Source organism: Passer montanus, unplaced genomic scaffold (genome assembly GCF_014805655.1).
Source record: "Passer montanus isolate IOZ18808 unplaced genomic scaffold, ASM1480565v1 scaffold11, whole genome shotgun sequence".
Lineage (NCBI taxonomy): Eukaryota > Metazoa > Chordata > Aves > Passeriformes > Passeridae > Passer > Passer montanus.
In genome coordinates, this window is record NW_024357613.1 from 16,697,164 (window position 1) to 16,820,569 (window position 123,406).

General features: G+C 39.0%; 1 protein-coding gene across 1 annotated transcript; it reads right to left on the reverse strand.

Annotated features, from left to right (window-relative positions):
- Window positions 1-39,737: 39,737 nt before the first annotated feature.
- CD109 (CD109 molecule) lies at window positions 39,738-112,242 on the reverse strand. The gene is made up of 33 exons (XM_039730164.1): window positions 112,098-112,242; window positions 111,637-111,797; window positions 96,201-96,229; window positions 92,382-92,612; window positions 92,112-92,237; window positions 86,125-86,164; window positions 85,355-85,439; window positions 82,942-83,038; window positions 81,779-81,914; window positions 80,831-80,940; window positions 78,875-79,114; window positions 78,452-78,553; window positions 78,299-78,361; window positions 76,708-76,884; window positions 75,705-75,857; window positions 74,890-74,964; window positions 74,033-74,093; window positions 73,381-73,516; window positions 72,506-72,623; window positions 69,617-69,730; window positions 69,193-69,411; window positions 68,369-68,513; window positions 67,478-67,654; window positions 63,318-63,399; window positions 61,531-61,759; window positions 60,845-61,010; window positions 59,563-59,753; window positions 57,041-57,196; window positions 56,888-56,953; window positions 52,166-52,302; window positions 47,794-47,950; window positions 47,277-47,379; window positions 39,738-44,974 (listed from the first exon to the last, which is right to left on the reverse strand). Exons 1-33 carry the CDS (start codon window positions 112,160-112,162, stop codon window positions 44,784-44,786), a joined length of 4,338 nt encoding a protein of 1,445 aa, XP_039586098.1. The 5' UTR covers window positions 112,163-112,242; the 3' UTR covers window positions 39,738-44,783.
- Window positions 112,243-123,406: the final 11,164 nt, after the last annotated feature.

Here is a 123,406-nt window from a genome sequence, read left to right on the forward strand (position 1 = left end):
GTCTGTCACTCTGTTTCTCTAGCTAACAAGTTATTTATAGAGTAACAAATTCTTTACTTTTGGATGTACCAAAAATATAAGAATAAGTGTTGTAGAATTATCAAACCACAGAAAAATGTCTAATCAGTTCATCTTGTTTCCCTAGAGCACTTTTAGTCATAGTGCTTTTAAGATCTTTTCCCTAATATATTGCTTTGGATGAATTTTTTAAGAAAATGGAATTTTAAAGTGTCTGAAGAACCAGATCAGGTTGTGATGTTTGTTTGGAAAAGGAAATGATCCCCAGCTGTGTCTGCTGTTTCAAATGCTTTGAGAGAAACTATCTCCAACACATAGCACAGGTTTGCTCTGGCTGTTCTTCATGCTTTCCTTGCTGCTAATTGAGGATGACCATGAAACACATCTCAGAGAAGTTCACAGGAACCATTAAGAGAGAGGCTTCAGCTCCTCTACCACAGATGTGCCCTGGAGATGGTGTTTTCCTTAGAGATGGGTACAAAACAAAAAAAGCTGAGCCCTGGATTCAAACGCTTTCTATTTGAGTGTTCTAACATTTGGCCAAAAGAGGGAACAAGCCTTTTATTTAGGCTCCATCAAGACTATTGAGATGCATATCAATATAATACTCTTTTGGTTTTTGTTATTTTTCTGTTCCAGTGTCTGGCCTCTCTGAATGGGGGATAGAGCACTATCAGAGGAAGTCAGTACATCACAAGTAGTGTTTGAATAGGAGGAGGAGGTATTCACACAAACCTTTACTTAACCTCTTAAATTATTTCAACACAATGGCAGAAGTCTAAATGCAATCACACACATTCATGTAAGAACATTTAGTCAGACTATGAACCTGCCTCAAGTAAAGTAGTCCCAAACTTCTGAAGAGAAGATAATTGCAGAGAATGTCACCATCTGCTTGATATTTTTATTCGCCTCTCAAGCACCCTCTGCACCACAGGCAAAGCCTGGGTACAGCTATATAACAATAAAATAACAATAAAAGATTGCCAACATTAAAGAACCTTCTCGTGAAAAATGCCAACAGGAGCCACAGAGGAGGCATGGAATGTCATTCAGCTAAGCTGGTTGCCCATGCTAATGAGACCCATAACAATACAGCTCCACAGTAAGTAAGTCTTATTTTTTCTTCATGTGTTTTGATTCATGCTTAATCCTGGATGCACATATGCCCCTGTCCACTGGCTGCAATACTGGCTCAGCTCTTCAAATGACCACCAAATTTATCAAAAAGGTTCCACACAAAATTCTTTTACATTTTCAAGTAATTGCTGTATTTTATAGTATGTTTTTCTCTTGCAGGTCATGCTCCCTGGTCAGCTCAAATGTTCTCCGTGTTTATCATTACAGCAGAATAAGAGTTCAATGAGTGAAAAGTCAAATAGTACAGATACTCCCAGACTCAACCTCTGTTATCTGACAAATATTCTCCAGCCTAACAGAGGCATCTATGGCCCTAATTAATCCAAGAACCAGCTATATTAACAGCAGTATGAAATTCTGTTTGAACCTTGAAAATTCCAATTCTAAGCATTTTTTCTGGAATGACTGGCCATTTGAGACAATGATGACTTATTGGTGGGAGGAAGGAAGTTTCATTTTCCAGATGAGTGGAGCAAAACTCAGCGCTACTCATTGCTGTAACTGGATTTAAGAGTGCGAACCTCTCTTCCTGACTTGTACAGACCGGCTCTTCTCCCAGGTGATAGCAGACTGGATGAGTCACTGCGTGTGGATGGGGACTTGGAAAAGAGCAGAGCCGGAAGAATTCAGCCCTGCATCTCTTGCTGCATAGAATTTACAAGAAGGTTTGGGTCGTCCAGATAACAGCAAGATAATGGCACAGAGAAGTATAGGCTTGTATTAGGAAAGGGTGGAGTCATGTTGAAACTGGGAATTAACTCATCCAACAGTGACAGCAAAAATATCTAAATAAGAGACAGAAGTTGTGATTGAAAGGTCTATTTTGAGAAAATAAAAGGTATAAGAAATAAATTGTGAGTTTACAATGTCATCAGTTTTGAGAAGTGCTGTTTCTTATGTATAAAGTTTTTAGTTGCTTTCCACAATGGAGCATTCTCTATACACTGGGCATACACCAGTCAGTCTGGCTTTCTTCACAGCATTCTCAATGCAAACATGATAAAGCCTTCATCAGCTTAGTCACACTATAAACAACACTGAGCAAATAAATTATGAAGTACAATAAAGTGAACTGACATGAAGTTCATTTGCTGAGTAAACAACCATCAGAGCAGTAATAGCAGTCATTTATCTAATGTAAGGGCAAAAATCAAAATAGATTGCAGAATTGTTATTACCATAATCCTTGATCTCAGCAGAAGCACTAATGAAGTAATTATTCTTGTGATTTTGGGCTGATGAAGTTTTTAACAATTACAGCAAACATACTAACTGAGGGGTTCACAAAATAAATCAAGAAATTCACTATAAGCCTGTAGCATATATAAGCTGCATTTATAAGCATGATTATCCTCCAGGTTCCAGATATTCCAAGCCTTCAGGTAGGACAAGCAGTCACAGTCTTCCACAGTACCTTTTCAGTCTACACAGCCAAACCCTCTTTCTGTGGAAAACAGGAATTTATGGAGGGTACAGCAGTGTGAGCCTGGGTGTGCCTGTAGCTATACCAGGCACCCACAGGTAGAACAGTTTAGTCTTACATCTCACCCTTGGTTTGAGCTATCCAAGGCTGGAAGACACTGTGGAGCTGTCTGGTGGTTTGAAGTGTGGTCATTCGATATCCTGTGAGCCCTACCAGGACTGCAGCAGCAGCAGCTCAAGTCCCAGAGAAAATGGGAGAATTCCCTTCCTCTCCTGATTCTCAACTTTCCATCTGACAGCAAAAATGTCTCTGTCTGAAGAGTTCAGCAAGTCAGTGCTTAGCAGTGGAGTGTCCACCCTGACAAAAGGGAAGGTGGAGGGACACATGGAATTGCTGAGAACAGGGCTGCTCCAGTAGAGGTGGACTCCAGCCAACAAATACTCAACAGCAGATACAAAATCGGGGAGAAAAAGACAGGGATGGTGTCAAACTGCTCCTCCAGACCACAGAGCACCCTCACTCCCCTGGAATTCTGCAAAAGCTCTATCATTCACAAAATTTTAGGGGAAGCCTATTTTCCCAACAACTGTCAAGAAAGGGGTAGGTACTTTTCAAAAGAGTGGCTAGGATATATAAATAATATTTCTATTTTCTCTGGACTCTCTGAAGTTTATTGACTTCTGAAAGAACAAGTAACCAAAAAAAGTGAATTACATCGCTTAAATTGGATTCTCCGTTGTAATTTATATGGAGTAACTAGGAAATTGTAATTCAGAGGTCATTTGATCAGCCAATAATTTGTAAATACTTTTCTATTATGTTTTCTGGGGAAAAAAATAATCAAAAAATATTTATACCATGGCTAAAGCTTAGTCTAGTGATTTTTTTTTTTTTAAATCCATTCCTAGGACTTTCATCTGTGTTTACCCATACTTGGGTTTCCCCTTTTATATGTTTGGCCATTTCTCACAATTAAATTAGTACTTTATCATGTTGCCAGATTGCCTTCAGCTTGTTTATTTTAATCTTGACATCATACATTTCATTTTATGATTACTCAACTATAATCTCCAAGATGTAAACTTATTTTTATTGTCTGGAAGAGGGAATGTAATATGAAACAATGACAAAGAGAATCTTGTTAAATCTTACTTCAGGGAAACCCTTGCTAAAACACACAAAAAGTGGGGTTTATCCCACTTCTGTTGCTAGTTAAAAATAACTATATCTAAATATATTTTCTTCAAGGCAGAATGAAATGCATCTTAGGGCATTTCATTTAAGCAAGTGGAAAGAATCCTGAAAAAATGTGCTAAAGTCTACCAAAACAAAAACGAAAACAAAACAAAACAAACAAAAAAAACCCAGACAAACAAAAAAAACACCCACAACTTAAGAACTTGGGGATATTTAGTTTTGAGGGGAAATCACCTGTTCTCCACAGAGCAAGTCTAGGAGACATGGCATAAGCAGAGTACAGCTGAAGTGACTTCTCTGTAGTCAAAACATTAGAGAGACTTGTTTTCTGGTTGTTCAGCAACAGAAATAACCACCTTTTTTAATAAAGATTTCTCCAAGACTTTTGCTTTTTCTTAAGCTCGAAAAGAGCTTAATTCAGTGTGTCAAATGAGCAAGCTAGGTGGTGAAGTACCTCGTTTTATATGACCCTCCACTTTCCGGCCCTTTCCTAGAGAGACAGTTCCGTTTCAACACTGCTGAGTCTGCAAGGGGCCAGAATAACAGGCAAACCCTTGGGGTCTTTGGTGGAGGGTGATCTGGTCTATCATTACTTGGCATCTGCTCAGTGTTTCATAGTAACATCATAGTTTTTCTTTATAGTTGTGGCAGGCTGGGGTAAAAGCTGAAAAATAGAAAGTGCTGCTTGCACTGGCCTTGGAAGCTGTTAACTTTATGAGTTGACCAAAACTGCTGAAATAGTGCCAATTTGCATGGTTACAACAAGCAATTCTTCAATGCCTTCCCTTTAGAAATAGGATATTGTTTACAAGAGACCAAGTAATCCAACCCATTACATAGTGCAACCTCTACCAGTTATCATCTGTTAATAACTTGTGTAGGGAAGTGTTTTTAGCTATCACACATAAAGAACCCATTGAGATCTGCTGTGTCACCTTTCCCTGCCAGCATGCCACACAGCAGGGGATGGAGGGAAGTGCTGCTTGTCTTGATGGAGGCACCCATGAACCTAAATGTTGTGCTGAAGCAGAACTAAATGACAGGACTGATGGCATGTCCACAGAGCGAAATAAAACACCGTGGCTAATGCAGAGGAAGCAGCAATAGCACTTTTGTTCTGCTGAGGAAAGGAAAACAGACATACTTTGGTAGAGCACGTTATGTGAACCCAACAGAGCCCACAAGAAAAAATGTAATATTGTAATCACCACTTTCCCATGTGGTTTTCTACACAGCTTGTGTCCTAGCACTACAGTGGTTTAGAGTTCAATGCTGCTTTTTAAATTAAACTTCTATGTACTTTCATTAGATTATAACTGTGGAATGGAAACAGTGTTCAAGCTAAGCCACACATGCTTTATTGTACCCTGGCTGTCACGTGCACATTCTGAGCTCATACACATACACACAGCAGCCTGATCCAAACAGGTTTTAAAGTACAATAATGAAGCTTAGTGCACTTTAATGGTACTGAAATTACCATTAAATCCACAGAGAACTATCTAGATCCCTCTATTTTTCAAACATAACTTTAAGAACCTATAACTTTATAACTTAAGGCTTATATAATGATGATTGTACAAAAAAAATTTAATAGTTTTACACCAGGAACCTTACAGAGTTCTGTGGGAATGAAACATTAATTTAAATTTGTTTTTAGTGTTCCCCAGTGATAGGAGACCAGCTTTGTTCTGATTCAGTCTGTCTGGATAATTATAAACTGCTGATTCTCCCATAAGTGCCACCTTGGTGCAAATATTTTCTAGCTTGTGATACTGAAAGGATTTGCATTCATTCTTTTATCTTGCCATGTATCCACCAATTTATCAAAGAAATTAAAGGAGGGAAAAGCTAAAAAGCACTACAATTATTTTATGTTTTACAAACAAAGCTATATTCCCTCCCAGTATGATTCTTGACAGTCTTGACATTCTTCACAGTGGTAGAATGAACAGGTCAGCATTGAATATTCTTTAACACATTCATTTAGATTTTATAAACTCTAGTTTTATAAACTCAAGTTTTCCCTTTAGCTGTTAATAACTTGCTAAGGTACTGCCAGGCCTGAAAGATTGATCAGTCTCTTGAATATCTTTGAGCTACCTTCTGATAAAATATTTACCTTTTTTACTGTATGTTAATAACAGAGGTTGGTAAATTGCTAAACATGTTACTGGTAGAGTGGAAACACCAGTATTACCATAATGTTTAGGGACTAAATGTCAAGGAGAAATTGCTGGACATTGCCAGAAAATTAGATCATTATTTTTTAATAACAGTATTTGTTCTAATTATACCCAAAAATATGTTATTCCAGAATATCAGGTCCAAAAATTTAAGAAATGCCAGACTATTATTAAATGTGTTCTGCATACAAGAACAGATGATGCCTACATCATGCCTCAGTGGGCAGAGTGTGCCTGTGACAGAGATAAAATTTTTTAAGGATTCTACCAGTAATTGTGTTATTTAAAATGCTCCTAACTACAGTCCATGTGAAAACAAAAGGTTTCAATTGAGATGAAATTGATTCAAAAGAGATTAAAGTGGTTTTCCACTTCCATTAAAACTCAAAAGAACACTTACATTCCTACCAGAAATAAACACGAATTACATGGAATTTCTAAATCCATGCAAGACTAATTAATAAATCTAATCCAGAATGAAAAAAAAAATAGTTAAGTTCTAAGTTCTCAGAAGTTAGTGCACTTAAGCAGCTTGGTGGGGATCAGCTGGCAATACCCACAGGGACTGATATAATGGAGCAGTAATCGCTGGATCTCCAGACTGTCCAAAACACTGCAGAAAAGGCCTTGAAAGTGCAGCTTTATTACATCAAAGCTCTTGGTCCAAGCTCTTAGCCAACACTGTCTCTGCCAACTCCATTACCAAGTTAGTCACTCATTTCACTCCCTAAAAAAGACAGTCTGTATAACACTGTCTCAAGCAAACTGTTCAGCACAGGTTTTGACAAATGACAAAATTACTTTCTCTGTTCTTTGTCATGTGTGCATGTACATTTTTATAAATAACTTGGAAATAAATAAATAATACACAAAATGTAAATAACTGCAACTACTATGAAAAACAGAGGTCTGGACAATACAAAACTAGAAGTGAACTAAATTATGCTTAGACCCATTTTCTAGAACAGAACATCCTATGCCCACGTTGCTCAACTTCCTTCCCCTTCCTAATTTGGTGACCACTTTTAAGGTGCCTTTTGTTCAGCCTGTGCAATCTCTAGTCCATATCAACTCCACCCATGTTCAAACATCACTTAAGAAATTGCTAGCTGGCTTGGACCGAAATCACAACCATGACCTGTTCTAGCAGTTCATAAATCACACAAATGACAGAGGTTCTTAATCCCAAAATCATTCCCTGGCATGCTTAATCATCACATATTACTGTGCCTAGAGACTACTTATCAGAAATTAATTGCCAAACTGGAAATCTCGAGGAATTCCACAGGAATTGCTTCTTGATTTACAGTTGTTGCCCTTGTGATCTCAATGATGAAGAGAGCAGTGCTACTGAAACAGCAGGTGATGCTGGAGTATGGAAGAACTGAAATAAAGTTTCTGATGGGGAGAAAAGGAATTCTGTCTGATCTTCTTAAAATGAAGAGCTGACCTCCTAGGGTGCATTCAGGCATAGCATCACCAGCTGGGCAAGGGAGGGGATAGGGGAGAAAAGGAATTCTGTCTGATCTTAAAATGAAGAGCTGACCTCCTAGGGTGCATTCAGGCATAGCATCACCAGCTGGGCAAGGGAGGGGATTGCCTTGCTCTGCTCTGCACTGGGGCAGCCTCACCTTGAGTCCTGTGTGCGCTTTTGGGTGCTAAAATATGAGAAATACATTAAACCATTAGAGAGTGTCCAAGGAGGGCAACAAAGATGGGGAGGGGCCTTGAGGAGCAGCTGAGGGCACTGGGTCTGTTCAGCCTGGAGAAGAGGGGACTGAGGAGAAACCTCACTGCAGTTACAATTTCCTCATGAGGGGAAGAGGAGGGGCAGGCACTGATCTCTGCTCTGTGGTGACCAGAGACAGGACCTGAGGCAATGGCCTGAAGTTGTGTCAGGGGAGGCTTAGGTTGGATATCAGGAAAAGTTTCTTCACCCAGAGCGTGCCTGGGCACTGGAACAGGCTCCACAGGGAAGGGGTCACAGCTCCAAGCCTGAGAGAGTTCAAGAAGCATTTGGACAATGCCCTCAGGCACAGGGTGTAACTCTTGGGGATGGTCTTGTTTAGCACCAGAAGTTGGACTTGATGATCCTTGTGGGTTTCTTCCAACTCAGAATATTCTGTGAACATTCTGTGGACCATACAATGCACCTCAGTAGAAGTACTGTTATGCATTTGAGCCAGCATAATCAGCAACACAGAAGTGCCCCTAGGCAGCAGTTCTACAGAAAAGAAAGTGAAGGTTAAAATGACTCACTAATTAGGAAAATTCATGTTCAGAGTTGTTCATACAGTAGTTGTAAAGGACTCAGTCAGTCTCACAGAAATACCTCTGAGTCCACATCACTGCAGCCAGGCCACTGTGTCCTGATGGTCCTTTGTGAGGAACCTTGGGGCAAAAAGACAACATGGGGGATTCTGCCAGGTTAGCTGTAATATTCAGGTCAGATCTCCTCCTCTGAACCCTTTCATTCTTTTCAGGCACCTGTGCCTTTTCAGCCAGTGTCTCACAATTTTCCCAGACCATCCTCAATGTCCAGCAGCTTAATGATTCCATGACACTCAGCTGGCTCCAAGACACAAAAGCATATGAACAAAAGGGCTGGAAAGTAAAGGATAGCTAACTACAGACTGTATCTGATCTTCCACACCAACAGGTGCTGACAGAGGCACCATTAGTTCCTGGCTTGCCACTAGATTACACATTATAGTGAGTACACAGTATATCCCAAGCCATCATCAGCAATTATTAAATAGAAGCTTGGAGAATGCAGTTTAATTTATTGATTTGAGTAGAGAATTGCATTGCCTTGGTTCCAGGCCTAATACATTCAGCATACCTCAAAGCATTACAGTCCTTAGCCCCTAGTCATCCATTGCTCCTTAACAGGACAGCAATTCCAATGAAAAGCAAGGTGATAAATATACATAATTCCAGCAACTCTACCCTACCTGGATACATAGTTTGAATTATATTGAGACATCACATAGATATAGTTTAGAATGCAGTGAAAACATGTCTGTTTATAGCACTTGGCCTAAAAATAATGTAAGTTCTACAAATAATCTTATATTCTGAGGTTACTAAAGTTGTTGTTTTCACTATGTCATTTGCAGCATAAGCTGTATTTGAGATGGAGAAATCTGCAAATAAAATTAGCAACTATTGCAAGAGGAACAATTTAAAATTTAAGGGCACCCACTCTCTCAAAAATGGCTAATACTCAATATTCAAACATGTTAGTTGAAAAATATCACTTACATTCAGTTGACAATCAGATCCTGATATAAAATCCCTCTTCTTGCAAAGAGTGGTTTTATATGAGGAAAAAAGAAACAGATGGAGGAAGGAGTAGAAAATATCTTCAGTGTCAGGCATGGGCTGTAGCAATATACTTTCGAGCTATTCTGAATTACTATTTTTTCTGATATATGAAATTCAGGGTTTTCTGCCTCTCTGTATGACCTTATTTTATGTCAAATTTGAAACATATGCTCTTCCTTGTTTTATAAAAATAAGGGGTGTATAACTAATAACTCAAATAATTCATACAATTTCCAGTAAACATACAACTTTAGAATTCTTCCTGTGGTCACTCAGAAATAAACAGAATGTTTTACACATACCAGACTGATGAATACAGAGATCGTTTTCTTTTCTTGAAAAAGAGATAGAGAGAAAAATACTGATTGAGACAAAATAGTAATAAGCATTCCTTCAAATTTTCAACACAGATGTCTTGTTCTATGTATTAGACTCCTTTATAGTGCTTGAGAAATCTGCTGGAGAGGAATTCACTGATTCAACAGATAATTATTTCTTTCCATTGATGGAGCACACAGGACAAGGACTCTGACCCAAAAGCAAAACTGCAATTTGTTTTTGAAAGCTTAGGAACATTTATAGTTGGATTTCTGCTTTTGCTTTTTGTTCCTAGAGTGAGGGTTAAAATTGCCCCTGCCCTTTAGCTGCAGCAACAAAACATTCTGTTCTGCCTGAGCAGAGGGGATTCTATGAGCTCTGGGATCAGAAAATGCTGCCAAATTTGCCAGCAACATCAATGAATGCATTGCAGATTAGGGGGAATAAAAATTTAAATGTCCAAGTTCACGTGAACTTCACTGACATCTTCATGGTAGGTGATGGCTCAGCCATCATCTGGAGGCTTACAAGCTGCCTTGAGAGCTCCTCTGCTGTCTGTGAGAACAAAATTCCTCTGGCACAGGCGATGGAGTGTCAGCGCCTCTTCAGGACTTCAGCAGCTTTCCCAGCTTGCTTAGTGCACCCTGTTTTCACCACATTCCCATACAGCTGACCAGGTTCAAGCACCCCCCAGGATGTTACAGTTTGAAAATAATGTGTGGAATTAACTGATTTTCCTTGTTGGTGTGTTTGCTGCTCACATCCAATAATAAAACTTTGAAATAGTATTTACTTGAGATGTCACAGCAACATAATTGCAATGTTCCATTTAGACAGGGTCTGCTGCCAACCAAGAAAAAACTTTGGAATTTAAGGCAAATTGGTACTGATATGACATCTACCAATGTTCCATTTAGACAGGGTCTGCTGCATCTTGTTCAAATTGCTGCCAACCAAGAAAAAACTTTGGAATTTAAGGCAAATTGGTACTGATATGACATCTACAAATTCTAAGCTTGTGATTAGTCAGATCATGAGGCCAAAGTCAAAAAACATCTAACTCAGAGCTTTCAAGCATACCCTTTTGAAAGACAGGACATTACCAATGAAAAGACATTCACATTTGAGTCTGGTTTTAAAGTCCCCCCACTTCCAAGTGAGTTTCCTTAAATATAAAAGCATCAGTTGTGTAACTTGCAGATATTTACTTTTAAATACCATTTATTTAAGGTATATTTTCTGGCATCACACAGGTAGACACAGGTAGCTTCCTTTGTTACACATTCTTAAAACATAGACTATAAAGTGTATGTGTAAGTATTTATGCTTTACAGTTACATTTTGATCCAAGTAGTCAATTAAAGATATTACCCATCTGAGAAAATAAATGCACCAGAAAGATAATATAATGAAAAATAAAATGTGACTATGTTCTCTGGCCTTGTATACAAGTCAGAACTTCCTAGATCATTTTGTCAGTCTAAAACCCCCATTTAACTGTTTTAGATGAATAGCAATGTGTCAGAACAGGCCCAGGATCAGAGAATCATGGAATCATGAACATCAAGGTTGGAAGAGATCTTTAAGATCATCCAGTCGGATCATCCACCTGGCACTGCCACTGTTACCCCTGAACCACTAAACCACATCATCCAGTGTGTTTAAGTTATCCACACGCCTATTAAACATCTTCAGGGATGGTGACTCCACCGTCTCCTGGGCTTCAGCAACTGCAGTTTCAGAAGACTCAGTTCCCTAGAGCATCCATGGGAAGCTGGCATGAAAAGAAGTCTTGGAAATAGCAAGGCAGAGCTGATGCAGCTATTTTTACCATTGTTTCAGATGTGGGTTAGGTCCTTGGGCTCCTATTACAGTTGAGGTACTGCAGAAATCTCTGAACATTTGGTCATGTGCCCCAGAGTGGTTTCTATAGCATGACATGCTCTCTGCTGTATCTCAGGTAGATCCCAGCTGTGCTGTACTGGGCTGGGTTAGCTCACAAAGCCAAAAGCAACCAGAAAACAAACTTCGGAAGGATTTGCAAAGAAAAAGCAGAATCTAATCATTTAGGCTTCTTGTGTGGTCAAAAGAGAATTGGTTTATGGTGAGTTGAGATGAAGTACTCTCTGGAGTCTCTAGCAACAATGAAGAGAGTCTGAACAACTAATTTTCAGTGGATACTTTCAGACGATTGGAAATAATGAGATGCATCACACCACCTGGACTGATCATTTCTGGCACAGAATTCACAATGACTTCAGCTTTGCTTATTGAGTCTGTGCAGGAGAGACGTAAGAGAGAGCTTAGAAGTGTACAAATCCTACTAAATTCAGGATTCAGCTTAGAGATAGGAACTAAAATGGAAGAACATTTAAGTAGTACATTCTCTTCTGCAAATTATCAGTCCCAAAGCTGAAATACAACTCAAGAGCATCACCAAGTGACTACAGAATAAAAGTGTATTTTAAACATAACTGCAGTGTATATTGAGATATTTCCCTTTGGGTATTTTTAGACATCCCCACCCATTCTCACTCTCTTTTTGATGGTTGCTATTTGCACCAATAGTAACCTTTCTCTAATCTGATCCCGCACTGACTTCATTCCTCTAGTAATACTTACAATTTATAGATTAGAAACAAAAAATAGAACACCAGAAGAGTTTTTCAGCATGTCACAAAAACCTTTTTCCTAATCTTACAACACATTGTAAGACAGCACATAGCACTGAAGCAGCTAAAAGTTTGTCTTGTGGTTCCTGGAAAAATGGAAAAAAATTAAAGAGCAACTTCCCAAACCTGAAAGAAACTCCCAGAGTGTTATTCTCTCACCTCTAACTAATTCTTCTTTTCCATATATTATTTTGGCTTCTTTCAACAAGCAAACTTCAGCAAACTGACAGAACACTTAATGGAAAATCAGTGGAAAGCTGTCTTAGGCATGTGGGCAGTACAGTTTCCTCTCTGTTAATGTTACCTGAGGGAATCAGCTGCTTACTAGTTTATGACCACACTGGAATCTCCTGCAGTTGTGCTGTGAGAGACTAAAACTTTAATATAGCTGTTCTTAATGGAAATTACTCATACTATGTATTTGTTGATGAATAGCTACATGCAAAAAGAGAGCTACATGAGAACAGAGAGCTATAAAATAACTTCATATATCTCTAATGGCCAGAAAAACACATTTTAGTTTTGCCAAGGTGTGCATCTCACTGTCTCAGATAAAAGTCTAATGTATTTTTCATTTTTTATATAGTAAGATTCACTGTATAATGTCACTTTGAAAATGTAGAGACCTGACCAAAAAAAGCTGTCAACAAAAGCAAACAGACAAATATAAGGTAGATCAAATTTAATTTTGTAGGGTTCAAATCCTGCTGTCCTTGTGCTAAATACATAGCCTTGTTTTTCTTGGTTCTGGTAATAGTCTTTGTGAACACATCATCCTTGGAGCCATCCTCCAGTTTCTGGAGAAGTTATGTCTGTACTACAAAACCTTCTATCACAGTTATTTACCAGCTGATTTCAGTCCTCTTATAATCATATCTGAAGTCTGAATAAATGAGGTTATACACAGGGGTGAGAGAGGAAAGCAGCCACAACAAAATGGAAGTGGAAGGGAGGACTGCTGAGTAGTGAAAATTTGGCTATTCACCTCTAGGGGCAAATAAAGGTCAAAGCATGCTGATGGCAAAACTTGACCCAATATTTAGTCTTGAACAGTAGAACTCGTATTTCATTACCATTGCTCAGCCATCACAAGTGATATAAAATTTCCATTGTCTATGATCATAACTCTTCTAGCAAAGTATGGAAGATAGCTCTTAGTTTGGGTGCTGCAGACCTCTCAGCCTGCAGTGAAAGAGAGTGAAGCTATACAACAGTAACTTAAATTTACCATATGCTCATATCATATCCACAGAATTACTCAGTGAACATGTAATAACTTGTCAAACTCCACCAGTTTGGATGGTGTCTAGTCCTAAGTCCTAGACCGACTTATCTAGTCAGGCACAGAGCTTGTGAAAAGCTACCACACCTCTCCTGACAAAGATGGCATAATCAGAAGGGCATTACTTACAGTGCACACTAAAATTGGGAGGAAATACAAAAATATTATGATTTTTCTTCCATGTTCCAAAAAGCATATTGAGAAAATCCCCTGCACAAAAAACACAACTGACATGGTCTATGAAATCACTTGGTATCCTTCTCACTTCTGACTTAATTAACTCAGCTGGATTTTGCCATCCAAATATGAAAAATGCTGGCTTTCATATTTTGGAAAGTGAGAAATGAATAAGCAATGATATGAACTCGGCAAAGTGCAAGCAGACCTGGTCCAAACCCCTCTTCACTGTCCCAGCAGCACTAACTTGCTGCAAAGTGCCCTGAGGCTGCCAATAATGATGAATTTTAGCATTCCCCTGTTATTTTTATATGGGCAAAACAATTCCATTCATTTCTTTTTGTGACCTTCTTAGAGATTGTGTCACAATCTCCCATTCTGAAAAATCTCAGAAGGAGCAATTGATTCCTGGAGTATTGTTCGTAAAAAATAACATTAAACATTGCCCCAGCAGCAAAAAACTCATCCCTGAACAATTTCTTTGCCCCAGACCACTCTTATAGATTTTTTAAAAATTCCTATTGCTAACATATACACCAACCATCTCATTTCAGGCTGTGCCTCTGACCTAACACTAACTTAAATTCACACCTTGAAGAAGAATCGTATTTAGTCTGCCAAGCATTGCTTAGGGCAAGAACAATGCTTGAAAAAAATCTCTCGAGTTTTTCTTAGGCCTTTTAGGCATCTTTGATGTTCAGACACAAAAGTTTTCCCTCTCAGCCTGACTTCAACTGAAGATCGCTGCTAGTCAGCCCCTTTCATGTTCCTTCCCAGCTGTCCAAAGGCAGATTGTCCTGGCAGAGCAACTTGTTTTACTCTTAAACATCTATCCAGATATTTCTACATCCTTTTCGAAGTAAATTCAGAGTTTTTTGTAGTTGGTATCTTAGCAGCATATTACTGCTTTTCATAAAATGTTCCGCTCTGCTCTCCCACCTCTCCTTTCTGTTTCCATAGTCTGCAGTATCACAGTGTCTGCCTGCAGGTACCTGGCATTTCCCCAACCTCAGGCAGCACGACTTCATTGTATTACTCTGTCCAACACCTCTGGAGAGTGCTCTGCCATCATACCCCATCATCTTCCCAGTGTTCTTCACTCTCACTCTGTTCCCATGAGCAAGCCAAGCACTGCAACCCTGGCACTTAGTATCTCCTTGAGCTGGTCAAGTCTTTTACTACATCCCTTTCAGCAGCTGCTCTAGCTCTTCAGCAATATCATTCCTGTGTTTCTGCCCATCTCTCACCTTTTTCCTATGTTTTAAGCAATCTTCTTAGTGACTTTCTTTCTGGAGTTGATCTGAAGAACTGCTGCTCCCTGTGGCTGTTCTCCCACACTTATGCATTACTTGGCTTATTCAGACTGTGGATTTTACCAGCTGAGGACTGGCAGCAATTGCTACAGGAGCATAAAAATATCCAACCAGACATTAAAATTCTGGACATTTTATTTGCTGTCCCCAGGCGATCTATTGTGACATTTCAGAGGTAGGGTCCTGGCACCCTTACAGGTTCCTTTAGAGTGCCCAAACAAACAGTTCCCCAGGAATACCTATTGCAGCAAAGTGAAGATTAGGTGTCCCCCTTCAGTATGGAACTCAGTCACTTTAGTGTGCTTTAGGGAGAACTCTGACTCAGAATTTCCTGGCCTGAAAAGGAGGATCCAGTGGTCAGCAGATTTTCACTTGGGAGCCCTCTTGAGTCCTGTTGGTCACCCAGGTTACCACACCAAGTCAAGATGCAGCATTTCAGGGCACTGGAGTTGCTCCTTAACTCCTGCTGTGGAGCAGATATCATTCTTAGGGCTTTGTAAAACAGCACTTCAGCTGCTGATCTAGTGCCTTCATTAACATTGCTTGCCAGTATGTAGTGTGTCCTAAATTTTCAAGAATGGTTTTAAGAATGAAGTCAATGAACCTGCTGCTGAGTGGCTTCCACTTAGGAACACATTTCTATTTCAGAAGACATGGTTAATATTTTTCTTTACAGATGCTTCCCTAGATTGACTGATACTTATTATCACCTTCCAACCAGCCACCTTTCATCAGTGCAAAGGCAGTACTATACCTTGGTTTTCATTGTACTAACACTTTGGAGATCCATTCCTATTCATGTCCAACAATTTGCTTTTTCTTAGGCTCCTCTGTTTTCTTCTGCTTCCTAGTGTCAGAATTCTTATGCAACAGAATAATTTCTAAATAAATTGCTACCTGTGGAGAATATACATCCCCAGGATGAAACGCATCTTGGATTTCTGTACAAGAACATGATGATGGTTCATCCTTCTATTCACAATTTGAAGGATCACTAGGTCCTCCAAAGAAGGATCTTTATCTCATCCTGATTCTTTCAATTATCTAAGCCTTGACATGAGCAAAAACCCATACCACATAGTTTCTAAGACTGTGGGAACATATATGCCTTCACACTATTTCAATGACTCTTTTCAGGGTAAGGATAATTAGAATAAACCCTAAAGACAGAATTTATCATAGAGAAGGATTACTAGCAATAAATTTCCTACAAGATTCTTTCCACATGAGTGATCAAACCAAAACAAAATTTAAAAACAACAGTCTTGGACTTTTCTTTCTCTTGTTGTTACACTTTGTTGAACAAATTTTGATGCCAAAAGAATTATTGTTTCCCATCTTCTAGAGAGATCTGGATTATCATTAGAAGAATTAAAGCTTCCTGGTGACCCTCTAAACTGGGGCTTGCACAACAATGAAATTGCAAAGGAATAGAGCAAGTTGACTCCCTTGTTGTTTCAAATGCTTGATTACTGTGTGTTCCCAAAGACCTGGAAGAAATAATTGTCAGTAGCAGACAGTGTAATCAGCCTGGACCTGATGAAAAACAAAGACCCACCTGAAATGTCACAGCTCACATAAACTGTTTCAGTTACAAGGAAAATCCCAAATGATTATTTGAAGGTGTTGGGCTAGAACAAATTAAACAACACTTTTACAGTGAACCTCTTCAAATAGGACAATGTTCCAACTTATGAATAACTACAGAGGACCAAAGGTGTTGTATCATATCTTCCAGTATACATCATGTGTTAAGTCTCAATAGGCAGATTTATCCAATTTCGTTTGATCTCTGCTGTCTGGAACATGCTACACCTGTGAGACAGACCCCATGTGCAAAGCATGACTTGTAAATGAAAGCCAAATGTGGCTGGAAATAATGCTTGCCAGTCAGAACACGTACAGAGCTGGTGCTTTCCCCAAAACTCTTGCTGCTGATCTCTTCAGGCTCCTTTTGAGAGAGTTGCATGTGCATGGGTCTCTTTACGGACACATTTTTTGGCGCTAAGGTCCAATAAACACCAAGTAAGTTAACTTATTAACTACCTTTTTACACTTCTCCTATGCCAGCCACAAGTTTAGCTTGTACAACTCAGTCCCAGCAGTTTCTTGGGTGGAAGATGAGACTTCAGTATTTCTAATTAAATGTGTTCCTCTCATTACCATCCCAGAACTGGTAGCCAGCCAAAACTGTCCTTTGGTCTCTCCCACAAGCATTACTGTGAAGCATGGCTTAATGCCCACCACAAAGCAGAGCAGGAGGGTATTTAACACGAGGAGGCATGTTTCTCAATTTTCACTCCTGCATTCTCTATTCTGTAAGGAAAAGTGAGGCTTTGAATTTTTATGACTAAGAGGGCTCTTCTTTTCTTCCCAATTTTATCTGGTCTTGCAAACACAGATCTGATACACACTTTTTTTTTTTCTTTTCCTAATTGGCTGGCTGTCTCCCAATAATCTGGTGTTAAAAAGCATAGGAGCTATGTAAAACCATGGAATTCAGCAGCAAGTACTGGGTGCAAGATAATTCTACCTAAAAAAAATCTAAAAAAAAATTTACTTTTCTTAAGAAAGAGAGTTTCTTCTGAGAAGGAAGGAATCCCATCTGATCACCAAGAAAAGGCTTCAACCCAGAAGCCCTAACAAATTATGTACTTAAAATCTTGCTCAGGTGTCTGTATGTGCTATTCAGAAAAGCTGGCTTGTCATATACAAAACACTCCAAATCTGAATTTCACTTGTTTTTGTATTTTTATGTGTATGTGAAAGGGAGTTTTGATCTTCTGAACATTCAAATTCGAATTCAGCAGCAGAAATATGTGAGCAAGCCTCCTAAAATGGAAGTTTGCATCTAGGAAAGAAAGTGACATTCTTATCTAAGGCCTAAACAATTTCTCTTCTTGCCAGAGGTAAATGCTGTACATTTTTCTTAAAACAGAATAAATATTCAAGAAGGTGAAAACAGTACTGAAGAGGACACAAGCAGCAGAATATACTGAAACGGCCTACCACCCAGATCACAACTTTTAGGAAATGTTGGCCAAATTTTCTTGTGATAAAACTGTCATAAATTCCACTAAAGTCAATTCAGGGACAAAAGTGAAGGAGGGCAGTTTGCAGTATCATAGTATTTGGCAGAAGTGGTGGGGAGAATACATTTTTTTGTAGTCATTATCTCAAAAGCGTTTTTTGGCCTTTGCTTGGAATACCTGAATAGCAAAATGAACGATTGCTGAGAGAAGGAAAATCATAGAAATTTTTAACATCCATGTTTCATAGAATGCAGTCTCTTTTTCTTCACATGTTGGTATCAAGTTGAGAGGTATTTTCTTCAGCTATTTAAAATATTGCAGAATTGATTTTTTTTTATTTTTTTTCTGTGTACCCACACCTCAGCTAAATAAAGTGCTTTTTTCTCTCTCTCTAGGTGGGAGTGGTAGAGAAGTCAGGGGGATTACACTCCTTTTATGTGCTGCTCAAAAGGTGCTTAAAAGTTTTTTAAGATCTCGGGACCAAAAGGTCAGTTCGGGGTTAGATGTGGTAGTGGAAAAATATCTGGCTGGCATAGTCCATGGAATGTGTTGCAACAACCTTGAAAAACTCTGGAAATACAAAGCTTAGGAATTTTATAGAAATTAAGGAGTTACTGGCAACATTTTTGACAGAAGACAGCACAGTGGAAATATCCTCATCCCAAAAAACTCCTGATGACATTTCTGGCTCATTTGTTTTTATTGCATGGCAATACACTGACATCTAGTGGGTATTGTCCTCTTAGGAATGCTGGGCCTAACCAGAACTGGGAAGAAATTGTCTGATCTAATCTTTTTTTTTATTATTTATTTTATAATGGAACAGAATATTTTTGACTCGACAAAAACTTTCCTGGAAATTTTTCTCTTACTTTTTCATAGGAAACTACAAATCTTCCATCATTTGCCATTTTTGGCTGAAAGCTAAAATGAAGTTTTCTTTTTTTTTTTTTTAATTAAAGTTCAGTGTTTTCAGTTTCATACAGAAATTTTCCAAGCAGCTACCTCTCCAGTCTCTGTCTCTGTGAAGCATCCATTGCTACTCTACCATGTAAATCCTCCTCCTTTCTCTTACAGTTCAGGGAAACAGAATAAAGGTCTCTGCACACAGAGGAATCACAGTTGCATAACTGATTGTTTGCCTTTTCTAACACATAAAGCCATCTTGGTTAATATTCTTTCAGTTTGGACTGAAATGCTTCTGAAGAGGATTAGAATTTATGCCCCAGGGTAGGAATGATACTCCCCAGTTCAGGGCTGCAAAGCCCATGTCTCAGCAGCCAGTGTTTGCTGAGGTGGGGCTGGGGTATGGCATTCCCTGCATGATCTCTGCTTTGTGGACCAAGAAAAACACATGGAAATTAAAGCTTCTGTTACTCTCCCCCTCCAAGCAACATAGCCTTTCCCCAGGTGCTGGGTTTCTCTGACTGGATGACTTTATGAGTCCTTGTAATCAAAGCCACCTTTTCACTTCGTTCTGCACTTCCCATCTGCCATTCCCACCCCTGGTGTGATTAATCCCATTGCTTACTAAAGGGTTTTCCCTCTCAAACCCCTTTTCCAAGGCAAGATGGGGGGTTTGGCTGCACCCCTCTTCAGCCCTGCTGTGGCAATGCTGGATCACTCCCACAGCCACTACTAGATAGGAGACCAAGACATGCTACAGGAACAAAGCTCAGCTTCCCTGACATCTGCAAACAGGAATGGTTTGGGGGCTCTTGTGTTCCAATGAGCACTTTACTGTGCCAAACCATGAGAGAAATCAAGCAAGGGAAAGGGAGAGGAGTCAGCAGGGCTACAAGGTAAGGGACTGGGAGGTCTGTGATTGGCCATGGGAGGGTATTTGGTGGGGGATAGCAGGAAAGTCCTCCTTACCCTCACCCCCAGCTCTAAAATGAGGACTATGATTGGCTGCCATGTGTCTATTGACTTGTTCTGCTAGGCTGGTGAGATATCTTTGTGCCTGGCAGAAGAACAGACTAGTAATGGTGTCCTGGTTCTAGCCAGGACAAGATTACCTCTTTGCAGTAGCCAGGAGGGGGCATGACTAGGACCTGAAAGTTATTCTATACCACCTCACAACATTTCTGGGGGCAAGGGGAAAGGAGTTTTCTTCCATAAGAGCTCTCTGGTAGTTGGGTAGTGAGCAGTGAGCATTTGGTCAGCTGCACTTGGGTCATGCTCTGCAGTGAGCATTTGGGCATGTGAATCACTCTTCTTTGTACATCTTTATTATTCATATTGTTGCTGTTGCTGTTAATTTTTCTTATCTCATTGCTGTTTCCAGTAAGCCGTTCTTATTTAAACTTGTGATCTTTGCCTTTTGTGTTTCCAATTCCCCTCTCCAACCTGCTGCAGCGGGAAGGGAAAAGCAGGAGAGTGAGAGAGGCACGTGGTTTAGAGAGTCTCAGTGGGAGCACTGAATTGGGGAGTACCATTCCTAAACAAATGGTTACCCCTGAATGACTACTAAGCCAGCAAGTCCCTCTCTGTACCAGGGAAAGGACATCCTCAATGATACCCAGATGGGGTGGTGGCTCAGCAACCCAGTTTCTGACAGTGCAGGGCATGAACCAGAAGACCTGGGTATAAAACAAGGGGAAGCAAATGACAGCTCTCTGCCATTTGCTTTCTGCTTGAAAGAAATAATATATTTAATGCTGGGGTTGTGAAATATATGAACTCGGCTGTTCAAAAGTCTGAGCAAAAGCGCTTTATTTCAGGAGACTGTGAAATATTGGTGAGATGTTTCACTGATGTTTTTTTTCACTCAGGTTTATTCAACTAATAATTTATTAGGCAGACCAACTATAAGTCTGTGTTTAAGAGTGACTTATACAACAAATCAATCACTTAAAGTATAAGAATTATGGTCCTTTGTGATAGAGTACAGGTAAGACCTGTCTTAGAGAGAAGCACACAGACATTAGAGTAAACATGTAGTATTTCAACTATTGCAGAAAAATCAGTCTGCAAGAAAAAATAAAAATTGCCAGTTAAATTTGATTCAGTTTTGGTACATGTGCACAGAAACTGATGTGGTCCATGAATTTTCTTACCTCCTGGTTTCTGCACTACAGCAAATATTTTTCCAGGCTTGTTTTGATGCATTTTTTATAGTGTTATTTCATTCCTGGAACTAGAGGAAAACTGGATGACGAGCAAATTTCCAGCACTGCTGCAGCTTGGAATTTCACCTTGATGGTGAAAAGCTGTTGGATCCAAACTCAGATAGAGACCAGCAAGAGGTCTAACAGGTGCCCAGCCTGTTAGTATTTGTAAACTTTCTTTTTTTCAGCCTGAAAATACCCTGAATCTATGCTGAATGCGTTTTAAATTATAAACAAAAGTAATAATGGAACACTTAAACATGGAACACATTTTTCCCTTAGACATTGATCCTGATAATTCAAAGTAAGCCATTATATTTGTTAGAATTTGATGTGATTTTTTTCCCTTAGCCATAATAGCCACAGTAACAGTTTGGGTATCTTTTAAATATTGGAAGACCAAAGGTGTTGTTTTCAAATCTTCTTTAAAGTGACCCAGCATTTTCTTGGACAGAGGCAGGTGGTGGTGGCTGAGTGGGTCGGTGCAGGCTGGCACACTGCCTGGCCCCGGGGCCAGACGTCCTGCTAGCACTCAAGTTGTCCTCCTGGCATTCCCCTCCAGCCTTCAGAGCAGAAACTCATGTTTGATTGCATTCAAAGGCAGATTGTCTTTGCTGCTTGGCCCCAGTCCCCGCAGCAGCAGAGTATCCTGATGACTTTTGCAGACTCGGAGCAGCGCTCTTTTGCCATCGCGGCAGGTTCTGATGTCAGGATGTCTAAGGGGCAGCACGCAGGTTAAATAAGGCTACTGTGCATGCAGTTAGCCTTTCTGAACCGGGAGCAGCAGCAAATGTTTGTGGTCTCATCGTCCCTGAAAGCTCAGTGGCCTTTTTACTGGTGGCAAATTCCTCAACACCAGTCTCATCAGGATCAAACAGAAGCAGAGTTTTCTCGGCTCAGAAAAACATAAAGGCCAAACGCTGCCAAATGCTGTGTCTGGAACAGTTCCTCCCTAAATCTCCATGGGAATAGGATGGGAAAACAAGGGAACATAATGCCAGTCTCTGAACTGTTTCTCCATATTTCATAACTGTAAAATGCTACGGACAGAATCCCCATTTAGAGAGAGATGAAAGAAGCAAAAAGCAGGAAAAGCAAATTTACTTTGTTAAAGTGAAAGTCAATAAACAGGATATGTCTCACTTTTTTTTGCCTCTATTGCATTTAACTACTGATAGTAAAAACATCCCCACCTGAACTGGGCTCAAATCAGACACCTATTTCTGGCTATCTATTCTTACATTTCCTTTTACCTGTGGACACAGCTCTTCACTGAAAATGATCCCTTCTGGATTAAAGAGCCAGGCTAAGCAAGTGAGTCTTTTCTGCTGCATAGCTCTTGCCTGGACAAGGCTTCCCACAGGATGCAGTTCTAGAGGGCAGAGCCCTGGCCAAAAGCAGGGAAGGCCAGCACCAGCCCTGCCTGCCTTGCCAGCAGCAGCAGGCAGAGTCCCCTCAGACCCAGCCTCAGGGTCAGAGGTCTTCTGTCACCCTGAGCTGCACCCCATGTATTGAAGGAAGACAAGGAGAGCCCAGAGCTCCCACCTGCCAGCCATGATCTAAAGGCAGGCATGTCCTTCAGAGCACTTTCAAGCAGGCTGGGTTTGCTGTTGCCATGGACTAAAACCAGCCCAGCATTGCTTTTTTATGAATGGCATGTATAGTGGCTGTCAGGCACACCAGTCTATCCACTCCTCATCAGATATGTACTGGATCAAGTCCAGAGAGGGTCTAGAGCACTCTGAGCCTCACAAGATAAAAGTTTTAAGAGTCTAACTTCAGTTCATCATGAGGTAAGCTGGCAGGAGATTAAAAAAACTAACACTGAGCAGGAGACCAACAAATGGCATCAAGGCTTTCAGGTCAGGGCATTCTGCTTCTTCCCATATTGCTTCTGGTACTGCACCTTGAGATTTTAGGATTTCCTCCGATTCCTTCAGAACTCATATCCCACATCCCCAGAGATAGGAAACTAAATATTTTTTTTTAAAACAGGAGCAACAATTTACTTGCTTGCTGCCTTTCCTTCTATTCCTCCTCTCTGTCCCTCTCTGTAGACATGGCAAAATAAAACCCAGTTGTCTCCTCTTCTCCTCTCCCACCTCACTGTCTTCTTGGTGAGGATAGGATGCTCATAAAAAAGGGGGTGAAAAGTTCCTTGCCAGCATTATTCTCATATTTGTGTAGCATCCACAACTTGGAAGGCATGAGGACCACATAAATGAACAACCATGGGATGTGGTGAGGGTGATGCACCTGATTTAAAAGCCTGATTTAAAAGCACTGACTCCACTGGCTGGAGCTGCCAGCTGCATTATGTAGCATTTTGAGACATGAGGCATTTGGCTTTGGGGAGGTGACACTGGCTGCTTGTGCCAGCAGTCTAAGAGCCACACTTTCTTCTTGTTTCCTGACAGGTGTATGCCTGCCTTCTGCTGCTTGAATTTGCATCAGGGTGTCTGGTCAGCATCCCAGCTGCCAGGAGGAGATTAGCAACCTCTATGGCAAAGTTTGAATTTTCCATTTACCAGATGGCTAAAGGATTGCGTTCTTGTACTTATTTTTTTGTTTGGATATGAACTTTGGAACACAGGAACAGCCTGTGTCCTCTGGAGATGAGATGATGGTGCTGCACTCTGCACAGGGCAGGGGTTTGGTTCTGCTCAGAGGCTGCAGCTAATCAGCCCAGTCTCACCTCTGATGAGGCATTTTCTTTTGTGGAGATACCAAATGTGGGCTCTACACAGACTTGTGCTGGCAATGGGCTGTCTTCCAGACCTGATTTATAAAACCAGTCTTGGGAAGCCTGGCATTTCCCAAGGGACATCCTCTTTTCCCCATTGCAGCTGGTCACACCTGCCTTAGCAATGTGCTGTTTCTGAGACCCACTGCTGAAGAAGCAGAACTATAGCAGGAAATTCTCTATTACAGTAATATCTTGGAAAATATCCCCCTCCCCCAACAAATTCACAGCCAGTTATTAGTCTCTGAGTGGGAATTGTATTCCTTGCCTGCAAGGAAGTGGGTGAGAAATGGAAGAACATAAAACTGCAGATGGAAGAAGGGTGAACTCATTTCCTTCCTTCTGATCTTGCTGTTTTAGGGGCTACACTCAAGGAAATGGAAAGTGATCATTTTAACACACTTAGAGTCTGCCAAAGGTGCCATAGCACTGGGAGCCCTTTCTCTTATGAGCACCTATATAAATAGAAAGCCTTATATGGAAAGAAAGGAGAAGCAGGTTCTCAAGACTGTCCTTGTTGCCACTGTGATTGGCAATCTGCTTCTGAATGCATAGGTGAGAAATTGTACCTCTAATTTGTGTCAGTGGGCTTTATGCAATGAAATTCTGGGGTGATTATTTTTACCCAGGAAGAGTAAAACATATCCCCAGTTCCAAATATCATCCCAACATCAATTTCATTGGAGGCACAGAATGGAAACTTTGGGGAGCAAGAATTCCTGCTGTTAGACAGCAGCTGAGGGGTGGTTATTGAAGTGCAACACTGGTTTAGCTGGGAGACCAAAGCAGTACAATGGCAGACACAAAACTTTTAAGAACAAGTTGGACAAATATCTGTCAGGCATGTCAAGTGGTCATGAAACAATGGAAATAATGATCAGTTAAATCTCCTAGCAGACCTGATTTCTATCATTTCTGGGATGGTCTGTGACTCTTTAGTCACAAGTACAGCAAGCTTTTTAATTATGACTGTGGCAAATCTAGACATAACCAATAAACTAGTTAGCATTGTAATACTAGAACTATTTGTGCAGCAATGGGCTAGAGCTGTGCTGGGAAGATACGTGGTTAAGGGAAATATGTGATATACCGGGTGGTCTTTGCTCATCCTCCAAAAATGCCTTATGTTCCTAATTTTTTTCCTATCTCTATTAATTATCATATTTATTTGAAACCATTTTAAAAGGATGAAGCATTATTCAATGGAAAAAGTTACTAGAGGTCTGTTGGAATCTTTCCATGAATGCCTCATCTGCAAAAATTACATCAGATCAAGAAAAAGGAAAGTGAGCTAAGCAGAAAGGCATTCACAACAGGTGCAGAGCAAACTGGACAACACACTCCTGATCCCCTCTGCCAGCTACGGGACACACTGCAGTGTCTCTCCTCACTGATCTTGGACCAGAGGAGACTGGCACTGTCAAAGAGTCCTGATGGACATTGCCTTTCCTTTTTAGTTCCCTGGGGCTCCCATCCACCTATTTGTGCTGCTTACATCCCCAGCAGCAGAGCAAAAAAAGAGCCAGTGGTATTTCATGCCGGACCACTGAATGATTCCAAGCTACCCAAACTATTCTGGAGCTCATTTGTTCCCCCATTGTTATCTCTAAAGTGCAATTTGATGGAGTCTCCATGTTACAAGCACGTCTCTGTCTCTGAGCCACTTGTGCTTCTTTGCTCCCAAGAGCAGCTGTACCACAGAAAGTCTTCATTCATCCTACAACAGCATTGAGCTGATGAGATGTTATAAAATGGCATGGTGAAACAAGACTCACTTCTGGATGGAAACAGAAAAAAAGTCATCATGACAAACAACATTGTTTAATTCTTTAGAAAAACACTAAGCATTGAAGAAGACAGTAAAACACACTGTTGGTGACCACCTCTTCATGCTTTCTGCAGCTCAGCCCATATGCACAAATGACAGATTATATAGTCTAGGTGTTAGAAGAAAAGTTCTAAGGAGCAAGTGTGGATGCAAATGAGATTCCCAGCATGGGAACTAAATGGAGGAGATGGTGCCAAACAAAGTGGGCTCCCAGACTCTTCTTGGAAGAGTCCAGTCAGCTGCCAGAAGGGATTATCTACTGCAGCTGGCTTTGGGTCAAGGATCTGGAAAGCCTCCTCTGTCCCCAGCATTCTCTTGGCCTCAGTGAGGTCACAGGGATGCCTCATGCTTGTGCAAGTCTCCACATGGCTGTCCCCAAGCAGACATGGACCAGACCACTTCCTCACACCCGAACCAAAGGCAGCAAAAGATATAGGAGGTCAACACTGCTGGAAACCTGGCCCTGAAGTCACCTCTGAGACTGTAACTGCTCTGGAACTCAGCAGGTGCAATGGCTTTCACCCCTTTGTCCTTCAGAAATTAACCATTCTGAGTATGTCTTCCTTGAAAATGCACTAACACACATCTTTGTGAGTTTTCAGGCTGATTAGGGTTTTAAAAAATGGAAAAAAAGGGCATTACATGCCTGACAAGTATTAGAATAAATGGTGTGAACAGTAGAACAGCGTGTGCTGGGAAAGGGAAGCATCCAGGAACCTTTTCAAGTTGGCAATTATGCAACTTAGCAGAGGAGACTGGTGACATCCCAGGAATCTTCTGGCCCCCTTCACAAAAAAAAAAAAAAAAAAAAAGGAAAGCCCGCACCATTTCAGTCGGATGAGAGAAAAGGAACAGAAATTTATACTGTCTATACTTTCCAAACCTTTAATTCTGAAGAAGATAGACTGAGCTCAATTTCTGCAGATGAAAGAAGGAAAGTGGAGAATTATTACAGATGTCTACTGAAAAGTCCTAAGGCCTGTATTGTCTTTACCACAGATGGCAAAAAATTAGGAAGACAAAAAGTGAATCTGACAGAACCTTGAGAAATTAAAGCACTGCTTATCCATTGTTATTTGTTCACAGTACTTTGTATTCCTAGAGCAGGAAAATGAACTAGAGAGAAAAAAACAGTGTGGTGAAAGAAATAAACAAAGATATGCTTTCCAATTATGCTCTAAAGAGAGTTAGATAATCCACACGATGGAACTGAAAGGAAAGAGAAAGAGGAGAGAATATGAACGGCTGAGAGTATGCCAAAATATTAGTCATCCCTTGAGTCTACCCTGAAAGGTTAGTGTTGTTTTTAAGAACACATTCCTTTAAGGAAAAGAATAATTTCCTAGCAGAGGTAATTTCTGGATAGTCATAAACTCTCTCAAAAGAAGCAGAAACCCCAACAGTGAAGTCAAAAAAATCAAGGCAGAAAGAGAGGAGGAGGAAATCTGCACATGAGTCCTCAGGGCAACCCCAAAAATGACCTGCTACTGGAAGGATAGAGATATGGAAAAGCCTGGCAGAGAGCAACAGTTGAGTAGATAAAGCTCTGGATGGAAAAATGTCAACAAGGAAAGGGAGAAGAAAACAGGAAAGTGTTTACTAGAGATCATTCCTCTAGGACAGAAGACACTGGAGAAGGTTGACTCACTCTTGTCTAGCTAAGATTTGATTAATCTGAACTATATGTGATTTTCATGGAGATTAAGAAGATACACCAAAATTTTGTCACTTATCCTGTGACCCACAATAGCTAATTTGTGAATTTTCAGTTCTGAAAAATTTTCAGGGACTCTAGCAACACTTAATGAACTCAGGGCTGTTATAGAGAAAAGAGTCCCTCCTGCTGGTTCTATATCAAACTCTCAGGCCAGCAGTGTCTCCAGATCACCTCAAGTTGCCCTGGAACCTGACCAGTGCAATGAAGAAAACATCACTAACTTTGCAACTTAAAAATACCAATTACCAAAAAAAAAAAAAAATTTAATGAGAGGCTATACATTTCATTTTTCTGGGATTGTAAATGGCAGGATGCTGCCCAGGAGGGAAGAATGGTTTATGAACTAAATGGCAGATTTCATGGCTCCCTGAAGACTGTGAACAGAGTTCATCAGTCTGAATAACCACTGTGCCAGGACCTCATCTAGAAGCCTCACAAGTTACAAATTTCTGAGCACTCCTAAGCCTCTCTGGCATGCCTGGGAATTAGGGGTGCCCAGAATCTCTGGATAAATCTGTGTGTATAATGACAATTTGATCCACTGTCATCTGGAGAACACACCACCCTTCCCACTGAGTGGCCAAGGCTGATATTTGGCTCACTTTTATTGCTAGGCATTCTCTAACATTGGAAAAGAATTAATGGACTCAGTACTTCAATATGTTATGAGGTAAAAATGCTGTTTTTCAAAGTAAGTGATGATACTTCATATGAATTCAGGAAGAAAGAAAGAAATCCTGTAATGTTAGTCTATAAATTCAGTTTATTAATTCTAAGCAACGGGTCACGGCTATAGTCATAAGACATAAAGGACATAAAAACTCCTGAAACAAATTAGTTGTCTTTCATCACAACACTTGCAGCTAAGTTTTTCTAATGTGTTCAAGTTTCTTTTGCTATCTGCCTTCTCAATAGTTAAACTTTTGTCAGTCTGTTTTTCAGTCTAAAGACAGCTGAAGGACTATTTTACCAGACAGTGTGCATAGTGCCAAACCCATTTTCAGCACACTTTAAGTATATTCATATTGTGAGAATCAGTGAGAAAATCTGTGTGCAAGAAAATCCAGTTTGGAGTTCCTTTGCTTTAGCAAATCCATAACATTCATCCTGAAATGTGATCCATGTGATTACTAGCACGGATGGAAACATTTTGTTGTGCAGAGACTAAATGGAGTTAGAAACCTTAATTTAACACTACCTCATTCACACTCTGGAGAAGTCAGATCATGGTGTTATGTGATGTTGATAGAAAAAGAATTTAAACCAGTTTCTAAAGTACAGTTCATCAACAGTTTGACTGGAGCTCCCTTACAGTAGCAGTATATTCATCTGCTAATATTAAAGGTGTTCTTCACTGTTTTATGAGTTTGGAGCCATGAAACTGGAATTTTAAGGACTGATAAACACATACTAAGCCAAAACCAGCTGTTTCTCCTTGGGAGGTTTTGGGCTTAAGGTTTTGGTTTTCAGTAGCTCTTTCTTCTGAAGCAACTAACTCAATATTTACTCTCACCAGAATCCAAACCTTGGTTTTTGTTTGAATGCCACTTCTTACAATCTTTTATGACTTCGGTGCAAATCTTGATCTATTTTAGGTTTTTTAGCACCAAGAAAAATTTTGTTTTACCATAAGATATGACTTCTGACTACATAGTTTCTTTACCTAGAGTTCAGAAATTTAAAAAACATTTTTGGTAAAACGTGTCTTTAATCCTCAGTTCATACTTCTGTTCCATAGAAAATCAGTCTGTAAGAGGATAACAACAGCTGCATATTTAAGTATTTATTGGGAGATTAAGATTTCATATGATGTAGGACTTAACACTCAGTCTTTTACCTAATAGGTGTGTTTAGGTCTCCAGGCAACCAGATATTTTTCTAATTCATAATGAGAGAAATATGCACTACCATAACTGGACTCTTTGAGGTGATATTTTGAGAAAAATATCATCTTTATCAATATCATCAAAAGGGTTCAAGGAAGTGCAAATACACACACACATACCCCATACACACCACTCCCACACCTCTGCCCTTCTGAAAAAAATTCTGAAATATCAAAGACTAAATCAGTCTTGAGTTTTATTTTTCTTAAAATTCTTTTATTAAATGAGATCAGGAAGATCATTTAAGGAAAACCATCACAACTCAGTGAATCTGGAATATTTGAATCAAATCTGAAACTCAGCTCACTGAGGTTTTGGGATTGAAATTTCTAGGCTTCTGCTAGGTGAGTTAGACTTTGCAATTTTTCTACAATTCCTCCAAAGTTTTATGGTCTTTTCCCTACTTTTTTTGAATTACAACTTTTACAGAGTGAAATCATTGCCATAAAATGTTGAATTATCACATTGCAAAGATATGTAATGCACTCATCATAAAACGCTCTCAAAATAGAAATCTCTCAAGAATATCTTGGTTTGAAGATTCACATTCAGCATCAAAACTGAAAGGAAGTGAAAGACAAAACCAAGAAATTCTGAGAAATTTCTGCAGCAATCTCCTATAATATCATGATCAATGTTCCCTCTTTTCCCCCAATGCACTGATGATGATAAATCTCACCCCAAACAGCTGTCTGAGCCACCTTTGAATTCTCAAAACTGGAAGCTTGTGCTGGTGGCTTAGCTTGGCAGGTAAAATGTCCCTTCTAATCTACATTCACTTCTTCCTTATTTTCCTTTTTTATGTTTCAAAATTCAACCCTTTCAAACAAATGATCAGCTTTTGCAAGACTTTTTAATAGAGCTCCCAGCTCTATTAAACAAGTGACAAAGTACAAAATTTTCAAAGCATGAACTATCAAAAATACTATCTGCTAATTCCAAAGGTTCATAAACCACATACTGCATAAAGCATTCTGAAGTACAGCAGATAAGCATCTATATTTTTTAGATGCACAACATTGTATGTAACTCTTAACTCAGACCCAAATATTTCCAGGATAGTTGGATGATAAAGATTTTCCAGTCCTAAAATACTTTGCTTCCTCAGGCCTTGCAAGGAGGTCAGTCTCTCATGGAGGCATAAAACTGTTGGCTTTATTCCAGTGTTCAGCAACATACACGGCTAAGGTGCAGGAGCGCTCTGGAGCTAACTCCCAATTGAGTTGCTTCCTCAAGCTCCAAAAAGTGAAATACTAAACCACTGGAGAAATTGCACTGTTCTGATATTTCCAAATTTCAGGAAAAAAAAGCTTGGTAACTTTAATGAAGTTTAGGTTTGATTCAAATTTTCCAATGTCATTAAATTTGGAATTGTTGCTGTCTCGTTACTACTCTCATAATTCTTCTGGACCTCCTCCATTTCTGAATCACCTTCTGCATGGCAAGGCAGTTCCAGAATACTGTGGTCATCCTTTCTATTTATGAAGACAGTATTAGTTGAAGAGGAGATAGAGCCAGCAATTTTAGGTGCTTTTGATTTTTTTCACTTCTCAGGTTTATTGTGTGACTTTTTCACTCTCAGGTTCTGCACAAAAGAGATGGAACAGCAACTATCATGGAGTGACACATTCATTTAATTAATGTTTTCCTTTCAAAAACACAACAATTACATCTGCAGGGCTTTGACATTCAACTACATCAAAACCCTAGTATTTTCCATGGAGAAAATAGAATGTAATGATGAAACTTCTTTTATGAATAATATTTTTTTAATCCATTTTAATGATATTTCCAGAATAACTGTTTAGTTACATAGGGTAGAAATAAAAACAAAGAAAAGCTTTTTAAAAACATTGAAACAAGGAGGCAATCTCTTATCCTCAAGCTTGCATTTACTTCAAAATTTTATAGCTGAATTCAAATCCTATCACAGTCCTTCCACTGACCCTTAAAATCCATCATGACACCACTACAGGTCCCAATCAAAGTAGTCCTAAGGGTCTTTACATACCTTCAAAGTACCTGCCATGCAAAGCAGAATAAGCCCTAATTAATGACAGAGTAAAAGTTAGTTCCTAGTTGTGGATGCTTTGTAGTTTTAATAAGATTCAAAGAGAAGATGCAAGGTTTTGGTTCAGAATTTTGCCTTCACCAGGGTCTACCAAACACATACTAAGAATCAAGAATGATCTATCTGCTGCTTCATAGTTGTCTCACTATTTCCTCATATCCCTTCATCTGTCCATATCCTTCTGTGTCCTCCCTGTTCCATGTGTTGACAGGGAGTTGTCTGCAGTAGGGACCGTGTGTTTGCCCCATGGTTGAACGATACCTGGAACAGGTGAATGATGCACAGCTTGAATGACACCTGGCACAGGTGGGGCAGGGCCACTGAGCAGGACTTCTCAGGTGTCCCAGCTACCACTCACAACGCAGTCAGTGGCAACTGCACGTGCACCAGGTCCTGACCTATCTGAGCATCCTAAAGTGACAATTGCTCCTCTACCACACCGTTTGAAATTGCATATTTTGTGTGCATGCCTGAAGTTTCACATTAGTTTAGCACCTGAAAGGCTCTCCTTAAGGTTGATCTGAAGTAGAATCTGTTTTCAGAAAATCTGTTTAGAAAATTAGTACTTCAGTTACTATCACAAACACGTTTTTCAAAAGGGGAGTTTGTTCTTCATGGCATCAGAGACTGATGCTTTTAAAGATATTCTCTTCGTTTGCAAAATTTTTTATTAATATGTCTGATATATTTTCATAAAACCAGCTATACATTCTAACTATAATTAAATTTATAAGAAAAACCTGTTTAAAAAACTTTAGGTACTGAACTGTATGTTCTTTATTTAATTAAGGGACATAATTTAGTATTAGGATTCTACACAAGACTCACTGAAATACTTGCAGATCATCTGGAAGATTGAAAGGAAACTTGGTAAGTTCCTGTGGCTTTGGAACCTTGTAATAGGATGGGTTAGGCATAGGATCCAGTGGAAACAGACAGTGTACTTTCTCCAAACTTCTGGCATTCTCCAAAGCTAAAAAAATGGGATTTTAAATCACAAATTAAATGTAAACCTCTTCTGCCTGAGAATCAACCTCCTTCATAAAAGATGGTGTTACATAAGCTTTGTTTGCTCCACTGTAAATAAAAGAAAAAATACTCTAACAGTGTAGTCATTTAATATTTCGACCTCCTTTATTTTCTCTGCTTAACTCATGTATGGAAAGACTTGCACAAAAACGGACTACTCTAATAAAACCCGATAAAATCTAATACAGCATGCTAAGCACTGAGGACAGCAACTAGAATTACACCGAGCTCTTTATTGGCATCAGGAGAAAAAGGATTAGAAATATCTTTTGTCACCTGGTTTTCAGACCCTGCAAGGCTCACCCACTAGGCATTACACAAGTTATGTAAATACTGTGTGTGCAATTTTTTTTTCATTTTTTGCCCTTTGGCAATTTTTTTTCCAATCTTAACTTACCAGTAAGCTCTAATAATCATAGTTAGGTCAGTGAAGAGCAGTGAGCTCATTTTCAAAGGAGCAGATCACTTACAGTTCCCTGGGACTCAGGGATTTTCAGAAACCAAGAACTGAAAGTCATCTGTATTTCTGATTCTGAAATATTCAACATAAGTACTTGAAGGCAGCCTAAAAAATCAAAATATGTACAGCTGGCAGATGAGCATTACATCAGGACTTTGAAAAGGTGCCTCAGCTGGGACTCCTTGGTGGCCTCCAAAGAAAATTCCATGCCTGACTCTGTGCTCTACGTGCTGCAGGGCATGCACCCATTTGTGCTAATGATTACTGCTTCACCAAGAACTAATAATTTTTTTAAAAATTAATAACACAGTGGCTGACTTTTAAAATTGATGCCATCAATTTTAAAGTTTTCCCAGACTGTAAAGCTAAAGTTTCTCAAGGGCAGCAATTCTGGTATTTGCTGTGATCCAGCATCATGGCATCTTTCATAGGATCAGCACCCCAGAACAGGAACACAGAAAGTATCAAATGAGTGTGCATACATCATCAACACTCATTTGGAGATGTTGAGTTGAACTGCCAGGATATCAGACCTACACCACTGAGCATTTCACATCTTTGGGAGAATTTCAAATGTAAGCTGTTTATATATGCAGCTGCCAGCTGTAGAACAGAAGATAACAAAATTCTGTGCCTCTATTCATATGTGGATATGTAAAATTTGTAAGTTGCAGAGGTGAAAAATCTCTCCCTATACTTATAGCTGCCTCCACATAATCCTGGAGGTTGAGTTTGGTTGATTTCTCATTGATAAATGTGTTCTACTGGCTACATTCTGTAATTCTCTGAGTCCCTTGAATGGGCACTAGCAGCTCTAGCAAGCACTGTTGTTGAACTACCAGGACAGACTTCCCTCTGTAAGCATGAATGGCATATTTGAAAAGACACAGAGTAGTTCTCAATAACTTTTTCAAGAGCATAGAATTTTAATGATGTCAGGACATCTCTGTCCTTGCTTGTTCTCTTCCCAAGCTGCCCTTATGGAATAGTGAGAATTCTCACCAGGGAGAAAGAAATTCCTTATTGTTTTATAACCTATAACATCACCCTCTGCATTGCCTTCCAAGGTTGTTTCTGCTTTGAATCATCAGGTTTATCAAGTTGACAGTTGTCATTGCCAACAGCCACATCCAGCATCCAAAACCTACAGCAGCCTGTTACATGGTTGACCCCTTCAAGGTTCAATCCCCAACACAGTCTTTGCTGGAACAGCAGTTTGGTGGTCAACACAGAGCAACCACCCATTCAACTGCACTTCCCAGCACACCAGTGAATGATATTTGGTTGCTATATATTATATAGCAACATATATACAGGAGATATGTCTATATATATAGGATATTTGGTTGCTTAAATAAGATTTCTTTTTTCCACAGCACCTTGGTGCCAGGGAATAGCAAGAGCAGAGATAATCACTAAGAAAATTCATGAGGACTCCTAAGGCTGAGATACCCTGAAGAGCCCTGACTCAGGGTCTTCTATGGTGCTGGACACCCAAGGCCCTTGCACAGACAGTCACTGCACTTAAAATGCAGAAAAACTCTAAGTACAACAAGAATATAATAATAGGAAGGACAGGGACCATGCCAGCCTCATCTATAGATGTATTTCAAAGGCACTAGGTGTGGACCTGTCTAACCAGCCTGCCTTCAGCACACGCTGAATCTGGCAGAATTTTTCCAGTTTTGTTGCCTCTGGCATTTTAATTTTATCTTTGGGAAAGAAAATGGTGAAGTAAGAAATTTCAGCAGAAATATGATATGGAGGACAACTCTTGGCACAAAATCCTAGCCACTAATGAAAATACTCCCAGGTAGTTTGTTTAGTCTGTACATTGAATCTGCAAGCTGTAATCTAACATCACAGGCGTAACCACCACAGTCACAAACACAACATTTAAATCTCTTTATAATGATGAGGAGCTGGGCATTGAAACCTCCAAAACCTAAGATATGATTTGGCCTGACCTTAGGAACAGCCTGAGAGAACAGCTGCTCTGTTGTTGCAGGCTCCAATCTGTAGTTGGGTTGCAGGCTTACAATTACTTGTTTCTAGACAACCCCTGAAAAGCTCAAAAATTCAGACCACTGTATCTGATAACTCTTCTTATAAGACACTTGATCTTCTACTTTCTGAAGCCTCTTCAAGAATGACTTTCATTCTGCACATACTGTGAACGCTATTATAAATTAAATGTCCAGGCAGTCCTACCTTGCTCTTAAGAATTAGCAATGACTTTTGGAGGGAATTATGGCCTAGGTTTTCATAATCACCATGTAACTCCAGTAAATTCAAAGCAGTTTTTCAGCACTTTCCTTAGCATCAGCAGAAAGTCACACTTTATGCATTTCAGTAGGTCTCCTGTAAAAACTGTCCAATTTTGTGTGATGGCAGCAGAGCTTTCAGACACCAGCTCATAAGAAAACAGCTCTGGGAAGGACATAAGAGATTACTTATTCCATCTCCACCACCTAGACAGTCTCACACAGACCTGGGTCATCATTAGAAGGTGTTTTGCTAACTTGCTCTTCTTTCTGAAGAAAGAAGGGGGCGGTCTCCCACAGCAGCCTGGCCAACAGTTTGTTTTTCCTGTTAAAAAGGTTCTCCCTGCTGTTCAAACTAAAACTTTCTCTCTGCAATTTATTCACCTGGTTCTAATTTTACCTCTTATGGCCACAGTGTAATAATTACTCTCCTGAGTGTTCAAGGGTTTTTGAAATAGCTAGACATAGCTGAGAGAGAAATATCTTAACCACACCCCTACCTCCCAGAGCTTCAAGGGACTCTAATTCATTCAATCTTCCCGTGGTGGCTGATCTTCCTAGACACTTCTTGATCTCTGCCCCCAGGAGCCCCACAGTCAGAACACTGGTTTCCTGTCACAGACTTCAACAAAGCATGGCCAGTAGCTTAGAAAGGCACCATATGTCTCCTAAATGCATTCTTGTTTACACATCACACTCTGTTGTTTGCTTTTTTGTACCTCAACCTGTCATTGTTGACTCTCACTGGTTGTTTACAGCAGTGTGTTCTGTTCCTGAACATCCCTCACAGAGCCATCCACACTGCATGGGACATGGAGAAAGAGGTCTGTGTTCAGGCCAAGAAAATGCACCTTGAATACACATAGGAATGTTTTGTGACCTGTGAAACATGTCAGCTTGCAGAGTCAGTTTTGCTGCCCTAGCACAGAATACTGATCTATATGTTGATTTAGCAGTAACAGTCCAACACTTACTGCAATAAAGTTCTGCACCTTCTCCCACTCTTGTGTTCCTTCTTCCACACAGCCAGCTTTTTCATGTCTCAGATAGACTCACATCCCATTGCCAAAGGTATGTTTTGGCCAGAGACCAGGCTAGCTGCCTCCCCAGGTGGGAGACAGCCGCTCTCGTGCCTGGGCATTGGGGTGAGACTGTGCAAACAAGTGCTCTCTGCCAGGCAGTTCCTGCTCCAGGCAGCCGCCTTTGTTCTGCTCCTCTCCTTGTCACCTCCTGCCTGCCGCTGCCCAGCTCTGCTTGCAGTTCACATAACTTGTTTTCAATCACCTCCAAGGAAAATGGCTGTGTTCAAACCTCCTGCAAGCCAGATGTGCCCCACTGGTTGCCAGGTGAAATGTGCTAATCTAGAGGGACTTGAAGTTTAGAATTGTGTTAGAGAGTGTTCCTGTGTATGACCTTGTGCAGCATTATCCCAGCTCTATTTCTTCTTTTGCAAGAAGTAAAGTCGTTATGAATGAATGGAAAAAGAATGAAACCAGAGAAGCAGCTGAGGCAGAGCCTTGTTGATCACACCAGGCTTTGTTTTCTGTAAAATGTGAAGTTTCGTATTCCTTTGGTGAGAGGTACCACTTTGAGACCACACGCTGTGCTTCCTCACAAAGAATTCACACCTTTTTTTTGCTTCTCCTGTATCCTGTAATAAAATTCTTTTAAACTGTGGTTGGTCTCTGGGTATTAGAAAAATGGTGGATGGAGTTGAGAAAGGAGCCATGAAAGCTGTAGCATTCAATTTTAAGTGGAGCAAGCAGAATATGGCAAAATCACTCCTTACAACTGTCTCAATAAAACTTCATGTTGTTGAACAGTAAAAGCATTTATGTTTTTATTATAAGATTCAATTAAAATCAGGAACAGAAAAATGACAGACCTAAACTGATCAAGGACAATGATCATACACACAAACGAGACACATTTATCATACTGACACTCATCTAACATCCAGCCACCCCATCTTTAAATAATCACTATGGGGATGATGCATAGTTTTCCTGAAATCAAAGTGTGAACTATAAGGGAAAAATCACACGGCATCTTGCTGATACATGCTCTTGTACTGAACTTAGAATACAATGTACAGAGAGACCTCTGGCTTAATTAGCTGCCCACTGAGCTAGAGTTGGCTTCTATCTTTTTTCTGCATATGAAACCACAGAGCTTTCTTAGTACATTATTTCCATATGTGCTTATATTGCTATCTTTGTCACTTGATCCAGCATTTTAAGTGATCATTCCTGTCTAAAAAAAAAAAATAAAACAAAAGTCTATCCACTTACCTAAAGTATCCATCAGCTCAGTCCTCCCTTTCCATGAGTGTGAGCCAGAAGACTCCCCAGGAAAATCCATACAGTCTCCCTGGTAGGCAGCTGTTGAGAATCAGATCAAGAGGCTCTTTCTTATGTCATTTTATTCCTCTTTATTAGGGATATGATTTCTCATTCTTTGCTTCAGACTTATTAAAATCCTCACTTACCTAAGTAGCCATGCCTAGGATCGTGGCTGGTTTTCAGACATGCACACCCAGCTAGGGCTGGGCAGGCATGTGCTGTGCTGGCACAGCATAAGGAACAGGGTACTGTGGCCTGAGCGTGAGCACCACCAACGAGCACATCCTCAGCGTGGGCTCACAGCTCTTTTAAAGTGCCCACGGGGCTGAAGAAAGATGAATCACCACTCATGCACTATTTACACACTCATCTGCCCGACACTTCTTGTGTAGGAAAAGGGATGGTATGTATGTCTGAACAAATTTATACTTAAGCTCTGGTTGCTTCTACATTTTACCATTCTACATTTAGCTTGCTCCAAAGCCACTTTTCTAGAGACTGATCTATCATCAGAATATCTCATGTTCCAAATTTGCTTTGTTTAGGACTATTATCAATATTGAAACAGAAAAAAAATATGAGAGAAAGCACTTATTAATATTAATAAAGCCATAATTAATAAATATTAAATTAATAAAGCCAATTCTCTTACCACAGAAAGCTATTAGGTTGGTTACAGATTATTTCAGCTTCATAAATCTGTGCTGACAAATTCCAAGTGTTTTTCACTCATTCTGGATTTGAGCTGATAGCTATTTCTCCATGAGAACAGAGAAGATTTTAGTCTTGACAGGTCATAAAGGCTCGGAAGTATCTGTGACACATGAGCACAAAAATGGCCACTGAACTTATAGGAGAGGTGGTCAGGGCAGTAGAGGTAAGTCAGGCTGAGCAGATCCTGACCTCAGAGCTGAAATGGGCCAGGAAGCTTTCAGGCAGAAGGAACAGCAAGAGAATTATGAAGAAAATTAGGAAAAGACAGTGTCAGGGAGACCAAACTTCTAAACCATGAAAAATGGCACTTAAAATAGCAGGTCACCCAAAAAAAAATTCTGCACATCAATTCAATTATATTTGCATAAAATATTTTGACATAAAATAAAAAATAAAAATTTCTTGGTGCTCTTTTACTTTCACTTCAGCAATTAGCTCTGTATCTGGATGATTTTCTCCTTTTCAACAAAAGTACAGTTCCTCATGTTCTCCATGACCACAACGGGTGGGGCCTACCTGATCTCATCACACGAGACTATTTATGCTACCTCTTTTACAGATACCAGCAAACTTTACAATAACTTCATGTTAAACAAAATAGTAGACTTTTAAATTGAGGTGACTGTTTACAGCCTAACCAGGGAAGCCACTGTTGTAATACTTTTTGAAAATTTTATTTATATTATTAAATTCTGAGCTTTAAAACACAGATGAGGAAACCTCTAAAAAGTGCTGAGGATGGGTAGTGGTCAGCAGTGTACAGGAACTGTGATTTACTACAAGTAGCTGTATTGTTAAACAAGCAAACATTACACAGATATTATTAAAAGTCATCTTTAATAGCATTTAAAAATAGCTATTGCAAACTTTATTTGAAGAAAAATAAAAGTATTACAATCTTCCAAAGTCCTTTGAAACAGTCTAGTTCCTTAACATTTGCTTTATTACTTGAAAAGAGAGAAGCTATTTGCAAAGTTGGCATGTTAGTTCACCTCTGCTCAAAACAGCTCATAAAAGCATTCTTTTCCTATGATTTCTGATTTGATCAAAAGTGGAAATGTGAATGATTATATTAACTTAGATCAAATTGGGTATCTGACTATGTCTCAAGGAAGTCAAGAATTCTAGTTCAAATTGTTTAAGGTCTGATATGGAAAAAGAAGAGATGTGCCAATCAGTAGGACATTATACCTGTTTATATACTTCTGCTGATCCAGCATATTATTATTTTCTCTTTGTATTTAGTATCCTATTCACCTAACAAAACTAAAAATCACATCAAAAAAAACCCAGTTCATATTATAACATTTTAAGATATAAGCAATGCTGATGAAGTTTTTGGGTAGCTACTAAGAAATACAACAAATTGTTTGAATTTAAAGATAACCTTAAATTAGAGTACTGGTGAGTCAAATGCAGTATATAAGGCATTAATGCTCATACCTATCTGAAAACAATCTATCTATAGGAAAAATTAGACTAATCTAATACAGCATGCTATCAGCCTTTATTGCATTGCATAGAATAGCAATAGAGCAATGGCATTTCCATTTGGCACACAGAAATACATTAAAATTAATAAGAAACAGTATGGAAGTGAAATATTTTTATGTAGGAAAAAGAAAACAACTGCTGCTATATTTTATAGATAAATTAAGCATGTAATTTCAAAATCTTCAGATCATATAGACATGGTTCACTGCATAAGAACTTATGGTATAAGAAGAAACATTATAACAAAAATAATATTAGTCATTAGTATTAAAATTGAATCCTCTTTCTTAGAGTTTTAGACAGAAAAAATTATGCCAGTAGGCACTAGTTGCTTTCTAATATATTCTTTCCTAAAAACAGAACACAGTGTTGTTGGTTTGGGCACTGTGAAGATCTTGCGTTTATGCACATACATTGCACACTGCAGAACACTGCAGCCTAGAACAGCTACGTATACGCATGTGCTTTCTGCAGGATTCAGCTAAAATCAAATCTTGTCAATATTCATACCAACTTGAACAACACATTCAGAGAAAAATTACTAGGATAATATTTTGATAACTGAATAAAAACAATTTTTGTATTTTAGGTTTGACTGCCAACAGTGACTTTCAAGGCAAAAGAGAGGCCTGTAATATAAAGACATGGAAGTGTTGGAGCAAGTCCAGAGGAAGGCCATGAAGCTGATAAGAGAACTGGAGCACTTCACCAGGGTAGATTCCCCTGTGAACACAGGCTGGGAAAGGTGGGACTGTTCACCTGGAGAAGAGAAGATTGTGTGGAGATCTCACAGACACCTTCTAGTGTCTGGAGGGGGCCTGCAGGGAAGCCAGAGAGGGACTCTGAGGAGCTGTAGTAACAGGACAATGAGTAATGAGCTCCAACTGAAAGAAGGGAAACTTTGGTTAGATATTAGGGTGTTTTTTTACTGTGAGGGTAGTGATACACCGGAACAAGTTGCCCAGGGTGGGGTGTGGATGCCCTAACCTTGGCAGTGTTCAAAGCCAGGCTGGGTAAGGCCTTGAGAAACCTGGTCTAGTGTGAGGTGTCCCTACCCACAGCAGAGGAGTTGGAACAAGATAATCTTACAGTCCACTCCAACTGCTTCACATTCTACAATTCTATGAACACTGGATCCGCTTCTCGTGTTTCTCCTGCACCCATCTGGCCACCTCCTCCTTTTATCCTGTGCCACTGATGTGCACAAGCCACAAACTCCTGCTTGTGAAGTGAACAGGCGCATGTGGCATGGAAGCTAACTGGGAATACCTGCACTGCTTCTGTTTGATACAAGTTGTGCCAGGGGAGGTCTAGATTGGATATTAGGAAAAATTTCTTCACTGTTAAGCATCAGAGCAGGCTGCCAGTGGAAGAAGTGGTGTCACCATCCCTGGGGGTATTTAGAAAGAGTATAGATGTAGCACTAGGAGACACGATCTAGTGGTGGACTTGGCAAAGCTGACTTAATGGTTGGACCCAATGATTTTCCAATGTATTTTCCAACATAAACCATTCTATGGTGGTGCCATGCTGGGAACCAAACCGGCCAGCCTGCAGATTCTGAGGTGCTCTAAACCTGTTAAGCAGCAATCATTCCCCATTCTGTACTACAGCATTTAGTATAGAAGATCTCTAAATGACACCCACATTGAATCCTGTAGAGAAACCCTCAGCTAAGATCATGGATGACAGCAGAGGCAGAATTTGGGGGAAACACCTTTAAAATACATTATAGTTTTGTTTCACTCAATCCTAAATAAATGGCTCTTACTGATTCAATAGCATATTAAGGGCCCTAGACAAACCATGTCCATTGACACCCTGTAGCTGAAAAGGGCATGGGAAATACCAGCGTACACTCAGATTTCAATGAACAGCAGAAAAGTTGAGACAATATATGAAGACTCCCTCCAAAATACATTTTCATTACTGTTTTTAGCATCACTCCTTAAAACTCCTTGTAGAACTTATTGCTAAAGAGTTCCAAAAGATTTTCTGCTACAAGATTTCCTATTAACCTCAGTGGGAGTATGGACCCCACTAACATCCAAAATGGGTGTTATAGAGCAATGGGGATAATATATATGCTGAGCATTTGTGTAAAGGTTCCCACACAACGATGAGGAAAACAAAAAAAAAAGTCACTATGCCAAATAATATTCCATTCACTGCCACCACAGTACAAATTTTATCCTCTGCAACTCATTCAAAGCACCAGCCACTACTGCAAAGTGACTGAAGGCACTGAGGCAGGAATGCTAAAGCCACCTAGTATAAACATTTGTTTAAAGTCATACAGTGTACATGGTTTCTTTAAAATAGCTTGAGACAGATGCAGATTTGGATGCCTGCAATAAAATGCCTTCTGTATAGAATAAAGTAGAATAAAAGAGGACTGACTCCAACAATTTCCCTGACATGGTACATTATAACTGATGATTCTTAATATAGTGTGCAAGGCAGCCAAAAGTCATTTAAAAACATGTGTTGTTTGTCTCAAAAACAAATGTAAGGGAATACTAGTAAAAGCTGCACTGTCCAAAACTCAACTAAGCAGTTTAAATCTGTTTTTCTTGGAGGATTTTCAGGAAGTTTGGACTGCATGCAAAACAGAACTAATTTATTCCTACTATCTACTGCAAAAGAGCAATTTATCTCCAGCACATCTTGTCTAGAAAATAAGCCCCTTTATCCTATCATTAATCAGGTACCAATGTCCCTATCAGAAGCCCTGCATATAGTAAAACCTGGAAGTATGAGAGCTTTGGGGTTTTGAAATTATATTAAAGGGAGATAAATGACTTGTCAAGTCTGCTGTTCTCAAGGACAAGAGAAGACCAACTTTCATAGGTCACAAGAAAATCAAACACACAACAAAACACATCTCAGTTCAGATGAGAAGTTTTTCCAGATCTTACACTTGGCACACTTGGATTTAGGCTCCCATAAATGAATAAGGGATTTGAGATGCAGAGATGTGTTTAATTCTGTACCTTCATTTCTCTTAGCTTTGGAGCCATGTAACCCGGTGAATGACTTACAGAGGGTGAGATCCTGCATCTATCCAACTGACTAAGCAGCGTGCTTGGCATCAATAAATACATTACTTCATGTGGGTCAGAGCAGCACATTCTGCTCAGGCACTAATTAGCTACTCAAAAGGCTAAATCAAAAACACACCAAGGACAAGTGAAAAGCATGAATGATCATGTAGAACCAGGACTAAGCTCTGCCTAAGAAACAGGACAGAACCCCAAATTTGTGAAAAACATTGTAAATTCCAAAAACAGGTGAAGTAAAACAAATAACCTCATCTAAACTAGTTCTGCAGTTAAAACCTATACACAGGTAATAGAAGGCACCCCCAGTCCAGGAAGTTCAGGCCTCTTCCCATGCTAATATGCAAAATTTCCTTTGTGAACAACATTATAGATCAGCATAAATACAAAAATATACATTTTAAGCAGTAGAAAAAATGGAATAAAAATTAGAAATTGCTTGAGGAAAGTGACTGCCATATTATTACATGTGTACAAAAATACACTCCGTCTAAAAAAGGTATGAAAGAAAGGGAATCAATAGAAATTAAAACTTCCACCCCTCTTAGTCAGCATGACAGCTATTAACTTCATTTCAGTAACTATGATTGTAACAGTTTGGCTGTCTTATCAAAAAGAAATAAGCCTTAGATATTACAGGTAGTGTACAAGGACAGATTGGCTGCCAGACACAGAATGCATTCATACACTCACTCAGGAGCAAGCTCCCAAGCTCACACATTTCCACACTCACAGAGATCTGTAATTCTCCCCATGTGCAAAGACCAGATTTGGATGTCAAAGTGGCTGCTACTTTTAACCATCCCTCTCCTCCATTCCACTTCGGCAGAGCACTTGAGCATACATGGACGTGGTCAAAGTAAAGTAAGCGTGTGAACTGTTTGGCTGGACTGAGTACATATGCAGCCCATGCCTCCTAAAAGCCTCTCCCACCACCAGCAGAGAGGTACAGATGGCATCCAGGGCCACCAACTCACATGGCACTGAGAGCAGTAAACAACTGTTTAGGGTATGCCACCTGAACTGTTGACAAAGTGATGCTGAAAGCACAGCACACAAATGATGCCCCACAGTCTCATTTCTAGGAGACATCAAAAAAAACAAGAACAGGCTCAAAGCAAACTTCCTTCATCTGGCCATAAATATATGCCAGCTGACACCAGCATTCTCACATGGAAAGAGAATTGCATTTGTTTCTGAATAACCCTGGAAAAATGAAGTCTGATAAACAGACTTTATCTTTGACACATTTACAGTAACATGCCTTTCAGAGCAAAATGCATGAGAACATCCTGAGGCATTATTTTCAAGCATTATTAGCTTATAAATTGACCCCAAAAAAATCCACCTACCTGCTCTGTAATGATTCAAAAAAAAAAAAAAAAAAAAAAGAAGACTGACAACTTTCTGGAGCATTCAGCAGTTTGTAAATGCAGTACTTTTTGGCTCTTGGATCTGCTTTGAAGCCAGCTCCTTTTTTTTTCATATTATTCCCCATGAGAGCACACAAAGAAATTCAGTATTAATGTGGAGCATCACATCTTCAGAACAGAACAAAGTGAGCTCTGATACCAAGTTCCTATCATTGCTTATCAACACCCTAATGGAGAAGCAGATAGTGTTTTGGAAAAGCATGGTAAACTAACATCCCTAAAAAACAAGCACAGTTGGAAGCTGGGGTAAAAACAAAGTGGGAATGTGGAGCTAAGCTTACTTTTTATCACACTGCTTTCCCAGTAACTCTGTGCTTCTTCAGAAAATAAATTCAGTATGAAACTAACATTTGGAAAGCTTTTCCAGCAGACACTCATAGAAGTTTTCTGGCACAGCCAGACATTTACCATATGGGCCAGCCCAGTTCTCCCTGAACACAGCAGGAGTTTGGTCATGGTAATCACTAAAGACGGGCTGGTATCTGAACATAAAATTTTCTTTGGATAATTTATGGAAACCTTAGATGTGAAACATAATCTGTTTCCTTTTACAGCACCCAACTGCACAGCAAGTTTGCATGAAGGACAAAGAGTACACAGAACAAAGAGGCCAATGAAGAGTGCTGAAGCAAGGCTGCAGAACCATCTCGGTGGCAAAGGTTGCAATCACTTTCACAGAAGTCACAAGAGGTTACACTTTGCATTACTTCTGAATTATAGCTTCTCACTGCTCTTCTTCCTGTTCAGAAAGGTTAGTTAACATCAGTTAATAAACTTCTGAAAATTACCAAAAACCCAGCTTCAAAAAGAAATAATTTTTAAAGGATGCACTAAACTCTGACACAGAGCTCATCATACACTGCAGAACACTTCCCAGATATTTAAGCCCAGGCATTACTCATTTTTCTTCACCCAGAACATCTCAAAATATTCAGGCCAACACCTGGTGAAAGGCACAATTTCATAGACTCAATCTCAACTGTTAGACACAATGTGTTCACAAACCTTGTACAAACATTTTGAATGGAATTTTGCCCCTACCTACATGACAAAGGAACTCAAATGCTTTACCTGGCAAGTGGCTGGCTATAACATTTAAGAGTCAGGTCTCTCCTGACTGACTTTTTCTCTCACTATCATGTATGGAAGCACCAGCTTCCCAAATCTGGGGCTGCTTACCTCACCTAGGTCCTGCTCTTGTATTTTACTCTCCCATTCCCTGAAGGGCTGCTACAGAGCCAGACTAGAAGTCTGAAAAATCATTTCAGAAATATCAATGCACAGAAATTGCTCACAGAACAAGCTTTTGCAAAGTTTCTTCCTCATAGAGGGTTTTTTCTCTTTTTTTTCCTTCCAACTAGAGACCTTGTAACTTCTTTTTTTTAGTAGTGGCATTTTTTAACAAAAATTATTTTCATTTTCATTACAAGCCTCAGGGTATTTAAAAAATGTAATTTTATAGGCCAAAATGTTTACCAAACAGTGACATCCAGTTAGTTATAAAATGTCAGGTAAGAGAATACTGCTCTACTGGCATCCAAGCCAGCTCTTACACATATGTCAATTGTACTATCTGCCACAACAAAACCACATTTATCAATAAATGCCAGAGCATTTCCTAGCTCTGAATCTGACATGAATTTGTCATCATCACATAAAATATAACCCTGCAGCTTGGGTCACCAACTACAACAGTGATGGAAAATAATAAATTAAAATAAAATCACATTCCTGTATTAGACAGGAAGGAATTCTCCCAGAAGAACTCAATCACGACATATATCTATATATCTGTTGATCAATAATATATCTGTGTTATATATTGATAGGAATGGTGTCCTTTCAAATAGTATTTCCACAAACCATTATCTTCAAATTAAAGAAATTACAGCACTGATTGCATCATATAAATTTTGGTCCTTAATATTAGTTTGCTAACTGAGAATTTATGAACTAAATTTATTTAAATATAATAAAATATTTATATGTGCATTTACCTGTGACTTTACAACAAATGTATTTATTAGCCTATCTAACAGCATTCTTATGAAAGATTAGATCCTGAGCTCTTCTCCCAGGAACTGGAAATTTATTTCAACCATATATTCTAAGGCTTATGTGTTTCTGTCAAATAAAAACTTGCTGTAATTTTTTAAGCCTCTAGCCCTTAAACAAGCTCTAATTAATGGACAGTGTACTTATAACCGTTAATTTCCTATGTTACTTTAAAATTCCATGAATGAACAATAATTTCAGCCTACATAGAATAAATGTGATCTTTGTCTAGCTGAAGTAGCACACATCATATTAGGTTGTCTTTTGTATTGAGCTAAAAAAAGCACAGAAAAATTGCCTATACAACTTTTTTATTCCTTATCTCAAACCAAGACCAAATCCTTAGTAATGTACCAAGTGGTTCATATAATGAAAACCTAGTATCTTCTCCAGCAGCCTGTAATTGTTTCTTGCTTTTAATTTTACCAAAGAACTTTGTTGCCCATCTCTAAAACACACTCAACACAACATATACTACATAATATATATAATACACTCATACACAAAAACAACAAACAAAAAGCCCCCAAAAACCACAAGCAAACCAACCTAAAACCCCCTCCCGCTAAATAAAACACCTTTGAAACTCCTTTTTCAATGTACACCTTTTTTAGGTAACAACAGAAGTCAAAACATTGGCATTTTCTCCCATGAAGGACTCTTAGTTTAAGAAAGAAACAGATGGCATAGCTACTCAAGAGGTAATTATTAACTTGGTAAGTGAATCACAGTAAAGCTCCTGCTTCATTTCGATAGTTTTGGGAACATGCTGGGCCAGAAAATTTGCAACAGCTGAGGAATCAACCCATTAGGACAACAGATAAGTGAAAATACTACTTGTTAGTAAATTGGGCATGTAAATGTCCAAAAAAGACTACAGTTCAATGCAGCTTTTTCTTCACTAGAATTTCTCCTCTTCCTACAGGAAGAAACTTTCTTTTAGACTTCTGAATAATTAAGTACCATTTGAAATGACTGACACTTACTGGGTTCATAGTAATCCAGTACAGTCACTGAAGCATCTTGGATATTTGCCACCTTGAAGTCTCTCACAGCTGGAATATCCACACAAACCTGTGTTTCATTTAGCTAGAAAAACAGAAGAGAAACATCCTGAGAACCCTGGGGATGGTGGCTTCATGGAGGAGCTAAGGACTTTTAGCTCAGTGGTAGTCCATTACTAAAGGCTTCAGAGTCAGGATGCATATAAAGATGATTATTTCATCTTTGCAGTAATTTTGGTCAAATTACAGAGTTCATGATATGTCTGCCGCCTTATGTGTGATTTTTAAGTGGCCTAATTCAGAAACCCCTTACAAATACAACTGAGCTGCACCTATCCAATCAGTCTCACTAAAAATAGAACTATTAATTCCATGTAAATAGCAGATATTGATTTCCCCAAAGAACACAGTCATAACGTCTTTCCAAATTAAAGCCTAACAATGTCAAAGTCAAGATTAAAATCACCACAAACACATTTCTTTGTTATTTCCAACTTACAGAGTCAAAGTATAGGTTGACTTTTCCATTGTCTTTTTCCGTCTTCTTGACAGTATTTTCTAATGGAACAAAATCTGGTGACACAGAGAAACCACTGAGTAAGCCAACCTCCATGAGGACCATACCACTCCTGGGAGCCGTGCCAGAACCAAAGTACCTTTTCAAAACACAGAGACAAAGAAACTTTCAGTAGAAATACAGTAGCCCACTCTCCAAAGAAAACATTTGATCGTTAAGTTCCAACTAATGAAGTAATAATGCTTAATACTTGGGAAACAAATGGAACAAAATACTCACAAGAAAATGTCTAACGATAAAGAGCTAATAATTAATTTCCCAATTATTTTTCCAGCTAATTTTAGCCACATATGCAAAAGCTGGTTTAGCACTGAGAAAACTGCAATACATAAATCATGTGAGAGACTACACTGACACCATGAGGAACTTTCAATCGGCACCTATTAGTACAGATTTATGTTACAAATATGCAGAAACTGTTGCAATTAAACACATTTCAAAAAAAGTTATTAAGAAACTGCTGTAGGAATTCTTGTACTGAAATATATGTATCTCCTCTCATGAATGCATTGTTTTACTTTCATTCATTTTGGAGGCTAAGATCCAGGTGTATGCACCAAAGAAGTCTCCCAGATCTTTTCATATTTCCTGCACAGAGACTGATGGTACCATTAACAAACTCATCACCAAATTATTTCACGAAGTTTCCGTTTTAAAATGCATAGCCATGTTATTAATCCACATTTGGAAGAATATTTAATAAGCCGAGTCCCCTCTTTTTTCCTAAATAATGCTTACTATTATATCTTCTTCCAATGTGAAAACCAGATGCTGGAGTAAAAGTTTGCTCTATTAAGCAAACTTTGCACACTATGGCGCATAACAGATGTATCAAATTATATTTATGGTGCTCTGTGCCACAAGTGTCACCTAAATGACCTGCAAAAGATTCTACTGCTTTAAATAAAGCAGGTAGCAGAAGAGTTTCCCCTGCCTTAGCATGGAAGATAAATGATTATTGTTCCACTAAAATAGAAGTGTCTCCAATCCTCATTTCAAAAGGCTGGTAGTATTGAAAATAATTAAACTCTTTCTTTGTAGAGCTGAGTAGTTAAAAAAAATAAAGGAGAAGAGTTGCTTTCAAAGCAATGCTGTTAAGCCTGGCTGATTCAAGGCAGATACAACTTTGAAAGAAATACAGCACAACTGCTGACTTCAGTTGGCTCACAATATTAGAAAAAAATGAAACCATCTGTTCAACGATGTACTGTGCCAAAGTAGCTGCTATTGAAAACAAATAATTGAATTGGAACTGGATACAATTATTTCTGCATAATTACCAATAAGAGGAGAGTAAAATAGCTGTCTAGCCAGCCTGGGGTGCTACTAAAACACCAACATGGAACCAAACTATCTTGATACTGTCAAGGAGTGAATTAGATATATCCCTAGAATTTATGAGGATATGGCTCTCAAAAACAGAAGAGAGGCAGACTTGGAGGGGGGTTGTGGTACCATCACTTCAACTCCATGGTCTCTTAAAAAAGGGGACAAAACCATCATGCAAGAATGACCAGTAAGAGAAAGACAGACTTGAAACTTGTACCTGAGGAAAACAGATAATATTTTCAGTTGAACTTTATGTTTCAGCTCATCAGCAATATGAGATCAGGGTGAGACCCTCTCAAAGATGATGCAAAGAGAAAACAAAACCAAGCTAGTGTAGAGAGAAAGCAGAAATGAGAGAGTAAAATGAACCATCAGTGATCAGTTTCCCATGTCTGGAAAAGGTATGTAGGCAGTAAGACTTAGGAAAAAGGTAGCAATCCTGGGTATTTGCCTCCCAGAGAGTGTGTTAGCTCCTCTAACCAAGAACCACTTCAATTTGAATGAGACATCATCTGCTCTAGTGTCATAAATAATACCAGTTAAGAAGACCATAGCCAACCCCTATCAAGCTGGCTGAGAGAAGGTGGATATTCTCCAGATTAAAGACAAAAAAAATTGTGAAGTTGAAGCCTTCGGTACCTATGTATATCCACAGCTAGATGCATGCCCACAGCTAGACTACACATACCCACTCGTGAGATTTCAACAGCCTTTTTGTATTGGTTTCTCTACTAGAAAGCCAGGTCATGTTATAAATATCATAAGTAGGCCAACTATAAACTAATTTAGGAATATAGATATGGCATATATTATATACAATTTATAGGGAAAAGAAGAGGAAAATTACTAGTCCACCAAGCTCAGCAATCAGAGATGAAGCCATAGCCTAAGCAATTTAAACAGACTTCCTCAAAGTACCAGTCCCTTTCCACAATAAGAGCTGATGGAACTGATTTTGGAACTAACTAAATGCTCCAAGTAGTCTCTTGAGGCTGCTTTTCAATGTCACTAGGTTTCCCTCTATTCTTTGAGCACTTAGCATCACCACCCTAGAGAATGCCCACAGAGATGGAGCTCTTCTCTGTATTTTAAGCAAAAGGTCTTAGCTAGAGAGCCAGATTGCCCAAAACAGACTTACCCCAAACCCATCATGTACACCCTTTACATGTCAGAAGTTTGTGCTAGACTTTAGAATGCTGTTGACAGTTCATAGCAGAGTTTAAAAGAGAACAAGCCCCTTCTGTTTCAAGAGCTCTCATGTATTCTAGTGTCTCTGCCCACCATCTGTGTCACTGAACTGGATATTAGAAACATATAAAAACAGAGCTCTGGCTTTATGCCTGCTGGCTATTTCCCAAATTAAATCAATGCTCTCTACTGAAATCATATTCTCTATAGCTGATTATTTGTATGATGGTGTCACCTACAGGCTCATCTCCAGTCACAGCTCCCTTGTGGAAGGCAGAGCGTAAGAATAGTCAAGGCATACGTGTGCAAAGTTTAAATAAATAGCAAAAAAAGGTTGTGGATGAAAGGCATGTAAGAGGAATCATGGTGGATCAGGTGGTACTTTGCAAATCTTGCATTTACAAGGAATGTAACAAGATGTTACATATCTAATATGTATAATGCCACAAGAAGAAAACAGTACTTCTAGAGGAAATATTCACAAACAGATTAAATCCTTAAATACAACAAATGCAGTCATCTCAACATTACTGTGGATTATAAAAGTCAAAAACCATAAATACATATATATATATTTATAGTAAGATAAAAATGTCCTATAGGGTTTCATATGGAATATGCAGTGGTCTTTAACTACACTAGGAAATGCATACTGAAGAAACTGCCAGAAAACAAACACCTTCAAATATATATTTTAAATATGTGTATAAACACTTCCACAGCAAGCAAAATGGAAGCACAAAGGAGACAAATAACTTGATTGACTGGCAAACAAGGAATATGCAGTTCAAAGTCACCTATGTGTAATGTAATGTAAATTCCAGACAAATAACTTGATTGACTGGCTGACCAAGGAATATGCAGTTCAAAGTCACCTATGTGTAATGTAATGTAAATTCTATCCAGGTAACACCTGGTGGCTGTCCTGTGGTCCCCGAGATGAAACTTGAGAAGTCTCAGCTCAGTTCTTAGCAGCCGATTACTGAACAAGAAACATCACCCCAGATGCACGCGTTCTCCCATATCCTCCTATGCCCTCCCCCTTATTCAGTAAAAAGAACAGAATTAGCCTGGGTGGAAAACTTTCCACCTCTTTCAAATCTAGAATAATGTATTATATTCTATTACCAAGTTCTTAACTACTGGTGAATGAAAGACCACAAATATAGTTGCACAATAAGGTAAAGGGAATTTATCATTATGTAAATATGGATTTTGTCTTCTGCCAAAATTGTTCTGAGTGAAGTTAATAACAGAGATGAAAAAAAAAAAGATTACTTCATGGTGTTTGTAGCACTTCAGAACTTCCTTCTCTCTTTACAAAAAAATCTACTTCTGTATCAAAAGCAAAGGATTCTTTTCATAAAAGGTAAGAGCAATAGGCCCTTGTCAGAGTTTGCTACTCAAGTTAGAATGCAGAGATACTGATTCAATTTTCCAGTCTGTCCACACTCATCCCTGTAGCTCAAAAGCACTTGAGGTTTTTTTCTTGTATTTCATACAAATACTTTCACATTCCTCTAACATTTAGGGTACCTCAATCTTTATGTGTAACAGTAAAAAAAAATCACCTGGCCAGTAAAAATTTATTTATAAACTGATTCTTAGTTTCACTACTACCATCTGTGCAAAGTAATTTTTATTGTCTTCAGGTATACATTTATATCCCAGACATTAGTAAATTCTTACAAACAAATGGATAATTTAGCTTATTTAAAGCAATCTAAAGTTGGTATATACAAAGAGATGTATGAGACTCTCCAAGTGATTTACCTACCTTGTGCACACATTCAAAGTCAAGTGGTTTGTATCATCTTTATCATCTTTTACATCAACATTCAAGTCAAAGGCTTCTTGATTTTGGACAGTTCTGAGCCTCTGATTGTTGTGCTTTGTGTTGTACATAACATTCAGCTGTGGATTGAAAGTACAGACATCAGATGACACGTACAGCAAACAGTGTGATTTAAACACCAAGTTGCTAGCACCATAACACCAGAGGAGCCTTCACATGAAGAAACACACATTTGCACAGACCTGCTAGCCTATAATTGACTTGCTAACCTATAACTTGGACAAGCCCCTGTCATACCTTTAAATCTGGACTGACAATTTTCCATTTGCTACCTGAAACCATTGTAGAAGGACTGTGATTTTCCGGAAGCAATTCTCATTCCATTTTCTTTAGCCAAGAAAAATGCATACTGAGGTCTTGCAAGGGGAGTTATTTTAGCCACTTTCTGCTTATTTTTCTACTTAAAGCAAAGAAGAACTCCCTCACCATGCTATGTGTTTTATCTGGATGACTGAGGGAATCGTCTTTAATTTCTGAAATTTGCTTTTACTGCCATGTCTCTCACTTTTTAATACAAAAATTATGCTCCTCCTTTCAATCTCTACACATAATTCCCATTGTCCTGCCCAACATTCCTGAATTTAGCATGCTATATGAGTGCAGAGGCACTCAGGACAGCCATGGTGCAACTGTGAAGATTTATCATGTCGAACTGCTCCACAGGAGAAGGCAGTACCAAGGATGAAACCAATCTAGAAAGCCTGCCAGCTGAAGGCACACAAAAAGCAGTGCCTTAACAATCTGTCACCATAGAAACAAAACTGTTTTAACTTCTGCCAGAAAAAGCTAATGAATGGGAACTTACTGCCAAGGCAGGATGTTCTGAAACCACATACTGAACAGGTCAATCAGCTAGTATTTTCATGGAATAAGCTATTGCTGTTCTGGTCTGACTTTCTTTTCCCTCTTTCTCACGACAATGAAGGACAACATTTTCACAACACAGTTTAATTAAAGCCTTCTTCTCTATATACACTCACTTTGGAGACAGAAGGCTATTATACAGAAACTCACATTAAATTAACAAAATGAACTGGTCTGACTCTCTTTTCCCTCTTTCTCATGACAATGAAGGACAACGTTTTCACAACACAGAGTTTAATTAAAGCCTTCTTCTGTATATACACTCACTTTGGAGACACAAGGCTATTATACAGAAACTCACATTAAATTAACAAAATGAACAACTAATGAACAACTATATTTCTTAACTTTTAAAAAGCAACTGCCAAAGCTAAAGGCAGAACTGGTCCAGTCTTGTGTATAGTGGACCCACTTCTGGTGAGAGGCCCAAGGAGAAAAAACTAAAAGCTAGTTTTCTGCATGAGAGTAAAGCTTCAAATAGAGGACACTATCAACTGCACTACACTTCTAAAAATGTAGCATATTTATAATCCCCTAATCAATGCCTATCCTTTTTCTTCTTAAACTAGCAGCATAAATGAGCTTGACTGAGCATGTGAATTCAATGAAAACATCTCCAATCTTTTCTGTCCCTTTTTGAGTACTCAATATCCATTAAAACAGTAATGGAGAAATATGTGTGCGTTTCATCATGTACCTATTTCAGTACCATCACACTAAATAACATTCAGTCCTCTGCCTAAGTCCAATAAAAATACAGTGGGAAAAAAGTCACTGTTTCCAGTAATGAGTAACAGGGAATTCTGAGAGTTTTTCCTCATTCCCTCTCTACACTTCATCAGGAGATTGAGGAGATCTTGTTCACCTATCCACTTTGCCCATACCCACCCTTGTTTGAGCCTGTCCACCCTCCCCTTGTTGCTAGTTCTAGATTTTAGCGGCATTCTCCTTCCTTCCAAGAAGTCATGGGCCATGCCAAGTATTTTAGTCAGCTCACAGAAGAAACATCTTTATTTCAAGGCTTTCAGCAGGCCTCCTAAGGCAGATTGGTTCTTTGACTCCTCTCCCTAGAGCATCTTTCATAATACCCTAACCCATCCTCTCTTCCCTCTTGCAGAGTAAGTGTCTTAGGTCTTGCATGGGATATACCCACAATGGGATATACCTACAATGGAGAGACAAGTAGAAAACTTTATTGACACCAGGACCAAAAAGCTATAAGTAAATGTCTGCCTTTACAATCATAATATCCAAAATAAATACATTTTATGAGATCCCAAAGGGTCAGGAGTGAGAGTAGAAAACTTTATTGACACCAGGACAAAAAACTATAAGTAAATGTCTGCCTTTACTATCATAATATCCAAAATAAATACATTTTATGAGATCCCAAAGGGTCAGGAGTGAATGCACTGCCAACTTGCACGCACAGACAGTGATATTTCACCAAAAAATAAAATTTCCTAAGAATCCATTCTGTTGGGAAAGCATGATGTTTCCATTAATGGATTTAATCTTGTATTGTGTGATATTTAAATGAAATACTGTTTTGACATACTACATTTGGTGAGAAAGCCAAATCCCAGAACAGTGATTCTTACCACTGTACTCTGATGGGCCCAAGACAATGAAACCCAGCTGAAGAAATGTGATTGCAATATCATATGATATATGATTTATTAAATCTGATCCAGACCTAGCCTATGTCTGGGAAAAAGAGAAATCTCATTCAGTGTCCTCAGTGCTCTTTCTTTTAGAATATCACATCTGCTAAAGGAAGCAGAAGGAAGGAACTGATCTCAGCAAAGACATTCTGGAGGAACTACTACCTAGCCTATGTCTGGGAAAAAGAAATCTCATTCTTTTTTCCTCGGGGCTCTTTCTTTTAGAATATCAGACCTGCTAAAGGAAGCAGAAGGAAGGAACTGATCTCAGCAAAGACATTCTGGAGGAACTACTCCAGGGTGTTAAGTGTAATAGTCTGAATCAAGTCACAGCATCTCTGATTCAAAGCTTCGGGAAAAGAGGCAACAGCACAGTGACCTAAATGAACAAGATAATTTAGCCTTGGTTCCTGAACAGCAGTTCTTTGTGAGCACATTTCCATATTCATGCAACAAACAGAAACTTATAACTGGTGTTATACACCCCAGGGAATGCTCCCAAAAGTCAACTGACTATTCTTGGTGGAAGACTTCTGGTCAAACTAGCAAGTCTGGTGAAGAATATGAAGTTTTCCTGCTGAAAATAATGTAATTGGAACTAATGTGTTTTCACAAAAGGTATTAATTTCAACAAATCAGTGTTTTCCAGCAGGAAACAATTTGCTGAAAAGTTTTTCATCCGCTCGCCTGACAAATTAACTGACTTAATATCAGGGAGTATTTCTCAACAATTATTAGGGTTAAGTAGTCTTAACTGTTCTGGAGCTCCACTTTGTTACATTCCACACAATCACGCACACAGGCACACTGAAACCACAGATGTGTGCACGCAGTCCTGCTGAGATGCTCATTCCTATCTTGGTCTGCAAGTCTGAATCTAAATTATCCTCTAAAACTTTTGAACTTTGCTGTAACTTTGTTTATATTCTGGGAATTAATAAACATGGGTTGTGATTTATAGCACTTGAGGGTTTTGCAGACTGGTGATGAATGAATGAGGTGTATCTCCAGCTGCTGTTCACTGCTGATAGGCAGCTGTGAAGACTTCTTTGAAAAGGTATTTTATCCCAAAACACATTTACCAACCATCACCAGGCTTTTTTTTGCTTCCCAAATGTATAAGAACGCTAAAGTCAAAGATAAATTGGATGGAACTTGGCTTCCCAAATGTATAAAGTCAAAGATAAATTGGATGGAACTTGAGATAGAATCTAACCTGGCATAAAACTTGAAGATACATAAAGGTGACTTTGGATCAGTTGTCTCAGTTTTCCACTGTGACTAGTAGTCCAGTAGGAACTCTTGTTTTATGACACAGTCATCAAGTATAAGTTTATACTCTCAATAAAATGAGTCTCTCATGGTCAGAGATTAGCTGAGTCTGCTAGCTTTTCCAAGGTCTGCTCTTTCACCTCTCTGGTCACAACCAATTGCCATGGAAAGGGCACAGGGAAGTTAGATGCAACACTGTTTTCTGATATGGTATTTCTCCTTCCACTTTCTGCCATGCCCACATTTTGGTTGATGCTAAGTATCTATTACTGTTTGTAGTCTGCAGGATCCTTTGACTCTGTTTTTCATGCTACTGCTGAACACTGTAAAAATTGCTGGAGAACCCAGCTGTAATAACCTCCTCTTTTTAGTTTTTGTCACTTTCTACTTCAATGAGAGGAAAATAATTCTTATAACTAGCAATGCAATCTTACTCTGTATTGATCCGTACCTTATAATGGTTTACCACAGGTTCTCAATGAGGCATTTCTGCCTAGTCCACACACCTGTTTTACTCTGAATTCTGTCTGCTAGTATACCACTACAGTCCTTTTTCTTGCAAATGGACATTGCACTTCTGCAGAAGGACAGGGCTGCTTAGATACAGCTCTGGCTCATGGAAGTGCCCCAAAACTGTCTTAAAAGGCCACACCATTGGTCAGAAACTACAGGAATACGTACATATTTTGTTCACATCCTCATTAGTGAACTGCTTTGCTACTGATTTAAGACATTCTGGAAGACTGTTCCTATCAACATGTTTTATAAAACTTCCAAAACACACCTTCCTTACAGAAAGCATATCTTCAGCAAGAATACCTACCTGATTGCCTGCATTGCCTACCTGAAAGACGGCAAATCCCATTCCCTCCGCTGACACTGTAATTGTCATTTGTTGTGCAGGGGGAATCTGAAAAAAAGATGAGCAAAAAAAAGTATTTTCAACGTACTTTAAATCAGCAGACTTTACAAAAGTATTCCTCGCTTTTTACAGTACCTCCTTAGTCTGAAGCAGGAAACGATTTCGAGTATCAATTGAGAATGTTTCTGGCATTTCCAAAGAAGGGGCTGTCACTGTTATATCCATTTCTGTTTTGCTTGCTGCTGTGAGAGCTGCAAACAGACTCAAGGCTTGTAGAGCCACCACTGTGTCCTGTTGAGAGAAACAAACCCTTCTGTATTGAAAGAAGCAGCCAGCACAGCACATAGACCATGCCTTGGGGAGCTCGTAGTCCCTGCATTCACCCATTTCTTGATTATGCTGGAATCTTCCTGCAGCCACCTCCATATCTCTGGATTCCCCTAGCATGAAGATCCCAGCCCAGAAGAGAGAGCAACACAAGACAAGAAGTTAGCTACTGTGGGAATGGAAAATGAGGTGGGAGCCAGCCAAGGAAGTTTTCCTCTTGTGCAAGGTGTGTGCAACACCTGACAATCTGAGAGACACAACAATCAGAATTACACACCAACCACGGAGAAAGACACAGAGGAAAGTAACAACATTGCTACTTTCTAGATTTATTTAGTGACTGTGCATTAAGTACTCAGTACTGCACAGGCGTTTTTCAGAGCCTTGATCATTGATGCAAAAGCTACAGGTCTGAAAAATCATCAACACTAATTTTAACAAATGGTTGAAATGAATTTTTATCAGACACTCAACAACAACTTCAAAGGGTTTCCCCCTCTGTTTTGGTCCAAAGGTTTTGTGCAATTGTTTAACCACTGCAGAATATATTTACAAACACCCAGTCATATCTATATTTTTTCATCTTTATGTGTGACTGTAGGCTTAGCTCTCCAGGTTTTGAACACAAGAGGCAGTGTTTGAATGTTTGGTCCAGCCCAGTTTAGGAACTGAGAATTTTAACATCCACTATTTTCTGGGAAGAAATACAGTAATCAAATATATGTCTCTAATCTCAGGGACTTTTACTGTTCATTTGGTTCATTTTGCATTGTTAATCAGAGTGAAGAAATTGGCCTTTCAGCCTTGGCATACAGATACTTTACCTATTATTAGGCCTCTTCCAATAACAAAATTCTGACATAACAGGAATTCATGCACAACAACATAGTGACTGTGCCATACCCTAAAGGGCTAGTATGGGCTTACTATTCACTCTAACTCATTAAAAAAAAAAAAAAACACAAACCACACATTCTCCTTCCCATGCCACATCCTTGTCTGAGATGACCTGCTTCACTGATTTCTTAAAATGCAGAAAGATCAGCTGATTAGCAACTGCAAATTCACAGTAAACTGTATCATGTGTACAGATCATGGTGAATTACTACACCCAATTTATAAGGCATCACACATGCAACTTAATGCTTTCCTCCTTATTGTGCAACAATATATTAAGTTTCTTATGTAACTCATGGAAGGAAACACTCCAAACATTATTTTTTAAAGGAAACTTAAAAGTTAAGTAAAAAACTATGGAGTAATTTATACAAATTTAAAAAGTCATCTAGCAAGACATTGGAGCAATTTTCAAATCTAAACAGTTTAGACCATGGAAGAACAAAATGATTAAATTAATTTCTTAATTTTACCCTCAAGCATAAAATTGATAGATTTTCAAACTTCCAAGTAAAATAGGTTTCTGGAGAATAGAGAAAAGCTTTTTAAACTCACTTAATGCTTCAATTAACCTCTTCAAATAATAAGCAAGAATTAACACATTAGGAAAGCACTAAATACCTCAGGGGAACCTGGCCAGTTCTTAAAATGCATTGTACTCAGAACACATTTCTCTCAGATTAATACCAACCAACATCTGAAAAGAATGAAGGATAGGCCGTACATCTTGGTACCAAGCAGCATGAGGAAATGTGACATTTTACTATGACCAGCATTTGTAGTTAATTTAAAAGCTAGTTTAAACCAATGCAATCCAAAGTACTATCTAATTTTTTGGTTGCCAGCACAGCTTACAAGACATGGCTTCAATAACATGGAAACATCCTGGAGATAGTAAAGATATTCCAAATTTCATGGCCCATCAAAAATCTATGCAATAATAAGGACAAAATACATTAGTAAGTTAAGACCAACTGCCAAAAGAGGGATTAGGTTAGACTGTTTTTCTGAAACTTACTCCCTTCAGTTAATGGCTAAGTTAATTGCTTTTCAGGAGTTTGATGACCCACGCATGGCAAGAATAAAAAGAGGCTTCTCTCCTTGGAGAGGAAGTAAGCATATATATTCATCATACTTATTTTGAAAATATGTTTAATTACTTTTCCACAGGCACTACTATTTCTTCTTAATTTGTTATTAGTACATTATATAAAGAAGGTCTCCCGCTAATTCTCTTTTTTATTAGACTTGCCAAAAATACTAAAACTGGCAGTTCAGGAGTAAGATGGCAATAATTCAAGCTTGTACATAACCAAAGCTGTTACAGCAAAACAAAATTCAGTAATTATTAAGTAAGAATGGTCCTTTTTAATTTTGAAATATACACTGCTTGTTTAGAATGTATAGCAAAACCCCTTAAGACAAGATATTACCTGAGTAGATGAAAATCCCCCAAGGTGATTTCTTTGATGACTTAACCATTTCATGACAGGGATCCCTTCAGCTAATCTGTCTTGATGAAAGTGAGAGAGCAGAGCGTATGCTGCAAGTTCAATATCAATGGACCGTGGCTGCCATGAGTCAGACATTTCAGAAGCAGGTGTTACCCAAAAACGAAATTCTCCTGTAAAAGGAACCATCAATAACCTGATCCACATACTAAAATCTTTGGATTTCTGGGAAAGTCTTAGGGGAAACCTCTTAATTAATGCTCATACATGGGCTCTAGCAAGGAAGGATCTATGACATTGTGTTAATCTTTAGGTGTGTGTTCCATAAGGTACTTCCTCGGCAATATTTGAATCTAGATACAAAAAAAAGCTGGAGTCTAAACAGTCACTCAACTGATTTCAGTGAACTTTACACTGATCCTTTCCTTGTCAGCCAGAAGTGCTCACATAAAGAACCCCTTCTGAAAAGGCCACCTAGTTGTTCTTGTGCTCCTTTCTCTCAGGACCAGAGAAGGCACCTCAGGCAGCACAGCTGCTCAATAGACTCATTCTTGAGTAAAGCCTTCCCAAAAAAATGACTTCTGCTCTTCCAAGAAGAGACTGTCCAAAAGGCCTAACTCAGTAAACATAGACGGATACTCAAAAGGCTCTGTTGCTAGGCTATAACACATATTCCTTTGGATTCTTGAAGACGACAGTTACTATTTTGAGCCAAAAACTTTTATTTCATATACTCCATATGGTCTATTCTTCCCCCAAATTAGGAAAAATAATTCAGCTGAACTTGAAAGAGTTTAAATATACTGAGATGATAGGTCCCCAGAGAAAGTGCAGCAGACCTCTGCATTGCCTTACAGAAAGTCCAATATTTCACCTCTTCTTTCTAATACTCATTGCTCCCCAATACTCTCCTAATCTCTCCAAACTACACTGGAATAGTGAACTTCATCCATTCTCTCTCTTTAACCAGGCTGATCATACAAGGTGCATAGTAAAACAGGAAAACTGACAAGTCATGTCCTTCAACAGCATCACAGTACTCCTATAAGGAACACAGTAACTGAGACTGAAGGCCTAAGCCTTATTGTGAATTGCCACTCATTTATGGACACTTCTTACGTCTTGGGACTTCTTAACTAATTTTCTATATCGTACTCTGAACAGACTTGAATTCTGAACACAGAGCTGTAGATATTATATGATAAATATTTTTAAATTTGACAAAAATCTATCTGTACAACTGTGCAAAATATTTGTGCAGTACCTTGGTGTTCTGCCCTCTGGTTCAGCATATTCAGTGCTTCCTTTGCTCTTGGACTTTTTGCCCAGGACAATGCATATGTCACAAGTGCCAATGTGTAATTATCTGAAATGCCTTCTTCTAATTTCTCTTCTAGAAAGTTTGTAGCACTCTTGATGGCATAAGCATGCTGGAAATTAAGATAATATTGAAGAATGTACAGTGAATGACATATCTTGGAATAGATTAACGTAAAAGAAAAATTTTCACTGAACCAGAAATTATTAGCCCAAAACCACAGCCAAGAAGCAATGAAAATCTCTTTCAGAGTCACACATGAATCTCAAAGGCAAACCTTTTGATCTGGCACTGTCTTTATGAAATTAAATTTCAATTAAATCAATTGGAATAGCTTAATAACTTTAAGACTAGTTCCCCCCAAGAAATTTCTTTCCAAGTTCTTGGACTCAAGTCATGACAGTATTCTTGCTAACAGAAACTACCTTTAGATTTTGCAAATATAAAACTGAAGAGCTTAACACAACTTTGCATTGCTTTGAATAGCTAAGGGATATTTAACAAAATCAGGTTAGATTTTGTCTGTGTTCAAATATTCCTCTATTTATATTAACTACCAAGTATTTGTCAGGTACTATGAAAATTTATGAAGCATTCTCCTAACTATGAATCATATTTATGAACTTCAATACCCGTTTATCTGGGAACCCCAGGAGGGATGACATGATGTAAGCTGTGAGAGTAATTGGATTGTTGGTGCCTCCTTGAAGATCACTGTGTAACACTTTCCCAGGCTCCTGGAACTCTCCATTTAATTTCTGGTGATGGACAATCCATTTAGCTGTATCCATGAGTACATCTTCGTCAATATCTATGAACGGACGAGCTTGAAGGAAACATCTCAATACAAAAGCTGATAACCTTGGGGGAAAGGTTCATCAAGTAAGTCAAAATTCATTTTGCATTACAGCTTCCTCTGTTTCAGATGATATAAGAATATCATAAAGCACAAGGTGCTCCACACACCCCTACCAAGCAGAGCAAAATGCATGCCTCACCCAGATAAGCAAGTAGACTAAACTTAATCCACAAAAAAATGAAGATATGTCCTTTTTTTTTCCTCAAGATCACCCCTTCTGCAGCTATGTTTCAAAAATAAATACAGAGTATAGACTCTGAGTCTGCCAGCACAAGCATTTTTTTTTTAAACATTGCTCTCCTGCCTTCTGCCGCTGGACAGAAGTTATAATTTACAAAGTAATGCAGTAATGGGTTTGATGTTAACTATCAGCACTATCCCTGGTAATGATACTCTTGAAATAACCTTGGTTGTTTTATTATTCATCCCACATTATCCCTCAACTCCCTTCTTTCCAAATGTGCATTCATGTAACTTGTCACTGCAGTATTTAAGTACTAAAGCTGCCAGTACAGGTAAACAATCTTCATCTTCCAATCCATCAATATTGGGTCAAAGGCAAATCCTGCTGATGTCAATGAAAGATGCCCACTGAGTCCAAAAGTCAGTCTCGTTCAGTGGCACAGCAACAGGGACAGAAGCATGTGCTGAAATACGTCAGTACATCTGAACTGAGCAAGGGCTAGCAGAACAAAGCGCTGGAACCTCCCTCTTTATCAGGCTTCCATGACTGTGCTCTGGAGTATGCAACTGGAACCTCCCTCTGTTATCTATCAGGCTTCCATGACTGTGCTCTGGAGTATGCATCCTGGACTGAAACTCAGCACTGAAAAGACTTTTTCAGCTGTGTTTACAGTCCCAATAAAAGGAAGTGTGACAGATGCAAGTAGAACAAATTTTTACCACCAGTAACTCTGTTCACCCCCTACAAAATGTCTCAGTCAGTCTTCAGCTTCCAGTATGGAGATAACTGATAATCTGATTGAAGCAGTGATGATCGCACAGCCCTAAATGGTTTCAGTCAAGCGCAAGAATAAGTAATTTAATTGTAATTGTTCATTCCTTTGAGGAAAGCAACAGAAAAAAAACCTTCAGACAAAACTATTTATCTGGTTAAAATAATTCATCATTCCTTTTGTTTTTTTCCCAAAATTAAAAAGCCTTGCCCTAATAATAACTGATAATCTGATTGAAGATTGATGATCACACAGCCCTAAATGGTTTCAGTCAAGCGCAAGAATAAGTAATTTAATTGTAATTCTTCATTCCTTTGAGGAAAGCAACAGAAAAAAAACCTTCAGACAAAACTAGTTATCTGGTCAAAATAATTCATCATTCCTTTTGTTTTTTTCCCAAAATTAAAAAGCCTTGCCCTAATAATGCCTTTGACAATATGTTATCCAGCAAGAAAGACTTGGAGTTGGCCTAAACACTTAATGAAAACCAGGCAAAAGGCTAATACAGCTGGAAACTTTTACCAGCTTCACAAAAACTTTTCAGATGCAGGGAAAATATCTAAAAAACTAAAATTCCACAATTATTTCTGGCAGAACTACTCACCATGTGCTCCCAGAGGGATCTTCATTTCCAAAGGCACTAAAAGAGCCATCATCCCTCTGGAAAAGCAGCTCTCTTTGGTAGCCTGAAGTGGAAAAGTAGAGACAGGTATTGAACACTTTCCTCTCATGTGGGTTTCTGTACAAACTGGAACTGAAACTGCTGATAGGAACCAAGGCATTTTCTAAGGTTGCAAAGGGCACTACTTAAAGCTTGTATTTCATAAAAAAACTCCCAAATATGCAGGGACACACAAAACCATGTAAAAAATGGTGAGGAAGTGGGCAGCAATAGGAAGGACCTATCTACAAAAGGAGAACCAGAAACTCCTGTGGCTGCTCATCAGCCACCCAGCCAGTGCAGAGATGTGCTCCCACACATCCAGGGGTTCTAGGAGCACAGCAGTGAGAGCAGAGCAGAGATGCAGCTATAGTTCATTGCTTCATCACTTTGGGGATCTTGTGTAGCTACAGAAGTGCCCCATCTTTACAGCACAAGCAAAAACTACGTGTTTTCCAACTGGAAGGGCAAGGCAACAAATGCTGCTAGAAAACCAGGCCTCCTCTTCAGATGTTCCTCTTCAGGTGTTTTTTGACAAATCAGTAGGCTTGCCATCAGAAAAAGCAAGTTGAAAATTGGTTGTTCTGAAATGAGTGAAAAATTTCAAAAGACCTGAAGATCCCGAAATCCTACGAAGAACCATTTAAAATGTTACTCTAAGATTTTTTTCAATATCCTGAACAAGTGCAGCTATCTCGTGACTGCAGGACACCCACAATAGAAGGCCTCAACGGCTCCCTGGCTGCTCACAACCACCAGCAGCATTCTCACTCATAGATGATTTCTGTACAGAACCAGTGTTCCTTATGGCAGAAATGAAGAGCTTCCTATGATATGCTACTCACTGTAGTTTCTGGTGTCTAAAGCCTTTCTTCCTTTGCATTTTGCCTGCCATTTGTGAATCCAGAATAGTAACAGCATCTATTTACAGCATTTAATAACACATCATTTCTGTCCCTCCACTTTGCCTTTTCCCTTGGTTTGACTATTTTAGCTATTATAATTAGTAAAGTATACTCATTAATCGAAGACCTGATAGATACAGACACAATACAGAATCAGGCAGAAAGAAAACTCTCAGGCAACCATCAATAAGTCCTACACAAATGAATGAATGTACACAAATATGTCCCGTGTGGTCCATCCAGCTACAACTGTAACTACATCCCAGAAAACTGTTCCTTGCTTTCACTGATAAAGAATTAATCACCCATTTCCATACCATCCTGACTGTAGATGCACAGAAAGTGAACCATAACCCTAATTACTGAGGAACAAATGGCCTGATCCCTCAATCTAAGTGCCAGTATAAGATGATTTCCTAGTCATGGTCTGTCTGTAATAGAAGAGAATGAGAAACAAAGTTATGAGTCTGCTAGAGTATAACTGGGTACCTTCCCATGTAACTCTACTAGCAAGAAATCTAGCTTTTGGGTCTTCTTTAGAAGAATTTGCAATTGAAATTTTTGCTTTAATATAGGGGTTTTATTATGTATTTAGCATGACAGTGGCTAATTACATCACTAAAACTGATGAATCTTTCAGATACAGACATACCTGTCCGCTCAGTTAATGATACTAAATGGAAGTGAAAAGAAGTGGCATTTCTCCCCAAGAAAAGCAAACTCACTGTCAAAGTTTAAGCCTCCAAATAATGTTCTATGAGGAGCACAAATACATGTACATATAAAAACAGACTGCTTCCTCTTCAAACATATCTGACTGCAAGGCCTGAAAATAAGGTCTTCTGCTTCTTTGCAGAACTGGCAATATGCAGCAATAAATATTATAATCACCATCCTGCTGGTAGTGTAAAAAGCCCTAGACTACAGCTTTCAGCCTGTTTAACAGAGACTGCTGGGCAGCCCTTACACAGGCACAAATTCATCTCAGAACGTAGGCTGGGGAGGGATCAAAAAGATGAGCAGAACCAGAGAGAGAGAGATCACTCAGCTATTTCCTACATTCTGTTTGCTTTCGTCTCAGTGCCAGCCCTGCTGCAGTCACGCAAAAGTCTCCCAGCACGAGTGTATCCAGCATGGGAACGCCCGCAGGAAGGCTGGAACAGGAGAGCTGGAGGCTCCCGCGAACCACCGCGCTCGGTCCAGCAGGCGCTCAGTCACACGTGAAAAACGATACGCCAAACGTCAACACACGGAAGGAAAAGAAGGATCCTATTATGAAGATGTCCACTGATATTCTCAGAGGGCTGGCTGGAACCCAAGAGATGTAGGAGGCTCACTGAAAAGAGCTCACAAGGCTGAAAGAGGAATGCATCAGGATGGAAAGGACTTCAGAAAGATGTGGAAGACTAAAGGATCTCACCTTTTACACAGCTTGGAAATTGTGCTCAAAATCTTTACCTCTTTTGGGTCTAACAAAAAAACTTTTAGACCGACCAGTTTTTTTTAATTTCAGAAAAAGTGATTTGATTTAAAGATGGGATTTGTCATTACCACAATTAAGAAATGTGCTTAAAAGGCAACTTTTCTTTGGGTTTGCCTTTGTTCTAAGTAAATAAAACTGCTAAAAGAAAGAGCATATAGCAGTGTCTGCTAGCTATATGATCCCTTCTTCTCATAAGTATTTAGCCATAAATGAATTGTATTTACTTCAGATTCTGAGGTTACTTTTTTAAATACTTGGTGAATTATGACATGCGAAATAGCCTGTTTTCAATTAAACTTCACAACAATCCTTTCAAAAACTGAGTCTATAAAAATTACATCTTAAGCTAAAGTTAATTTCAACTTGAAGATTACACTTGAAAAAATAATCAGTGCAACAACAGAAAACAATTGTTAAAATAAAGCAAAAAAAGCCAGAATATTTTTAGATTGTGGTTCTTTTCTATGTTAAGGTTACAAATATTTCAGCATATCTAATGTTTTGGCACCTACAGTGTTAAAAACACATACCTCATTTCAGAGCCTTAGAACAAAGTTAAGAACACAATACAATCTGTATGTAAGTGATATTTAAGCCTGTAATTTTCATTTGCTTTGAAATAACTTAAATAAATCCACTATTGGAAAACTTCAGAAAACTATGGTACCAAAGCTCAGTCTTAAAAGAGTGACAGATTGCTTACAAACTTCAGAGTAGCTGTTGACATAACACATCTCTTCCTCCCCACTGTACTTTTCAACTAAACCATGTAGTAGGAAGGGTTTAAAAAAAAATTCATTTAACTGCTTTGACAGAAAATTGGAATCCTGATGAAAGGCAAATTTATTTTGAGCTGTGCCTTTTCCAGGGGAAATGTCAACAACTTTAAAAAATCAAATAAAAAAGACTTAGAGTGAGTAAACAAGAATTGAAAATGTCATCACGATGCCTTAGTAGGGGTGTAGCTCACATGGGGCTGTGGTGTCACTGCTCTCTGAGAAGCAGGCTCAGCATGGAGACTGACTCATGGCAAGTGTGGGACACCACACAGACACATATCAGACACTGTCTGATCCAAAAGCCAGAGTGCAACTGTGGTCTCCAAACTTTGTGATGTTCTGGAGTATCTCCTGATTCAAATATGTAACAATTTCCAACTAAAATTTTCCAGCTTTTGATTTCTAGCACAGAGTTCACTTCTGACCAAGCCTGAAATTTGTGTGGGCAAAAAAGCCAGCTATGAGATCAAATGCCACTCCTTGAGCTCCACAAGGACATGTCAGGTCAGGATGTGTCACTGAAGATGTGGGCTGAACATGGTTCACTCTGCTCACTGACTCATTTTCAACTGCTGTGCTTCAGGCAGAGATCAGAAATGTTTGCTCACATGTGGTTTTATCAAACGAGAAGTAATAACCATCTAGGAAATCCATGTGACTTACCTTCTAAAATGCATTTCCCAGATGAAAAAAAGCATTTATACAAAACCAACAATTTTTTTTTCTGAGAAAACTTGCCCTTGTAAACAAAATAATTTGCTCTCTAATTATATCAACCCAGAATGAAGAGGAAGAAAATGAAAAAAGTGGGTTTCTCTTCCAGTTCTCATGACACAAACTGCACAATATTACTAACACCAGATGCAGAGTCACAGAGATCTTTTTTACTAGGAAAAGCTCTTAAAAATCTGCCATCCTTATTTTATGCATACAGACCTTTTCTCATAAACGATACTGCTCTTGATCTAATATCCTCTCTCAGCTGCCTGGTTTTAGTCAAGTATTGCAAAATATAAACATTCGGAGCAAAATTGATCATATTCTGTTCACCACAGCCATAAGGCATCTTAATCAATGATGACAAACCGTTGATAGAAGGCCCCAGTAAATCACCTGAAAGATAAAATTCAACCAAAATAAACCAAAGCTTGCTACAAATAAATGCACATCTCATATATAAAGGGTGTTATAATCTAAATTGGGAGCAAATATGATACATTGGGAACGTTTCTACTAAACACCTCTAAGCACGCAGAAAAGATACTTCATCTATTTCATCTACTTCAGTACTTTATGCCCACTTATGCAGCTCCCTACAGACCCTTCCAACTACAGAGTAATTTCAAAGAGTTACCATTAAAAAAAACAAACCAAAAAATCCCAAACCAAACACAACCCCACATAACCAACATCTATTTAATCCAGGAAAATGTTTCACTAGCAGTATGCATTTGAAACTTCATTTATTCCTTCTCTCACCTACAGTTATCAAAGCCTAGGTGTCACAATAAACAACAGTTAGTCACATTATAGGTATCATTCTGCAGACAGAGTAATTAGAATGGTATACTAGCAAACTTTGCAGAACCTTTCTGACCAAAATCTAACCCTCTAACTCTGAAAATACCTTACAAACACCATTTTGTAATAAATTAAACAAATTAAAGGAATAGAACACTCCATCCACAAAGTCTCCCAATGTTTAGCATAATGCATAATGGTAAATTACTGTGACTTAAAGATTCAACCTATTTACATTGCAGTCAAATAAAAATTAATGCCTTAATTAATTCCCTAATGATAGAAACAGAGTAAGTTAATTCTTACCAACAGCAGTGACCTGCACTCTCTCACTGCCACTTACAACATCAGAAGGAAAAGTGAATTCCAAAGTTTTTGACACTGTTTGTCGTTTGTTCCCAGTCAAATCCAAAAGGACTGTCTGAGAATATATCTGTTCCAGTCCTTCAGCCTATAAAAATAAAGACAGGGATTCTGAGTATCCTTCTGTAGTTGATCCTGCCCTGAGCAGGAAGGTCATGCTACTCCCTTCCAGCCTCACCCATTGTTTGGTTCTATGATCTTAAGCTTCTACTGCAGGATGAGATACACAAATGTCTGCCACCTTCCACTGAAATGGAGCCTAACACAAATCAGACATCCAAACCTAGGCAAGTCTTATCAGTGTCTGGTTTACCAGAAAGTCTGGAAGCTAAAATTCCACCTGCACCAAAATACAGAAATATTAATCTAAAATAGGCCTGAATGAAAGGCAGATGTGTGGCAAAATCAATTGCATTTATCTGAAACAATCACCAGGTCCACTCTGCACAGGTTGTTAAATTAGCTGCAGCACCAGGGGTTCAGTGATACACAAACAGCTTTCACCTTGCTTTCAAGAAGCATTGGACAAACTATCTGTAGTAGAACAGATCTATGGGTTCATTCCTGGAAGGGGAATCTAAAGAATTTTAAAGGACTTTTAAAAATTTGTTTTATAAGAAGTGTTTTCTACTTAAAGCCACCTGACCCCAAACCAACCAAGCAGAGCAAGAGGCAACAAGCACACTGGTTTGCCTTTTTGCTGCACTATGTAGCCTGTTTTTGGGAACAATTTACTTCAGGGATAAGGCAAGCTGCAGACTGTTTACCTTGACTATAACTTTCTGGATAACAGCATCAGAAGCAGCAGATGATATTGCTGTCACTTTGATGGGAATCTCTCCCAGCTGTTTTGGCTTGATTGGGAATTGAACCGTTTTCCCATCTTCACTTGGTACAGATATAGATTGTTCATTTGCTGTAGCATTTATTTCATTGGATGTTAGAATAATTTCAAAAGCATCGTTCACATCCAGGATCACAGTAACCTGTAAATACAGTAACATTTGCAATACAAAGTGTTAATTTTGAAAAGGTGCTTTTATAAGGTGCCACCTGTTTTGTGTATAGAGACATAGGTCTGCCCTCTGCAGAAAATACACCAGTTCTCACAAAGAAAGACATAGTCTCCACCAGTGATGAAAACCCTGCAATATCTAGTAAAATTCAAAGATAAAGAGATTGTTATGTTACCTCAGCTTCTTCTTTCAAATAATTAAAGATGTTCACTTCCAGAATGAACTGCTCTCCTCTGATGACAGAGTATGGAAGGTTCAGGAAAATGAAAAAAGGCTGAAAAACTTCTAGCTGCAAAAGAAAATCAGTCATGAACCCTTACAACCAGAGACTAGAAAGAAAATTACTATACAACATGTCTTCCAATCACTTTTAAATTCAATGACAGAGTAATGTTTAGCTGTACTCTACAGCTGACAAAACATACTACTGCAGAGTTGAAACAGGAGGAGTAGGTGCTTCTGGTCATTAGCACCTTTAGAGACACCGTTCAGATGAGAGCTGCCAACAGCTTTGACAGAGCAGTCTCAACAGAGGCAACTGAATTTGGACTATGAGTCTATCACCTGACAAGTTTGGAAGCTGTGCTCTGTCCTCAGCTCTCACTAAGGTAATTGAATTGCTCTGAGTACACAAGTGATGGATCAATGTCAGTTGACCTATCTTCATGTCAATACACCAGTAACTAAATAACTGCCTCACCCAAATTTTGCAATTAAACAACACCTTACAATGTTTGGGGTTTTTTAAATTTAGTAAAATTAATCTTAGCATAACTTCTTTAGTTATACTTCTAAAAATACATACTATATTAATTAAAATATAAACTGCAGAAGTATAGCAACAAGCAGTTTCTTTTATCTGTGAACAGAGTTTTGGAATAAATCTCGCCTCTAAGAAGTCAATGGTAAGGTCTTATCAAGCTGAATGGGATCAAAATTTCACTGTTTTTGAACATCTGTACAATAAGAATGGCTGAGACATACTATCAATTATTATCAAAATGTCAACTAAAAAGAATTTTAATTCAGTTTGCATTTAAAAACATCTTCCAAGCGTTTAGAGTTTCAGAAACAAAAATTCTTCCATTTTTTCTAGTTAGCAAATATTCCAATACTTTCTCTAAAAAAAAAAAAAAGTCATTTGCTAAAGCTCTCAGAGTCATAAACTTTAGATATTAAACATTACAGAAGTTCTGGAGACTTTTAGGTTAGTTCATAGTAAAGGTTTTCCCTATGTACCTTTTTCTTTGTTGTTTTTATTTTACTTTTCTTTAAAACTAAAGTTTTACACTCAGGAATGTGCCAGTATATTACAAAAATACAACTGAGTAAAATTACTGACACTCTGTGTAAGAGAAGTCAAAATAAAACCATGATGCAAAGCAGTACATGACATAAAGCACACAGATGTCATTTATTTCCCCCATTACATTTTTCATGTCTTTCTTTTGCTTGCCTCTCTGTATGGTACTGATTAACATATTTCAGCCATATGGAACTCTAAGCACAACCTAAATGTCCCAACAATAGTGAATACTGAACAGTGCATGGGGGTGATTATAGCTACACTATTATCTCAACATCTGTTCTACTTGGAGCCTCCTCACATTTGAGGATGAGAGGCCAAGTGTGTATTTCCTTACAGTTTTAATCAGAAAACTATTCCTCTTTCTGTCCCATCTCTGCCAAGCCAAGTGAAAGAAACAAGAATCAAGATTCCAGTCTCAAAGGAGCCTTAGCCACAAAATCCAGATTGAGCTCCAAATTCTGCAGTGGAGTTTAGATCAGGATGTTCAAAGCACAAGCTCTGTGTCTGGTATAGCAGCCAACTATGAAATCTGGACCTAGATCTCAGCTTGGATCTCAAAAATTGCCCCTCTCCAAGAATTTGAGGGCATGAGAACTTAAATGGGGGGTAAGTTGGCTCTCTTCAGGCTATGCTGACACTAGCCCAGGAACCAAGATGGAAATCTACAGCCCACTTCCACAGACTCAACCTTTCTAAACTCAGGTATGGAAGTGGAGTTGTCTCTGACAGGAACATAGTTTCTCTAGGAACTTCACATAATGAATGGACAGATTCTTCTGTGTATGTAAAATACTAACTAAATGAGACTTCAGAATTAATTCATATTTTAAACAGGCTACACACTTCTCTAAGTAGTGGTTTCATTGAATACAGTGAATTTCATTGAATACATGATCCTAGGACAACTGCACTTGTACACTGGGAATCTCAGGTTAGAGATCTAACCTGAGGGCTGCTAAATTTAGCTTAAGTTGCTGAATTCCTCAAACACTTGGAAGCAAGAAAAGAGCCTCAGGACATAGGAATTTGGGAGCAACGGGACTCTCACCCCATGTCAGCTCTCAGTGTCCACTCTGCTACTCAAGCTAAGTCATCCAAAACTCAGCACCTATTACAGATCACAGAATGTGTTGGGAGGCACCTCTGGATGACATTTAGTCCAAGCCCCCTGCAAGTTTACCTAGAGCAGGTTGTACCCGTTGTTTTTACTCTAGGACTTTTGGCAGATCAATTTAGCCTTAAATCAGCCCTCTTGTTCTCACTCCTGGGGTAAGCATTAGCCGTAAGTGTTAGCAGAACAGCAGACAAATTCCTCTCACATCCCAGCCATCCCTCCCCTGCCAGTCTGTGCAAACCTCACTGCGTGAATTACCAGCTCATGAACTGCTCTCTGGGCAGAGCCAAGAAAACATGGAACACTGTTCCCAAAGAGTCATTCTGCCTTCCAACATACAAAGATTCTGAAATGGGCACATCCTGGAATTTAACAAAAAAAACCCCTCTCCAACAGAAACAGGTATCCAAATATCTGTTTGGAGTCTTAGATATTCATATGAGCAGGAAGGGAAGGTAGATCCAGTATCATGTATGTTTTCAGTGATGTTTTTCAGTGATGTTTTCTCTACAGCTTGAACACACACAGCCTCTCAATCTCTTCATTAGTACAAGGAGATACTACTGTTAGAACTAAATTAGAGTCCAGCAAGAACCTGCAGCGTAACCAGCCCTACAGGAGAACTCTCTAGTGAATGGTACCTCCACCGGAGCAGTCGTCACTCCAAGCCCGCCGCTTTCAGAGACCACAAAAGCACTGGCTACCCACGATGTGATGGTGTCAGGTACAATGGCATCCACTGTGGTTTCTGTGTCAGATCTGAGGGCAGAAGGGGAGAGCAGACTTCCAAAACCATCCATTTACACACATCATTAAGTGGACATATATATTTAAAATGCTGGGAAAATTAAGTCCAAATTCCAGGAAAGAAAAGTTGCTCATTATCCATTTTTCTTTTTCTAGCCATTTAGAAATACCGTGATGGAATCAAAATTATTTTAAATTTTTTAATTATTTTAAATTACATTAATTGAAGGCAATTACACTGGATCACATCGCATGCAATCCACTGTTACAGGTCCTTTAAAACAATCCCAGGTGATGGTTGCTTCCTGAACTTCTCAACTGTAAAAGAGTACAAGACTTGTTCTTCACGACACAGGTCAGATTTCACCATCACTTGACAGTTGGATCTATTCACTTAATTAGGTGCAGATAGCAAGAGATTTCCCTTTCTGGACTAATCACCCATCTTTTTATATACTGTAGAGAAAAAGGCTAGGTCACCCTATCCATTATCTCCCCATTTGTAAAAGTAAGAGTTTATTCCTTTTGTCTTCAGGTCTTTTATCTAACTTCTATTGAAACACCTAGGCCTTCAGTCAGGCATAATCCTCTCTTGTGCAGTTGGAGATGGAAAAAATGAGGAGTTGTACAATCTCACTTGTGGCCTCTAGGTGGTAGCAGAATATAAATCTACATTTTTAAAGCAGTGTTCTTCAGCACTGGTGTAGAACGCCACTGAAACAAAAAAAAATTGTTTTCTTTATGTTTTCCTTTTGCTTCTAACTTTTACCTTGTTTTAGTGTCAGTCCAAAGCCAAGTCTCTGGAAAATGTGTCCTCACATAGAGATTGCTGAAATCAGGAGGTCCATTTTTAGATACCGGCATATCATCACCAAAACCATCCTCTATAGGTATCATTCCACCATCTACAAAATAAAAAATACTGTCCTACTCCAAAATCTATATTTAGAAAGCACAAATAAATACAGTTAAGAAAAGTCAAATTAATATATTGTTTGGAGTCTAATCTATAGCTTTGTTACATATGGTAAGACTACTCCAGGACACTAGGAACTTTTTTATTTTAAGAATAAAAAAGTTTCACATAAATTTCTACATGGCCTCTGCAGAGTGTGGATGAAACTGATGTAATTTGGCCACACATGACAAACAACTGCCATATATATCAACTGGAGCTGCAAATGAAAACTCCACTCATCCTCAGGATTTCAGGGGTAATGTCACTGCAGTGAAAAAGGAAAATTTCTGAAATGCTGATCGTATGAATTTTGTATATCTTCAAACTTAGAAATGGTAATGATTTTCAAAGCTGGATGCAACCTGTATGCAGCACAGTAAGAAGACATAATAGGGGCCCTATGCCATGGACCTCCTTCCCCACTCAGTAAATTGGATTTGGCTTCATTTGTTGTATTACTTACAAAGATAATGTTCCTTATCCTCCTCAAGAACTGCATCAGTTGATACCCAAAGGCTGCATTTCTGGATAAAATTTATACAGTATATCTCAATACAGGACATTCAGGACATCAACAGTGCTTATCTATTTTCTCTTCTTTCTTTTTAGGTAAATAAAGTCATAAAGCAAGCATAAAACTAAAGTAAATAATATACACAAACGTAAAAAAATGAGATAATATGAATCTGAATATTGCCATAACCATAATGACTGAAAACTTTTTGAAGTGAAGACTATATCAGGCATAAAGCAACCTGTATTTATGGACTTATAAATATGGCATTCAGAGTATTACATATTGACAAGACTCACAATTTGAAACTCATATAAGCCATGAAAACATTACATTGTCTATAGTTGCAAAAGTTAGAAAGTTCACTTTTTTCTAGCAAGTGACATTTGAATCACTAAACAGTAAAAAAACCCAACAGCCTAGAATTACAAAGAAAACCCCAGTACCTTCTTTCTTTTTAGGTAAATAAAGTCATAAAGCAAGCATAAAACTAAAGTAAATAATATACACAAACGTAAAAAAATGAGATAATATGAATCTGAATATTGCCATAATGACTGAAAACTATTTGAAGTGAAGACTATATCAGGCATAAAGCAACCTGTATTTATGGACTTATAAATATGGCATTCAGAGTATTACATATTGACAAGACTCACAATTTGAAACTCATATAAGCCATGAAAACATTACATTGTCTATAGTTGCAAAAGTTAGAAAGTTCACTTTTTTCTAGCAAGTGACATTTGAATCACTAAACAGTAAAAAAACCCAACAGCCTAGAATTACAAAGAAAACCCCAGTACCTGAAATACACCAAAAGAACCTCTGACCAGGGGGAAATACTGCACTGTGCTGTATAAATTGAGCTCATGGAGGACCTAAGAAAAAAAAATAACAAAAAAAATCATCCACAGACTGAATGCCAACTCACATTTTAAGAACTTTCACTGTTGCTATTTCATACAGCTGTACCACGAGCTATAGGTTGCTTAGCTCCCATGCCAAAAAGGAAATAATCTCTGACATGATGAAGGGGGTTAGGTTGTAGTGGTTTTATGATTAATGGAAGAGTGACCAAGACTGTATATAAGCCTGGAATAAAGCCTATAGCCCATTGATATTTTATGGCACTTAGGCTATGTCCTTTGAGCACTTTAGGAATGATATATATTGTAATCTCTTTCAAATTGTAAATGCAGTAGAGCTTCTGCAACCAAAGGTAATTTAAACATATGAATAATTTATTGTGCCCTCCCAATTAAGAAAAAAAATCTTTATTTTATATTATTAATTTTAAATAGCACAAAGAACAAATCATTAGGAGTTTTTTTTTCTGACATTGTCTTTTCTGAAAGAAGAAACAGCCAAGTCTTAACAATTTATCAGGTGAAGAACAATGAAGTATTGATTGGAATTGGAAATTCTGTGCCTATTACCTTTTAAGCCTTACCCTTTCTGTCACTCATGTGGCTTGTGAAAGTAAAAGAAATTGCTTAATTACCAGCTAAAAATCATGCTCAGAAAACATGACTTGTTCAGCATATAATCTGCAACATTTCCACAAACATATATCTTTCATACACACAATAATGAGAACGTCCTTTTCCCACATACTTACAGATTCTTCTGTTATGTCACTACCTTCTCCCAGAAGCTTTGCACTTTTATCAACAACTGAAAGTCCAATTACTGATCCTGGCTGTGTTGTACTGATTTTAAGGGAGACTTTCTCAGATGGCTTGGCCTTATCTTTGCTCCAAGAGATTTTAATCTAGAAAAAAGTGACACATAGCACTGATTTAAATTCTACCATGATATTTACAGCTGTTAATAACTCCCAGGAAATAGGTTTTTGAGATTATTTGGCTATAATTAAGACCCTGGATTTGCTTTTCCTGGAACTTTTGGGATGCTGGAGACCTCTGAGAGTCTTTTTCCTAGGACTTTTGGTAACTTGGATAATCATGAGGCAAATTGAGACATTTTTCACGTAGCAGGACAAACAGGCTCCCAACTGATTTCTGGTTGTAAGTGCTAAAGTCTCCAGAGCAGAGAAGGAATTTGAACCCATCCAGCCTTTGGAAGGGCTTTTATTTGCACAAAGGACCAAATATCATCTGGTGAGCAAGCTGGAAAAATCAATTCAGTGATGCAATGGGCATTTCCCCACTCTTCTTCAAACTTTTCTGAGTTCCAGTATGGATATTCACATGAAGCACAAACACTGGTCACAATGTGACAACTGCCTGGCTAGAACAAGATCATTATAAACTTCTGCAATTATGTAAAAGTTAACATAATGATACCTTGTCACCATATTGGCCAGAGTAACCTTTGGCTCAGTAATTGACAAACCACCAAAAACACGAGGAGATGCTGTGCATCTGTTTGTGTGGAAAACACAGCACCAGTAGAACAGACTTTCAAATATGCAAAAACTGGACCCTAATTGTACTGGTATCATTAAAAGTCTTTCTAAAGACTTGCACAAACTTCAGGTTAGATCCTCAATTAAATTTTTTTTATGTTTACAATCCTATGATCTAAAAGAAAATTTTTTTAAGCTACCACACAACACCCAGACAAAACCATGGTCTCAGATTCAAGTTCAATACAATTACCTTGTCATCCAAAGCAGGCTGGATGGGGACAGTGAGGGCATCATTTACAACCACTCCAAACTCATCTACGTAGAATACAAGTATAGATATCAAAGGAGCCCAGGAATTTTCTGCTGTTAAAGTGAATGTTTTTGTAGATTTTGTGCCAAAAGCCATAATTTGTTCTTTAGATAATACCTGAAAGAGAAAAAAAAAAAATCAAACACTCAAACTGTTGGTATCCTCAATATATCATCAACAATTGGTTCTACAAGTAGCTGCTAAAGAAGAGACACATAGCTGTGATTTATTATTTTTTCTACTAACTGGTAGGCCAGTTGTCTGAAAATGGGCATGGTATCTGATGTAATATTTAAATAATATATTTTTTCCCATGTTTTAATTGCTATATCACTATGGACAAGTAAAGAACTACACCAAGTGCACACATATGATATGAGAACATAAATATACAACAGTAATAGGATTGGCTCATGTGGGTTATCTGTAACAGCATTTGAGTTTGGATCAGGCACATAGTTTTAAAAGCAAACCTCCAGAACACCCCTACTTAGAACACTTGGTTTGCCTCATGGAGAGTATGAACTGGGGTCTAGTAATGTGCTCCAGTTAAAAGCAGACATTCATTTTCACAGATCAGATTAGACCTAGTCTGAAGCTACTCCTAATACCTGGATTTCAATTGCTTCACTCTAAGTTTTTTCCTGCTGGATCATACACTTACTAATGAAGACAGGGAGATGAAGGGCACTTCCCTGCCTTTGGTCGCATGGACCCAATTTATTTTAAACCTTCTAGAGAGTGTTTCTATTTTAGAAAATATATATAAATGCCCAAAGTTTACGTGGTTTTCCTGGTTCAGTTTACTGTTAAAGTCTGTGAAAGAAAAAGAATCCTAGCTACCATGGTCACTAAGATGCAGACTGAAAAAGTCAGGCATGTGTAAAGGATGGGAAACTTACCATAGTATATATAATAAATCTTTCTGATCCTTCAAGATACAGTAGAGCAGCTGAGCAATTAAGCCACTACCCAAGACATTTATTTAAAATGCTTCCTATGAATCTTCCTTGTTAACAATGCCCCTCTGTCCACTCAACCATCTGTTTCCTCAGCAGGCAGCTCTTTTCCCCTGCACCCACAGGCTCAGCCTGACACTCCTGAATCTGCAGACAGGATCCACCAGGCCCCTGCTTCCATCTGCAGGACCTGCTGACAAAGCCACAGTTTGGGCTGCTCCTGGGACATCCTTGTCCCTTGTGCCATTGCAGATGCTCTGCACAGTCAGACACAGTATTGCTCTCACAGTTGTGCCTTGTCTCACATCTGCAAGCAGAGACAACCCAACACCCAGGTCAGAGAAGAACTTCCTTACAGTGCCAGGGGCATTCCTTCTAAGGTAGAATAATAGAGTTCTCTTTCAAAAAGGACCTTCCTAGTGGAAAGGAAGGTTTTGGGCCTTCTCTTCCACAAAGCACAATTAAAAAATGCCAAATCTCAAATGTTTAATCACATTCCACTCACTGAAGTATTTATCAAGTTGGTTAAAGGTCACCTTGGATTGTCCCCATATGCAAAGCCTGTAACTTACCAGATAGTGATACTCTCTCACTGGCTTGTTGCTTGCAATGCTCAGCTCAAAAGGCTTCCCAGCCTAGGAAAAGCACACAGTTCATATGGATGAGTATGGAAAAACCATAAATAACTAGGCTTTAATCGAGGCAAGTTTTGTCTCAGACTGTACCTTTATATCCTGGCTCTTTGTTTTAACCTGGAGATAAGTCTGACTGGGGGAGCTGAACACATCATAGACACCTATGTCAGTCTTACTGCTGAGAAACTCCGCCTGCGAGACAGTGCAAAAAAACCTCTTAACAAAACATCAAAATCTGTGGTGTTCATTTATGTGCTTACAAGAGCATGGCAGCCTTAGCAAAGTCCACTTTATACTTTGGGTATCTGGGGTTATTTCCTTTGATATCATGGTGCAATTATTAAATGCAATTATTTGACAGGATCTCTAACTTTCTTTCCAGCTGTAACATGAAGTAACAAAAATATCAACAGGTAACATGTCAGCTGTTGCAGATAACAGTGCTCATCACTGATCCCAGCCCAGGCAATTTAGTGTGTCAACACTCCAAAGCAACATGCTACAAAGCAGTACCTGAACTCTCAGAGTTTTGGTATCAGACAGGATTGGAAACTCAACATCAATTACTCCATTTGCTGGAACTGTGTAGTTCAGCATATGGACTGTCAGATTCCTCTCTTCTGTTGCCTCATTTTCCAAGTGAGAAAATGAAGAGTGATGGAAAAGCAGGTCTGACTCTTGTGCAGTGATTGTTACAAGATTCTGCCTCTCTTCAGCTGTCAGCTGGCTGCTATCAGAACGTGACACCTTTAGCTAAACAAAAAAAGAAAACACTCATCAAACCCACCAAACAGGGTAAAGCTAAAATGCACAACACATAGCATGTAACAATGTATATGCACTCACATCACATTAAAAAAATAATGCATCCTTAGATTTCTCACAAATTGATAGCTTTATTTCTGTTCCCTATTAAGCACTGCAAGTAGGCAAGTCAGGCAAGAACAAAATTATTCATAACTCCAGGGAATTAAAAAAGAGTAAAAGCAAAGTAGATGGAACTGAAAGGAGACATGTTGCATTTCAGCTCTCCCAATTACTCTTCTATTTGAAAATGTTTGTGTCTCAAGTAAATTATACATATCCTACCTACAGTCTGAATACCTAATTTTATCACTTGCATTTCACCATCACAAGTAAGGGAAATCCAACATTTATGTAATGTGGGAAAATGAGTCAGATGAGCAGAGATGGTGCTGAGTCAGATGTTTTTATTAATAAATCAAATGAGTTAAAGACTGAAACCAGGCCCAAAACTGACAATGTGCTTCTTCATTCCATCATACATCAATCAGCACTACACATTAAAACCTTCATGCCCACATTCAAGCAGATTTCCATGCAGTAAAATCATTCTTATTCTGCATTATACACTACCAAAAAATGAACTTTTATATTTAAATGCACTGCACTAATATTTCCTTTTTCAGTCCATAGATGTCACTGCATTACCACTCCTCCTCAGCCACGATTTCCCTGTTCTCTTTCTGAAGAGTATATGCTCTTCATGTAAGATCTCCACTTTTTAGCAACAGCAGCACTGTTCATTCACACTTCTTTGGCAGCACAACTGAAACTTTCCTGTCTGCCAGCTGCAAGAATTGACAGATGCTTCAGCTATCTCTCACTCAGTTCATCTTTGGAAGAGGACTAAAAAACAGGTGGATTCAAACTGGGATGCTGGCAAAGAAAATGGAAAGCACAAAAACCAAAAGCCCAAATGATCAAGCTACCATAAAGCTATGTCTTGAGCCAATGCACTTTGGAAGAGTATATTCAGCCTAAATCACTGCTATTTAGGTCACATTTCTATACAGTAAAGGCTCAAGAACTGTAAAATTGACTCCCCTTTTCAAGCCAAATGCAGTGATACAATACGCAACCTCTGCAAAATGTAGAAATGGTGAATGCAGATGAAGGACAGAATGAAGAACATAAAATATTTCTATGAATAGACTGCAGCTGGCATGAAAAAGACAGGACAGAAGGCAGAAACAACACTTTCACTTGAAAGCAATGTGGTTTGATGAGTTTTAACTGAGTTATGCAAAAGCTGTTTAAATATACAAGTTCACTTTATAAAGTATATATTTGTATGTGTGGATGTGTTTATATATATATAGTTAGTTAGATATACAAATACTATAAAGAGTTTTGAAAGTTAATAACTAATTTGTTGTTTCAAAGCACAGTCAAAAAGCAGCTAGGGAAGATTTCTCTTCCATAAGAATGCTGATAAATTATACACAAATATATCCTACCAAGATTACAGCATTCCCTGCCACTTTACCCTTTTTGAGAGCAAATGCCTCCAAGTTTAGTATTTGCTGATATGCATTGTGAAAAAAAGAGAGAATTTGAAAAGAAATCTGTAAACTACACATAAAAATGCAAGGCAAACTTTGCTATCTAAACATAGAGAAGTCACATTTGTTTATCCACAGATGATAATCAGAGAAAACAACTTACAGTAGCGATGAAGTTCAGAGAAGGCTTTATAACTCTAGTGTAGTCCAGAAATTCAATAAAATAGTCACTTTGCTTTGGAAATATGATGGTACTTGAATTTTGGGAGATTCCTGTTGAATAATTGTAGGTGTTTAGACAACATGCATTTAACACATATATTACTTTAGCAGTGATACAATGTACTGCCCATGACTTGGAAATAATTCTATCACATTTTTCACCATTTCCACTCCTATCATTCTTCATCCTTCTAGCTGAGCATCAGTATAAAGGTGGTATATACACTGGAACTGCCTGCTACAATGCAATATAAGATATATCACAAGGGGCTTCACTCACACAGACTATGTTAGAAGGACACAAGGAAGAAATTCATTAAATCCCTAATCATCTAGCTTCACCTTGCTGGGGTTTCTACAGCAAGTCTGTAATGAAACCTAGTTTCTGGTACATGCATACATTTTATACACATGATTTTTTTTTTCTAATGTGGAAGGTACGGTGGAACAGGAACTCACAAAAAGCCCTCAGTTTGCAAATCAGTCCACCTAGAAGAGGCTAGACTGTGGACAAGCTAGGACCAGGGAACTCTTTCTAATAATGTGGCTTACAAATACACAATGTCAGGCAAGTTTATGATTAATGTTGAGTTTGTAAAATTCAGGCTAATGCTAGAAATTTTGTGCCTGCTCTCCTCATCAAAAATGATCAGTCACTGATTTTAAGCTCCTATCAGAATGTGTTTCTTGGTTATTTAATAAATCATTTAGCACAGTACTGAGTTAACAGCTGGTTAAACTATTAAATTTCCAGGCAAGAAACATTTAGATAATATTGAATGTGGATGTGCTGACATCAGTACCACATATGTTTCCAGAGCTCCAACATCTTCCACACAGCAGTAAGGCACTCTGGATTTCTGTCAGAAGAGCTCCTACAGCCACATACCTGTGAGTGACTCAGTCACCACCACGATCATTTCTATCGGCTCTGTGAAATCGCTGTCAGCTTGGTGCCACAGCTGCTCAGCATTCAGGTTCTGCAACATCAGCTTGTTACAGGTTACATTCACGGACCCATTTATCTGCAAGGTAGGAAAAAATAACTCTTGAGACAGAAAAGCCAAGGACACCTTTCTGTCTACTGTAGCTTATTTCTGGTTAAGTCCTCTAGCTCTCTCCACATACAAGTTTTGCAGTGCAAACAACAGAAAATTATGAACACTGACCCTTTATTTTTGTGCTGTCAGCAACCATTTTTATTAAATCCAGTAGAAGTTCACTACTTTTTTAGAGGCAAGAATGCTTTATGGAAAAGTTACTTTTTTTTCCCTAATTTCTACATGGCTAGCACAGTGGGACCCAAGCTTTGCAGAAAAATACAATGAACATGTTCCTGCCTGAGGAGAGGGGTATACGCTATTCAGCATCTGAGTTCAGAGTTTCTGTAGATTAAGTGCTGCTGAAGATACTGAAGTCAAACAGTGGCTGAAGTGAGCAAACAGAAAATTACAGTCATTTCATGTAGCAAAAATTTAACCTTTTTTAACAGTCCACATCTTAAAAGTAAAATGTTCGATTTTGCAACAAGAGTGCAACAAATCTATCACCTCTTTTAAGAGGTTTTCAATCACCTCTTCAGACTGAAACTGTGTGTCTTTCTAAATTTCATTCTTCAGGTTACAATTAGTGCAGTAGCTCAAATGTAATTGCTGACAATTAGTAGGCAAAATAGTTTATACCAGGCTAGAGCTCCACCCAGACAACTGGAGCGTTCTCCTCCAGCCTTGTGACACAAAGCTCAGTGTGCAGGGGCAGACATAGGGCCAAGGAGCCCTATTCCTGAGCATGGGTCCTACAGCACCTATGCAGCTCCTGGAAAATCTTTCTACCTGGGTAAGTTGGTACACTCCAAAATAACCTCTAGGTACAAGTAAATGGAGCACAGGTGCCAAATATAATTCCCAACAAGCAGTCTAAATGTAGATGCTTTAGACTGGAAATTAAAGAGAGTTTAACACTCTCCAGCTGAACTCAGCACTCAGAAATTATTCCAAGCATCATTTAACCCACAACAGGACACAGACTTAAAGAAAATAAGAGAAGACTCACCTCCATTGTTGTTGTTATATTTCTCTTGTTTGTCCAGTAAGAAACAGAAAGACAAGTGACTGTTACAGTTCCCTTTACTGGCTTTCCATATGTGTACCTGAAACACATCAGGCAAAGTCAAACAACACACCACCCTCCAGGACTTGGGCTTCTGAAGAGCTCTCAAGGCAAAAGATCCTACTAAAATCTTATTCTCTGGCCTCAGACATGGGCAGAACACATTTCTACTTTGAAACGTGGAGTTCACCATACTGAAACCAGTTTGGAAACACTAAAGCTGGAAGCCCAAAACCTGGAGAAGACACACAGTGCTGCCCTTTCCACTACACAAGTTCTACAAACCTATTAAAATTACTATGGGCTGTATGATGTACAAAAGTTAAGTCTAGTAAGCTAAAAGCAAGTTATTGAACAGAACACTCATGTACCATCATAACTAATATGCAGTAGAGTTACAATGGGATGTGGGAAGCGTAAGCATTTTGCTTACCAAATACTGCGAACACAAAAGTAGATATCTCCAGATACTGTAGTTTTAATATAATAACTATTACTATTTATTTAGTAATCACAGTCTAAAGAAATCATTGCAAATAATGTCCAGCTATGGCAAATCTGAAAACTGTAACATACTCCCTTCTTAGGATGACCGTAGCAACCTGCAGTCACTGAGCAGCAACAAAATAAAATTTTGTATAAATGTTTCCAAGTTATACTTAAGAGAAACCTCAACATTATCACATTGAGACAGAGAAGTGAAGGAGGGGAGGAATGACATGAGGACCGACAGGACACCTAAAATCATTCTAGTCCTCAGCAGTAATCATGCAGGTGTGGTAACTTTAAAGTACTTTAAGTCACTATGCAGCCACTTAAGTAATCAAAGCTGAAAAGGAGAAAGAAAAATCAAACAGCATAGTTACAGGAACAATTCTGATAACACTGTCTGGCATTTAAACTCAGTCTAAGCAGACCTCATTATTAATTACAATAATAAGCTGCCATTAACTTTGAAATTATACTGCCATTGGGCAGCATCCCTGTACTTAACTTGATCTAATAGCACTCCAGAAAAGAAAATGGGCTTTATGACATCTACAAGTTGTATAAAGAGGCATTATGTCTCTAAAAAACAGTCATCAGGAATCAAGTCATTCTCTATAAATAATTAGGATGCACCAGTAAAACCCTGTCACTGCTGGGATTCAACCTCAGATGGTTCACTGGCATCTAAGCATGAATTTATTGCAGCAAACAGGTACCCTTTCAAACACCTTATGAGTATACCAAATGAAAGGGACAAGTGTCCTGGGGAAGACCAAATCAGCTTAAGAAATCAAATATTAGCTGGCATATAATGGATTCCAAAAGCAAAGTAGAATGGGGGAAAAAATCAAGGTAAACTTTTTTTTAAATTGCCCCTTAGGAGATTCACAGAATCGTTTGAGATGCAAGGGATCTTAAGGATCATATAGTTCTAACCCCTTTACCATGTACGAGGATGCCACCCACTAGATGAGGGTGCTCAGAGCTCCATCCAACCCAGCACTGACAGTTTGTAATATCAGGTTGCACGGACTCTACAGAAAGAAGTGTTTTCTCAAAGTTCAAACATTTAATTTAAATAGCCTGCTAAACAATGATTTCTGCATTTCACTTGTACACTGAATGCTTCTTCAGAAGGTATGTATTTCAGGGCATTAGATAACCTACAAAAGACCCTTTATTTTAGTCTTCTTGGATGGATCTATCAGGTATCTCTATCTGGCTCTCATCTTCAAAAATAAAATTAATCTCTGAGATTAATGCATAGTAACTTTTTGTCTAGATATTTGCTTAGCTGAAAAATAAAATATTTACACAGGAGTCTACACTGAAGTCTCTTCTGAATTTCTCAAGAGCTTTTAATTCTTTACCTATTTACACCTATAGGTATTTTGATACAAGAAACCTATGCTTGAAATCTGCAATGCTGATTTATTGGAACAAGGAAGATGTTCATACAAGTTTGCCTAATTTTCCAAGTTATCTAATAAAATGCATCTACTGTACCTACATATCTTAACACGGAAAATTGGAGAGTACCATAAAAGAACATAAGTACCATAAGAACAAAAAAAACCCCATCAAAATACATATTGCAAGCAAGAAACTTAAGAAATTTTCAAATAAAGTAGCTGAAAATGTATAGCTATAGTCTGGAATTATGTTTATGAGACCAAAAGAACTTACTAGAAGTCTGAAAATCTACAGAATCTTGTTACAACAAAATCCAGGAACTAGAAACAGATACTAGCCAACCAATTTTGAATAGATGGGACTTCATTAGCATTCTATTTTTTACTTTGACATTAGAGAACCACAATAAGTTTCTTAAGAGTAAGGGTGACAAGAGTATCAGTGATTTACTTACTTTGCAGAGACAACACCAGTTACATCTTCATCTCTCAAAGAGTAGTATAAGGGTGTTGTTATCATGACATCAAATTTTGGTAAAACTAAAAAAAGTACAAGAAACATTAAATTCACAGAAGGAAAAATTCTTTAAGTAACAAGGGTAGAACGTGTCATTTGATAAAGACTACTAGTTTCTAAGTTTCCTAATAAAAGGTATGATGTATTTTGAAGCCAATTGCAATACAAGAAGCATTAAATTCACAGAAGGAAAATTTCTTTTTTAAGTAACAAGGGTAGAACATGTAATTTGATAAAGACTACTAGTTTCTAAGTTTCCTAATAAAAGGTATGATGTATTTTTAAGCCAATTGCCAGACTACGAGTTTTTGTTGAAAGGAGAAAAAGGCATTGTAAGAACAGCCCACATATAAGCTTGAAGCCAATTGCCAGACTATGTTTTTGTTGAAAGGAGAAAAAGGCATTGTAAGAACAGCCCACATATAAGCTTCTGAGTCTGAAATACAGAACATTTAGCTTATTCAGCCTTTACAGAATCATCAGCAAGCTTCACAACCAAATACTATAAAGATATTTTGGGAGCATTAACACTACCAAAGATAAACAGGGCAGCTCATAAGATTTGATTTTTTGTCAGTCTCAGAGAAGCCAAAGATTTGGAAGTTAAATTTTCTGTGAGTATTTAAAATGTTCATGCCAGACAAAGGAAGCCAGTATAAATTAATGGAGAATCACTACCGATTTTGGTCACTACTAAATAACACTTACCATATTCCATCACTTTAAATCTTTGATAATGAACTTGACCCTATTGAAAAAAAATTAATATGAGAAAATACATACAGTTGTGGTTACATTAGTAAATTTAACATACCTTCTTGGCCAAATCCCACCCATATTCAAGGTAAACTACAATTTATGACATGGTGTGGTTTCAAATCATCACTATCAGCTCCTGTAGAGACCAGTAGTACATATTTACAGAACAGTTGAACTACAATTTATGACATGGTGTGATTTCAAATCATGGCTCAATCACTATCAGCTCCTGTAGAGACCAGTAGTACATATTTACAGAACAGAGGGACACAGAAGTTCATGTGAAGCAGACTCTGGGTATTTCTCATGAACAGCTCGTGCAGCTTCCAGTCTGCAGACATTTACCAACATATGCTTGGTTTCTGTACTAAAAAAATTGAATACCTGAGCTAGCTAGCATAAAACTACCTAGCACAAGTAGTCACAGTCATCATGACAAAACATGACTGACATACCAGCACCGTCTTTGCTAGCACATCTTAAATTAACTTGTACAAACAAGAAGCTCCTACAGAGTCTATCTAGTGGACAAGACTATTTCTAAATCTTGTATAATCTTATGATTCTACATTTACTCAAAAGGTGGCTGCAGTTTTGTTACAGTCCACAGCTATACTTACTTCAGCAGAGATACCCGTGTGTTGTATCTTCTTGTCTCAGCTATTTGTTACTTATATCAAGGAACTACATAATGTACTGTTACTTGTGTTCTCTTCTATTTCCTATTTTTCTAAATTTTTTCACTCATTTCCTCCACTAGGGAAAGGAAAAATGAATATGGATAACCAATTTTCAGGTGGAATCAAGATGCATCAGATAGGAATGACTGTAGCAAGAGAGGATAAACTGAGAACTCCTACGGTAAAAACCCTAGGACCAGGACCTAAAATGGCAACAATTATAAACTTTTGTTACCTGATCAACAACTTTGCAAGTTAAGCAGCTCAGACCAAACCTTTTATATATCTGTATTTACATACCTCCTAGCAAAATACTCCTATCAAAGTAAAAATCAGATTGCTGCTAATGTGATAATTGAATCACAAAATTGATCACCAAAATAACTGACATATTTATATTCCTAGGTTTGAAAATATACATGCAGATTTAGCTATTTTAGCAAGTGAAAGCCATAATATTTGCAAGGCAAAATGCTACAGCATGGACATGCATAAATCAGTCCACAATCAAATTACTCTCAGGTAGTCTTAGGAACATGTATTTTAGGGAAATATCCTGCAGTGAATTCATCTCACATCTTGTTCCCTGTACTGCTTTTATTTCCAATACCAAGTATCTAATTTATTTGCCATAAAGCAAACCCTGAACAAAATGTTACCCCAGACAGCACAGTTAAAAACCATCTGCCTTGAATATAAAATATTGTTTCCCATTATCTTAGAAGTAAAAATAAAAATGTTTTAAAGTACAATTAAAAACTAAGATAAGTGTAAGTAGTAGAAAACAGAGATTAAAGTGAGACTAGTACTCCTTCCTGCATCTTCTCTAAAATGACAAGCTTTGTGACAGAAATTAAGTCGTGCTTGATAGTTCAGGGAAAGGAAAACACCCTACTTGGTCATCTTGATGATGTGAATACCAAGCCAGATTTTCCACTGACATTTTTTAGCCAAGCTGGTCTGAAGTAGGACAAGTAACAGCACTTCAACCACTCAGTCATTTTAGTTCATTAGGGCAAGGCTGTCTGTCTGGCATATTGTTCAAATATACTGAAGTGGAAGTTGTTAAACCAGTTTCCAGCAACAGTGGCTTTTGAGACAAGCAGTTAGTCAGTTATATATGCACAACCTAAGAGATTTTTAGAGTGTTTTTTTTAAGATAGGAAAACGACACCACGCCTGTTCCATTTTTTCCAGAGCTGCTTCATTCTAGTACGGGTTTTGTCTTCCATGCCTTCCCCTGCTTCTTAACTACACTCACCCTTCCAGACTAACAACATTTTGCTCTAAATCAGCATTTCTTAAACTGCAGAACACCTTCTGCATTCTGTGCCAATGGCCCAGAGTAAGAGAACAGTGGCAAAGAGATCCATAGAAGTGCTGAGATGATGAGGATGAGCCTTTCTGCAGGGGAGCCTTAGATGCTGTGTATCCTGACATCTAAGAATCCCTAACAACTACAGTCTAGATTCTGTTCTGCTGTGATGAACTGTCCTGTTTTAATTCATTGGGTCTGATCCAATGAAAGTGAGGTCACAGGAACCATTCCCCACAGATTTTTTTTTCTTCTTCTTCGGCAACTGAAAGTCCCTGAAATTAATCTGGTCTGGGTCCATTTTCTTATTTGTTTCTGACATTGACATGCATTGCTGTTAGAGCACAGGGAAAGACTCTGGGTGTGGTCCAGGGCTTTGCCTTGGAAAAGCACAGTGCTGGCACCAGCTGCACTCCTGGGGCTATCTCATTGTCTCACAGACCCTGTCAGGAGCACTTGTCTGCCTTGGCTGTGCAGCTAAATAAAACAGATTTTTGTCTAGACAGAACTAACAGAAGCACTTCATGATCACTTCCGTGCTTTGTTTTCACATGTAAGAAACAAACACCAAAATGAAATTCTGTTCAAATTCAATAGCGCCATCTCCAGAAATTAGTCAGGGTCCCACCAGTGTCATCACTATTTTTTATTGAATATCTGTTGTACATTTGCAAACTACTGAATACTTAGGCAATGCCAAAGGCTTTATGTACAGTCTGATTTTGAAGAAGTGTGACACATTTTTTAAGCAATTATATATACAACATTAAACTTAACCCATCAAATGTGAAATCCATAACTGATCTAGCATAAAAGATGACAGGATTCGCTGTGGCTACACTGCAACATATACTAAACCTCAAAAGCTAAAAAATTCAACATGTAAAGTATATAATCATTCCCAGTTGATTCTGAAAGTTTGCTTTATAGCTGAAGCTTTAAAAAAATGTAATACTCTTAAAAATATTTTGGAAAGCTCTTGTTGCGACTGAAACATTACTACTCTTCAATATTTGATCATAAATTTATCCAGAACAACTTCCATAAATTAGATTATAAAATGTCGTTTAACCAGAAACAACTTCTAGTTGGAGGTGCATGCTACAAAAACTCAGCAACTAGAAGTCTTTCAGCAACAGGAAATATAAGATATCCAACTAAAATACAAGGTAGAGACTTGGAAACCAGACCGTAATTACTCTGTCTTGAGTTTTCCTGGAACAGCTGTGCTAACACCTGAACTTTTATTAAAAATACTACAGGATGTTTAACAGCAGCAAGCAGCCAAAACATGATTTAAAACAGAATTCATAGGAAGCACTTCCAAAAAATCAAGACTCAGTACGCTTAGAAACTGATCTGTAATCACGAGAAGGGAAATGTTATTTAATCACTTAACGATTCTTTAAAGACAAGAGGGAAACTGAGAAAGAAAGGCTGGCTATTTAATGAGAAAGCCCAGGTCATGGCATCAGGATAGCTAAGTCATACATAGATCAGTCAGGATTTGTCATGTGAAAATATTCCTAAAGCCTCAACAGATCCATGAGCTGGCTGGATGCCATGTAGAGCCAGAGCTGGCAGTACTAGTTAAGGAGAGGAAGACATATCTGTCAAAAATCCCAGTCACATACTAAGCCTTCCTTAGCAACAAATCTAAGTTCTCAGTGGCCTCTCTTATCAGGAAGAATCTGAAAGACCCTGAAAGTAAACCTAAAAATTTCTGTGTGGGACTTGGGGTTGCTGTTCTATTCCCAAAGGATAAGCACTGTAAGAATAGCCATTTTTATTGGACACCATGGTCTGACACCTTTTTTTTTCCTTAAGTACAATATACGCTTCTTTTTCTCCCCTATCTTAATTTTCAATTCAAAGAGTTTAAACGTCAAAAGGAACAATTTAGCCTGCTCTCCTTTTAACACAAGTTTGGTACATTTGTATTCAGCTGCTCCAGCAATCTGTGTTGTTAGAATGCATCTTCCACAAAGGCAAGAAGAGAGAACACCTAGGGAACGGCATCAACCAGGGCAGCCAGGAGTGACACTGTGTCTTAAGCTGACACCTAAGGCCCTTTTAACTATCAGTTCTCAATGGAGTGTACTGAGAATTTGTCCAGACCCTTTTTGATCCCATCTAAATTTTCAGTATTCACAATAACTGCCAGTGCTGTGCTCTGCAGTTCAGTCATGATGTTTCAGTCATTTTGAAATCACTCTTTACCTCCTCTACCTGATGCCCTTTAGCTATATGTTGAAACAGACAGGAACAAAACATTCTCTGTTTACTTTCTCCGCGTTATTCATGACTTGAGAGACATTCTCACTCTGACATATATTTTCCAAGATCATTAACCTTCTGTAGCATGGCTAAAATTTAGAATACAATCAACTACACTCTATTAAGGTTTCACTTCAAGTGTCTCACAGCTGTTTCATTAGCCCAGATGAATTTACAAGGCATTTTTCTTTCAACTTTACAATTTTTTTTTTGGTTTTATTTCAGGAGGGAGTGGCACTCATTCAGATCCTGAAAACAGCAGCCATAATTCCTTCATCAATTATCTACTGATTTCAGCATTATTCCAGCCTTTGCAGAAAGCCCAAGCAACACTTCACAAACACTTTTTTGCTTGGCATGTGAGCTGTTGAAGGAGCCCACCACTGCCACCAGCCCTTGTCTCCAGGTCTGAGCCACACTTCCCCAAGGTGCTGAAGAGCACCTACAATTGCTGTGAGTGGGGATGGCTTCTCAGCTGGATCAGTGAACTGGTCTGGTCTAGGCCAAGAAAAAAACAAATGCTTTTCAGTTTGGGTCGCTTCCCCACTGCACTTTGAGTCTCAGCCTGACTACAGCTGCTTCAGCGTGGCTGAGGCCACTGAGAGGCAGGGGATGGGAAGGAGTGGCAGAGAGCAGGGAGGAGCGCAGGAACAACTTCATACATTTTTCCCATCACAGACAACAGCAACAACTCCACACCCACATGACAAAGTGTTTGAAAAATCCAGTCCTGACATTCACTTGAGCACCACCCTCTTATGCCTAAGCCCATAGAAATCTATCAAAGATATAACTGGTACTGACAAATGTTGCTCCGAAGTAATACATGATCATGTGAGTTTTTCTCCTCTCTACCCACCATCTCCCCCATTATGTAACACTAAGCAGTCCTGTTTATACTTGCTAAATGTCTCTGAACAGCCACTGCAAGCCAAATAGGAAATGCAGTTCCCAAATTATAGGTATTAAAAAGAAGGCTGAATAACCCTGACACACAGAGTTTTGAACAACTAAACCTCCAGCTATTTTTGAAACATGTTCCATGGTGTATGAGGAGTGTAACAGCTTGAAGGACTGACACGGGAGAGCTACTACCAATAGCAACATGCAACACAGACTCACAGTTTTGTTTTGCAATAGTCCTGTATTACTAGTCATCCTTTCTGTTTTACAAAGTTATTTTTTCCTCAGTAACTCATCAGTCACTCTGAGTTGCTGAAACACACCTAAAACTAGGAAAAGATCTGTAAATAGTCTTGGTTCCTCAACCCTTGAAACACTGACTGGCTGCACAGCGTGGTACAACAAATATCTGTGTATTTGCTTGCAAAATAAACGTAGGGGCATTTCACTTAAAAGGAGAAAACTCTACTCCATGAGATCTTTCTTTTATATTAATATTACAACTCCTCACTTTTTTAATACCATTTTTATTCTGGAATCAAAACACAGACCCTTAGAATAAAGTACGTATGTGTATTGAAAATCTTATGAGGTTTGCATAGTATCTTTGCATAGTATCTTGCCCAATATTTGACACAAGGGAAGGATTTGCTCATCTCATGATCCATGTTTATAACTGGTTTCAGCAACTTAAACACAATTTTATACACGTCTAGCAGAAGAAATAAATCTCTCTGTGATTTGGCAATGTTAATACTCACGTTCACTTCCACCTCTATGGACCAGTCTCCTAGTGGAGGGTTCATTGATAACTGAAATTTTTTGGAAACTACACCCAAATCGCCCTCCTCCATCAACCACTGCTGAATCAATTTCTTCCGAGGATCCTAGGAGAAAAGTCAAGCTGCATGTTAAATGTGAGTGGTCTTGATAGCAAGAGTTAGGTAGCAATACATATGATCTGTATTTGTCAGAAAATTTAGAACATGTGACACAATCTAACATCCAACAGTGCTCCTGTGGACACTTACTCGGATATATATATTCAGATATACTTGGTAAGGTTTGAGATCAGGATAGACAGTGACAATCCGGAATAGCACATCTTGTCCTGGTTTATACATGGATTTATCAGTCTGGATGAACACGGAGGTGCTCTTTGACAGGTACGTCAGGCTGGTACGGTTGGAGAAGATGTGCCGGCCATCAGCATGGCCCTCCACCAGTAATTCATAATTCCCAGAAGCACTGTTCAGGGGCAGCTTAAAAAGAAATAGTAACACTCTGTTAGGTATCCAAAATATTCTTGAAGACACTATAATTTAAAAAACATTTGACATACAGGACTAATATATAACTGACCTTGTCAGCTTATGTAAATTTTCAAAAAGGGAAAGGGAGTTTTATTCATTACTTTAATGTCTTATTTCAACAATTACCAGAAAATGTCTTATCAGAAGTACAACAACACATTTCCATGTAATTTTAAGTAGTAATCAGGTTTTCAAGAACATAAGCATCTATGCATTCATATACAATTCACAGCCTTACACATGCATAGATTGTGCTGTCTTTTTTAAGCTATTTAGAAAGTTCTTTGGTTTGATATAATGGGCTAATGTTTTTCTTCATCACTTTTTGCTATGAAATTTTCCAAAAATAAAATATCTGAAGAAGGTATGTGTAAGCAAGATGAACAGGACAGTAGGAGAACTTTGCACTTGTTTTTTTAGCTTTCAGCTTTATGTCCTATAGAATAATCAAATACAGAATTTCTTTTTCATAAGGTGAGGTACTGCCTTTCAATAGCAACATCATTGATTTTGTCTCATTTCACTTTCATAATTAATAATTACAGCACATACTGAGACTCATTTAGAAAGTAAAATAATTATTCTTCTAAAAATATTAAGAAATAAAGGAACATAAATTTTATATGGTTAACTTTTTCTGGACAGGCATTGAAGACCCCTTCAGTGCTGGCAGAAGAGACATATCACTGGCACGGAAATTTAGATCACATAAGGTCAGAGTAATCACTCACATATTTCTTCTCTCTCTGTGCCTTTCCAGTGCACAGAGGAAATCTAGAGCTCATAATTCAGATGCATCACTTCATTTCCTAAAGTTAGCTGGGGGAATCCCAGTCCCAGGGGTTGAAAGGCTTAAAGCAGAGATGCTGCAGCACACTGGAGTTTTACTTGAGCAGAGCCTTCACAGACAACCACTGACCCCAGGGACACCCCAGCCCAGATGCTGGCTTCTGTACCACCAGAATGGCTCTTTGGAGAAGGGGAAGGGCTTTAACACTGCACACAGCTCATTCCAACAAGCAGCCCTGCTGAAAAGCTTATGAGTCACATGCTTCTGTTTGTAGTTGAAACTGTAAATCTGGAGTAAAACCTCTTAAGTTAAGACAAGTAAAAACAGGCTTGCATTTTTCAGCATAACATATGGAACTGAAGCACTACTCTTGCAGTGTAATGAAAATTACAGCTGTTAACTCAGCAGGCACAGCACTTCAAAAGTATCCTACCAAGTGCTATAAAGGAACCTGTACTGCTGTCAAAGCTCATTTTAATAGCACACACTGAGGCAACAGGGATTCACAAACATGGGAAAGTGTCACTGGATGACAAATGAGGTAGATGCAAATATCTGCAGAGAATACATTTCCTTCTCTGTGTGTTTACCTATAAAGAGGAATCAACTACAATTCCATCCCTCTCTATTAACTTTCTGTTTTTGAAACAAGCCAGGAAAAGAAATCAAGGGGAAAAATAAAAAAGGCTCTTTTTCACCAATAAGCAGGCCTATGATGACATGGGAAGAAGAGATCCCCCTTTAGAATCAGGATTTACAGAATTAAATTTTAGATGCAAAGTTCCACACTGAAAAGGATTTTGCATTTTTTCCAGCTGCAGGTTTTTGTACACACATTGCCAAGAACATATGATTCACATATTTCAACACCCTCCAAATTCCATGCCAAGTATTCTGCAATATCTTAAATAAGAGGAACAGCCTTAGCTACTGCATCTCTGAAATACTACCTTATTATTACCTCCAACATTCATTTATGAATATTACTATTTCTTAAAGAAGCTGTAATCCCTAAAAATCAGATAGGATTCACTATAAGAAGTCCAGGACATATTATAATAATTCAAAATCAAAATGGGGAAAATAACCTTGTTTTGTTTCATCACTGCAGTGAATTTTACTCTTAAGCATTATTTTGCTGCAAGTATTGTCTTCAATTTCTTCTTTAAAAATTTAAATCTTCTATAAATGCCATTTAGAGACTTTATCTATTTTCCTGTATCCCTTTACTACCACAAATAATGATAGGTAGCATAGGTTTCTCCCTAGGTTTTTATATTTGTTATATTTCAAAAGATCTTTCCTTCCCAAAACATGGTTACATAACTGCCTTTCTTGGTGTAAAGGTCAGAGACAATGAGGTTTGCATTGCCATGGCAGTGCATTAGGACAGCTGAGGTGCAACATAACCCACCTTCTGTTTCACATATTTATGCCACCAGAAACTGCAGTAATACAACATTTCCACAATTGCTACAGTAGTAGTGACTGCCTCAGCCCCACCAGCTCCTTCTCTAAAGGGTTGTTTCTCAACCCAAATATGAGCAGGAGAGCTTTTAACACTAAGTAGTAGGAACTTGCTGTGAAAATATTTTATCTTAGTCAAAACATCCCAAATGAATGGTATTACTATCCCCATTTTGGCAGTCCTAACACAAGAGAGAAAAAGGCCATCTCACGTACTTCTGACTACACCAACCACCATCACGAGTGCCTCAGACAAAGCAGCTACTGTTTCCTCTGGAAAAGATGAGGCTGAATCCAGAAACTCATTACCCACCTTCTGCTACCAGCAAATTACACTTTGGACAAAATCTAAGCCTACTGTGGCTACACAAATGAATAGAAAATCTTGCAGTTAAAAAATGAGCCAGTTTTAATCTCTTCAGATAGCAGCGAGAGAGGGAGGAAAATACCCTGCCTAGTGTTAGGTGCTTGAACATTTTAAGACCTGGCCAGATTATATTCAGGAACTTTTTTTTTTATGCAAAGAATTTTCTACCTTTGCTAATGTATAGTTCATACAGATGCATTTCAACCTACTAATGCTGAGTTGCTCTTAATGTTGAGTTGCTCATTGTCATTGATTATCCATCTATCAAATACTTCCAGATTACTTAATCAGAGACAGTTTATTTGAGATCAGAACTTAAAACCACTGGATTATGGCATACTCAGACTTCTGGATGATTTTGGTAAAACTTTTTTCCTGATATAAATACCTAATTCTTTAGATTGGGTTTTCAAGATGAATATCCAGGATCATAAATTCAGGATTCATACACAACACACAATTCAAGACACCCTTTTGGTGTTTTTTATGTACATTCACTGAGTATGGATTTCCAAGGCCTTAGAAAGATTGTATATAAATATATTTTTATTTTTGTATTCCTCAATTGTTGCTTTACACAATTTTTTGGCTGTAATTAGCCTTCATGGTGTGTCTGAAATACAGATGTAGGTATCAGCCAGTAAAAAAAGCCACAAATCAAATTTCTGTGTTCAAGTTCTATGATAGTTTGTGTTGATGCTGGAAACCAGCTCCCAAGTCCTGTAATTACTTCTAACAAGCTGCAGAGCATTTGATCTGAGAAACCCTTGATTTATTGGTCAGTAAATACACTCATCTGACACTGTGAAAACAACTGGGATCACATACAAAATATATCATCAACACCAACGGGTGGTAAGTTAAAGGCAGTCAACATTTTCTAAGGAAGGAGGGAAGGGGAAAAAATACTTACTACTGGAAGAACAAGAGTCCCAAAGGTACCTGAACAAAAAGGAAAAAATATCACACTGTCAGAAATCTGTGAGATTAACTACCACACACTTACCAAAACATCAACATAATAGCAGTGCTGCTCCCCTTACATGGTTGATGGAAGATGTGCGATATCTTTTGCAGTGCTGCAAAAGTATGAACACCAACTGGCAGCAACATGACTTCTCTGTTTGGTGGGGGCTGTCCACGTTCTCGGCTTGAATGTTTTTCTTTACATCCACAGAGACTGAAACACTTTTACAATCCATTCAACCCTCTACGCCACCCAAGTTATTATTTTCCACTGATTCTGCAGCCCAGATAAAGACTAAAATTTTTGAAACCATGCACAGGATTTATCACTCTTAAGGAAAGGAGAACCCAGAATTAACCTCACAGAATTATGTCACCATGGGAAAAAGTAACTAACATGTCAATATATTTGGGTTAATATAGCTTATTGCTTTAACTATTTCAAATAATGTGGCTTCAAATATTTTTAGAATCCAAATAAATATCCTGTTAAACTCCTGGATATCATTATATCATGAAACCATTAGTGTCACAGCTCTTACCTTAATTACATCATGAATTATAGAACAGGACAGATCAAAATAGAACAGAACATTCCAGTTGGAAGCAATCTGATGACTTCAGGGCCCACCAAAAGTTAAAGCATGTTATTAACCGCATTGTCCAAAATTCTCTTAAACACTGACAGGTTTCAGACATCAATTACATCTCTAGGAAACCTGTTCCAGTGGTGGACCACCCTCGCAGTAAAGAGATGCTTCCTAATGTCCAGTCTGAAGTGCTACTGCTGCAGCTCCCACACCTCATACTACTGGATACGAGGCAGAAGAGGTCCCACCTCTGTCTCCACTTGGCCTCCTCAGAAAGCTGTAGATGGCAATGGGAGTGCCCCTCAGCCAGACTAGAGAAACCAAAGCCTTCAGCTGCTCCTCACAGGACATGTCTTTGAGCCCTGTTGCCAGTTTTGCTGCCCTCCTCTAGATGCACTGAAGGACCTTCTAAAGCTGGGGGTCCCAGAAGGGCACAGAGTACTCAAGGTGAGGCAGCACCAAGGCTGAATGCCATGGGATAATCACCTCTCTTGACTGGCTGGTGATGCTGTGCTTGATGCACCCTCAAGTATGTGGTTCCCCCTCTTGGTTGCCAAGGCACACTGCTGATTTGTATTTGCTTCTGCTGATTCTATTCAGTTAGACCTTTTTGTATCTCCTAAAAAGCCACAGGTTTATACCTATCAAAATTTTACTCAACTGTTTCAAAGAGTAAGGAAAAAAAAAATCTATTTATTTATTTATTAATGTCCTACTTGATCCTGGACCTAAAGGCTTTACTTCCAAGATAAAGCAATCACTCAACCTCTGAACTTCAATAAATGTTAGTTTTAGAAGTCCATTAATTCTTTCCTTTGACAATGGCAAAACAGAAGGAATCTCAATGAACTGCATACAGGTTGTCCTGACTGCTTCCAGAGCACTAAAGGGAAAATGCTATGTACCATCTATCCCAATTATAAACTGGGTGAAACCAAATGACTCACATCCCACAAATTAAGCCTGTGGGTAGCACACTGCAGTACTTCATTCTGGTACTCAAAACCTTAACAGGCATGGGCAGTACTGGGCCTAAGGAACACAGTTCTTTCCACAACATGTTTATGTTGCTGTTAAACCTATTTTTTTTTAATATCATCTCTCTCTCCACTTGAGAAGCATCTCATGCAGTCATTAACTCTGAGCAACCTCATTGGCCTTTGAGGTTTTCCACACACCAGTGTCTGGCAAAATACTTTTCTCAGCAGCCAGTGTAGAGGACAAACTGCCCCAATTCACAGTGGCAGGGAGCCCTCACACTTGGCACACAGGATATGCATTACAAAGTCTTGCAGAGTACCTGATCCACAGGCAATGTAAACACCTCTAGATGCACTGATACATTTATTCCCAACATCTACCCAAACAACCCCATGCTCAATCTCTCAAACTAAGAGATACAATTGCAGCTAAAGGAAACTTTGTCTTCCTCAGGACAGAGTGAGTTACTGCTAAGTAGAAAGCATTTTTCTTAGGGCATTATATTCCACTGTAAAGGGAGGAAGATGCATTGTAAATAGCAACAGAGATGGTACAAAGTTACCTCCTGAAATTTCTCTCAGTTATACACTAAAACCCTAACCCTTCTCTTGTTTCTTTCCCTCTCTGAAATAAGGCTGTGCTAAAGCTGGGGTAACCACAACCCATAGCACCAAAGGAAAAAAAATCTTTGTCACTGCTGATAATTGGTTACCAACAAGGAATAGAAACCATTTACTACGTGTGTCTGAGTGGATATGCACAGGGTTGTTCCGCTATGCTAGCTTTAATCTAATCCACACAGCTAATTACAGCAATGGCTACAGGAGTGACTTTACCCTGGGAGACACAAATCTGATATTTGCACCACAGCCCACACCACGGGGTTTCTATTTCCATCTTTACCCCTTCAGTGCAAACACACTGGTACCCACCCACCGCAAGGACGGAGTGCCAAAGGGAACCGCTGTGGCAGTCCTGTGCAGCATCCACCAGCCTGCAAAGCAACCTTAGCAGGGCAGGCACTTCAAAGCTTTCTCATCAGGGTAGTGCCTGCTTGCCTCCACCTGTTTTGAGAACAACTGGCATGCAAAAAGCCAGAAATCTTATGGCAGGGTTTCTTTCCTGTTCCCAAGCCTGGGAGATGTAACATCAGGTCTGAGCTAGGTTAAAAATATAATGCAGATGGGGAAAGACTTGGGGAGGAGGGAGATTTATATCACAGTTGCATTTGTGCAACTCAGGATTTACCTTCAGAGGCAGTGCTAGGGAGCCACAGCTCCTCATAATAAAGCCCAGAGCACTAATTCCCAGCCAGTGAGAATCATAAAAGAGGCTCCAGGGCATGAGGTAATCTTCCAATTTATGTCACTATATAATTATTTTGCTACGAATTGAGCAGCCTGGGCAGATCTGAAATTCTTTAGCATTGCAGTGGATTCTCCTGTCATGCAAGATTTTCCCATGTTCTCAGAGACTATCAAGCTGCAGTCAAATCCCTGGAGCTCTGCTCAACTATGCCTAGGGATAACTTTGGACATGCTCAAGCAAGAGCATAGACAAAACATTTCCTTGACGCCAATGCAGAAGAGCGGAAATTCACAAATTTTTCTGTTCACTTGATGAATTAAAGTTATATTTAATCATACTGCAATTTCAGGTTTATAAGGAATTAACCATGGTCCAACAGCTAGCACATATCACTGCTCTGCTGCAAGCCCTCCTATTGTGTTGCTGACTTTTACCCACATGCAGCATGTAGCACGCCCTCAAGATCAGTCAAGTCTGGCATCTACTGTCACCAGAAATGGCAACAGTCTTCTGTCTCCTTCAACACTGGAAGGAGACTGGTTTCTTTCTCTGGAAAGAAACCCTTCAGTTATAAAATACAGGTAGCTAACTCCAGGCAGAAGAAGCAAGTTTAGAAAGGAGCCTGGAACAGCTAAGCCACCAACACCAAGCACTGCAAACCACAAAACACTTCCTCCTGACTCATTCCATCTGCTCTCCACAGCAGAAGCCACCAGCACAACTGGAGTGGGACATAGCAGGGAACAACCAGGCAAGAGCACATGTCCCTGCTACCACAAGAGATCAGTTAGGGAGTACTTCCAGCTGGGAATCATGACTTTGTTTTAGGGGGAGACACGAAAAATTCAGTAGACTGTTACAGACTAATATTGAAGAAAGTTTTAAAAACAAACTACCAAAAATCCCAACAGAAGTCGCATGAGCCTTCAAGAATAAAATCTCTCTCCTTGTCATATGCAAAACCATTTCTTTCACAGACTTCCTGAGACTTATACTGTATTCATTCAATAACTACTGCACTGAGAAAATACACAGAAATACAATGGAAACAAATGCCACACTGTCCTGCCCATTTTGCTCAGAATCCCTGGCATTTAGGAATGCCCAGTAGATGAGGAATCAAAGTGTGGGAGTGACATGTCAGCAGTACATTATTTTTCCACCCTGCCATTTTTTGTCAGCGCAATAGTATTATTATCAATAATAATATTAAAAGCAAATATAAAAAATTCTACATAAACACATTAATTTTTTTTAGATTTATGGAGAACAGCACAAACAATGGCATCTTAAATTTTTCCCACTGCATGGGCCTGACCCAGAAACTTATGCTTCCCCTTCTTGAGATGACACTACTAGGACTAGTCATAAATGTTTTAGCTTCCACCTCTAAAAAAGGACAGAGGTTCTAGAAAAATTACTGTATGGCTTGGCACAGTGAACTAGAGCTTCTGCCAATATATCAGTAAAGCAGCACTTCAGTCTCTTATTTACATACATTCAGCACTGACTGTATATTCTAGCTCATGTAGCAGCTATTGCTACAAACAGTTTTTCTCACTTAAACTTTTCTACCTATGTCCTCAATCCTCCTTCATAATGTGTGAGAACAGAAAAATATAACTGGAATTACTTCAGATTGATTTATTGAAATTATGCCACATCTTTGCTCTGACAGCTGTGCTCATACATCCATGCATAGGAAACAGATAAACATTACAGAAAAACATTTTCTTTGCAGTTATTTTCTACTGCTGAATAAATTTCAAAAACTCTCATCATATAAATAAAAATTAGTGTTCTTAAATGTCCTTCCAGATTTTTATTCTTGTCCAAAATATATACTATTTTTGTGTTTAAAAAATAAATATTTAAAAAAACCACACACACACCAAAAAAAGCAGTAATACGAAGGCCTAAGCTGTCCAGGAAGTGAAAACAACTTATTCTTCAAAGAAGACCTGCAAATCTGTTGAGTTCACAGTTTGCTTTAAATATGTTATACTCCTCATCTATCATGCTAAAGCTAACACCCAAATTAGTACTGATTATTTACACAATAGCCCAAAATACAGAGCTTAAGCCACTGCTGTAAAGTTATGGCTCAGTTTGGCACAGATGACAGAAGGAGGGGCAATACAGCACTCAAGCACACAACAGGGACTGCCAGGGGACGTCAGCACTCGGGCTGACATCCAAAGCCAAATGAGGCCAACAGGCCTCTAGCAAAGGGGTATAACTTGCTCCAAAATGCCTCCTAAACCCTGTCTGCCAGCACTACGTACACTCCTCTCCACAGCCACTTCCTACCCTCCTCCCCTTATCCTTTGCAGCTGTTTTTGAAAACCTGGAGGCTAAAAGCACTCAGAAATTACAAAGGGAGAGAGAGAGGCAAGGTAGCAGTGCTGCCTATGGAGAAAGATGTAAGGAGACAGGAGGAATGATCTAAACTGGACCAAAGTTTGTTACCTAAGAATCTGGTCAAGAGACAGGGCACTACAGCCCCAGAGGACAGAAGAAAGGCAGAATGCACAGATGTTTTTGTGATTAAAGCTATGTTTTACCAAACTCTGCAGTTACTAGCAAATTCTAGATTCAGTCTGCAATGAGAAGCTTAGGGATATTTTCCTGACAACTAGATAAACACCCTTCATCACCTAAATACAAAAGTTTTTCCCCCATCTCCATGATCAGAAGAGTGGAAGAAACCCAACCATAGCACATCCAGAAACACTCTTGGCCAGGACACAAGAGATGCAGATTTACCAGAAGGTATGAACAGGTACTGTCCTTTCCTCTCCTCTGTCCCCTGACCACAGCATTCTCTGTGTCTTTCGACCTCACATTGCTAAGGAGTCATGGTACTCGGCTGCTTGTCACTTTTAGTGATTCAGCCATTCTTCCTTTGTCAGCACTGTCAGATCTACCCTTGAGGAACACTACCATCTTCTATCCTCTCAGACCAACAGATACTGCTGGTGGCTGGGCACCTCTTCCCTTGCCCTGCCACATCCATGATCCTTTCCTCAAGCAAGTAGCATGTTTTCCTGATGACTGGGCCTTTTCAGACTTAAAGTGTAATTCAGACATTTAATTCTTCACTCAGTCTTCTAAAGTCAACCAACCAGCCCCATGGATTATACTATTATTACCACTTTCAGCTGATAGTCAGAGACTGGCCAGTTCCGAGAACACAATACTTAGATAAACCAGAGAGTGTTTTCTAAAACAGTGCATGCTGGGTAGGAAAACTCAACAGCTTCATATAATCTTTTTAATCAGAGACCTTCTGAGAGCTATCCAGGCACTATCACTGCTTAAACTCAAGTACAGCCTCTTTTCAACTTTTTCCCGAGACAAACCTAAGAGCCATCCATGGACTTCTTGTCATGCGTATGACATTACCACTGCCTACCATACCATAATGAGGCTACTGCCATGAATTATAATTTACAGCTATTAGGAAGGCAATTTTTGAATACTACACAGGAAACTTTCTTGACATCAGATCCAGTCTGCGAAACTATACAAACAATTCAGAATAATCTCAGACTAAACCTTCTACACAATTAAATGTGAAATACACTTCATCGCCTCAGTGACTATGTACAAACACACATCTCTACACACTGCTTTCAAGGCACTATTGGCCACCATTAGTATCCATTCTGATGTCCATGAAATAAACACAGACACAACAAAGGCAATTAAAAGCAGCTGCAGTTTTTATTCCAAGTTCAAATATAGGAAAATCACATTAGGACCAAATATGGCTAAGCCTGTACATGCCAGACATTTGGCAGTATTAACACCACCCTCATCACACCAATTGCTGTAACTGGAGCAAAATTTCGAAGTCAAGTCACTACTCAAACTCATTCACTGCAAATAATGCATTCAGAATCTATTGAAATTTGTGCTTAAAGGGAGTAAAAGAAGGTTTGCTCTCATATTGGTTTTCTTCCATTTTCTGGAAGACATTTAAAGTTTGTGATGACAAAGCCACATAGTTTTTCTGAGGCAATAAAATTATTTGAATATATAAAAATAGTACCAGAGACTTCCTCCATCAGTAAATGAAGGCAATATAAATCCCAAACTATACAAAATAAGAACACAGACCTCAGAGTATACCTCCAGGAAGCTGAAGAAGTGGTCTATCACTGTAACCATGTTTTCCATGCACACACTCATTTGGACTGCAGTGAATGTAGGTGAACCAGCATCATCTCTTGACACTTGCTATTCAGTCTCAGCTGACAGAATCTCAACTATGCATTCACAAACAGGTAGTCATGGATAACACAGCATGGAAACCAGCAACACTGCCAGTGCTGAGTCATAAGGGTCTCATGAAAAGAGAAATTACCTCTGTATGACTCAAAACTCATGAATTTCCCAACTGTTTGCTGCCTCTGAAAGTATTTTTCTAACTCAGTACTTCAGCTTGGATCTCCTTCTAACTAGACACCACTAAGGACATCACCTCAGACCCATCTACTGTTAGCTCCCACCCTTTTCTCTTTAAAGCTACTTTTCATGTACCTCATAGTACATAGCAGGTGTATAGCACACTTCTCCTGATATGTCACACCAGTTCCTCCTATCTCTCCTCAGACACTTTCCAGAATGTAGATGAGATTCCCAGGGTCAATCCCAAGTCTGTCTGGCCCAAGATCCCATCTGCAGCAAAGATCAAAGACAGACATCTGAACAGCGTCAAAAGCAAACAGGTAGACAGTGACCCTTCCTCAGGTACTCTTCCCAGCCTGTGCAATCTGTGTGTCTTTATACTGAGCCAATACTCCGTGGACTTCTGTCTTGTAAATTTGTGCAATCGTGTTTTCTATCCACAATAACTGGGACATGGAGTTCCACAATTTATTTTCATCTCTTATGAAGGCCCATCTTCCTCTATCAGGTTTGAACTCGTCTCCAGAGATCTCAGATCCTTCTGTCTGCTCTCCCTGGCATTTCTCCAGTTGGTTCACAGGCTCCATGATGAGCACCAAAAATCTAGCACAGCATTCCCCAGCATGCCCTATTAGGCTGTGAAGATTACTGGAATACTTTCTCATAACTTACAGAACGCATATGTAGCTTACTTCCGAGTATACTTCTGAGCACAATGTTTACTTTCTTTTTTGAGCATCACAGTATTACTTACAAGACTTCACTTTCTGTTACCTTTAAATCATTACCCCCACCCCCATACACATGCCACTTTTCCTGCAGGACTGCATCATCTTGTTCCCCATCCAATAAACACAAGTTCTTTTATTCATCAACAAAAGCAGAACTACACACTAGTTCTAGTGAAGCACACTCCAGGCTTCCCCCAGTAATTTCTGGTATTGCGAAAATGTGTTGAAAATCTAATCCTTTCTCCCAGTGTCCTTACTACCCCTTCACTAATCTAATAAACATTCTCCCTTTTTCATTCATGTCAATCATACCGAACACTACAGTTTCTGGGCAACTCATTTCCAGTTTGAGAGTGAACCACTTAGACTTACTTGATGAACACTATTTTTCATCCAGGTAAAACCACATTAAATAAGAATTTCATGCCGTCCCTGCTTCCCCAGCTGGCTTGTCAAAGTGCCATGCCAGACTATCAAAAGCCTTAGTAAAATCAAAATGTGATAAAATCCTGCTTCTTCTCCACCTACAACCCTTGCCAACCCATAGTGCAACACATTTTCTCTGCAGGTTTACAATCTTCCAGAACCTCTGTGTTCACTTATGCTCTCAGAACTTCACTAGCAGATTTTAAATTATTTCAGTCAATTCCTTAAATATTCTATGGGCAATTTTGTCAAGCCTAAACACTTGACCAAAGTGCTCTTTAAACTGTTCCTCCCCTTTTGTAATCTTACTTCTTAAGCCTTTTCCATGACAGTTAGTTGATCTTCTTAGTGAAAACTAAACACTTACTGCCTCTCACCATCATTAATCATCAGAGTAGCAAGCCACAGAAGAAGCAAACCTTCTCATCAGAGTAGCAAGCTGTTGCCATCTTGTTGCAAAGCTTTCATACTTGGAGATTTCTCAGGGACAGCTCCTCACAGCACTGACTCCTTCTCCTCCTCCTCTGCACAGCCAACAAACTCCATCTCACCTCTCCACCAGCCAACCTGCTCTTTTATAATACCCCTCTTAATTGGATTCAGCTGTGGCCTATTAAGGGCAGGCTTGTTCTTAATGCTTGATAATTAGCACAGCTGTAACTCCTTAGGGGTGAGATTACCTTCACCATCTCTATTCTCCTACATTTTGTATTAGTTGATCACTGCAAGCCTCTGTTGTCTTGCTGTATTTCTTTTAAAGTTTTAGAAAGCGATTTCCAGGTGGCAGCCAAATCTGCAGCTGCCTTACCCCCTTTTCGACACTATATTTCACAGTTGTTTTTTTTTTTTAATTTTTTTCCACATATATCAAACAATCTGTTCAGTACTCAATATGTTATTTCTCATTGTGTCCCCAGTAGCTCACCTGTACCTCAGGTGTCAAAATCTGTCAGGTTCAGACCAGGCAGCTTCCCCTGCTGCTCTCATTGCTACAGTGGGCTCCATCTCCGTCTGCACCTGGCCCTACACCGCACTCCCAATCATGTTGGGTTACTGTGGAGATGGCCACTATACATTTTTAGTGGGCTTCTCTTACATGTTGTCTGTGCACCTCTGACTCTACCTCTCAGAGCTCCATGTCGCTGTTGTTCCAGTGCTCATGTAGCAGTGATTTAGCAAACCTTCTCCTGTACTCCTCAGGGGCCATGCTATTGCTGAGGCACCCCCTGCTGCTGTGGCCATACCATTTGCCACTTCCATCACGCAGCTTGTGTCCTGCTACACACACTGCCATTCAGGGGGAAGCCAGCACCATCCTGGGTGCTTGATCACATCAGCATCACCAATTGTTGCTATCTTGTTGCAAAGCTTTCATACCTTCTTGGAGATTTCTCAGGGACAGCTCCTCACAGCACTGACTCCTCCTCTGCACAGCAACAAACTCCATCTCACCTCTCCACCAGCCAACCTGCTCTTTTATAATACCCCTCTTAATTGGATCCAGCTGTGGCCTATTAAGGGCAGGCTTGTTCTTAATGCTTGATAATTAGCACAGCTGTAACTCCTTAGGGGTGAGATTACCTTCACCATCTCGATTCTCCTACATTTTATCTATCCACAGCAAGCCACATCCTTTGCTAGATTTCTTGCTACCAATGTTATTTAAAAACCCTGCCTTACTATCCTTCACGTTCTTTCCTACTAATGGTTTGGCCTTACCAGTTTTGTTCTTCATTACCCATGCTACTTCTTTAAGTTCCTTTGTAATCTGATCTCATTTGCAGTTTCTGTATATAGTTTTCCTTCTTTCTGTTTTTTGGCCAGTTTAGATCATGTTTAGTTACTTCATTTCTTACCTCTCTGTTCTGTTAATGTTCACTTATCCTTTCAGTATGAATCTCCCAGGAATTTTTACCCTTTGCTTCCCTTCTTGTTTCTGATAGCATGTTACCTACCAGTTTGTGTTTGTTTTCAGCACTTCTTTTTTCCCTAATTCACAACCTTTAGTTTGTTCTTCTCTCTCCTCCCCTTCCTAAAAGCTCCAAAGCCCCTCCAGTTTACAGTAGCAACAGGGAACTGCACACAGGCACATGTAATATTCCCTCGTCCGTATGAGTTGCCCCACTGTCTGCATTTCTGTTTTATCCCACCCTTCTGAATATACTGTGGAACAGCCTGGAGTGCTCAATCTGCCACACCCTCCTTGGCTGGAGATCGACAAAGAACATGGTGACCAGAAAAACCTCATGTACAAACACATAAGCCTTGAGTCACAGAAGGACTCCCCCCATCTCAAACAGCATGCAAACAATAAAATAAAGCTCAAGTACTGCATAGGATCGCTACTCCCATTTTTCTGCAAACAACTTAATGGGTCTGTTAGCAGGATGGATTCAACAACAGGCACAGAAACCTGATAGGTTTTGTTCCTTTATGTTTTTGGGTTTGTTTGTTTGTTTTATCTACTCCAGCTATATAAAAGCCCATAAAAGAGCACCTTCTTCTCTACTATATCAGTGATCTCTGGGTCCAGCCCCAACATCTCCTTCCCAAAAACTTTACTTCATTCTGATTTTGCATACGTTATGTGCATGTGCTGACAATTTAACAACTAATTTTTCATAAGGCACAGCTACGTGTACTTTTGGATATGGAGGTTATACATGCAAAATCACTGCTGGCAACTCCTGCTCTCTCACTGTTTGGCTCTTTAGGCATTGACAAAAAAATTAGGCAGAAAGATGTTCCACTAAACTGCCAGCAAAACCTTTTACCCCCAGATATTCAGCACAGACACTATAGCCACCAATAACTCAGTCATTTTATTCTGACATAAAGTACAGAGGCAACTCAAGGTTAATAAAAAGGACTGAGGGGTTGAGGCCATTCATTCCCACTTAGATGTTAATTTACAACTTAGTATTCCTAGTGTTTCTCATTGGTTCTTATACTGACATGGTCAGAATCATATTGTTAAGTATGTAAAACATGCCTTCTGGTAAAAGGAGATTTTTCATTGTCTCTATGGAGGATCACTACATGTCTGAGCTTGACAAACATTCTCACAAACTGGCATGCTTCATAAATCCTAGCCGAGTATTTACCAGGCTCTAGCTCAGTAACCTCTGTTAACAAGTAAGTGTACTCCTCTCTGGAAATACAGAAAAGCAGCATAAATTAATTAATATGTACAATTCATCTACAAACTATGCATGTTACTGTAAACCAAATTCCCCAGTATCTTCACATAATTCTCACTCACCATGCCTTAAATGCATTACGTTGTACCTTATAAAGCAAAAGTTTTAACTAATGAATCTTACTCTTTAGAATTAAAAATATTCTTGCTCTAGGGCAAATTATGACACCTCATTACACACAGAAGCTTTTCTGAAAACCAATTTTTTTTTCCAACTTATATGCTTCTTATTCTTTCCAAATCATTCTAGCGCCAACACAGAAAATACTTTTCAGAACCTCTCATAATTAAGCTGTAAGGTTTCTCATACTCTAACACACAGAGCAATGTCTGGGTAGCAAACCCTCTAAGAAAACACCTCCTGCCAATTCATAGTACATCTTTATTATCAATTACTGCATGACTATGCATGGCAAGAGTCACCCTTCACTGCAATCACTAAAGATCAAGTTATTCATGCAGGGAATTTAACTTGTTCGTCTGTTATTCCCATAATTTCTTTTTTTGCTATTGACACAGAAAACCCAACAGCTCCAATTGCACACAAGCCATTGTCACCTTCTGCAGCCGTTTTCAATCAGGGTGAGGATCTTTCTGAGACTTAATCTCCACAGAAAGTGTGTCAAGGCTTGGTACAGCTCACAAAATGGCTTTAGTCAGTGCTTTGTGTTTTTCTGGCGTCTGCTCTAGGCAATGGAAACCTATTCTCTCCTTGTGACGCATTCTATCTTTTTGGGGTTGAGCTTGCTCACACAAAGTTTACCTGTAGCAGCAACCTCGCCCTTGCAAACATTCAGTTGGGGTTTTTTCTCCACTGTATTAAATGCAATTAACTTAATTTCTGCACCAAAATATCGGTCCTAAATAATCTCCCTTCCTATACAGTACATTTAGATTCTGGAATATTGTGACAAGCTCAAAGTATCTTTAAATCCATGTGCATGCGCACTTTCTCCTTCACTCCAAATACCCACTAGCCACTTATTAATATTTATTTTCCCTTAGTTATATAAAATGCACAATAATGATGGGAACCAACCTCCAGTGCTGAAGTGTTTCTCTAACAGGCAGTTGCCCAAGAATCACTGAGACATCGAAATTCCACTACCAGTAATATTAGAATAATAAATGTTTCATCAACCATCAGAGGGCAAACAGTCTTATTTCTTATTCAAAGCAAGAATTATATTATAGAAATTAAAAAATCCCATGCCTCTAAACAATAAGGTCCTCTCATGGAGCTAACTCAGAAGCTTAGACCACTATATGTATCATATTGAGCACCTCCTAGAGAACCAGGCTAAATCCTTAATTTAAGGCAATTGCAGAAGCTTTTGACAGACAGGTATGTAATAGCACTTACACTGAGGTACTTGAATGAACTTGGCCTGTCAGATTAAACATCCCTAATAAAAACTGTGTCCTCAGACTGTCCTATGTCTCCAGCACCCAATTTCCAACTCAGTTCCACCAGCACAAACATTTGCACATTGAACCAGGGGATCTGTCTGCCTAAAAAAACATTCAAACAAAATAAAAACTTTATTTTTCAGTCAGATCAGTTTCTCAGAGCAGTTAATCCCCTGCTTTTGCTGTCACCATGCAAGGAAAACTACAGAGCATAATTGAGCCAGCTTAGGCAACAGTGCCACTGAATGAGCAGTCTTACCAAGGTAGGTATTCAGTGACAGATAAAACAACATTCTCTAAGCACTAATATATGCAACAATTATGTAATTTAAAGACGATTTTGTGTGCCTGGAGATATGCTTGGGCTTTTTCCTTTAGCTGCAACAGCTGGTTTGATAAAACCTCCAGTCCTCCTTCAGTCACAGACTAAGATCAGCTACAACAATACCACTTCATATTTTATCTTAAGATTGTTGTGTTCTTCAATGACAATTTTAAAGATTTATGTTCTTGTTCTGACAAGCTGCATTTGCTTCTCTCTGACAATTTGCTTTCTCTCTGAGTCAGAACTGAACCACACCTGCATCATCTTTGGATGCTTGTCTTCAAGACCACATCCTCTTTTACAGGGCAGTTCCCTTACTTCTGGCCCTTAACAGTTTTGCTTACATATTTGTTCGCGGCAACAAATTACTAATAGTTTGTATAATCTGACTAGAAAAAAATTGATGGCCACATACTAAACATTAAGAACTTTGCAAGAGGAAATAAACAGTATGCTCAGCATCTTTTTTGTTGGTTTTGTTGCTGTTGTTTGTTTCACTTATCAGGTAAAAAAGCATAGAAAATTTAAAGATATATTTAAAAGACTGGAAAATATTAGATGTTAGTAATTCAGTACAGCATTTGTCCGTTCTCCTCACTATAGCCACCTGTTCCTCATAAGCCCCCAGTGACTCTGACTTCAGCAGCTCCCGGTGTCAAGCATTATTCTGTGTGCTCAGAAGACAGAGACCGCCACATATTTTTACAAGCTTGGAATTACCAGTTACTTGTCTGGCTTTTAATGGTGAGAAGGACAAAAACAGACGGGTTGAAACTCATGCAAGACTCACTGAACTCTATGTTAAAGCAGAACAGAAGCAGGAAATAAAAGCCAGTATAGTTAGAGGAAAAAAAGTAGAAGAGAATTTATTTTATTTTTAAAACTTTGGATTTAAAAATAAAACAACAAAAGCTGACTGGTTTAGGTTTGTTTTGGTTCTATATCAAATTTTTTTCATCTGAATTCAAATGCACTCCATCACACTCAGAGCCTGAATCTTCTCTACAGGCTGTGAAGGCTTTGAAATGAAGGTGCGATGCTTCCCATTAAGGCATCTACCTTAATTGTAAGACATTAACGGAAGAATTACACAAGCACAGAGAAAGAGCATTATAGCAGGGTAGATTTTTCAGTACCTCACACTGCCCTCAGATTCTCTACTTCTAACAAATAAAATCTAGAGTTTAGATGTCGTTTATATCACCTCATAGTAAAAGCAGTATGAAAGCTGAACTATCCATAAAAAAATACTCTCTTTCTCATGAGGACAAATCCCAGGTAGGATATCTCTATACTTCTGTTGCCAGGTGACCTTTCTAAAAAGGAGCATTGGCCAGGACATCTCAGCTTTTCAGAGCTCCCACCACATCCACTACCCCTGCCTGGTGGCATAGATTAAATCAGTCTCTTCTCACATTTACTTATCTTCCATCCCCAAACTCTCCACAATTCAGTTCCTGATCCTTAAAAATTTTTGTTTCTTCAAATGCACAGAGCTTCCAAGTGTCTGACACAGTCATCTTCACTTTCCTATGGTCCTCAGGTCCTTCATTACTTTCATGAAGAAGCATGAAGAAGTAGCTTCAGTTGCTGCATTACCTTGTTTATTCCACCCCTTCCGTTCTCCCACACGTTTCCACTTTGCACCTTAACAAGCTACCAGTAAGCAACTTTTCTACTACTTCTAGTGGCCCCACTACATGAACCTGGTGCTTCCTGGTTCCTCAGAAATCCCACATCCATCACACTTTGCTATTTGATTATTTTCCGAGTTTACAACAGTTAACACACCCATGCAATCACTCACATCCACCTCAGATGCCCAACTCCAAACAGAGCCAGCAGCGTACAAGACTATTTTCCCATAGCGACTCCTACTTGGTAAAATTAATTTCCTATTTTAGTACCACTTAGAAGCTGGGATATTTTGGGAGGATTAAAATATTCCTGTGAGAAGGCAGACAGAAATACTTCCAAACCAAGTCCATTCTTTTTCTTACCTTTCTCAAAGACCATTTCCCTGCTCAAGATGGTCTCGTTATCTCTGATCACTTCTCCCTTTACGGCGACCCGTGCTGGGCTATCCGGCAGCAGAGCTACCCCAACAGTCAAGTTTGCTCCAGGCCTGATGTTCCAGGGAGCTGCCACAAGGAACGTAGGTCTGGAAAGCCCAAACGGGCAGAGGGAGAAAGGGCAGGGAGTGAGACACACTCTCACAAAAAGTAACCGCGTACACTTAAAGACATACGACACACGTTGCCAAGCTCTTCTGCCGCTCTCCGCTGCGGAGGCTGGAGGTGATGCTCGCCCCCGGGTGCGCAGGACAGGGCGCGGGCAGCGCCGCTCTGCCCGCTCCTGGGACCCGGGAGCCCGGGAAGCGCTGCCCGCGCAGCCCCCGTGCCGGCCGGGAGGGAAGGAAGAAGAGGTGCCCCGTGCCCTCTCCCGCCCCAGCCCCACGTACCCGGCCGCCGCGGAGCTGCAGAGGAAGAGGAGGAGGAAGAGGACATCGCCGCGGGACCGCGCCATGGCTCCCCGTGCGCGCTGCCCGGTGAGTCCGCCGCTGTGCGCAGGGCCGGGGCCGGGGCTGCGGCCGGGCGGGAGGCGCCTTGGCGGGCGGGGAAGGGAAGGGAAGGGAGAGGCGGCCGCTGCCCCAGCGCCAGGCACGCTCCGCCGGCGGCAGGAGCCCGGGGCGTGCCCGGGGCCGGCCCGGAGTGGGCGGCCCGGCGGCAGCACACATCTGTCCACACAGGGGTACACACGGGTGTCTCACCTGCCCTCAGCCATCGCTCCCACATCCTGCGGCTGATGCAGCTGGGAAACGGGTGGGATTCTCAGAACTCAACACCATACATCGAGAGGAATGTTTCCTGCCTGAAGCTCCGAACAGAGCAGCGGCTCTCCCGTTGTGGAGAGAGCTGCTCGGTTATCGGCCCGGAGAGCCCGCAGAGGCGCGCTGGCCTAGGGATCGGGCTCGGAGGCGAGTCGGGAGCGGTTCTGGGTCTGAACAGGGAGAAGGATGCTGGCAAAAATTCAAGGAGCCTCGTAGTTACTTAAATGTGAACTGATTGGTAATGCAGCTCTGGCTGGACTGTCCTCTGTGCCCCATATTTGCAAAATAAGGTCGTACTTACTTATAAATCTTAATCTACCTTCAGAGCTGAAAAAGCAGCTTGGGTAACAGAATCTTTTCTGTTCCTTTAGCAGGTTAATTTTAACTGTGCAGACTAGACACATCTAATGTTTGATTTGTGCAAAGTCTTTCATTGCAGGACAAGTCTAACACATTTAGAAATTATACTCAATTCTTCATGTGTGCCTCTTCAGAAGTGCTGGAGTGGCATCCTATGCATTGTGGTACACAGCCAAATGCAGTCAACTATAGTCCTAAACAGAAGCATCACACTATGTTCTCATGAAAATCAGATGTGAAGAGTAACATGCATAAACACTGTGCTTTAATTGTATGCCAGGGAGTCATGCAGTCTTCTCACATCTTTTACATTTGCTTTTATAGGTTTTTGTACTCAGCTGATTCCAGTCTTTGTGGTGACAGAAGAGAGAGTGTCACCTCTGTAGACTAGGAAAGGGGTGATAGTACAAAAAACAACTCATGCTTACAAAGTCAATCATGGCAGCTCCTCACCTGCAAAAGGTGCATGATAAGGCAAAGCTCAGGAGATGTCTGCTGTTGGTTTTAGTAACTCCTTATTACATGTGAGAAACAGCCAGGGAAGATGAACAGTCACTGCCACTCCTTTTCTTGGAGACTGGGAAAAAGTGCTTACAAGTAGCACTTCATCACAAGAACCCCAGCCTCAAGTGGCAAAGCCACACATAGTACACATCTCTATTCCGTGGCACAGAGCCAAACTGGCACTCCACTATACCTATCAATACTAATCAGCTCTCTCAGTCCCCAAAACAAGGTGGTAACATCCCAACTTCCTATCAGTTATGGTGCATGCTAGCCCGCAAACTGCACCAGAAATTGTTCAAGAAAACACCACAGCCAGGGCAAAACCATGCCAAGGTCAGCTTGAGGGTAGAGACAATCAGTTTGCAGTCCCAAGAACATTTGCTGGCACTGTTTAATTCATTAGCGTGAATGTAGCCCAAAAGTTCATTAGTGAAAATGCTTGCAAATGTCACAGATTTTGCCCAGTTGTGCAACAGTATTGTGGACTCCCATTTTCCCTTTTTGCTCCTAGGGGCTTGCTAGTTTAAGATACTTTAGTATATGTATTTGATCTCTTCTTCTACAAAAATGCCAATAAAGGAATTCTGCAGCAGAAAGTAAGAGAATAAATGGACTGTCATATTAGGGATTGTCCTGAATAGATTTTCAACAGATAAAAAACGGAGGAACAGAAATGGTTACATTCCATTCTATAACAACATACAAGCTCCATTTCTTACACATGTATCCATGCACTCAGAGATGTTTTCATCCTTTCATTTCCAAACAGGATATACTACACTGTAGGTAACATGTAGAAGATTTTCATGGTTAAACATTCAGAAATCAAGTGTGGTATGTAAGGACTCAGTAAGTTCCCAGTTAGCAGAAAACTTAAGCACATTTATGTTTATGAATGAAAATATGCCCATTGAGACAAAATTTCAAGAGTCGTGTCTTACCAGCACCTAAACAAGGTTTAAACAATTTTTAAAACTGCTCTGCAGCTGCTACTTTTCACTGCAATATATGCCCTGGTTTCCCTGAAACACCACTTCAAATCCTACATTCTTTTATCAAATGTGGTCCTTCTTTGGTGCCCAAACACTAACTAACCACTGTACCTGAACAGGGAGCAGTTTTACTGTGGGATGTCTCCCTCTCCCATCCTCCATTCAGCACCTCCCAGCTCTGCAATCCACAGCCCTCCAAACCCTATTCTGCAGCCTGCGCTATACAGTGCTTTCTAGAGAGAGTTTTACAACAATTGCAGCTCATTCCAGTGGCCCTGTTTGCAGCACAGCCCCAGAAGTGGGTATCCGTATAGTAAGATAAGAAACTATGGAGCATGAGCAGATAAGAAACTGAGACAACTTTCAGCCCTATAGCCAGTGACTGCCTATAACTATACCATGTATTGCAAGCCCACTCTGCACATTTCTCTGCACACAAAGAATAAAAATGGGTTATGAGTAACCGGAAAATTAGCACAGTTGGAGAGAATGAGCTAAACTGGTATCCCATTCATGCTTACTAAGTGCTAAGGTCTTTGTTCTGTTGGATTTGACTTGGGTTTCAGGTAAACAAAACTGATCACACAACTATAACAACAGGTTATAGTACTGTTACATTCCCCAGCACTCTGGTGATTTGCTCATTTCCACTGACAGTTGTCTTAGGGTTTTATTATGCAGTTGTGTGTCACTGTTTGATTTAGGTCAGACTGGTAACTCAAACAAAAACAAGCAGTCCTTCAGTTTGTGCTAAACTGGTGAAATTTAAACTTAGGGGCACGTAGTTATAAAAAATTTCTGCTTCTGTTACAGAATACACAATATTCTTAGCTAAAAAATTCCTGTCCATCCAGAACAAGCAGAAGAAACAGATCACATTAGTTCTAATTAACTGCTAAGACATCTGTGTTTTAACTAAACAAAAGGCCTTAGTTTGTCTACATATTCAAGGCTATAGAAACAACCATTTGTCAGGTCTCTGGCCTAAGTATGTTTTAAATGCCTGTTTCTGACAAACACCTGAAAGACTAATTTGTGTACAAAGATCACCATGCAAGGGAAATTTGGTTTTGAACCTCACTTCTGCATATTAGGAATGAATCTGAAGAAGTATAACCTAGCATGAAAGGATTTAATAATAATCAACTGCTCCAAGCCAAGTGGATACAGTGGAGACACAATTTGGCAGGTAAAACAGGTTTCTCTTGTGTTCAGCATGCAGCCAGAGAAACTAGTTTCCTCTCTGTTCAATGTTCACATTTTGGAGTTAAACAAGCATTACCAGACCCAAGTTGTACACCCATTTGTGAAATGTCATCATTATGAAAATTCCACTTTTACCACCTTCGCTGCTACCCAGGAACTTTATTTTGCTAATTTTTCATGGTGTCTGATAGGCAGAGCCAGTAAAGGCTGAAAAAGTTATCTACAGCACTGGCTGTGCTAACAGATATACTGTTACCTGTTTCTATACAACTCAGTTTAAGTCTAGCCCAAATATATGTACCAACACCAGCAGAAATCACACCTCTGAGTTGCAGCATAAGTATATTCAAAATAAAAATGTGTTTAAATAAATGCAAAAAAACAGAATGGTTTCTTAATGAGTCCAGCAAGCAACTTCTGCCTTGATCAATTAGAAGGACCTCAGCACCTAGCAAGCTCTAGTAATTGTATGAATATTGGCTGGAAACACATGCACAGCAAGTCTGCTTTTCTCTAATGTCACATGTAAAAACTTCTGTTGTGGTAAATGTAAAAACCTAAGCACTGCAATACTTAAAATATTGGGGGAAATCTCCTCAAAAATTACAGCAGTGAGTACTAGAATGGTCAATGCCCTGTGTCTGCTTTTAACATTAGACAGTGAACTTGGATGATCTGATATTCAACTGGATTCAGCAGGCATTCCAGACTAAGGTACAAACAATATGTTTCCATGAAATGAGGCAAATTCGGGGAAATCTGAAGAATTCCAGATTATGTGGAAAGTTATGTGGATATTTGAATCAGAAGACCACTACAGCCTCTTCCAGCATAATATTCTCTCTTCAAACGTTTAGCCAGTTGCCTTATGCATCACTGAACTCAAGGCCTGCAGCAGAGCTTATTTAGGGGATGGATAAATCTTTTAATCAATCTCAATAGGCTTTGGATGAGGTCCTAGAAGAAACTGTGATTTAGCAGTTCATGGAACTAGGAAGGAAGCAACAGTCTGTTTTATCACTCACAGTGAATGGACAAGAATTAAAGTGAATACTAAAAATAAGTGGGTGTAAGATCATCGTGGTGGTAGGAGGGCACATTCCTTGCTTGGATGTCAGCCTGAAGAATTTGTGTTTGCTGGAAAGTACTGACAAGAAGCACAGGTTATAAAGCTCTCCCAGAACACCTCTGATGCTTCTGATGATGGAATGTGTCATAACATTTTACACTGCAATGTCAATGGGTGTGCCATGCACTGAAATCTGCCCTGAGCTATCAGGGTGGGGCTTTATGAAAATCTGGTCTGCACTACAATTAAGACTATTTTTTCCTATTAGCTGAAGACATTTCCCTTGGTGAAAAATGTTATTTATTAATTCTCTTCCCGCTTGAACTGTTACGGCACCCAGAGTGGGTAGGATTCACCTGATCAAACGTGGACTGTGCAATTGTCTATAACTGGTTATTTACATTCACTGGATGGACAGTGGAATGAAGCAGGCACTTTTCAGAACAGATTTTTATGACTCATTGAAATACCAGCATTTGAATGAACAGACATTCAAAAGTAGCCTTCTAAATGAATCAGCTTAATCCTCATTCTTAAAGCATCATTTTCTATTACATTTCTAAGCAGGAAATCAAGACAAGTAGTTGAAATATCTTGTTATCTCCAGAGCATGTAAGATAACTATATCTTAAGAGTCCTCACTGAGTATTCAAATCAAACCTAAAGAAAGACATTAATTTTTACAAGCTGTAAGACACTGTTTGAAGCTATCAGATTTTCTTCAGACTGGCATACGAAAAAGCAAGCTATGTGCAAAAAGTAAAAAAGCTTCTTCTTTGTTAAAAAAGCATAGAAAAATCTTAAGATCTTGGAATGATATACTTACATTTTCATAATATTTTAGTTTTAAAATATCTGTACAGTTTTTAAACATACCTATAAAAATATATGTCACCAAATCAGTATGTACTATGTTATTGCATTATATATAGGGATGTAGATGGGCTTTGAAAAGCCCATATATATCCCTACATATATCCTGTCTTTTAGGAAAGGTCCTTGTAGAAGGACCTCATGGTTGAGACTTCATGAAGTTTTGAGATATTCACTTTTAAAAATGAGATTCTGAAAAAAAAAGGGAATTAAAGAAGGAATGACAAAATTATACTATGGGAAATGTGAAATTCTGAGGAACAAATCTACAAACGATACATGCAAGAATTCCTCAGCAGCAAAGATAATCCTCAGTTACCATGTTCCCTGGCCCTTTTGAACTAACTAAGCAGTGCAGAAGGAACAGAATGGAATGAAAATGATGACCTTGTCCCCTGTTCTTCCTAGGACAGTAGCTCTCAGCAGTTGATGAATCTCACAGAACTGTAAGGAATTACTACAAAATTACTCTATATTCTTGTTGCTGATGTGCAGAAGGTCCTCCAAAGTATGAGTGAACAGGGCAGTTGTAACGTGTAGCTTCAAATTTCTGCTGTAGGCAGCCTCAAAGTAGACTCTTGGCTTTAGAGCCATCAGTGGCACTGAAAGCACTGCCTATAGAGAGGCCAAAATTGTACCCTCCACCTCACTCAAATCTCTGTAACTTTGATAAAGAACTGAAGGGTTTTTTCATTATTTGCTTTATTGAGCCCCTTAACATTGAGTGATATACTGTATCCTACCCTATCCATACATGCAGAACATTAGGAAGCAATCTCATGTAATGCCATTATTTTATTTCAGAATTATTCTCTGATTGTAAAAATGCTCAACCATACAATAGGGGCATGTTAAAACATGTGCAAACATGCCCTTTCTGTGAAAGTGAGAGAAATTAAAAACATATATAAATGATGACAGGTTGTCCTCAAAAACCTGTTTTCCTAGGGCAACATTTTTTATAATTGTATGTGACGAAATTCCATTTACCAAGCCTCATTAATCATTTTACCTCAGTGTCCTTATTCTCTTTGCTCTGAGGGTTTTCAAAAGGTCAGTACAACCAAGAAAAACCTTATTCTTTTTGAATAATTTAGTGTGAGTTAACACTATTTGATTTTAAAGAATGTAAGAATTCCCTGAAGATTTAATTATCTTAAACTATAGCCTGTAATTAAACTGTAAATTTCAATTACAGGTTTTTAAAAAGGAACTTCTAAACCCAGTGTTTCCATAATGTCATAAACTGGTATATCACGGCACTCCGGAGTATGTGCATTCATACACTGTAACTTCACTTTAAATTAAAGACATAAAAACTGGCAGATTTTTTAATGAATGTGTGTTTCTGTAATAGCTTTTATTTCATTCATGTACCCATAAAAAAGGGAATGTTAGTACAGCAGTCTGTTTTATAGACCACTGTATCCCTGTAGGCAGAGGCAGCTTCCTTTCGACAGCAGACTCACCTGAGAGCAATTCATAGTGTAGACAAAACTCATTTCCCACATTTTACACAAAAGTAAATCAAGGTGTGGAGACAATGCCCTAAAACAACGGACTAAAGAGATGCCTATTTTAATTTATCAGGCAGAGAAGGGTGACAGGAGCCTTAATAACACTTGTTTCTTTCATGGAAAGAAAATACCAGGTGCTGGTCTATGGTAGAAAGTGTAACCAGAACTAATAGTCATGCAATTAAAATCAAATGCAAGTTAGAGATGAGGCACATACTATCAACAGAGGTTATTGTCCTACACACACTACTAAGGAAAAGCTGTGGTTTCTGCTTCTTTTTATGTTTTCCCATTAAACCTGAATGCCTTTTCAAAAGTCTAAACCAAGCAATGAGATTAAGTAGAGGGTCAGCTTGCTGAAATTCTTGTATTCCATAACATAGCGATCAGGCTAGGCAATCTCCAGACAGCTTGGCAAAAATCTGTGAGGTTGCTCTTGAGTCAAGGGACCAAAATCCATTAGAAATTAATGTGTCCTAGGAAAGACAGAGCAGGGATCTGCTCCCAAGGAAATTAAATAGAATTGTCAGGAGAGAAAGAAAAGCACTTCTTAATGGTGTATACTTTTTCAGTCCTGGTTTCCTCCATCTTGTCACATCCAGAAAAGGTCAACACTGAAAAAAGAAAAGAAGACAGGATTAGAAGCAGCTGTTAAAATGAGAAGTTGTGGGATGTGATCTCTTGCAGGACAACTTTTTTTTTTCATTCTAAAAATAAAACCTAAATTTTCTGCTTGGAAATTGGTCAAAAGCTAAAACTGTGACATTTAAGTTTAGCTTGTATTTTTTTTTTCTTTTTAAATCTAAAAATAAAAAAGAAAAACAAGAAATCTTTCCCTTTCCAACCCACTCCACTGTGGTATCAAGAAAAAAATAGTTAGAGGTATGTAGACCTTAATTATATAGGTAAAATCTCTTAGAAACTCCATTCTATTTTAGATGACATCTATTTGACAATCACATTACATGAGTGAACCTCATATTATACAAATTGCCCCTTACAGAATCAGTCCCTGTAGCAGCTAAAATGGCTTCTACAGACAGAGTGATTAAGAATTATTTTTAAAATACACTTAAACTATTTATAAAACTTGCACAAAACACTGTGTTTAGTTTTGACACAGGTAAACACCAGTTATCTCTCCCTGAGGACTAACTCTTGCCACATACTTCTTGCCTACAAGAAAGAAGGGAGGGTGAGGAGTCCGATCTCAGCAACTAAGAAGGAACTGAGTAAAGGTTTCATGTTTCAAGTCACCAAATACGCCACAGTCTAAATAAACTTAGCCCTTGAGTAATGCCACTATAGGGTATTCATTCACACTGTCCAAAAAGCAACTGTTTGTTCCACTGCCAACCACCCACAGCACCAGTCATGTTTATTTAAATGAAGAGGGTGTGGACCCAAGAGCTACATCTTTCCAAACCTTGCTGTAACAACCAAATGTTTGGCCATTGCTGTCATACGTCTGAAATGTGTCCTATATTGGACATCTTTCTAAGGTCGACATCTTTCTAAGGTCTCCTGGCCATGTTTTTAGGCTAAAGACTTACCCTGTGATTTTGATAACCACTAACGGCAGGTCTAGGAGGCTTTCTCTTTTCTTTTCTCTTTTCTCTTTTCTTTTCTTCTCTTCTTCTTTCTTGGCAGCTGGTTACTTTGGATATTAAAAAACACATGAACTATATTTAAAACACCTAGTGCACATGATGTTTTTAGTCCTGAGAGGGGTCACAGAATCACAAGACCATGGGAAAATTCAGGGCAGAGGACTCAGGACGTTGTCTGATACAGCCAGCTGTTCAAAGCAAGATGAGTAATGAGGTTAGAAAAGGTTTCTTGGGGCTTGATCCAAAAAGGTCTTAAAGTCTCCAAGGATTGTGATGCATAAACTGATGGTTGGATAACACAGAGCTCAGGAGTTGGCAATTACATTTCTTATTATGTCTGAAACAGCTGTTACATTTTTCCAACTGCACTTTACTTATGCTTAGTTGCATTTTCATCTTAATTGAGATTATGCAAACCACAACGGGGTTGCTGTTTTATTGACTACAGGAATTACTGTTGTCTTGTTTCCCCTTCTCCAGTAAACAGAACTTTCAACAACATGACACACAGTTTTCCTGCATAGTACAAAACACAGAATGTGACTTGGTGCTAAGGAAGCAGAGGGTCCTCTCTCAGCAAGGTATGGTAGTACAATATTGTGCACACACGGGTACAAAATATTATGTTATAGGCACCAGGCCACGATTTGATCCAGCTGATTTTGTACATGGTCAGGCTGTTCCAAACAGGTGACCTTATCACTTGCTAACTCCCTGAAAGATGGTTGAAGTCAGGTGCGGGTTGGTCTCTTTCTCCAGGCAGCAACTGACAGAACCAGAGGACACAGTCTTAAGCTGTGCCAAGGGAAATATCAATTGGATATTAGGAAAAAGTTTTTTATGGAAAGAGAGATAAAGTACTGGTATGGTCTGCCTAGGGAGCTGGTGGGTTCAACAAACTGGATGTGGCACTCGGTGCCCATGGTTTAGTTGAGCTGTTAGGACATGGGTTGGACTTGATGATCTTGAAGGTCTCTCTTCCAGCCTGTGGATGGATGGAATGTAGGAGAATAGAGATAGTGATGAAGGTAATCTCACCCCTAAGGAGTTACAGCTGAATTAGGAACAGGCCTGCCCTTAATAGGCCACAGCTAGATCCAGTTAGGATGGGTCTTGTAAAAGAATAGGTTGGCTGGTCAAGAAGTTAGATTGACTTTGTTGGCTATGCTGTGGGGAAGAAGGTGTTAGTGCTGCAAGGAGCTGCCCATGAGAAATCATTAAGAAGGTATGGAGCTTTTGCAATACTAGATAACACCAACTCAGTGATTCTGTGAAAAGTGATTCTGAGAAACGTGGATGTGTTGACACCAACTGTGTAAAGTCAGGATTTACTCCCTGATGTGGACCATAAAGAAAGTATAGATATATTTTATATATCTTAATAGGTTCTAGCCCTGAATATAAGCTCCCCAGTAAACAGAATGAAGAATGTGTGTAAGAGTATTTAAGGAACATATGAAAATTATGAAGGACTGCAGAAGACTTTTCCATGCTAGCCAGAAAGTACAGTTTCCTTATAGCTATCTGAAGTGTTGGGCAAGATAGAAAGCAAGCCTCATGAAAAAAACTGAGTTTGTAATGGGTGCATTGGCTTACTGATGAGAATTTTAAAGGCTGAATTTAAAAATACGTGCCACTTTCCAAATCCTGAAGTGTAGAGAGTGACAGTTGCTAAGTCATACACCAAAATCTTCCTGGGATTAACAACTTAAAAGTAACCTGGAAAAATGTCCCAGAGAGATATCCTGAGGCAGGCTTGGACATGGATCCAGTTTGCAGGAGGGAAAAGACAAGGGCTTTTCAAAGACTCCACCACTCCACAGGAGGATAAGGGAGGGCTTGCAGTGAGGCACCAGAGGCTCCCTGATGCTGGTATCTCTGAGGGATGACTGGCTTCCACAGCCAAAGACTATAGCAGCAGCTTCTGTGCCCTGCCACCATCCAGCACACCAGAGCTACAAAAAGGCTTCTCAGCTGCAAATAATCCAGCTGAGAGAGCATGAGCACTGCTGTACAAATAGTCTCAGCATTTTAAAAGTTATCTAAATGGGGCCCACCTTCTTTTCTCCTTCCCTCTCTCTCTCTTTATTTATTTCTCTTCCTTTTCCTCTGTTTCTCATTTGTTTTGCAATACTTATACTGTATTTTTATATAAAGCTTTTATGTACATCCTCTAGGTGAAATAGCTAGGGATAGCTGCCACCATTTACAGAATAAAAAGCAGGTCAATTCTGTTATGAAAATATTGTAATTGCCATTAATTCAGGCTTAATTTTCAAGCATGGAGTGACGAATTTTGGTCAATGTTGTTAAAAATGCTTTAATGAAAAGACACCTCATTTACTCTTTCGAAATTCAACACTTTTTCAAATCCTTGTCAAAGGAGAAGTGTCTTTATTGTTGCAGGCAGCTTTGTTTCTTTTTGCTAGGCACGTCTAGATACCAAACATCTGAGAATATTCAGATCTACATCTTCCTTAGACACCTGCTGGTAAAAATGAGTACAGTCATTCTCTATTTCTCAAGGCAGTCTAAGGGATATCACACTGTCACACACATTTTGAAGCCTCCTAGATTGACTAGGAGAATGCCTAGTGAATACAAGAGACTGACAATGATTAAGTACCTAATTAACAGGTTCTTACCTTGATTGGCATATCAGGTTCCTTGAGCATAAAAAGCACATTGTCCTGGCCTGCATGATGGGTTCCATTCAGATTCCTGAGATCTTTGAAAAAAATATTTCTTTAGTTACAAGAGAAATACAATTTTCAGAATCTCTCACTTATTGTGCATAATTTCACAT

Bases quoted from the DNA above. Each gene is read 5' to 3' on its own strand.
- CD109 (XM_039730164.1), bottom strand. From the start codon at position 112,162: ATGGCGCGGTCCCGCGGCGATGTCCTCTTCCTCCTCCTCTTCCTCTGC. The intron at 76,885-78,298 runs GTAAGTTACAGG...TTTCTCTTTCAG, and splicing joins TGAGAGAGTATCACTATCTG to GTATTATCTAAAGAACAAAT. The intron at 44,975-47,276 runs GTAAGTGTCAGT...CTTTCTGAACAG, and splicing joins ACTGGATTACTATGAACCCA to GAAGAAGAGCAGTGAGAAGC.